A 113,654-nucleotide genomic window follows, 5' to 3' on the forward strand; every position below is an offset into this window, starting at 1 on the left:
CTATGGTGATTCCAGAGGATATACGTGAGGAGAAGGCAGACGCACCTGCAAGTCCTTAAGAAAATTCTCATGGACTCTTTGGAGGAGGCCTTTAGCAAAGAAGCAATGCATGTTCTGTTTTGTTGGGGTTTGTTTTGTTTTTCCCAGTAGCAAATGAGTCAAGGGAAAGCCACAGGATCCTAAGAAACAAAATATGGGCTCTGAGATCTTAGAGACCTGGCTCTAAATGACTGTTACTTACAAAAGAGTGACCACGAGCAGAATACTCAATCTCTCCAATCTGTAAACTATCGACTTTAACTGTACCTTCCTCCAAGGGCTCTTAGACAATTAATGAGATTCCCGGTGAATTGTTAAAACTGAGTCCAGTTGAGTCAAGAGGAGTCCAGCTTGTCTGCAGGGATATGAGATTACAGATGATTCTTGGTAGTTCGGTATATGTGTAGAATCTACCGACTTTACAGTAGAGCTACAGACAGTAGATGCTAATGTCGCTGAGGGCTTGCATGGTCCAAGCATCACCAACATATCTACTCCTCATGTTCCAGAAGACATAACTGTAACTCTGTTACACAGATGTGGAAATGATGGCACTAGAGTTCAAATCGCTACCTGAGGTCACACAGATACTAATACAGACCCAGGGTTCAAATCCAGGCCCTTGGGGGTCAGAGTCTTCATGCTGCGCCCTCCACCCAGTGCCCCTCTGGTGTTGGTGCAGTTCTCATGGGGTTAATGTGAGGAGCAGGAGGCAGTGCTTGTGAGGCACTACTACAGATCTGAACACACACAAGTGCAAGTCATGCTGGGTGTCAGTCACACTGTTGCCATAGGAACATCTCAAACCAATGAGTCTGAATCTGGTGACTTTGAAAGAGAAGGAACCCTGGCACCTTCTTTTGGCTGTGGGTCCCCTTGGAGCCAGTGCCCCAAAGAGAGCAGCACCATGACCACTGTCTCAGGGAAAGACCTAGAAATGTGGTGTTGGCCATTATTATAAGCAGAACTGAATTTGATATCACTGTTGTCATGCTGTTTCTCACCTTGACTAGTTTCATGAAATTAAAGTACACAGATAAAAAGGGACTTTTGATTTCTTTTTTAAAATTTATTGTGCTTATTGTGAAAACCAAAGTACAGGATTCAAGTAGCAAAGCCAGCATCTCCAGGGTGTGTGACGGAAGATCAGGGCCATGGTCTCGGTGGAGATGCTCAAGGAGGAAACAGGGAAATACGCACTGTGTGTGCTCCAGGGGGGCATGAGGACTTGGGGGTGGGGAGGAGCTGATGAGGTTGTGGGGACAGTGGTGGGAGAGGCTCCCCTGGACTAGCCCTGGGCCGTGCCTTTGAGTAATGGCAGAATTCTTGTCAGAGAGGAAAACTGTCTGCCCAGTGCTTTGAAAAACCCTTATACAATGATAGAAAATTAGACACAACACCTGAAATAACCCAAACCCAGAAAGCAAGGCTGGCTAGGTCTTCAGTAGAGAGTTTCTGACACAATAGATGAAGAAGGGAAATTGGCCCCTTTGCTGTCCCCTGCGTCACGAGTTCTTCCCGTCACAGCAGACACCTGTTCTCCTAAACACGCAGCAGGAGGTGGTGACAAAGTAGATGGCACTCTTGAGGAGGAGGAGGAGGTAGGTGTAGTAAGCAGAGTTGTACGTGAACTGCAGCTGCACGGTATCTAGGAGAAGTCATATGATTATTACCCATTCTTTCAGAAGGATAGGACACACCTCCTAACACTGTGTGTGTGCTCAGTCACTCAGTCGTGTCTGACTCTTTGCAACCCCATGGACTGTAGCCCACCAGGCTCCTCTGTCCATGGGGATTCTGCAGGCAAGGATACTGGAGTGGGTTGCCGTGCCCTCCTCCAGGGGATCTTCCCAACCCAGAGATCAAACCCGGGTCTCCCACATTGCAGGCAGATTCTTCACCATCTGAGTCACCGGGGAAGCCCAATAAGAAGAATGGTCACAATTGTTTACTTCTGATCATCTGCATTGGCATGACACCCCTGTAACACCAAACCCCAAGGTAAACATGTATCATCACAACCACCACCACCAGGACGGCGCAGAATTCAGTTCACAGTTCAAGTCAACAACCTCAGCTAAATTCACTAGAACCCTCCAAAATATTAAAAAGTAAGGTTATATTTTTAATGGAGTCCAGTAGGGAAAATCATTTGTGATAAATTGCTTTCAGCATTTTCTTCACCCTTGCCATATGTCTAAAAAATAACGAGTAATATTCATTAACCACTAGCCAAATGCTAAACACTTTTCTAAGAGCTTTGCATGCAAATTTTTAACCTTGTTTAATTTTTATGATAACCTATAAGATCATTTGGAGAAGGCAATGGCACCCCACTCCAGTACTCTTGCCTGGAAAATCCCATGGATGGAGGAGCCTGGTAGGCTGCAGTCCATGGGGTCGCTAAGAGTCAGACACAACTGAGCCACTTCACTTTCACTTTTCACTTTCATGCATTGGAGAAGAAAATGGCAACCCACTCCAGTGTTCTTGCCTGGAGAATCCCAGGGACGGGGGAGCCTGGTGGGCTGCCATCTATGGGGTCGACCCCCATTTTACAAATAGAGGACAGAGAGGACAGAGAGGACAATGAGGACAGAGAGGAGTAATTTGCTTGCCGTCACACATTTAGAAAGTACCAGAAACCACATTTCAATCCCAGCAACATGATTTTAATGAGCACATTCTTAGCTGTCATGTAGTTCTGCATCTCCACATTCAGTGCATACCCCAGACATTTGATATTTGGCATAAATATCAAGTCGAATCACTGGTTTGGAAGGATCTGATGGATTACACCTTGTGCATCAGTGAGATTACGATGAGGTTACGATCTGAAATTTGGTGGCATCTACGGTGGGTGGGGCAGGGTGTAGTAAAGTGAACATTGTGCAAAATGGAAGACAGTGGTTAGCCCAATTCTCAGAAAGTTTAGGCGCTCATACCTCAGTCACCTGTCTGTCCTGAATGTCTCTCATCGTGGCTGTGATATTATAGGCTAATTGCGCTTACTCTCCTTTGAAGTTTTACAAGAAATATATGATGTCAAGGAATAATTAACAACAGTGATGATGGATCTGACTTGGCTAAATGAACCACAAGGCTGAAGTCTGTTCCTGAGGAAATATCCCTCTCTATGGAGTCAGAACTCCAGAATCACTAGTATATGGTGTGGAAAGGATCTCAGAAGGTGACAGGCTCATAACTTACTGCCCAGTGTCAGGTCAGGTGTTAGCTGAGTTTCAGGCCCCCTGACACAGTGGGAATGAAGAAGGGATCAGCAGGAGTGGAGCCAGTGCTTCTAAATTCACTAAGAACCCTCACGTAGGGAGAAGGGGCCACTAACTAGTACTGATCCTGTGCCAGCTAAATGGATACCCTATGGAGATATTCCACATAGGTGACCTTATCTCTGTAAGAACTGAAAGTGAAAGTGTTAGTTGCTCAGTCATGTCTGACTCTTTGCGACCCCATGGACTGTAGCCCACCAGCCTCCTCTGTCCATGGAATTTCCCAGGCAAGAATACTGGAGTGGGTTGCCATGCCCTTCTCTAGTGGATCTTCCCAACCCAGAGATCAAACCCGGGTTTCCCACATTGCAGGCAGATTCTTTACTGTCTGAGCCACCAGGGAAGCACTCACCTTCAATTACTGAGTTAGGTGTAATTGTTCCCTATTGGCAGGTGAGGATTCTGCTGTTTAGCAGTGTAAGTAATGCACCCACATTAATGCAACTAATAACCAAAGAACTCTAGTCTGTGATAGTTGGAAGCCCAGGCACTTACACCCTCGGCCAGATGTCCATTGTGTCAAGGCCTTGGTTTTTGGATTTCTTACCCTATATCAGTGTCTTAGAGGAGGGATTCAAATGTCCTAGGTTGAAATTCCAGATCTAGCTGTGAGACTTGGTACTGCTGCTGCTAAGTCGCTTCAGTTGTGTCCGACTCTATGTGACCCCATAGACAGCAACGCACCAGGCTCCCCCATCCCCGGGATTCTCCAGGCAAGAACACTGGAGTGAGTTGCCATTTCCTTCTCCAATGCATGAAAGTGAAAAGTGAAAGTGAAGTCGCTCAGTCATCTCCGACTGTTAGCGACCCCATAGACTGCAGCCTACCAGGCTCCTCCGTCTGTGGGATTTTCCAGGCAAGAGTACTGGAGTGGGGTCGTGAGACTTGGTACAAGGGATTTGATTAATTTTAGCTCATTGCCCTCATCTGTAAAATGGGGGGAAATTAATATGTTTTTTCCAGTGGTCAGATATGGATGTGATAGTTGGACTATAAAGAAAGCTGAGCCCTGAAGAATTGATGCTTTTGAACTGTGGTGTTGGAGAAGACTCTTGAGAGTCCCTTGGACTGCAAGGAGATCCAACCAGTCCATCCTAAAGGAGATCAGTCCTCAGTGTTCATTGGAAGGACTGATATTGAAGTTGAAACTCCAATACTTTGGCCACCTGATGCGAAGAGCTGACTCATTGGAAAAGACCCTGATGCTGGGAAAGATTGAAGGCAGGAGGAGAAGGGGATGACAGAGGATGAGATGGTTGGATGGCATCACCGACTCGATGGACATGGGTTTGAGTGGACTCCGGGAGTTGGTGATGGACAGGGAGGCCTGGCATGCTGTGGTTCATGGGGTCACAAAGAGTCAGACATGACTGAGCGACTGAATTGAACTGGATATATACCCTCTTAGGAGCTTTATGAAAATCATACTTAAAATACACAAAAGGCATAGTATAAGGCCATCTGTAGGAATATGAAACTCTCTATAAGCATCAGTTTATGTTATTAGGTACTAGCAATAACATAGTGCACTTACATAAAAGCAACTTGGTATCATTTTTGCATAGTCACTATAATCAAAAGCTACACAATTGAGTGAAACCCATTATTGAATAATTCAGAGCCTATCACTGCATCCTCTAATTGAGAGTCATCTCACACCAAAACCAGTATTTATTGTGTTAAGATGACTCTTACAGAATGTTGGATTTACTTAAAATATGTGTAACCTAAAATATATAGACAGTGTAACAATCTAAATAATAGACTTACTTAAGATTTCCTTATAGACCGTATAACAGTCTATTTTGCAATATCCAGACTTTCTGATTTTCTACCTTAAACCAAGTTCAAAAGTTTAATTTATCTAGAGGAAAAAAGTGCTATAACATGACATAAAGGCAAATACAGACAAAACTTACTGTTTTCATCTTTCAGACATGCTTTTGTAGAATTAGCGAATTCTAGAAGAGAAAATAGTAGTCAATTGTTCATTCTTACTATTTGATACATGATATATATGTATATGTATGTTTGTGTGTATGTATATATGTACACAATACACACACATATATATAAAATCTGCCAATAGAGACAGGAGAGATACTGATCAAATGTATGAATCTTAAAGTTTCAGAAATAATTGGTCTTTCCTACCATAAACCAGGAAAGTTCAAAAGGTAATTTCATCAGGAGAAAAGGAAAATGCTATAGGATGACATGAAGGCAAATATATACAAAAACTTACCACTTTCATCTCTTGCACAAGCTTTTGTAAAATCAGTATCAGTGACTTCTAGAAGAAATGAGAGCAAATATTAATCAATTGTCCACACCCATTATGACAGTGTGTGTGTGTATGTATATATAAGTGTGTGTGTATATATATATAAAATCTGCTGCTAGACAAGTCAGTCGGTTCTTGAAACTATGAAAATTTTTAGCATCACCATTCCAGATATTTGTTCTTTTCTACTTTAAGCCAGAGAAGTTCAAAAGAAGTTAATTAATCAGAAGGGAAAAAAATACTAAAGCTTAACATAAAGGTGCATGCAAGCCTGCTAAGACGCTTCAGTCATGTCTGACTCTTTGAGACCCTATGGACTGTAGCCCTCCAGGCTTTTCTATCCATGGGATTCTCCAGGAAAAAATACTGGAGTGGATTGCCATGCCCTCCTCCAGGGGATCTTCCTGACCCAGGGGTCAAACCCATGTCTCCTGTGGCTCCTGCATTGCAGGCAGATTTTTACCACTGAGCCACCAGGGAAGCCCAACATAAAAGCAAACATACACAAAAACTTACCACTTTCATCTTTCAAACAATCATTTGGAGGCTCAGTAGTAGTGACAACTGGGTTGAAAACTACAATAAATGAGAGAAAGTATTGTCAATCATTCATGTTCATTATTTGACAGTGTGCATGCGTGTTTATATGTGTATGTGTAACATATATATGTATGTATGCATGTAGCATATATATTATATATATATAATCTGCTGACAGATTAAAATATGAGCTCTACAAATCCAGAAATAGTTCATCTGATAATATGTAGTTCAGTAGATCTAATTCATATATTGTTTTCTACACGTGACAATGTCTGTCCAAAATACAATTTCAAGAAATATTTGCAGAAAGGCTAACAGAAAAAGTGGCTTCTCTACATCTTGAGCGTCCACTGCTGACATGAAAGGATGTTCCCAAGATGAACACATCCAATCCTAGAATCTGCAACAGAATCCCACATTCAAGGAAGTCTGGCTCAGGTAAATTTCCCTTCTAAGCAAAGGAAAGCAGTCACAACTTTCCAAATCACACACGTTCCCAGTATCCCTGACTCATGCACATGATTTCTGCATTTGTGGTGTTTGTGGGCATAATGAAAACAATAAGGCTAATAGCTAGTGAGCAACTATAACTACCCTAACTACTTCACATGTGTTACCTTCTTTAATCTTCCAATGACACTGGAGTGAGGTGTATTTTGGAGGATTCCATGTTACAAAAGAAGAAATAAGGATCAGAGGGAAAGTGACTGGCAGAGAGTTGGACCAATGGTACCAGTGATGACAGAGCCAGCATTCAAAGGATTATTGTGAGAGATTAAATGAGACAGAGCCTGTGTAAAGTACTTTGTAAAATAAGCCACAGAAAGAGAGAGAAAGTAACCAATGAACAACAGAATTCTACTGTAGACACTAAAAGCATCTTCTTTTCCAGATATCTTAATTATTCTTATCAGTGACCTCGTTTATATAGGAGGTCAACATTTCAGTGCAATTCCAGGGATAGGAAATTCCAAATACAAAAAAAAAAATCAGCCAAATTGCATTATAGTTTTCCATATAGAAAATGGATCCAGGAAAACAGAGTCATAGTGGTTGTTTGGTTTATTCCTTTTCTTCTGGATATGTTCTTATCCATATGGATTTGGTTCTGGTATGCCATTTTATGCCTTCATTGAGATCAGTTTTCACTATAAAAAATGAGTTTGAGGTGTTAAGTCTTTGCAGTAAATTCCAAGAGTGAAATATTAATATAATCATCCTCAAGAACTGACCTTAATGTGTCTTAAAACTCTCTGGGACTTCCTTGATGGTACAGTGGGTGGGAATCCATCTGCCCATCCAGGGGACATGGTTTCAATCTCTGATCTGAAAGATTCCACATGCCACAAGGCAACTAAGCCCGTGCCCCACAACTACTTAGCCCATGCTCCGCAGCACGAGAAGCCATTGCAATGAGAAATCCAAGCACCTCAAAGAAGAGTAGTACCCACTGACCGCAACCAGAGAAAGCCTGCACATAGTGACGAAGACCCAGGACAACCAAAAAACGATTCTTTTAACTTTATTTCTTTTGCTTGCAGTGACTACATTCACTAAAGATGAACAAACCTCTTATTACTATGAATTGATTGAGGTGAAAAAATAAAAAAAATTTCACCATAAACTGCAGTGTATACTAAGATCTCTTTCTCAGTCAAGATTGGTCAAAAACTTGGACCTGATGAATTTTCTATCTTTTAAAAAATCACTTCATGATTTGTGCTTCCAAGTGGACATGATAGAATTCCAGCTGAGCTATTTCAAATCCTAAAAGATGATGCTATTAAAGTGCTGCATTCAATATGTCAGAAAATTTGGAAAACTCAGCAGTGGACACAGGACTGGAAAAGGTCAGTTTTCACTCCAGTCCCAAAGAAGGGCAATGCCAAAGAATGTTCAAACTACCACACAATTGCAATAATTTCACATGCTGGCAGGGTCATGCTCAAAATCCTCCAAGCTAGGCTTCAACAGCACATGAACCAAGAAATTCTGGATGTTCAAACTGGATTTAGAAAAGGCTTAGGAACCAGAGATCAAATTGCCAACATACGTTGGATCATAGAAAAAGCTAGAGAATTTCAGAAAAATATTTACTTCTATGCTAAAGCCTTTGTGTGGATCACAACAAACTGGAAATTTCTTAAAGAGATGGGAATAGCAGACCACCTTACATGCTTCCTGAGAAACCTGTATGCAGATCAAGAAGGCAACAGTTAGAACTGAATATGAAACAACAGATTGGTTCCAAATTGAGAAAAAAGTACATCAAGGCTGTATATTGTCACCCTGCTTATTTAACTTAGAGGCAGATGCCAGATTAGATGAAGCACAAGCTGGAATCAAGACTGTTGGGAGAAATATCAATAACCTCAGATATGCAGATGACACCACCCTAATGGCAGAAAGTGAAGAGGGACTAAAGAACCTCTTGATGAAGTTAGGAGAGTGAAAAAGCTGGCTTAAAACTAAAAAAATATATAAAAAAGAAGATTACTGTATCTGGTCCCATCACTTCATGGTATATAGCTGGGGAAACAATGGAAACAGTGAAAGACTTCATTTTCTTGGACTCCAAAATCACTGTGGATGGTGACTTCAGCCATGAAATTAAAAGACGCTTTCTCCTTGGAAGAAAAGCTATGACAAAACTAGATAGTGTATTAAAAAGCAGAGATATTATTTTGCCAACGAAGGTCCATATAGTCAAACCTAGGTTTTTCCTGTAGTCATGTATGCATGTGAGAGTTGGACTATAAAGAAAGCTGGGCACCAAAGAATTGATGCTTTCAAACTGTGGTGTTGGAAAAGACTCATGAGAGTCCCTTGGACAGCAAGGAGATCAAACCAGTCAATCCTAAAGGAAATCAACCCTGAATATTCATTGGAAGGACTGATGCTGAAGCTGAAGCTCCAGTACTTTGGCCACCTGATAGGAAGAGCCATGTCATTGGAAAAGACCCTGACGCTGGGAAAGATAGAAGGCAGGACAAAAAGGGGACAAGAGGATGAGATGGTTGGATGGCATCACCAACTCAATAAACATGAGTCTGAGCAAGCTCCGGGAGATGGTGATGACAGGGAAGCCTAGCACGCTGTAGTCCACGGGGTTGCAAAGAGTCAGACACAACTGAGAAACAGAACAACAACACACTATTCTTGAAAATGAAAGCATTAGTCTCTCAGTTGAGTCCAACTTTTTGTATCCCCTTTGACCGTAGCCCACCAGGCTCCTCTGTCCATGGGATTCTCCAGGCAAGAATATTGGAGTGGATAGTCATTCTCTTCTCCAAAGTATCTTCCCAACCCAGGAATAGAATCCAATTCTCCTGCATTGCAGGGAGATTCTTTACCATCTGAACCACCAAGGAAGCCCATATAATATTCTTAACTTTTATCAAAAACAAGAAACTTCCCAAAAATAGCATTAGAAATTTACTGCTGCTGCTAAGTCGCTTCAGTCGTGTCCAACCCTGTGTGACCCCATAGACTGCAGCCCACCAGGCTCCCCTGTCCCTGGGATTCTCCAGACAAGAACACTGGAATGGGAAATTTACTAAAGAGTGACATTTACAGAAATGCCCTCTTTAGCTATATGGCCATGAAATCCATGGGAAACATTTATTTCAGAAATTAAGTGCCAAGTATCACACATGATAAAAGGGAACTTGTCTCCTTTATGGTAATTATCACCATGAAACTTACTACCCTTTTTATTTTTCCTTAATCACAGAAAAATTAAAACCTAATAGGACAGTTACAGCCATGATTATATTAAACTGCACTTAACAAATTTGTTTATTATGTATTTCTTAGAGTAGAATGAGTGGAAATAGAAATTTAGGGCAGTTTCTGTAATCTTAGTTTTGATTAGTTTAAGGAAAGAATATAAATATTACAGTAGATGCATGAATAAATACACCCATTTATGTTTTAGAATGCAATTTTTTTGCTGACTTTATTTCATTTGCTCTTCATTGCAGTCCCAGGACAAAGCCAAGGCAAATGTTCAAGCTTGATTTGATCATTGGCAAACTAAGAATCAGAGAAGATAAAGACTTACTTCAGAAATTCAGACTGGTGCACAGCAAATGTCTGTGCACATTCTATGTGCTTGGTTCCCACTGCTTGAAAAGGCTTCCGAACCACAGAGAAAAGCACAAAGTGATTCCTCTGATGGGCACTCTGTGGCCTTCGGTCTGCTAGGTGAATTACTCAGAACGTTAAGGCCCGAGTCCAGTGCGTTAGAGGACCACTGTCAAGGTCAAGATACACCCGGCACTTTGCCCCCACCGTGTGGACATGTCCAGCATCTGCTCACAGGGGCTGCTTTGGGACATCATGCCTGGATCGCAAGTGACCCTGACTCATCCAGAAAAGTGTATATTCTCTTGACTGTAGTGCATCCTCCTAGGACAGTAATTCACCCGAGTGTGTCCATCCACACATCCCTCCAGACCTAGCATGTGCTAGGGCTACAATAAAAGTATCTTGAAAGACCTTTTCTAATAGCAAGAAATGCATTCATTATGTACAGTGGGAATAAGTTTGCACACTTTAGTCTCACCCGATCTTTAATTACTAATTTTAACTTCAAGGTAGTAAATAAAGTACAAAATTTAACTAAGACCATAATAAAACTGCAGCAGTAAATTATTCTCTTCAGTTGGTCAAAAAGTTCTTTCAAGTTTTTTCCATAACATCTTATGAAAACCCAAATAAACTTTTTAGCCAACTCAATACTTTTTGTTGAACTGCAGTCTGGTTTCCTCATAAGAACATCATTTTGTCATTTAATAACCCACTGTTTCTGACTTATACTTTGAGTAAAACCAGGATTAAAGTGAGAATGACTTTGCTTGGTGAGTAGAGCATTCCTGAAAGAAATATAAATGTTCTTATTTCCTGATCAACCAAGCAATCAAAAGTGGAATTTCTTTTTGCAAATTTGTTGTGCACTAAGTTGCTGCTGCTGCTGCTAAGTCGCTTCAGTCGTGTCTGACTCTGTGCAACCCCATAGATGGCAGCCCACCAGGCTCCCCTGTCCCTGGGATTCTCCAGGCAAGAACACTGCAGTGGGTTGCCATTTCCTTCTCCAATGCATGAAAGTGAAAAGTGAAAGTGAAGTCACTCAGTCGTGTCCGACTCCTAGCGACCCTATGGACTGCAGCCTACCAGGCTCCTCCATCCATGGGATTTTCCAGGCAAGAGTATTGGAGTGGGGTGCCATCGCCTTCTCCGGCACTAAGTTGCTAGAGGCTTCCGGCACTAAGTTGCTAGATGCTTTCATATATTTTCTTTCATTTAATCCATACAAAGACCCTAAAATCATCATTGTGACTGTAACATTTTGGAAGATGAAACTGAGGCTGAGAAAGCTTAAAAATCTTTTTTCTTTTTTGTTTTAATGTTCCCATGACTGTACTATTTTAATTCTAGTGGGAATTTCAAAACATTTATGCTACCATTAAACATAACAACATCTTAGAAAGACATGTTTATTTGACTTGACAGAAAAGTTGGGGTATTGTCTTTGAAAAACTGTGTTCTGGGAGGTTATTGTTGTTTAGTTGCTAAGTTGTGTCTGACTCTTCTTTTGTGACTCAGACTTCTCTGTCTGGAATTTCCAAGGCAAAAATACTGGAGTGGGTTTGTGTTTCTGAATCCAGGGGATCTTGCCAACCCAGGGCTCAAACCCATGTCGCCTACATTGGCAGGTGGATTCTTTACCATTGAGCCACTAGGGAAGCCCAAGGGAGGTTATATTTATATTTATGTTTATATTCACATACCTTCATTCACTGCAGGAAAAAGAATCTCTTGATCTTTTCCTCTTGTAGTTTTCTCATGTTGGACGATACATATGTGCTCTTTATGCATGGAGTTTTCTGTCACGGTCAGCCAGCTGAACGTCATGTATGTGTCATTGGTCTTTGTGGTATTTCCCTGATGGGATGGCAGAACTCTGTTGCTATTCTTTTCTTTCCAAGAAACCTTAATAACATCAGGGAAAAAATTTTCCAGGAGACAAAGATATGTTGCAGCCTGTTGATGGTTGACTTCATTAATTGAAGGAAGAAAAATTGTGGGTTTTGGGGAGGTATCTGCAGGAAGTTTTTTATCTGCGGAGGGAGATAGAAAAGAATTTAAAATAGTTATTAGAGAAACATGGAGAACCATGGAATAAACTAGCATGTAATAAAAGGAAGAAAACTTGTCACTGAACTAGTGCTCACCATGGATTACATTCACAGTAGATTGTAAGGGACTTACTATCCTTCTTATTTTCAATAGAAAGAGACATTCAAGAGGTTATGTAACTTGCCCAAAGTCACAGCTAGCAGAGTAGAACCTGGATCACACGTTGGCCTTTGTTCTTTTTCCATATGGTAAGATGGGGTATGAGTTTTATCTCCTTCCAAAATTCATGAACACATTTATTTTTTAACATCTCTTTTGTTTATCAGAGTGGAGCCTGTTTTAAAGTGAATGGATGGGCTTCCCTAATGGCTCAGTGGTAAAGAATCCTCCTGCCTATGTAGGAGACACACATTCGATCCCTGATCCGGAAGATTCCACATGCCTCGAGCAACTAAGCCCCTGCACCACAACTATTGAGCCTGTGCTCTAGACCCCTGAAAACATGACTACTGAGCCCTTGTGCTGCAACTATGAAGCCTCGTGCCCTAAAGCCCAAGCTTCAAACAAAAGAAGCCACTGCAATGAGAAGCCCGCACTGTAGTGAAGAGTAGCTCCACTCTCTGAAACTAGAGAAAAGCCCATGTTGCAGCAAAGAAGATGCAGCAAGGACAAAAAATTAAAAAATAAAATTATATTTAAAAAATGAAGCATTTGGGTGTGTGGTGAGAATGAGAATGGGGGAGAAGTCCAGTTAACTCTGATAGTTTCTCTAGAGGTGAGAATCTTTGACTTTTTTCAAACTTTTAATTTTATATTTGAGTATAGCTGATTAACAATGTTGTGTTAGTTTCAAATGTACAACAAAGTGATTCAGTTATACGTATACATGTATCTCTTCTTTTTCAAATTCTTTTCCCAATTAGATTGTTACAGAATATTGAGCAAAATTCCCTTCCCTGTACTATAAACAGTAGGTCCTTGTTGGTTATCCATTTTAAATATGCTGCTAAGTCGCTTCAGTAGTGTCTGACTCTGTGTGACCCCATAGATGGCAGCCCACCAGGCTCCCCCATCCCTGGGATTCTCCAGACAAGAACACTGGAGTGGGTTGCCATTTCCTTCTCCAATGCATGAAAGTGAAAAGTGAAAGTGAAGTCGCTCAGTCGTGTCCAACTCTTAGCGACCCCATGGACTGCAGCCTACCAGGCTCCTCCATCCATGGGATTTTCCAGGCAAGAGTATTGGAGTGGGGTGCCATTGCCTCATCCGATTTTAAATATAGCAGTGTGTATATGTCAGTCTCAAAGTCCCTAACTGTCCCTCCCTCCACCCTTCCCCACTGTAACCACAAGTTTGTTCTTTAAGTCTGTGAGTTGGTTTCTGTTTTGTAAATAATTTCAATTATATCTTTTCTTTTTAGACTCTACATATGATATTTATCTCTTTCTCTGTCTGAATTACTTCATTCGGTAGGACAATCTCTAGGTCCATCCATGTTGCTGCAAATGGCATTGTTTCATCTTTTCTAATGGCTAAGTAATATTCCAGTATATATATACGCACACACACCCCATATCTTCTTTATCCCTTCTTCTGTCATTGGACACTTAGGTTACTTTCAGGTCTTGGATATTGTGAATAGTGCTGCTATGAGCATAGAGGTGCTTGTATCTTTTCAGACCATGTTTTTCTCTGGGAATATGCCCAGGAGTGGGATTGCAGGATCATATGGTAGCTCTATTTTTAGTCTCTTAAGGAACATCCCTACTGTTGTGCATAGTCACCGCACCAGTTTGCATTCCCACCAACAGTGTAGGAAAGTTCCCTTCTCTCCACTGCTTTCCTTCCTATCCTGTTTTGTAACTTGTGCTCTCTTTGGCCACATAATTCATCCTCATGTTTTGCAACTCTGTGGAACTCCATTAAACTACTCTGGAATGAACCATATTTATCTTTGTCAACAAAGGTCCATCTAGTCAAGGCTATGGTTTTTCCAGTAGTCATGTATGGATGTGAGAGTTGGACTATAAAGAAAGCTTAGCATTGAGGAATTGATGCTTTTCAACTGTGGTGCTGGAGAAGACTCTTTCTTGAGAGTCCCTTGGACTGCAAGGAAATCCAACCAGTCCATCCTCAAGGAGATCAGTCCTGGGTGTTCATTGGAAGGACTGATGTTGAAGCTGAAACTCCAATATTTTGGCTACCTGATGCGAAGAGCTGACTCATTTGAAAAGACCCTGATGTTGGGAAAGATTGAAGGCAGGGGGAGAAGGGAATGACAGAGGATGAGATGGTTGGATGGCATCACCAACTCAATGGACATGAGTTTGGGTAAACTCCGGGAGTTGGTGATGGACGGGGACAGGGAGGCCTGGTGTGCTGCGGTTCATGGGTACGCAAAGAGTCGGACATGACTGATCAACTGAGCTGAACTGAACTGATCTTACTTCTCATATAAATAAATGTCAGTAGGAAATTTATTGTATTTTTAAACAATATACAGTCATTTTTTATAATGGGAATTAGAGTCCCTGTGTACTTGACAATTTGTGATGTTGAACTTAAAGCTTCAAATGTGGATCACCTGCCTGTTTCTGAAGTGATGGGATTCTTCTGGTGAGTTTCTAAGTTTATATAACATCTGAACTTCAGATCTGAAAACTTTCAGATTTTTGAGTGGAGGAGTTGATTGTTTACAGTGCCTTGAATTTGGAAACAAAATAGCAATATTTCCATAACTTCTATTAAAAATGTATAATTTTCTGACATGCTTTATATAAACCTTATCAAGTAATGCATTTATCAGAATTTTGCTTCACTTTAGAGAATGTTTACCAAGGCACATTTTCTTTTGAAATTTCATTTCAAGTTTAAGCATGATTAAGAATGCACAGAATTTTGATTCTGTATCTCCCCCAGTGTTAAATCTACCCTATAAGTTTGCTGAACTTCTTTAGAGCTCCATGGTTTACTGTGTTTTCATCTGCTAAATAAATATACATATAATTAAAAATTAAATGTATGCTTCCTGAATTTCTTATAGACATGATGTCAACATATATAACAAAACGTAGTTTATAAATGATCCCACTTAAATGCTGGCATGTTTCTTGATTATATATTTATGGTTAAAATAATGGTTGAAATTATAAATGTTAAAACTCTTTCCAGTTTATTTCCAAATGAAACATAAATACTTTACTCATATTCTCTTTGAGCTAGTTTAGAGTTGTTTTAATCATTCTGAGGGCAGTTTCTTAAGAACAGAAAAATTAAACTTATCATTTGAAAAGAAAAAGAAAAAAATTTTTGAGAAATTTTTCCTCTGTAGCAAAATTCCTGAGTTTTCTACTAAAGAAGTAAGCAAACAGAGGCCATTTAAAAACTTACGTTGTAAATACAATTAGGTCCTAATGTGTTTAATTTTATACACCTTACTCATGGTGTAAATAGTATTTTATTGATTATAATAGTAAGATACTGTATATTTCTCCCATCACACACTTTGTTTTTATTGCTTAAGAGTACTCTATGTTTCCTTATATTTTATAAATTAAATAGTTAGAACTATTTCACATTAAATAAACAAATTACATTATGACCTTTACATCTGTATTTAATTGACTTCACATCATGATCATTTAATTTATGAATTAAAATTTTTCTGATAAATATGATCATGAAGCCCAAGTTTATTGTCTAAGGGCCAATTGTGTTGCTGCTGCTGCTGCTAAGTCGCTTCAGTCGTGTCCGACTCTGTGCTACCCCATAGACGGCAGCCCACCAGGCTCACCCGTCCCTGGGATTCTCCAGGCAAGAGTACTGGAGTGGGTTGCCATTTCCTTCTGCAATGCATGAAAGTGAAAAGTGAACGTGAAGTCTCTCAGTCGTGTCCGACTCTTCGCGACCCCATGGACTGCAGCCCACCAGGCTCCTCTGTCCATGGGATTTTCCAGGTAAGAGTACTGGAGTGGGGTGCCATTGCCTTCTCCTAATGTTTGTGTTAGAGATGATATCAATTAAGTGAAAGGATTCAGATGTAAAACATATAGAACAACAAATATAAAAACAAATACATTTTAACTTCATTTTTCTTGACAAATAGAAAGCAGTCTGTTAAAGAGAGACAAATACCTCCCAATTCAATTTTGTGTGTGTGAGTGGACAGTAAGATAACTTTTTGTTTAAGGAGTTAGCAGTACAGCTGCATCCTCTGAAGAATTTCTCTTCTGTCAATATTTTTGGATGCAAACAACCGTCCTTCCTGAGTGCAGTTTTCCCTTTGCATTTGAATAGAGTGTGGATACACCTATCCAGCACCGACAATGTGTTACACAGTATGTCAGGGACACTACTGACAGGCTTTCATTGAATTCTCACACGATACCTGCTGGATACATATGGCTATTCCATTTTGTGGATTCAGAAACTGAGGCCGAAGAATAACTGACCAAGTGCTCATAAACAGTAAATGGTAGACCCAGACATCCTGATCAGACTGACTCCAAAGCCAGGTTCTTTGAAAACACCCCTTTGCCATCAGGAAAGGAAGTGTGTCAGCTCACAAAACTTACCTATAATAGCCAACTTTGGCCTTGAACCGAACACTTTCATGATGATCACATATATTATACAGGAACCCTTTATATAAGTCCACATGTTCAGAAAGCCAAATCCTACTATATTTGTACACAGATGTCTATGGTATGCTCTAAGGATTTGTTTTAATATCTTTCCTAAACTCCTAAATCTAATCCCCATTCGCATTCCCATTTTCCCAAACATTTTAAACTATTATTCCAATTTGTTTCTTGCCTTCCCTCCACTACCTTGACAAAAAATGCCCTTCTTCAGGTACTTACCTAGGACGAAAACTTTTGTTCCTTCACCAAAGATCATGTTGTTTAAATTCCACAGTGATTCAACCTGTGGCAAAAACTTTAGACTAATTTAGCTTCCCTGAGTTCTTTAAGTCCTAGTGGAATCATGACAGCCTGGGATACAAGAGACCAAGTTTCTGGTCCTGATTCACTTTGCTCATAACAGGCTCCATGGCTGAGCTAATCAGGTAAATTAAAGCTTTCGGCGTTTGTTTATTTAAAAACATAGTGTTAGCGTGAATCAGTTCGACATCCCTTTTAATGCTGAAGTGAGACCAACATGAAACAAGGTCTGAAAAAGTGATTTTATTAAAACTGCTATGGAAAAGAAAGACCATAATAATTATTATTATCATTATTATTAGTGATTTCTTATTACTAGCTGATTGTGTACTCCAACATAATATTTTAATATCATGTGACCAGGGCTTGCCCTTACTGATGGGAATTCAGTGTTTTGGGGTTGCAACTGAGTCTGTGGCAATTAACTGTGAAGATTTGTTCCTTTGTTTGCCTTCTACTATGCTCCACACATCAGGAATTCTCAAAGCCATTGTCATAGGGCACGTGCTTTTCATACACACAACTTAAAGGCAGTTGTTTGTCTAGTCTTACCCGCTGTATTTCCAGGGTTAAGCAACTCAAAGGGAACATTGGCTAAAGCCCAGTATGTATAGTCAGTATATGGAATTACTTCACTTGTGTTGTCCAAAACAAATGGCTTCCCCCTCCTGCCCAATCAACAGCACAATTAATATTTTTCCAAGCTTTTACTAGAAATTTCAGCCTCAGACTGACTTCTCTCCAGCTCATGTGTAGAATTGAGCTTGCAACTCTTGGTCTTCAAGGCAGGATGATAAGAGAAATGGTAGGGTGCCTGCTTCTCAAGTCCTATTATTATCATGTTGGGTTGTGAAAACCTTACCTGCCTGACCCTATCTGCTGAGAGTCACCGTCTGTGAATGACATTAAGTGTTACAGTATCCGTAGCATTGATGAACTGGTAGTATAAATGGGTTTGATTAAAGACCATTTCTTCCATTTTATAAAATGGATGTTGAAGACTATATCCCATCTTTATTTCACTTTTCTCTTAACTTCGTGTATTAAAGTCCTTTTCTAATTTTATGTTGTAAAAACATATTATATTAAAAATTTTGGGGTGCTTATTTTATCAGCTAATAAAAAGTATGTATTCCACAACCTTTTCATTTTTTCTTTTTTATATTCACTTTTTTTAATTGAGCTAGAGTAGACACATAACTCTCCTACCCTTCAGCATTAAAATCTTAACCTGTGCTTTCTGCTAGAAGTCTTTTTTCATCCTGCTTCCCTGAGTGCCTTTGATCTTATTTCATGCCCTTCCTGTACATGGCATTTTCTATCTTAGGTCTTCACAAATAAATTTTGGAAACATGCAATTTAAATACACAGAAACCCTGTTTTCACACACGAGTAATAATACAAATTATAACCTATTACAAATTAAGAAGTCAATTAAATAATCCATTTAAAAGATCAAGCTACAGAGGAGTAAATGTTCAGAATATAAAAACTTAGACTTCATTTTTCTCACCTTGTGTAATGGCCCAGACTCTGTCCTTTGGAATAAACAAGTCTCTACTGAATCCCAGTATTTGCCACAGTAATTTGTTATGTGACTTTAGGCAAGTACCTGAAATTCTCTAAACCTCAGTTTTCTTATCTGTGGAATGGGAAGACAAAGATTCCTTATGAGGAAAAGATAAGGCACTGAAACTACTTATCATGATGTCTGTTAAGTCGCTTCAGTCGTGTCCGATTCTGTGCGACCCCATAGACGACAGCCCACCAGGCTACCCCGTCCCTGGGATTCTCCAGGCAAGAACACTGGAGTGGGCTGCCATTTCCTTCTCCAGTGCATGAAATCATGATGTCTCAGTTCAGTTCAGTTGCTCAGTCATGTCCGACTCTTTGCAACCCCATGAATCGCAGCACGCCAGACCTCCCTGTCCTTCACCAACTCCTGGAGTTCACTCAAAGCCACGTCCATCAAGTCAGTGATGCCATCCAGCCATCTCATCCTCTGTCGTCCCCTTCTCCTCCTGCCCCTAATCCCTCCCAACATTAGGGTCTTTTCCAATGAGTCAACTCTTCGCATCAGGTGGCCAAAGTACTGGAGTTTCAGCTTTAGCATCATTCCTTCCAAAGAACACCCAGGACTGATCTCCTTTAGAATGGACTGGTTGGATCTCCTTGAAGTCCAAGGGACTCTCAAGAGTCTTCTCCAACACCACAGTTCAAAAGCATCAATTCTTTGGTGCTCAGCTTTCTTCACAGTCCAACTCTCACATCCATACATGACCACTGGAAAAACCATAGCCTTGACTAGATGGACCTTAGTTGGCAAAGTAATGTCTCTGCTTTTCAATATGCTATCTAGGTTGGACATAACTTTCCTTCCAAGGAGTAAGCGTCTTTTAATTTCATGGCTGCAGTCACCATCTGCAGTGATTTTGGAGCCCAAAAAAAGAAAGTCTGACAGTGTTTCCACTGTTTCCTCATCTATTTCCCATGAAGTGATGGGACCAGATGCCATGATCTTCGTTTTCTGAATATTGAGCTTTAAGCCAACTTTTTCACTCTCCTCTTTCACTTTCATCAAGAGGCTTTTGAGTTCCTCTTCACTGTCTGCCATAAGGGTGGTGTCATCTGCATATCTGAGGTTATTTATATTTCTCCCGGCAATCTTGATTCCAGCTTGTGCTTCTTCCAGCCCAGCATTTTTCATGATGAACAGTGCATATAAGTTAAATAAACAGGGTAACAGTATAGCTCTCAGTAAATAGTAGCTGATGTTATTATTATTCTCTTTAGTGGGATGATTTGGGGTCATTTTATCAAATTTTTTGGACAGATAAAATATATGAATTTTATAAGCAATAACTATTACATCATTTGAGAAAGAAACAAGTTCATCAATGCAAGATCTGTTGTTTCTCTGGTAGCCACAGGCCACAGAATATGGGCCCAATCAAGCCAGCATCTAGAATGCCCTTCCACTAGACTATAAGCTGTTTGAGTGTTGGGATTTGTTCTGTCTGTGTCTTGTTCACACTTCTGTCTCCAGAATCCACACAGAAACTGTCCTCAAAAAATGTTTGCTGAGAGAATGAGTAAGTAAGGATGTCCAACCATGCAGACTCTTTTCATGGACTTCGGAGCTGAAATGGTTGAGCTCACAAATTCCATTACACTGGTACATTTCCAAGCAATGCAGCAAGAATGATCATGACATAAATTCTGACTGCTCTCAGCTTCCCTCTATGAAACTAGAATAATAAGTGGGATTTGCAAATGTTATATAGTTATTTATTATAAGAAATTTTGTTTGTACTGCTGTTAGGTCTTAGGTGAAAATCAGTAACAGGTTTTGCAGGTTATTGGGGGAAAACTATAGAGAATAGAAAATTTTAAAAATGTTTTTCACTTAATGAGCCATTTATAAGAAAAGGATTTTTTTTTTTACATTCTTTTACAAAAAAACTTTACTGACATAAACTTTGCCAACAACTTTACTGACATAATGACATATTATGGTAATGGTGTAAGTATATTGAAACATAAATGAAACAATGAAACAGATATGGTCCTTAAAATAGTTTAATATCTAGCCTGAGTCTATTGTGCATGTGTGTGTGTGTGTGTGTGTGTGTGTGTTTGTGTGTGTGTGTGTGTGTGTGTATTCTAAAAGATGAATTTCAGTGGCTTACAAACAGGAAGTAGTTTTGTTTCCATGTACATCCATATACAGTGACCACTAGCTGCAAAATTGCTGTTCGCGTGCTGAGGCCAAGTGTGGCAGTCAGATAAGGGGGATTGTAAGTTTTTTGTTTTTTTTTTTCTGAAAAGCATCTATCAGTCTTTCATGACTAAGGTAAAAATAGAAAAAAGTTACTTACCACAGGGAGCTGCTATGAGCTTAGTTCCTTCCCCAAACATCTTCTTCCAACCTGAGCTGTCATACTGGTTCAGGCTCCTACCATGATCTCAGCCTTCTCCTACCTTCATGGAGTGACTAGCAGTTTAACAACTTTGGGCTGGCAATTTGACCTTCTGAGTTCTTTTGGAAGTCCTTGATGATGGGTTTTATGGCATCTGATATTTTATAAGTTTTCCTCAGATCAATGGGCCCAAATATCTGTTTTCCATGGTGGACTAATCATTGACAATACTGATTAAAAATGAAAAGGATAAAAGCAGGAAAAGAAGAGTTTGACAGTAGGAGGTTAACCACCTGTTTTGCTTTCCCATATTTCCAGGAAGAGTATTCAAAGAATTAAGAATTTTTTTTTAATTTCCAGGTGTTCATCTGTGTTGAAACTGCTTGGAGTTCACATCAAAGGAAAAGCTCTTCCGTTCTCACAAACACCAGGGCTGCTCAGTTAGTGATTTGGGAATATATTTCTGAAAGGAGGAAACTCTTCAGTAACTGAAAATGCAAATTTACCAATTCAAGTGTACTTGAGCAATGTGGACAAAGTTCTCCATTCATCGAGTAACATAATTGTGTTTTTGGGGGAGGGAGAGTATTGTTGACTTACAATGTTGTTAGTTTCTAAAATGAAAACCAGTAACACATATTTTGCAAATTATTGGAGAAAGGAGAACAATTTTTTTTATCTTAAACAATAGAGAAAAGAAAATTCAGAAAAGTGTTTGTCACTTAATAGACCATTTACAACAAAGTGATTCAATTATTACATATATACTGTAAGAGGATCCAACCAGTCCATTCTAAAGGAGATCAGTCCTGGGTGTTCTTTGGAAGGACTGATGCTAAAGCTGAAACTCCAATACTTTGGCCACTTCATGCGAAGAGTTGACTCATTGGTAAAGACCCTGATGCTGGGAGGGATTGGGGGCAGGAGGGGAAGGGGACGACAGAGGATGAGATGGCTGGATGGCATCACCGACTTGATGGACATGAGTTTGGGTGAACTCCGGGAGTTGGTGAAGGACAGGGAGGCCTGGCATGCTGTGATTCATGGGGTCGTAAAGAGTTGGCCACGACTGAGCGACTGAACTGAACTGACTGATGTATATACACACATATTCTTTTCCAATATATTTATTACAGGATATTAAATATAGTTCACTGTGCTATACAGTAGGACCTTGTTGTTTATATATTTTATATATAGTAGTTTGTATCTGCTAATCCCAAACTCCTAATCTATCCCTTTCCCACCCCTTTCCCTTTTGGTAGCTATAAGCTTGTTTTCTATGTCTGTGAGTCTGTTTCCGTTTTGTAAATAAGTCATCTGTGTCATATTTTAGATTCCACATGTAAGTGATATCACACAGTGTTTGTGTTACTCTGTCTGACTTCATTTAGCATAGCATCTCTAGGCCCATTCATGTCACTGCGAATGGTGTTATTTAATTCTTTTTAGGGCTGAGTAGTATTCCATTTGGAGAAGGCAATGGCACCCCACTCCAGTACTCTTGCCTGGAAAATCCCATGGACAGAGAAGCCTGGTAGGCTGCAGTCCATGGGGTCGCTAAGAGTCAGACAGGACTGAGCGACTTCACTTTCACTTTCACTTTCATGCATTGGAGAAGGAAATAGCAACCCACTCCAGTGTTCTTGCCTGGAGAATCCCAGGGACGGGGGAACCTGGTGGGCTGCCATCTATGGGTTCACACAGAGTTGGACATGACTGAAGTGACTTAGCAGCAGTATTCCATTGTGTATATATACCACCTCTTCTTTATCCATTCATCTGTCAATGGACATTAGGTAGGTTCCATGTCTTGGCTATTGTAAATATTGGTGCTATTAAATTTGAGTGCATACATCTTTTTGAATTATAGTTTTGTCCAGATATGCCTAGGAGTGAGATTGCTGGATCATATGGCAATTCTATTTTTAGTTTTTTAAGGAACCTCCATAATGTTCTCCACAGTGTCTGCAGCAATGTACATTCCCATCAACAGTGTAAGAGGGTTCCTTTTCTTCACCATCTCTCTAGCATTTGTTATTTGTAGACTTTTTAATGATACATTCTGACCAGTGCGAGGTGAATCTTCATTGTTTTGATTTGCATTTCTGTAATAATTAGTGACAGGCAACACGATTCTTTACCACAATAATTAGAAATGAGAATACAAGTTCTGTGATGACTTATTATCTTTCATAGGATAAAAGAAGAAATTTGTAGAATACTATTTTCCTTGAAATTATAGATTCCTTATTTAAACTAAAATTTGAGAGCTAAGGCCAGTTCTCTTATGATGAAAGAAGAAATGTCTTCCAGACTGTTCTGTAATCTTAAGCCACTCAATTGGATAAAGAGAAAAAGAAATACCAGAAGCAACCGAATGCTCCTCTGATCACAGATAAGCTGTCCATTTGCCAGGACAGAGACAGGACTGACCTTGATTTTCGCACGTCTGCTCCAGACCCACCCTGTCATTTTAAATCCCTTACTGCATCAAGCATAGTGCCTTCCCTACAGAGATAAATCTATATGATTGATATTACTGGTACAAAAGAAAAATGTTAAAATAAAGCTGTAATTCTTGAATATAGTGTTTACACTATATTTTCAAAAACAGTTACACTCCTTAGCTCCTTTTATGTAAATGATGGTATTTTGAGCCAAGAAACAAGTCTCCACAGAGATCAAGATGTGACATAAGGATGGATGATCAGGTAGAAAATGATAGAGCTGGAATGCAAACATTTCTGTAATACCAAGTGCCCACAGTGTGCTACAGAAGGGAACACAGAATCATTCAATTCTGATTTTCATTCTTTTAAAAACAATTTTTCGTTCCTTTTGGAATATAGTTGATTAACAATGTTCTGTCAGTTTCAAGTGTACAACAAAGTTATTTTAATTCTAATTTTGCCTATTACCTGCTTGATTTATTTGCTGTCTAACACTCAGTGTTCTAACTCTGAAAATGTAGTAAGAACACCTATGTCTCACATCATTATAAGGAAGATGCATAGCACAATCCAGATGTAACACAGGAGTTCAGTGGATCCGTGACCTGTATCTCCTTCCTCTCTGCTCCTTCTCTTTTTGGAAGGAGGCAGGTCACAGAGATACCACTGAGGGGACCTACTGTGGACTGGGGTACACCCTTTGCATCCCCATAGTGCCTTGACTTGAATGATATCATTGGTATCTCCTGACAGAAGAACTCTCTGTCAGGGGTGCTAGAGATCTCAGCCTTGCCTCCCAGTATGCACTCTGTGATGGAGCTTCATGGTCAAGGCTGTGTGTGGGGCAGCCACACCCATCTTTGTCCTTCAGGGAGATCCCCACCCATCTCACACCTAACGTGAGCAAGGAAGGAGCTGACTGTAAATGTCCTATTTTCCTGTGCCAAAGAGGTATGGAAAATTAATGTCAGAAAAGTTTGATTCAAAAATTAATAACTATATACCAATAAAGTTTTTAAAAAATTAGTAAAAATCTATTACTCTTCTACTCTATCACACTGCCCTCAATGAACACGACCTGGGGCATCAGCACAACGCACAGCCACGCCTTTGCCATCCTACATCCCTCACTTGGAGAGAGACAGACTAGCTGATGTGCTTCCCAAAGTAAGTGACGGTCTTGGGACCATTTCTTTCATCCTGGCAGTGATTACTCTGAAAACAAGATCACCCAATAAAGATATACTCTAGGTTTCTAAATATGTCTCAGTAGGATTTTCATGCAGAAAACAGCTAATCTACCACCGTGGAGGTTGCAACTGACATTAAGTGGTATAATTCCAAGAGAGAGACATTTTGGAGTGGTTATATTCTGCTTTAGACCTGAGAAAACTGATGCCTAAAAGCGTGAAGATCTTGCTCAAGGTCACAAGCTCATAAAGGAAAAGCCAGAGTCAGTGAGGGGTGAGAATAGGGTTCACGCCATAGTTGAGGTTCACAGCAGAGGCACTGGGCTGTCCCTTCCTGGGGACTGTGGACCACGTATTAATAGCTCTGTAAGAACATGGGTGACGAGCTGGTTCTTCTTGTTGGCCACATTGTCACCAGTTCAAAAAATTCACTCTCTGTTGAGTTAGGCATTGATGTGACTGCAAGAACAGGAAAGAGTTGTATTAGAAAGATGAACTAAATGAATGTGATACAGAGCTAGAGTAAGTTTCTGTCCCCTTTAGCTCCACCTCTTCTAACACATACTGGGGGATCTTAGCTTTGAATTAGGCCTTCAGTGAAGGGTTGGGCTCTTTCAGAAGGAAAGCATATATGAATTATACATTTCTAACTGCAAAATGAGAGCTCAGGGAGGTAGACAATGAGTTTAGGAATCTTTTATTAATTGTTTTACCATTGCTAGTAAGCTGTACATAAACTTTGAATTTCCACTTGAAAAGGTCTAAATTCAGCTTAAACTTCAAAAAGATTTTCTTTCTCTCCCTCATACAGCATCAGGGGCTTTCCTGTTTTGGGCTTGAAGAATCAGTGACACAGGCTTTCTTTGTTTTTTCTTCTTTTCATAAGAAGGTAGTGAATATAGTGATAAGTGATTTGTGTGATTTTCCTACAAATACAGAGATCAGAGGCATATACTTTTAGCTGTTCAACCACCTCATTTTATAGAAGAGAGCAGAGTAGCCAGAGATTCACTCAAAATTCCATATGTGGTGACATTCAAGGAGACGTGTATAACAGGATATTGAATATAGCTCCCTGTGCTATACAATAGGACCTTTTTGCCAATCCATTCTATATATAATAGTTTGCATCTGCTAATCCCAAGCTCCAGTCCTTCCCTCCCGACCCTCCTTCCCCTTGGCAATCGCACGCCTGTTTTCTGTGCCCCTGAGTCTGTTTCTGTTTCATAGATGGGTTCATTTGTGCCATATTTCAGATTCCACATATATGTGATATAAAAGGGTATCTGTCTTTCTGTTTTTAACTTATTTCACTTAGAATGATAATCTCTGGTTGTATTCATGTTGCTGCAAAGGGCATTATTTTATTCTTTTTTATGACTGAGTAGTATTCCATTGTGTATATGCACCACATCTTCTTAATTCATTTGTTGATGGAAGTTTAGGTTGTTTGCATGTTTGGGCTATTGTGAACTATACTTCAGTGAAAATAAATTAAATTAAAAAAAAAAAACAACAGAGAGAAGTGTAAAGCAGAGAACCTGATGTCTCATCCAGGGTTAACTGCATCACCATGAGGATTTTTATCAACTCAAACTCATGAGTGCCAGGCATGCCAATAGAGGAGCACACTGAGACATTGCCAATATTGTTTCCTGGGCTTCTAACTGCTGTCTCTTCGCCCGCAAAATGGTAACAATGGGTGAACAACTTAGAGACTGGGATCAGGCATGCACTTCCAGGCTCAGCTTTCAAACATTTTGTGGCAGATCTAGACTGTCCTTCACCCTTGAAATCATTTATGTGACATTTTGTCTGTGCATCCTTCAAGGGAAATGGTCAGATTTTTATATTTTCAGTCAATACCAGAGCTGTCCGTTAGAAATAAATGTGAGTCACCAATTCAAGCCATAGATGAAAATGTTTTGGCTTCTGCATTAAAAAAATGAATGTTAGGACTATTTTTACTTAGTCCAAGATGTCCAAAATATTTCAACAGTAAGTCAATATAAAAATAATTAAAGAGATATTCCACTTTTTTTTTTCTGCAACTATCTTCAATATATAGCTTGTGTTGTAGACATACAGCCCATCTCAGCGTGGACTCTTGAACTAAATACATTTCAAGGGCTCAGTAGCTGGATGTGTTTAGTAGCTGGTGGATTGAGCAGCCCAGATTCTCCTCCAAATGCTCCAGACAAGCTGAACTGGACAATCTTTGGAAAAGTCCCTGCCACCTGCACAGCTTTTTACCTGGGTCAGCTTCAGCTCCCATCAGATTTTATTTGCAGAAGCCCTAGAGTGGGGGGGAGTCGTCAGGATACTGAGAGATCACCCCAAGGCAACCTAAGGGACCTGGAGGCGGTGGCAGTTGCCAGGACTGGGAGAGCAGTAGGTCTCAGCGCTTTTTGTGCAGATCCCGGGGCTGCGTGCACTGCTGTGCCGATTCCCAGGTAGCACAGTAGTACAGTCCTTCGTCGCTCTTCGCCAGCTTCCTCAAGGACATGGTGCAGCTCTTGCCATCCGTGCCGCGGGCCGCGTTGACTTTATCACCTCTTAGGACCGAATCCCACTGCACATCCCGCTTGGACAAGGCTAGATAGAGAAGCCTCTCAGGGGCCTGGCCCTCCAGTTGGCGGAACCAGTGGACGTAATCCACAGACTTACTGATCTGACAGGGCATAGTGATAGCTCCACCCGCGTGCCCCACCATCACGGACCGCTGGAACACCCTGATCTCCTGCTGGATGCCTGCAAGGGATGAGATGAGGGCAGGTTGAGTCCACAGCCTCCGGATGCATCCCGCCCGGCCCACGGGGAAGCCGCAGAGACTCACCTGGAACCACGAGGGCCCAGAGGAGGGCCATGAGGCCCAGAACGGCTCTGCCCCCTGCCCCAAGAGAAGAGCCCATGGTGGTGGGGCTCAAGTTGCCCGGAGGCTTCACACCTGGGTGTGTGATGTGGGTCAGGTCAGGGTCTGAGTGGGTGCTTCTCCCAGGCTACCCGGGGCAACTGGTGAGAGAAATAAGGGAGGGGTGGAAGAGGGAGGAGCCAGAGGGAGGAGACAAGAGTCTGACCACAGGGTGAGGGGAGGAATGGTAAAGGAGAAAGTTCTGAGAAACACTAACGAATATTCGTGGAATAATGAAATAGGAATACAGAGATCGGTGATTGGGCATCAAATATACTTTGGCAGTGTGCTAACTGATTTATGTTCATTGTTTTGTTAAATCCTGAAACCTTGTGGGATAAATAATATCTTCGTTTTGGAAATGGGGAAAGCTAGGGCTATTTTATTTCATTTTGTTTTAACTTTTATTTTAGAGTATAGTTGATTTACAATGTTGTGTTAGTTTCAGCTGTACAGCAAAGTGACATATATATGTATGAATATATTCATACGTGTATGAATCTGAATCCCTTTTCAGATTCTTTTCCCATATAGTTTATTACAGAATATGGAGTAGAGTTTGCTGTGGTATACAGTAGGTCCTTGTTGTTTATTTTATATATGGTGGTGGTTTAGTCTCAAAGTTGTGTCCTTTGCTTTGTGACCCCATGGACTGTAGCCTACAAGGCTCCTCTGTCCATGGGGATTCTCCTGGCAAGAATACTGGAGTGGGTTGCCATACCCCACTCCAGGGGATCTTCCCAACCCAGGATCGAACGTGGTCTCTTGCATTGCAGGCGTATTTTTTTACCAACTGAGCCACCAGGGAAGCCCATTTTATATATAGATGCTGGGAGGGATTGGGGGCAGGAGGAGAAGGGGACGACAGAGGATGAGATGGCTGGATGGCATCACTGACTCGATGGACGTGAGTCTGAGTGAACTCTGGGAGTTGGTGATGGACAGGGAGGCCTGGCGTGCTGCGATTCATGGGGTTGCGAAGAGCTGGCCACGACTGAGCGACTGAACTGAACTGAGTGTGTATATATTAATCTCAAATTCCTAATTTATCCCTTCCCCAAAGGAGATGGTTTTTAAGTCACTGCATGCCCAAGAAGAATTAGGTTGGGATTTGAAGCCAGGTCTGGCTGGAGACAAATCTCATGCTCTCTTTGGCCACTTTATGCCCACAGAGCAGTGAGTGCCCTGCTAATTTGGGAGGAGAAGACAAACCCAGAACAACCATCCTTGATGAAAGGTCCTGCTACTATCTGAGCCAGCATTGGGTTGTATCCTCCAAGGGTCTCATCAGAGGGGGACTAAATCTTCCGAATAATATGATAGCTGTGTAGTTTTGGCAAGGGGTTTCACCTCCTTTTTTCCGTCTGTGAAAAGGGAAGTCATGGGGTTGTATGGAGAGTAAACAGACTCATGTGAACACAGTGTGTAGTCCAGTCCCAGAGGCAGAGAAAGAGCTCCGGAGATGATAGGGTTTATTGTTTACCTTGAACCCAGATGTGTGCGCATGCTCAGTCATTCCATTGTGTCCAAATATCTGTGACCCCAGGGACTGTAGCCTACCAGGCTCCTCTACCCATGGGATTCTCTAGGCAAGAATACTGGAGTGGGTTGTCATGCCCTCCTCCAGGGGATCTTTCTGACCCAGGGGTCAAACCCAAGTCTCCTGTGTCTCCTGCATTGCAGGTAGATTCTTCACCTTCTGAGCCACTAGGGAAGACTGAACCTGGACAGTTTCTAGTAAATGATGTCTGGGGTCCACTTAATTTGGAAATTATAGGGAAGACTGCAGTTTTGGAGAATCAGGTGTGTGTGTGTGTGTGTGTGTGTGTGTGTGTGTGTGTGTTCAAAGGAGGACTCCTAAATTGAACCAGGGGTCAGTGACGACCAGGGGACAGGGCCACGTCCCTCTATCTTTGCATCATATCCTCAGAAATTTTAAAGATAGGGCACTGAGAGCGATCAGCTGAAAGATCCACCCAAAATGAAGCTTTGAGAATAAAGATAGCAATCGCTTTCACCTGAAATACGGGTTCCTTTCCAGTTATATTAATTGTACCCAGGGCCTCCTTAGTATGTACTTTTTTTTAATCACTCAGTCATGTGTATAGCTATGCTAATTTTCAGGCTAATTTTGCCTTGAAGCCCAGGAGAAGGGGTGGTGAGGGTATGGTGAGGAAAGGGGACTTGGGTTGGGCAGGGAAGCTGTGAGTCCCTCAGCACGCACACCAGGCCTAGTTCCTGAGCTTCTCTTCTGCAGCACAAAGTCAGACGTGCTCAGCTGCAACCTAGATGCAAGACTCAGTGTCCTGAAATGAAGGCTTTGGTGTGGTGTGAGCCAAATAAAAAGCTAATGGAATACTTGCTGAAAGAGTATTCCAGGACTATCACTTACACCATCCTGAGATGTATAGCCCAGCTGTGGTAAAATGTTAGGTAGAAAATAAAGTGACAATTGAGGTGACATCTACATAGACAAACAACAGTGTCAGAAAGACCAGCAGTGGCGGTTGGAAGCCTTGTACTGCATCGGTGGTACTCAACATACTTCAGCCTGTCTTCCTTCAGTAGTGTTCAGACATAAAACAAAAATGTGGGCGTGGAAATAGTAGATCCCTTTCTAAAATTTATTCTAAAAATAAATCCTTCGATAGCCTTCCATATGGTTCTTTAAGTGTCTAAAACACAGTCCATGTTCAGTACATAAACTTCTAAATGAAAACATAGGGCAAAATGTAGCATTTTGCCTTTTTACACCGTATCTCAAATATTCTTATTTCCTCTCTTTCTAACCATGAAAAAACCTTCACTGAAAGTCATCAACAAAGAGAAAAACACCAGAGATGAGATCTTCCTTTTGAAGGCTGAAAAGGTGCCATTCACTGCTGAGGTTATTGAACAGCTAATAAAGAATTTGTTGATTGTAATATCTCAGGACATAGTGCCATATCCGTATATATTTAATCACCTGCCTGAGGATGGTAAGATAATGTCATGGTCCACCCTGTATTCAGAGACTGAACCTGATCTCTTAATGAAAAGTTGCCAGTAGTATTTTATCATAAGCAAAATATCTTTTTATTTTGACTTGCAGAATGGAATTTCTTGTTTCATGTCTGAGATTTCTTTTATATTTCTTCTAGTGTATGTGCTCAGTTGTTTCTAACTCTTTGGGACCCCATGGACCATAGCCCACTGGATTCCTCCGTCCATGTAATTTTCCAGGCAAGAATACTGGAGAGGTTGCCATTTCCTACTCCAATATTTCTTAAGACCCTACATTTGTCTTGCCTTCAAAAGAAAAAAAAAAAAAAAACACCTCATGCACATGCCCTTTTTGTACAATTTTAAAAAGTAACAAGTTCCTACATATCAAAATAATTAGTTTTATTTTTCCTGTTTTTCATCATACATTTGGCCTAACGTGTTGGAATAAGGGGGACACAAGGGATTATGAATACACACCAAAGGTCTCCAGAAACAGTATCTTTCTCTTAAGAGAATGATCTAAATCAGTCTGGATACTATTCTTTGAAACTACACCATGAAATCATTGCCATCATTTTCCCTTGTATTTAGGTAGTTTGAATTAAAATAAACTCAATTACATAGTGAGCTATTCTTTTAAAAAAAGAATGTTCAACATAATGCTTTGTAGGAAGACAGCATGTCTACTCGTTTTTGGATTTTCTTTTTTATATTCATTGTTATTCAAGAAACACTTAGTTGTGTATAGGTAAAATGGCACTGGTTTGGGTGGAAACAGTCATTTGTGTGGATCTAATTGACTCCACCCATGCTCAGTCTAAGAATGGGCCACAGGACAGAAATGCAGCTGGAGGCTCCCTGGGGAGCTGGGGCCTCATCAGGGGGAGCTTCTTACATGGAGAGAGGGGAGGGGGGAGCTCCAGGGTCTGGCCTTGGACTAAAACCTCAAGACTTTAGTGGTGTCATTACAATGAGAGCATGCTGTCCCGGGAGTGAACCCGTGTCTACACCACGATCATAGCTGGGGCCTGAGCCAGACATCAGTGTGTGATTTTAACCTGAGAAAGAGCTCTCCCATCTTGGGCTGGACCAGTATGACTCGGCTAGTCTCCTTAGGAGGGCACGGCCCCCTACGTGTTGGCTTTCAGAGCAGAGACAAGAAGAATGAGGATGTGACTTGAATGTGCCCTGTGGATGGACTGTGAGAGCTGAAGCCTTGACCTCAGCCATGAAGCCCTGCTTCCCTCTGGGACTGGATGGATGGAGTGCAGGGTCTGGACCCCACTCTGGACCTGCTGGGTGTGTGTGTGGGGGGACACCTGCTCTTCATGCTCACATTGCTGAACAACCCTCTGCTATTCACCTGTCACACTGTCATCTGATTTACTGTCCCCTAGTAAGCCTTGCTCAGGTTGACTCTAAAGTCATTTAGTCCCTTTACGGGGTCTTGGGTGACTCAGTATATGACACTCAATTGCACAGGTCAACCCTGGTCTTCTGTGTCTATTTTCTCATGAGAAAAAAAGCATCTCACATCAGTCCATGCAGCTTGGTTCAGGGATTGGGTCTTGTGTTCTCCCATCTACACTGAGAAAATGAAACCAAGATGTACCAGTCTCAGTAAGTCACAGACTAAGGAAGAACGCAAGTGGCTGGAGGAATGTCAAGGATGATCTTAGCGCTGCAAGGAGTCCTGTCTGCTCTTTCCTTCAGGGTCAAGGGCGTGGTCGAAGGTGCAGTGTCTGAACATTCTGGGTGTAAGTTTCCCAGCTCACTTAGGAGCTAATTGGAGGAACTGTATATTTAAATGGGCTTCCCTGGTGGCTCAGCAGTAAAGAATCTGCCTGCAATGCAGGAGGCAAAGGAGACTTGGGTTCGATCCCTGGGTCAAGAAGATCTCCTGGAGGAGGGCATGGCAACCCACTCCAGTATTCTTGCCTGGAGAATCCCCATGGACAGAGGACCCTGGCAGGCTGCAGTCCATAGGGTTGCAAAGAGTCAGACACCACTGAAGCAACTGAGTATGCACGTGCATATACTTCCCTAATGGGGAACCATGACCCACAGCCTAGTATGTTTGATAACAATTACATGCCTGTGTAGAGAGATCTTTTCTTCCATTAGTTGTGACCTTTTGAAAGTGAGCAAAGTTGGTAGTGGTTTAACTGTGCTTATACTTTTTTGACACCTCAGCTACCCCTTGTACAGTCTCAACCAGTAGGGCCTGTTTGACTTCAAACAGTTTGCACAAATCAACCAAAATGTGGTTTTGAGCATGTGAACCAAACTGAAACCTGAGAGGATGAAACCCCATCAGCCACACCAGCGCCCTCCTGCTGCCACTCAGGCTGTCACCCCACCCGCACTGCCCTCCCCTCTCTACCCCTCCCAGGCCAGGGCAGCCCAGGGAGAGAGGGGCAGGAAGTTGGACACCACAGGAGATGCTGTCCAGTATGGTCCTGGCCAGAAAATCAGCTGCACGAAACTTCTCAGAGATTTGCAAATTTCCCCTTTTCTAAATTTTTATTGCTTCCTTTTTAAAATTTACTCTTTATTTTATAGTAGTATATAGTTGATTTATAATGCTGTGTTAGTTTCAGGTGTACAGCAAAGTGATTCAGTTATGCATATACATATATCCATTCTTCTTCAGATTCTTTTCTCATATAAGTTATCACAGAATATTGAGTAGAGTTCTTTGTGCTATGCAGTAGGTCCTTGTTGATCATCTGTTTTATATTTAGCAGTTTGTATATGTTAATCCTAAACTCCTAATATATCCCTCCCCCAACTGTTCCCCTTTGGTAACCATAAACCTGTTTTCTAAGTCTGTGAATCTATTTAATATGTTTATTTGTATAATTTTTTTTTTACATTCCATATATAAGTGTTGTCATACGATATTTGTCTTTCTCTGATTTACCTCACATGGTATGATAATCTACAGACCCATCCATGTTGCAATAAAATGACCATATCATGTAGCAATCCCACTCATGGGTGTATATCTGGAGAAAACCATAATTTGAAAAGATACTTGCACCCTAACGTTCATCACAGCAGTTTGTGCAATAGCCAAGGTAAGTTTCCCCTCCTGGCTTCTGTACTTACTACATTATTTCTTCCCATTGAATAAATATTTCCAAATCTCTAAGATGAGGGCAATGTATTTTACCTAAAGAGGACTGGTCAAGTTAAGGGGAACCAAGTGATCAATCTAAGGCCTTCCCTCATAGATCAGTCAGTAAAGAATCTGCCTGTGATGCAGGAGACCTATGTTCGATTCCTGGAGTGGGAAGATTCCCCGGAGAAGGAAATAGCAACCCACTCCTGTATTCTTGCCTGGAGAATCCCATGGACAGAGGAGCCCGGCAGGCTATGGTCCATGGGGTCTCAAGAGTTGGACAAGACTTAGCAACTAAACCACCATTGTTTATCTGGTTGGTCTCTTTTTGTTTTCAAATGGGAACCTTTGTTTAATTGCCTAAGAACTTGTTTCATACACACTGAAGCCGATTATACACAGAGAAACAAACAATAAGCTTTTCCAATTTTAAATAAGACAGTGTTTCAATTCTAATACATAAAAAATTTCCTTTAAAAGGATTCATTAGAGGAAATAGAAAATGTACACTAACTTATTTTTTCTTCCTTCTACCATGAATTTAACTTTTTGTTCTATGTCTGTACTTACAGAAATACACAGAAACACATGTAATGAGTGTCCTGTGTATTAGTATTATTACTCAATAGGAAACATGGTTGAAAGACATGAACAAATATTTCAGCAGAAAAGAAAAAGAAGTTGTAAAACCACACACATAGAATAAGGCAGGATTTCCACCATGTCGACAACCACGGGAGTAGATATGTGGAAACCAGAGTATATATGTAAGAAAAAGACAGATACAATCACAAATTCTTAAGAAAATTCTCTCCGAATCCTTGGAGGAAGCCTTTAGTAAAGAAGCAGTGTGTGTTTTGTCCTGTCGTAGTTTGTTTTTTCCCAGCAGAAAGTGAACCAAGGGAAAGCCATGTGATACTAGATTACAAAATGTGAGCTCCAGGTTCAGAAAAACCTGAATGACTCTTATTTACAAAATAGTGACCGTGAACAGACAAATTAACCTCTCCAACGTATAAACTGTGAACTTTAACTGTTGCTCCTTCCAGGGGTTCTTAAATGATTAATGGGATTACCTGATGAACAGTAGAAACGGAGTTTCTGTTCCATCTACATCTAATTTCTTTGCAGGGAAGTTAGCTTAGAAATGAATCTCAGTGCATTTGTGTATGTGTGGAATCTATTGTTCCTACAGTAGATTAGGAACTACTGACAATAGATACTAATGTCAAGAACTTGCATGGACCAGGCATCATGGACTCATCTAATCCTCACACTCCAGGAGACAGGGCTCGGTAACCTCATTACACAGTTGAGGAAATGATGACACAGAGAGCTCAAAGAGCTATCTGAGATCACACAAGTGCTAATACAGACTCAGGGTTCAAACTCAGGCCCTCGACGGTCACAGTCTGCATGCTTCATCCTCCACCCGATGCTCCTCTGGTGTTGATGCAGGTCTCATCAGGGGTTAACACGAGGACCCGCAGTCAGGCTTGTGAGACCCTAGCACAGATCTGAGCACACGCAGTGCAAGTCATGCTGGGTGTTACATTGTCACTATCCGAATGCCCCAACCCAATGATTCTGCCTCTGGTGACTCTGAAAGAGAAGGAACACGGGCACCTTTGTTTGGCTCCTGTTGGACCAGATCCACGGGTCATCTTGCAGCCGGTGCCCCAGAGAAAGCACCATAACCACCATCTCAGTGAGACCTAGAAAGGTGGTGTTGACCATTGTTACAATCAGCGCTGAATTTGATAGCCTGGTTATCATGCTGTTTCTCACCTTGTTAGATTTCATGAAATTAAAGTACACAGACAAAAGGGGGCTTGTGATTCTTTTGTATTTATTGTGCTTGTTATGAAAATCTAAGTACAGAATTCGAGCGGCAAAGCTGGCTTCTCCAGGGTGTGTGACAGGGAGGGTCAGGGTCATGGTCTGGGTGGAGGTGCTGAGGGAGGAGACAGGGAGCTGCCCACAGTGTGCGCTCAGGAGTTGAAAGGACTTGGGGGTGGGACAATTATGACATCATAGATAAATACACATCTGAACTGAGATAACCCAAACCAAAAAGCAAGCAGAGACTTTCTGGGACTATAGATGATGAAGGAAAGTTGACCTCTCAGTAGCGCCCCCCATTATGAGATCTTCCCGTCACAGCAGACTCCTGTTCTCCTAAACACACAGGAAACGATGACAACAAAGTAGACTGCGCTCAGGAGCAGGAGTACGAGGTAGGTGTAATAGGCGGAGGTGTTCATGAGCTGCAGCTGCAGGGTACCTAGGAGAAGTCATTTTGGTTAGTTTCAAGTGTTCTTTGGAGAGGAGAGCACATATTCACGGAAGTGGTCACAATGATTTATTTCTGGTGATCTGCAAAGAAGTGGCACCCCTGCACCCCAAACCCAAAGAAAACAGATGCAACCACCATGAGCACCACCACCACCAGAACAATTCAGAATCTAGTTGACAATTCCAGTCAATCAACGACCTCAACTAAATTCAACAGAACCTTCCCAAATATTAAAAAGCAAGGTTGTGTTTTTAAAGAATGAGTCCAAATGGGAAAAATATCTATGATAAATAGCATTTTGCATTTTTTGCCCCATCACATCTCTGAGTAACAATAACAGGTGACGTTTCTTAACCCCTAACCAAACGTCAAACACTTATTCTGAGAGCTTTGCATGCAAGATTCTAATCTTAGTTAAGTTTTCAAATAACCTATGAGATTATCATTTTCAACCCCCTTTTACCAGTAAACTGAGGACAGAGAGAAATAGTTTGCTTGGTGTCACACATTTCGAAAGCACCAGAAATCACATTTCAATCCCAGCAACCTGAATCTGAAGAAGGTATTCTTAGCTGCTCTGTAGTCCTGCATTTCTGTGTGCAATAAATATCCCAGACATCAAAGTTAAGCATAAACAGCAAGTTGAACTGCTGATGTGGAAGCATCTGAGCCATTACATGTTGTGCACCAGTGAGATTCCTATGAAGGGGATAAACCAGGGAAATGTGGTTGTGACACAGTGAGGTGGGTGGAAGGCTTTAGGAAAGAGAACTTGGTACAAAATGGAAGAGAGTGGTTAGTCCAAAATCCCCGAAGCCTTAGGAGCTCATGCCTCAGTCACCTGTCTTTCTTAGATATCTAACCTCATGCCCGTGATGTTATAGGATAATTGCACTTACTCTCCTTTGAAGTTTTGCAAGAAATACATGATGTCAAGAAGCAATTAACAATGATACTGGGCCTGACTTGCTACTCAATGGACTACAAGGCTGAGTTTCTTCCTGTATGTTTCCCTTTTCTATGCTTTACCTTCATGGACTCAGAACTCCAGAATCACTAGTATGTGATGTGGAAAGGATCTCAGGAGGAGGGACATGCTCATCACTCATGGCCATGAGTCAGGTCAGATGTTAGCTGAGTTCCAGGCCCCCTGACACCCTGGGAACGGAGGAGGGATCAGCAGGACCATTGCCAGTGCTTCTAAATTCACTGAGAACCTTCATGTAGGGAGAAGGGGTCACCAACTAGTACTGATCCTGTGCCAGCTAAATGGATACCCTACGGGAGACATTCCACATAGGTGACCTTATCTCTGTAATAACTGAGTTGGGTGCAATTGTTCCCAGTTGGCAGAAGAGGGCACTATTGCGCAGAAATAGAAGTAATGTACCCACCTTCGTGCAACTAATAATAAAAGAACTGGGGTTAAAGTGCTGTCTGTGATAGTTGGAAATTCACGTACTTATATCCTGCCCATGGGTCCACCCTGTCTCAGGGTCTCGGTCTTAAGATTCTTGCTCTATATCTTAAAGATGGAATAGAGAACTGAGTAAGTGTCTGAACCATGGATTCAGATGGCATTTGTTGAATCCTCATATCTAGCTTTGGAGCTTCGTACAGGGGATTTAAGTAATTTTGGCTAGTGGCCCTCATTGAAAACTTATGGGAAAATGCTACACCACCTCATAGGAGTGTTATGATGAAGAAAAAAAATATGCACACAAGATACAGCACAACACCTTATGTATATCAAGCTCTCAGCAAGTGTCAGTTCATGTATTAGTTACCAGCAAGGGCTAAAACTCAAAAACAATCTAGAAGCAATTTGATATCAAGTTTCTGCAATTATTACAAACAAAATCTACACAACTGGGTAAAGCCCACTGTTGAAATAATTAGGAGCCCATCAGTTCATCCTCTCATTTAGAGTCATCTTACACCAAAACCAGCATTTAATGTGTTAAGATGACTCTTCGGGAATGATGGATTTACTTAAAATATGCAGTCTATTCTGCAATATCCAGACATTTTGTTTTTTCTACCTTATATCCAGGAAGTCCAAAAGTCAAGTTTATCCAGAGGGAAAAAAGTGCTGTAACATGACACAAAGGCAAACAAAGACAACACTTACTGCTTTCACCTTCCAGACATGCCTTTGTAGAATTAGTATCTAGAAGAAAGGAGAGCAGGTATTAATCAATTGTATTGTCAGTCATTCATATATATTATTAGACAGTGGCACAAATGTGATTAACTATGTGTGCGTTAATATGCATGTATATATAATAGAAGATCTGCTAACACAGACAGGAGAGATACTCTGATTAAATGTATGAACACCACAGTTTCAGGAATAATTGACTTTTTCTTAACATTAACCAAGGAAGTTCAAGAGGTAATTGATAGGTAAAAATTCATGCTTTCTGCTGCTGTTGTTAAGTCGCTTCAGTCATGTCCGACTCTGTGCGACCCCAGAGACAGCAGCCCACCAGGCTCTCCCGTCCCCGGGATTCTCCAGGCAAGAACACTGGAGTGGGTTGCCATTTCCTTCTCCAATGCATGAAAATGAAAAGTGGAAGTGAAGTCGCTTAGTTGTGTCTGACTCATGCTTTCTAAAATATATATATTATACATATTATTTATATATATTTATACAATAACTTTTCTACTATGCTTGATACAGGCTTGATAAAGAACATCAAAAAAAAAAGAGATGGAGAAATTGGAAAACAAACTAAATGAAATGGGAGCACTGAATATGAAATACAAAAAGTGAAACAAACTAGATAAAAGTAAAAGATCCTCATGTAGTCCAGTTGCTTTTAAACATGGTTGCTTATTAGAAACATATCTGGAGCTCTGGCCAAAAAAAAGCAATACCTGGGCATTTGTATTTTTCAAAAAATTCCAAGTTAATTCTAATACACATCTGGATTTTAAAAAGTGTTTACAGGTTTTTCTATTAAATGGTAGTTTTGGTGATATAGAATTCTATTATTTTTCTGTTGACCAGTCATGATTCAATGGTATTAAGTGAGTAATAGTTAATGTTAGTGTTAGTCACTCAGTCGTGTCTGACTCTTTGTGACCCCATGGACTGTATAGCCTGCCATGTTCCTCTGTCCATAGGATTTTCCAGGCAAGAACACTGGAGTGGGTTGCCATTTCATGATCACAATAGTGAAAGATGCTTATCAGTTTTCACAATCAATAGCCAAACAAAAAATAAAAGAGAATTACAATAGCAAGCCATAATGGGAACATGATTAACCTAACAATATAAAACAATTACATACAGTTTGGGGGGTCAAGCAGAGTGACATTGGAAATGGGAGTGCATACATGCACATGTTTTCATCTGCCCAGCCAATCTGAATTATGACATTTTGATTTCATTTGTTTGACTTAGTTTGAATAAGATGCTAGATTTCTAATTTAAAAAAAAATAGATATGCAACAAGAAACAAATGTTTACTATTTAGCACAAGGAGCTATAGTCACTATCTTGTAATAACCTATAACAGAATATAATTTCAAAAGTAATATATGTGTATAAGTGATTGACAAAAAAATTCAATTTTTAGAAATTTGGTAATGTTTAGTGAAAAAGTTGGCTTAAAGCTCAACATTCAGAAAATGAAGATCATGGCATCCGGTCCCATCACTTCATGGGAAATAGATGGGGAAACAGTGGAAACAGTGTCAGACTTTATTTTTCTGGGCTCCAAAATCACTACAGATGGTGACTGCAGCCATGAAATTAAAAGACACCTACTCTTTGGAAGGAAAGTTATGATCAATCTAGATAGCATATTCAAAAGCAGAGACATTACTTTGCCAACAAAGGTTCGTCTAGTCAAGGCTATGGTTTTTCCAGTGGTCATGTATGGATGTGAGAGTTGGACTGTGAAGAAGGCTGAGTGCCGAAGAATTGATGCTTTTGAACTGTGGTGTTGGAGAAGACTCTTGAGAGTCCCTTGGACTGCAAGGAGATCCAACCAGTCCATTCTGAAGGAGATCGGCCCTGGGATTTCTTTGGAGGGAATGATGCTGAAGCTGAAACTCCAGTACTTTGGCCACCTGATGCGAAGAGTTGACTCATTGGAAAAGACTCTGATGCTGGGAAGGATTGGGGGCAGGAGGAGAAGGGGACGACAGAGGATGAGATGGCTGGCTGGCATCACTGACTAGATGGACGTGAGTCTCAGTGAACTCCGGGAGTTGGTGATGGACAGGGAGGCCTGGCATGCTGCGATTCATGGGGTCATAAAAAGTCGGACATGACTGAGCAACTGAACTGAACTAAATGTTTATCTTTGTCAGTTTTTCTAAATGGCCTATGCATATCTAATAACAATGTATGAGATATAAAATGTTAAATATATTTGTATAGTATATAAGATTAAGATAAATTAATATAAATAGAAATCTATTATATTTAAATTATTAATGACATCATTCAAGATGCTCCCATTTTTATTTTTTCTGCACTTGATAAAATATTCTCAGAGAAATGTTAATATGTCTCATTATGATTATATGTTTTTTTATTTTCCCATATATTTCTTCTGATTTTTGCTTAAGGTATCTTTGTTTCTTTGTTGTTAGGTGTCTAACTGTTTATGATGTCTATTTCTTTGTGAATTCACAAAGAAATACCTTTGTACCTCTTTTTGGTATCATTTTTTTTGAATTGTACTTGTTGTTTGAATTGCATCATTCAAAATATTCATCTTTGTTACATTTAAAAATAAATAAATAACATTTTTTTAAGAAAGGTAATTGATCAGGAAAGAAAAAAGTGCTATAGGATGTCTTAAAGGCAAACATAAGCAAAACTTACCACTTCCATCTTTCAGACAAGCTTTTTTAGAACCAGTATCTGTAACTTATAAAAGCAAAGGAAGCAAGTATTAATCAATTGTCCACACTCATTATTTTACAGTGAGTGCATATGTATGTATAATATGGTATCTGTGTATATATACATACACATATGTATATAATCTATTGACAGATGACAGTAGAGATGATCAGTAAAACTATAACAATGATGAGCCCCACAATTTCAGATATTTGGTCTTTTCCACTTTAAAACAGAGAAGTTCAACAGGAAGAAAGAAAGACTAAAACATGACATAAAGATAAATCTGTACAAAAACTTACTGCTTTCATCGGTCAAACAATCATTTGGAGGCTCAGTAGTAGGAGGCTCAGTAGTAGGAGGCTCAGTCGTAGGGACAAGTGAGGTGACAACTACAAGAAATGAGAACAAGTATTAATGAATCATCTGTGCCCATTATTTGATACTGTGAGTATGTTTCAGCAGTAAAGAATCCACCTGCAGGGCAGTAGTCACAGGAGACACAGGTTTGGTGCCTGGATCAAGAAGATCCCCTGGAGGAGGGCACAGCAACCCATTCTGATAGTCTTGCCTGGAGAATCCCATGGACAGAGAAGCCCGGTGGTCTACAGTCCATGGGGTTGCAAAGATTTGGACACGACTGAAGCGACTTTGCACGCATGCACATATGTTTATACGTGAGTGTATATTGCAATCAGAGAAGGCGATGGCACCCCACTCCAGTACTCCTGCCTGGAAAATCCCGTGGATGGAGGAGCCCAGTAGGCTGCAGTCCATGGGGTCGCTCAGAGTCGGACACGACTGAGCTACTTCACTTTCACTTTTCACCTTCATGCATTGGAGAAGGAAATGGCACCCCACTCCAGTATTCTTGCCTGGAGAATCCCAGGGACAGGGGAGCCTGGTGGGCTGCCGTCTATGGGGTTGCACAGAGTCGGACACGACTGAAGCGACTTAGCAGCAGCAGCAGCAGTATATTGCAATATATATGTATGTGTAATATACATATATTCCTTTACAATGGGTTTATTCACTAAAAGATAAACAAATCTCTTATTAACATGCATTGGTTGAGGCAGAAACAATTAAGTAATAAAGTTTTATAATCAACTCTATGTGTTTAAGTTCTCTTAGTGAAGGTTGGTCAATAACTAGGACCAGATTAGATTTATTTCTCTGTAAAATCATTTCATTAATATGTACTTCATGTTATATTCTTAGCTTTTATCAAAAACAAAATAATTTTAAGAAACAGCATTGGAAGTTTGCTATAGAATAACATTAACCAAAATGCCATCATTAGCTTTACAGCCATTAGAAACCCTTGGAATGCATTTGTTTCAGAATTGTGTTCAGGTAAAACACATTATGAACTGGAATATCTCTCTAATATGGTAACCGTCACAATGAAACTTATATACTTATTTTTTTCTCATTACAAGAAAAATTAAAACCTAGTACTTTTAGTGTCCTTAAGTAGGACTCTTAAAGCCACGATTACATTAAACTGCAAATTTGCTTCTTTTCTATTAGAATAAAAATTAAAATTTAGAGCTACTTTTGTAATTTTATTTTTAATTAGTTTTAGAAGAGGATATAAATGTATATGATGAATATATGAATAGGTACAGCCATGTCATATTCTGGAAAGCAAGTGTTTTCTCTCATGTTATTTCATTTGTTCTTTATTGCAGCCCCAGGACAAAACCAAGACAAGTATTCAAACCTGATGTGATCATTGGATAAACTAAGAATCAGAGAAGATAAAGACTTACTTCAGAAATTCGGACTGGGGCATAGCAAACATCTATGCACATTCTATGTGCTTGGTTCCCACGACTTTAAAAAGGTTTCCTGCTGCTGCTGCGAAGTCGCTTCAGTCGTGTCCGACTCTGTGCGACCCCATGGACGGCAGCCCACCAGGCTCCCCCGTCCCTGGGATTCTCCAGGCAAGAACACTGGAGTGGGTTGCCATTTCCTTCTCCAATGCATGAAAGTGAAAAGTGAAAGTGAAGTCGCTCAGTCGTATCTGACTCTTCGCCACCCCACGGACTGCAGCCTATCAGGCTCCTCCATCCATGGGATTTTCCAGGCAGGAATACTGGAGTGGGGTGCCATTGCCTTCTCCGAAAAAGGTTTCCTAGCCACAGGGAAAAGCACAAAATGATTCCTTCTGATGGGCGCTTTGGAGCCTTTGGTCTGTTAGGTGAACATGCAGGACATTAAATCCTGAGTCCAGTGAGTTACAGGACCACTGCCAGGGCCAAGGCACATCCCAACTCTCTGCCCACACTGCATGGGCATGTCCAGCATCTGCTCACAGGGGCTGCTTTGAGATGTCATGCCTTGATCACAGGTGACCCTAAGTCATCAAGGAAAGTGTATATTCTCTTGACTGTAATGCATCCTCCTTGGGCAGTAATTCACCCCAGTGTGTCCATCCGTACATCCCTCCAGACCTGGCATGTGCTAGGGCTGCAATAAAAATATCTTGAAAGACCTTTTCTAATAGCAAGAAATGCATTCATTATGTAGAATGGGAGTAAGTTTGTACACTTTAGCATCACCCAATCTTTGATTACTAATTTTATCTTATAGTGGTATGTAAAATACAAATTTCAAAAACCTAAGCCCTTAAAAAACCACCTGGTCAAATTATTCTTTTTGCTGAGCTGCAATTTGGCTCCCTTATACTAACACCATTTTGTCATTTAATAACTCATTGCTTTGAAATTGTAAAGGAGAACTGAATTGAGAATGACTTTGCCTGCTGAAGGACATTCCTGAAAGATGTATAAGTGTTGTTATTTCCTGACCAACCAAGATCCCCAACAGTGAAGATCTGTTGTGTGCTAAGTTGCTCGATGCTTTCACATATGTTGTTTCATTTAATCCATACAACAACTCTAACACTTAAACATCATATGATCTTAATATTTTGGAAGATGAAACTGAGGGTGAGAGAAGTAAATTTTTTTCTTTTCTATGTTTCAAAGTCTATCCTATTTTAATCGTATGGGGAGATAGCTACCATTAAATGAAACATCATTTTATCAAGACATATTTGTTTGTTTTTCATTAACACTTAGCCGGAAAGCTGGGTATTGCCTTTGAAAAACAGTATTTGGGGAGGTTATATTTATATTTATATTCACTTACCTTCTTTTATTGAAGGAAAAATAATCTCTTGATCAATTCCTCCTATATTTTTCTTGTGTTTGACAACACATACATGTTGTTTATCCATAGAGTTTTCGGTCACAGTCAGCCAGCTGAACTTCATGTATGTGTCCTTGGTCTTCATGGTATTTCCCTGCTGGGATGGCAGAGCTCTTCTGTCATTTTTTGCTCTCCAAGAAACTGTAATAACATCAGGGAAAAACTTCTCCAGGAGACAAAGATATGTTCCAGCATTATCATGGTTGATTTCAGCAATTGAAGGAAGAAAAACAGTGGGCTTGGGGGAAGTGTCTGCCTCGAGGTTTCTCTCTGTAGGGCAATATGGAATAGTAATTAAAAAGAATGGTTAAAGAAACACCAACATGTTGTGGCTTGGAAAACCTAGTGAGTAGTTAAAGGAACAAAAGGCTACTGCTCACTATGGCCTTTCATCCACAGTACGTTGTTAGGTGCTTGCTGCTAAGTCACTTCAGTCATGTCCTACTCTGTGCGACCCCAGAGATGACAGTCCACCAGGCTCCCCCGTCCCTGGGAATCTCCAGGCAAGAACACTGGAGTGGGTTGCCATCTTCTTCTCCAATGCATGAAAGTGAAAATGAAAGTGAAGTCGCTCAGTCGTGTCCGACTCTCAGCGACCCCATGGACTGCAGCCTACCAGGCTCCTCCATCCATGGGATTTTCCAGGCAAGAATACTGGAGTGGGGTGCCATTGCCTTCTCCTGTTAGGTGCTTAGTACTGTTCTATTTTTAAAGGCCAGAGAAGTTCAAGACTTCATGGAACTTGCCCAAAGTCACAGCTGTTAAGTAGCAGAGCTGGATTATAACTTGACCTTCACTTTTTCTCCATATGCAGAGATGGGGTGCATCTTGTGTGCGTGCCAAGTTGCTTCAGTCGTGTCTGACTTTTAATGACCTAATGACTATAGCCTGCCAGTCTCCTCTGTCCATGGGATTATGACTTTTAAATATCCCATATAAATACCCCACATCAAGACTTCCAACATTCATGAACATGTTTATTGATTGAATCCATGCTTCCTACAGTGGAAATGTGGAGTCCCAATCACTGGACTGCCAGGGAAGTCCCCAGTTATCTTTTCAAAAATCTCTTTTGTTCTATAATACTGGAGCCTGTTTTGAAGTGGATGGGTGGGTGGTGGGAATAGGGGTGGCGGGGGCAATGGGTAACCGATGGTATCTGTATTGGTGAAAATCTTTGCTAGCTTCTAAACTACTTCCCTTTCCCATCCTGTGTTTTGCAATTTATGCTCTCTTTGTCCAAATAACACATTCTCATATTCTGCAACTCTGTGGACTCTCACTCTTCATTTAACTGATTCTGGAATGAACCATAAAAATAAATACCCAGAGAAAATTTATTGGTTTTACAAAGCAATATAGTTACTTTTGAGAATGGGAATCAACACCCATGTGTACTTGACATGTATACTGTGAAGTTGAACTTTGAGCTCCAGATGTGGATCCCATGCCCAATTCTGAAGGGATGAAATTCTCTTTATTTCTAAAGTCCATGATGACCTCTCAATTTTATATGACCTCTCAATTTTATACCTGAACCACTCTAGATTTTGGAGTAGAGCAGCATGTTATTTATAGTGCCTTGATTGTATAATGGTATTTCCAAAACTTCTATTAAAAATGTATTATTAATCCCAAACTCCTAATTTGGGATTAGCAGATACACACTACTTTATATAAAATAGATAAACAATAAGAACCTACGATGTAGAACAGAGAAGTATATTAAATATCTTGTAATAACCTTTAATCGGAGAAGGCAATGGCAGCCCACTCCAGTACTCTTGCCTGGAGAATCCCATGGACGGAGGAGCCTGGTAGGCTGCAGTCCGTGGGGTCGCTAAGAGTCAGACATGACTGAGCGACTTCACTTTCATTTTTCACTTTCATGCATCGGAGAAGGAAATGGCAACCCACTCCAGTGTTCTTGCCTGGAGAATCCCAGGGACAGGGGAGCCTGGTGGGCTGCTGTCTCTGTTGCACAGAGTCGGACACGACTGAAGCGACATAGCAGCAGCAGCAATAACCTTTAATGGAAAGGAATCTGAAAAATAATACACACACACAAAAAAACGGAATCACTTTGCTGTATACCTGAAAATAACTCAACGTTGTGAACTAACTATACTTTCATGTAAAAAAAATGTATTTTCAGAAAGGCTCTTATACTAAACCTATCAAGTAATCTACTTAGAATTTTTCCAAATTCAGAAAATGTTCACCAAAAGCACATTTTATTTTGGAATTTCATCTGAAGTTTTATCTTGAGAAGGAGATCAGCCCTGGGATTTCTTTGGAAGGAATGACGCTAAAGCTGAAACTCCAATACTTTGGCCACCACATGCGAAGAGTTGACTCATTGGAAAAGACTGTGATGCTGGGAGGGATTGGGGGCAGGAGGAAAAGGGGACAACAGAGAATGAGATGGCTGGATGGCATCATGGACTCGATGGACGGGAGTCTGGGTGAACTCCGGGAGTTGGTGATGGACAGGGAGGCCTGGCATGCTGCAATTCATGGGGTCGCAAAAAGTCGGACATGACTGAGCGACTGAACTGAACTGAAGTGAACTGAATAATACACAATATTCTGGCTCTCGGTGTTTTCTCTATAATGAATTTGGCCCCTAAGGCTGCTGAACTGCTTTACTGCCACTATTTTCTTTTTTTCCACCAGCTGCATGAGGTATATATCCTGACAAGGGATCGAACCTGTGCCACCTGCATTGGAAGGTGGAGTCTTAGCCATTGGACCACTGGAGAGTCCTTCACGGGGAAATATCTTAAGAAGGGAGAAATTGGACTTCTCATCTGAGAAGAAAAGACAATTCTTGGGAACTTCTGCCTGTGCAGCAAAGTTCCTGGTTTTTCTTCTAAATCAGTAAGCAGACAGGGTTGATTTTTCACTCATGTTGTAAATAAAGTTGGGTTGTAATGTGCTATTTTAATTTTATACATCTTGCTTTTAGTACAAGTGGTATTTTACACATTATAAAAGCAAGACACTATATTTCTCCAACCATATACTTTGTTGATAGTGATTTAGGTCTTCCCTCTTTTTACCCCCTCTCATTTTTCTTTTACAAACTAAATAATTGAAGCTCTTTCACACTTAAATAAGAATTTTTAATTCATGAGATTTCTATCTATATTTAATTGGCTTCACTTCTTGATCATTTTCTTTATAAACTAAAACTTTTTTCTGATAAGTATGAGCATGAAGCGCAAGCTTACTGGTTATATATTTTAGAGCCAATAAATGTTGTTGTTAAAAATGATATCAATTAAATTAAAGGATTAAGATTTAAAGCACATAGAACAATAGGACATATAAAAAATAAACATATTTTAATCTCATTTTTTCTTGCCATGTACCAAAGTCTGCTAAAGTGAGACAGATACCTTCCAATTCAATTTATGTGTGTGAGGGAACCATAAGATAACCTTCCATTTGTTAATAGTACAGCTGCATCCTCTGAAGAATTTCAATTCATCAATAGTTTGACTACCAACACTCTGCCTCTTGGATGCAATTTTCCCTTTACATTTGAATAAACACCTATCCAACACGTATGACGTGTTAGCCAACAAAACATACAGTGCTCCGTCGTGTCCAACTCTTTGCAACCCCATGGACTGTAGCCCGCCTGGCTCCTCTGTCCACGGGCTTATCCAGACACGAATACTGATGCATTAGACAACGTGCTAAATACTTCATCACACTGTCTCATTTAATTCTCATACAACCCCTGCTGGATAATACTGTTATACTATTTTACAGATTAGGAGACTGAGTCCAGAGAATAACGTCCATGTTCACATACGTAGTTAGTGGTGGATCGGAAGTTCCAGGTCAGCCTGACTCCAAAGCCCACTTTCTTTGGAAATACCCCTTCAGCATCAGGAAAGGAGACATGTTAACTCATAAAACTTACCTGTAATGACAAACTTCAACCCTGGGCCAAATACTTTCATGATGACTATGTACATTATACATGAGCCCTTTATAGAAGTCCACACAGACACGAAGCCAAATTTTTTATAATATTTGTACAGTGTTGTCTATGCTCTCCTTTACTATGTGAATTTGTGGTTAAATCTCTACATCTAATTCCCATCCACATTCCCATTTTTGGGAAATATCATTCCTATTTAATTATTTCTTACCTTCCATTACCTTGAAAAAAAATTATATTCTTCTGATACCTACCTGTGACAATGAGTTTTGCTCCAACATTGAAGTTTTTTATGTAATTATTCCACAGTGATTCAAGTCATATCAAAAACTTTAGACTAATTAGCTTCTCTGATTTCTTCAAATTCTAGTAGAACTATGATGACTTGGAATTCAAGACACTAGGCTTCTGGTCCTGGTTCATTTCGCTCCTAACAAGCTCTGTGGTTGAGCAAATCAAGTAAACTAACGCCTTGGGTACCTTATTTATTTGAAAATGACGGTGCTACTGTTAAGTCAAATGACCATCCTTATTAGTGTTTTGGTGAGCTCAAAATGAAACAAGATCTGAAAAGTCATTTGAATAATAATTATATAGAGGTACGAGATTGTAAATATTACTACATTATCATTGATATTATTAGTAGTATTTTTATTTGTGATAGTTGTGTGGTCCAACATGACATTTTAATATCATGGGAGCAAATCTTGCCTATCTGATGGGAATTCAGTATCTGGGGTTTACAAGAAGATCCATAGCAACGGATGACTTGTTGGCATCCCTCTGTGTTTTGATATGTCTGGGATTCTCCAAGCCTGTATCACAGCTTTTCACACACCCAGTTAATAGGCAGTCATTTGTTCTGTCGTATTTGCTGCATTTCCAGGGTGAACAAAATCAAAGGGAACATTGGCTAAAGCCTAATGTATGCAGCCAGTATATGGAACTTCACTTCTGCTGTCCACAACAAATGGCTTTTTCCCCAACAACATCACAATCTATGGGTAGCTCAAGATTTTACCAGAAATTTCAGCTTCAAAAAATCTATCCAGTTCATGTCCAAAGTTCAGCTTGCAGCTCCAGGTATGGGCCTTATGACAAATGACCACAAAAATGGCAGGATGCCTGCTACTCAAATTCTCCTTTGTTAAGTTGGATTGCCTCATCTTATCAGCTGAGGGTCACCATTTCATGAATGACATTACATTTTGGTGCCCATTGCATTGATGCTTTGGGAGCATAAACATATTTGTTTGAAGACCATTTCCTCCATTTTATAAACTGGATATTGAAGGCAATGTCCCCTTTTTACTTCATTTTCCTACTAAAGACTTCCACATTGAAGTTCTTTTTTTTAATTTTGTGGTGGGAAAACATATTTGAAAATTTGGTGTGTTTATTTTAGTCGGTTAATATAGGGTATTTATTCCACTACATTTTTTTTCTTGCTTTCTTTTTTTGTGGTTTTAATTCACTTCTTTTGGATTGAGATAGAAGTGACACATATTCTGAATGTTTAATAAATGCACATTCATGTGACTTACATGCATGATCTTTGTGAGGGAAAGAGACGTCATTTCAGTGCTATGATTAAAAGCAAGAGCATTGCTTTCACATGTGAGCAGCAATACAAAATATGAGCTATTACTAATAGTTAGTTACAGAATCCAGGTCAGGCTACAGAAGGGTAAATATTCAGGATAATAAAGACATGACTTAATGTTTCAAATATCACATAATGATCCAGTCCTCTTACTTTGACAAGTCTCTACTGGATCCCAAATTTTGCCACAGTAGCTAGTCATGTGACTTTAGGCAAGTAACTAAACTTCTCTAAACCTCAGTTTCTTTGTCTATAAAATGGAAATGAAAGGATTACTGGTGAAGAAAGTATAAGGCATTGAAACTACGTGTCTGCTGCGAAGTCACTCCAGTCGTGTCCGACTCTGTGTGACCCCATAGATGGCAGCCCACCAGGCTCCCTCGTCCCTGGTATTCTCCAGGCAAGAACACTGGAGTGGGCTGCCATTTCCTTCTCCAATGCATGAAAGTGTAAAGTGAAAGTGAAGTCGCTCAGTCGTATCCAACTCCTAGCGACCCCATGGACTGCAGCCTACCAGGCTCCTCCATCCATGGGATTTTCCAGGCCAAGAGTACTGGAGTGGGGTGCCATTTCCTTCTCCGATCATGGTGTCTATCCTTCAGTAAATATTAACTAATATTAAAATTCTCTTTAATGGCATGTTTTGAGGCCATTTCATCAAAATCTTCCACCAAACGAAAGATACGTTTTTTTTTTATAAGCAATAACTATTACACCAAGCTCAACAATCCAAGACGTCCTACTTCTGCAGCCATGGACCATAGAAGACAGGTCTCAATTAAGCCAGAATCTAGAATGCTTTTCCACTAGAATAGCAGCTGTTTGGTGTTAGACTTGTTGTGTCTCTTGTTCACCCTCTGTCTGCAGCTCCCAGCACAGAAACTGTCCTCAATAAATATTTGCTGAGAGAATGAAAGAGCAAAGGAGAATGCCCAGCCATGAAGACACTTTCATGAACTTTGGAGCTGAAATGGCTCATTGAGCTCACAAACTGGTCCATGTCCAGACAATTTCACAAGAGATGAGATAGTTTAAATTTCAAATAATCTCAGCCTCCTTCTAAGAGGCTAGAGTAATAAGAAGTGAGATTTATCAATGTTGTATAATCATTTACTGTAAGAATTTCCTTCCACTGCTCTTAGGGATGAGATGAAAATCAGGAATATTGGTTTTGCAGGAGATTCAGGAGCACAGTATTTTATCTCACAATATAGAGAAGAGATAGTAAGAAAAGTGCTTCTCACTTAATAGACTGCCTACAAGAAAAGAAACTTGAACTAACAACTTATACCAATGTGATGATATAATATGCTATTTATGTTAGAATATAGAAAGATAAACGAAGCAATAAGCAGATATGGTCTTCAGAATACTTTACTATCTAGCCTGAGTCTATTTTCTGTGTGTTTTCTAGAACACAAATTTCAACTGCTTACAAGCAGGGACAAGAATAAACCATTTACAAGGTGATTTAGTTTCCATATACAGTGACCAATAGCTGTAAAACTACTGTTCAGATGCTGAGACCAAGAATGTGGCAGCCATATCAGGGAGATCCCAGGTTTTTTCTACAAAGCATCTCTCAGTGTTTTATGAATACAGTAAGAATAGAAAAATGATACTTACCAGGAGGAGTTACTATGATGTTAGCTCCTTCTCCAAATATCTTCCTCCAGCCTGAGCTATCACAATGGTAAAAGCTCCTACAATAATCCAGCCTTTTTCTACCTTTATAAAGTGACTAGAAGTCAAAAAACTTCATACTGGCGGTTTGATCTGAATTCTTTTGGAAGTCCTTGGATATAGGTTTCACAGCATGCAATGTTTTATAAGTTTTCCACAGATTTGTTGTTATTATTCAGTCACTAGGATGTGTCCAACTCCTTTGCGACCCCTTGGACTGTAGCCCGCCATGGGATTTCCCAGGGAAGAATACTGGAGTGGGTTGCCATTTCCTTCTCCAGGGAATCTTCCTGACTCAGAGATCCACTGGGGAAGCCACTTTCCTCAGATAAATGGACCCAAATATCTGCTTTCCAAGGAGTAGTAATCACTGAAAACATTGGTGAAGATGAAAAGGATAAAAACAGGAAAAGAACACATCACTGGCACCAGCTGGTTAACCACCTGGGTTTCTAAATTTCCAGGAACGGTATGCAAAGAATCAAGACTTTTTTTTTATTTCCAGGTATTCAGTTCTGTTGAAACTGTTCAGAGTTTGCATCAGTTGAAAGGCAATTCTCTTTTCACAAACACCAGGGCTGTTTAGTGATTTGGGAATGTATTGCTAAAAGGAGGAAAACCTTCAGTAAGTGAAAATGCAAATACCCCATCAGCCATCACACGTGGACTTCAGAAATGTGAACAAACTCTCCATTCATTGGGCAGCACAATTCTTTACCAAGGTAAAGGAAAATGAGAAAATAAGTCCTATGATGGCTTATTTAATATTATTTTTCCTAGGATAAAGGAAGAAATTTGCAGAATTCTCTCTCTGTTGAAATAATACTTTCTTTAAACTAAAACTTGAAAACGATATCCATTTCTCTGATAGGCAAAAGAAGTCTCTTCGTGGCTATTCTGTAATTTCAAGCCACTCATCTTGGGGCAGGGGGAAAGAAATTGCCAGGAGCAGCTGAGTACTCCTCTGAGCACAGATGAGCTGTCCATCTGCCAGGACCAGACAGGACAGGCTCTTACTGCCTCCATGTCTACTCCAGATGCACTTGTTCATGGTGTAAATCCCGTGAGCAATCAGTTCCTCTGCCCCAAGGATGAAAGTAAGAGGAGATCATGTTGGGCAACTGTCCATTCACAGGCGCTCAGCTCACAGTCCCAACAAAATGGGAGGGGATGAGAGATCAGATGCCAATTATATTTAGATAGATTTTTTTTTTTTAACTGAGAGTTCATGGGAATTTCCTGGCAGTACAGTTGTTAGGACTCTGCACTTTTACTGCATTTACTGGGCTCAATCTCTGGTTGGAGAAATAAGATCTCATAATCCACAGAGTGTCCACAGAAAAAACTGAGAATTCTAAGTTGTTAGTACTTAGGGCTGTCATATACCCTTTGCACCTATTGTAGTCATGAATGATGTCCCCTCAGTTCCTTTCTGAAAACTTGTTCTGTGATTTTCCTCATTTCAAGACCATGAGCAGAATTATTGAGAGCTTTAGGAATTACTTTTTTTTCAAAATGCATAAAAGATTTAAGCAATAAAATGCAAAAGAGTAACTAAAGAGTTATGCAATTAATAAGTTTTATTAAATATAAGAACAGTAAGAAGAAAGAGTATAAGGTTTTACTAAAGGGCATAAAATTAACCTTTATAAATGGAGAGACATATATTCATGAAAGAAAAGCTCAATGTCACAAACATGCAAACTCTTCTTAAAATCATGTGTATAAATAGACTAATTCCAATGAGACTTAAGGTAACATTTTATTTTTTTGTTTCATGTTGTAAAGATTGGGGCTGAGCTAGTTATATTTATTTTAAATTGATATAAAAAGTAAATATGAAGTAATTTAAATTTTTTTATTAAAATAATGATTTTTAATAACTAATTTGGCATAGCAGCTCTTAACCCTTATTGCAAAGTTACTGACATAACATGATAATGGAGTAAGAATACTGAGACATGAATAAAACACAAATCCTCCAAGCATATGTTAATATAAAAATATAATTAAGGCATTTTTAATTGTAGGGAAATGATAGATTATCTTAAAATTAGTTATGAACTATTAATTATATGTTGGAAAAAAAATAGCTCTCTATCAAATGCCATAAAAGTTAGGTTTGTATTAAAAGGCATCTAAAAGTGTGAGTTATAAAGAACAATGAATGAAGGTCACTCAGTTGGGTCCAACTCTTGGGACCCCTTGGACTGTAGCACACAAGTTTCCTGTGTCCGTACGATTCTCCAGCAAGAATACTGCAGTGGGTTGCCATTTCCTTCTCCAGGGGATCTTCCTGATCTAGGAATCAAACCTGAGTCTCCTGCATTGCAGGCAGATTCTTTACCGACTAAGCTATGAGTAGGGGACTAACTGAGTCCTTGGGCAGAAAATCTTGGAATGGGAAGAGGACAGGAGACACGTTTACTTAATGTTTAATTTTTAAGAAGGAGAAATTTGGAGAATTTTTTCTCTTTTTTTTAAAATTGAAGCATAGTTGATTTACAATTTGTGCCAATCTCTGCTGTATAGCAAAGTGACTCCGTTTTACACATATATATGTTCTTTTTTTTTTCAACATTGTTTTCCATTATGATTCATCCTAGGATATTAGATGTAGTTCCTTGTGCAATACAGTAGGATCTTGTTGTTTATCCATTCAAAATGTAATAGTTTACATCTGCCAACTCCAATGGAGAAGGCAATGGCAACCCACTCCAGTACTCTTGCCTGGAAAATCCCATGGGTGGAGGAGCCTGGTAGGCTGCAGTCCACGGGCGCGAAAAGTCAGACACGACTGAACGACTTCACTTTCATTTTCCCTTTCCACTTTGATGCATTGGAGAAGGAAATGGCAACCCACTCCAGTGTTCTTGCCTGGAGAATCCCAGGGACGGGGAGCCTGGTGGGCTGCCCTCTATGGGGTCGCACAGAATCCGACATGACTGGAGTGACTTAGCAGCAGCAGCAGCAGCCAACTCCAAATTCCTAGTCCATCCCTGTTCTCCTCTTCCTCCCTCTTGGCAACCACAAATCTGATCTCTATGTCTATGAGTCTGTTTCTGTTTCAAAGATAGATTTATTTGTGTCATATTTTAGATTCCACATATAAGTAATACCGTATGGTATTTGTCTTTCTTTTTCTGACTTACTTCACTCAATATGATAATCTCTAGTTGTATCCATGTTGCTGCAAATTGCAGTGTTTTGTTCTTTTTATGGCTAAGTAGTATTCCATTATAGATATGTACCACATCTTCCTCATCCATTCATCTGTCAATGGATATTTAGGCTGTTTCCATGTTCTGGTTGTTGTGGATAGTGCTGCTATGAACAGAGGGGTGCAGGCACCATTCAAATGACTGTTTTGTCCTGGTATATGGCCTGGAGTGGGGTTGCTAGGTCATACGGTAATTCTATTTTTAATTTTCTGAGAGACCTCCATACTGTTTTCTATAGTGGTTGCACCAATTTACATTCCCACTGATGGTGTATTAAGATTCCCTTTTCTTCACACCCTTTCCAGCATGTGTTATTTGTAGACATTTTAATGATAGCCATTCTGACTGGCATGAAGTTGCACCTTGTTGTAGATTCGATTTGCATTTCTCTAATAGTTAGTGATGTTGGGCATCTTTTCATGTGCCTAGTGGCCATCTGTATGCCTTCTTTGAGGAAATGTCTATTAAGGTGTTCAGCTCACTTTGCCTCTGGGTTGTTTGTTTTTTGTTTTTGTTGTATGATCTGTTCACATATTTTGGAAATTAAGCCCTTGTTGGTCACATCATTTATAAATAGTTTCTCCAATTCTATTGGTCGTCTTTTTTTTAGTGGTTTATTTTGATGTGAAAAAGCTCGTAAGTTTGACTAGGTCCCATTTGTTTATTTTTGTTTTTATTTCTATTGCCTTCAGAGACTGACCTAAGAAAACATTGGTATGAGTTATGTCAGAGAATGTCTTGCCTATGCTTTCTTCTAGGAAAGTTATGGTGTCAAGTTTTATGTTTAAATCTTTAAGCCATTATGAGCTTATTTTTGGGTATGGGGTGAGAGTGTGTTCTAACTTCATTGATTTATGTGCATCTGTCCAACTTTCCCAGCACCACTTGCTGAAGAGACTTTTTTCCCCCTGTTTTTATATTCTTGCTGGAGAACTTGTACTTTTTAGAACATTTCTAGGAATGCATCCATTTCTTCTAGGCAGTCTATTTTCTTGCCATGTATTGAGTAATTATTTGTAGTAATGAGTTATTGCCGTTTGTATTTTGGTGGTATCATTTGTTAACTTCTTCTAATTTCATGTCTAATTTTATATCTTTGAGTTCTCTCTCTCTCTCTCTCTTTTTTTTCCTGATGAGTTTGACTAAAGTTTTACCAATTTGTTTATCTTTTCAAATAACCAGCTCTTGGAATATTGATCTTTTCTATGATTTTTTTAGTCTCTATTTTACTTTACTCTGATTTTTATTCTCTTTCATTTACCTTTGTTTTTATTTGTTCTTTTTCCTAGTTCTTTTAGGTGTAAGATTAGGCTGTTTGTTTGAGGTTTTTCTTGTATCTTGAGGTAGGCTTGTATCACTATAAACTTCTTTCAGAACAGCTTTTGCTGTATACCACAGATTTTTTTTTATGGTGTTTTCCCGTTTTCATTGTCTTCAAGCATTTTTTATTTCCTCTGATTTCTTCAATCACACCTGGGTTGTGTATCGCAAACTGCTTATCCTACATATTTTTTTGTTTCTCGAACATACAGTGTCTCTACCTATAGCTGTGTCCTTAGAGAAACTGACCTGTATAAACAGAGACAGAGAATGGAAACTGAGGGAGAGATCATAAGGGTTCTGTGAGTACATGGAAAAGTAGTTATCACAAAGTGCAAAGAAAAACAGTGATATAATATGCATTAGTCAGTAATTGGGGGAGAAATTGGATCTCCACATTAAGATTGCTACCTTACACCCATACACAAAAATTCAAATTAAAGTTCATCAAGGAATCAAAAGGGCAAAACAAAGTCTTAACACCATTGGAAAAGTATAAACGAAAATATATTTATGCTTCAGGCTTTCCTAAAGCTGCAAATAGTTACAGTGTGGTTGCTGATGCAGTAGAGCAAGCTAAAGGCAGTGCATTTACTATCCAATTCCTTGCTGTCTGCAGTCACGGAGCTAAGAAGAATCTGAAGCTTTGACTTGTAGTGTGAGACTGTTGTTTTTTTTTTTTTTTTTAATTCCAAGATTCTGATAGAGAAATGTGATGACCTGGAGAGCAGCAGCGCCCAGGATGCAACAAGACAGATGGGGCTTCGGGGTGGGGATAAGACCATGAACACTATTCTAGTAGGCATTCCTGTGCTAGTGCAGCAAGACTTACAATCAGCCTGAAGAAGAATCACTAGCAGCCTACCAAAAAACGCACATTTTCAGCCTTCGTTCCATGATTCTGATTCACTCTGTTGAGTGCCACCCAGAACATGCACTTTTATTCCAATTCAGGTACTTCTGATGCAGGTGGTACATGGACCACAGTTTGAGAAACACTGTTCTAGAAGCTCAGACACTGGTACACATTTGGAAGAACCATATACACATGAGCTGACATTTCTGTATTTCAATATCAATTTTGCTTCCTTAAACCCAGCCCCATAAGGCAGCCACAACCCTTGGCTATATAACTTTTCAATTGAAATATATACCATTCTTTGATTGTTCACCCAAAGTGTTCTTTAATTTTAATTATTGAGAAAATTATGATCTGATAAGTCTCATTCTAGTTTGGCACTTGGCCTTGTTAATGGTAGGGAGTGGGGGTAGAAAGAAGCTTTGGCTTTACTTGTTGAAGACAGTTCTGGCTGTGGGCTGAACTTCAACAGAGGGTATAAGTAGAATACAACAACGGGGCTTCTCTCGTAGCTCAGTCGGTAAAGAATCTACCTGCAATAATGCAGGAGACCTGGGTTCAATTCCTGGGTCTGGAAGATCCCCTGGAGAAGGAAATGGCAACCCACTCCAATATTCTTGCCTGGAGAATTCTTGCCGTGGACAGAGGAGCCTGGCAAGCTACAGTCCAAGGAGTCTCAAGAGTTGGACACAACTTAGTGACTAAACCACCAACCACCAACACCTAAAACAATCACTTTTCCCCCTACATTTTCACTAGATCAACCATGCCCTTGTTGATTATGTGAGAGAGATACCAGTTGGTCCAAAAGATAAATTGGATACCAGCTTGAGGTTCAAGAAGTCCGAGTTTTCATTCCATCATTTCTCATTCTTCATACTCCTGGATAATAAAGATGCTCTATTCCCAGCCATTTTCTCATCAGGTGAATGGTTCAGTATTATCTAGCCTTTCCATTTTCCTCTTCTAAATATCTCCCCTCACAGATAATTCTAGGTTCTCTGTCTGTTTTAAAGAGAAAATAATATGAACTCTACCAGCTTCTGGGAGATCTGAGAATATGCTGCCTGCCAGACTGCTTGCCTACAGACTGGAGATGGAGGCCTGTTTTTAGGAAAACTATGGCTATAGTAGGGAGGTAGAAGGTGGCCATCAAATATAAAGTTTGATTCATGGGCATTGAGTTCCGGGTTTTTCTTTGTTTAGAGTAAAAAGAAATTGGTGGTAGAAGTGAAGCAGCTGCTGATATCAGGGCTGTGATTTGCAGCCACAAGCAAAATTTCCAGTGCAGTGTACAGGAAGTTTGAACCAACGTGCTTATCCCAGATAGCACAGTAGTATATGCCGGAATCACTTGCTTGCAGATTTATGATTCTAAATGTATACCTCCTCCCTGTGCTCTTATACACATGGTATTTTGTTCCACTGATTCCTGATTCAAGCACAGCCTTTGAGTTGTAGCTGTTGTAGTATAAAAGACGTCGGGGGGCCGTCCCCTCCTCATGTTTGTACAAGTGGATATAGGTGGCCCCTTGTGTAAGATCACAAGGGAAGGAAGCAGTCTCCCCAGTATTACTAGTGATTAACATCAAGTCGGAAGATACCTGCATGACTGCAAGGGGAAAAGCAACAAAAAATAATGAGGAAGAGGAACCACTAATTTCTTAGTATGACCCTCTTCCCCACAACCCGCCCCCACTCCCCCCCGCACGCCCACCCCTACCCCGCGCCCCCCCCCACACACATTGCCACAAAATATAGAAAAATTCCAAGAGCATCCAGGCAACACACTTACCGGGAGCCAGGACAACCAGAAGCAATACTGGGGCCCGCATCCTGCCCCAGCAGTGAGCTAGACTGGGATTCTGAGCAGATGTGATGGCAGAGAAGTCGGGGAGGATCTCTCTTAAAGACCACCGGGCTGATCCCAGAGTGGGTGGGTGCTGGGGGAGGCCTGGGGAGGAGCCTCGCCTCTCTGCACCAACCCTTTCTTGAGGGCCCTCCTGTGGCAGGCTGGGAGCTGCCATCTCCCCCACAGGAGAGGAGAGGCCTCAGCACTGAGAACTCAGAACTGCAAGCAGATGGATCAAATGCGAACTGAGGCGAGGAGAGCCATGGACCAAGCTTGCCTGTTGCCTCGTGGAGTGAGCAGTCCTAGTGAACAGGGGCTAAGTTCCCTGCAGTCCAGCATTTCAGTGTTTATGCTGCTGCCACGGTCTTGTCCGGTGACTCTTTATATTCCTTCCCCGAACTACCTTTCCTTTTACCCCTGTAAGCAAACTCGGAGCCAACAACCAGAGAATCCAATAAGAACTGAACCTGCTTTATTATAAGAAAGTAAGATTGATTATGTCAGTCTACATTTGACTGTCCTTAAAATTAAATGGATGTGTGTTCGTGTGTGTGCATGTGTTATAAATCTATTGGAGAGAGGATTCATGTTCATCCTCAAGTAAAAGGCTGCCTCATACAGTGTCCAGATTTCGTGAAAAAATAAGGAGCCTCACAATAGTTGGAACAGAGAAACTAAAAACATATATTTTTTTCTGAAATTCAGGGACATGCAAATCAAAACTACAATGAGATATCACCTCACCCATGTCCGAATGGCTATTATTGACAAGGCTAGAAATAACATGTTGAAGATGGGCAGAAAATAGAACCCTTGTGCACTGTTGGTGGGGATGTAAATTGGTGTAGTCGCATGAAAAATGGTATGGAGTTTCCCCTAAAGGTTAAAAATGAAACTACCACATGATCCAGCAATTCCACTTCTGAGTGTTTATCCGTAGAAAACAAAAACACTAAGAGATGCCTGCACCCTTATGTTCACTGTTTAATAGAACAGCCAAGGCACGGGAACAAGCCAAGTGCCCATCAACAGAAGAATCAAGTACCTGTGGTGTGTGTGTATATATATACACATATATTATACACATATATATGTGCAAGTAATCCCATTATATGGCCCCTCATTATGTCATGTGTTTAGACAGCTCTCCCAACTGCTGTACAGCTCTCCTCTTGACCAGTTTTTTCTCTACCATTCTATTTCTCTACCTCCCTCTGTTAGTCCATCTCTGTGCACAGATCTTCTCGATTTCCGATTGCTACCCCACACCCTCTTTCTTTCCAGCTCTGACTTTCTTCCCTCTCTTTCTCTTTATCGCTCCTCTGTTTTACAATTTCCTTCCTCGTCTCTATTTCTGTCACTTTCTGTCTCTCTTCTCGCCCATCTCTACTACCTGCCTTTCCTTTTCTAGTTCTCTATTTTTATTTCTTATTGATTTGACTTCTCTCTCTCTCCCTCTCTTTCCATTTTCTCTCATGATCAGCCTAACTACTTTAAATTTTCTGTGATTCCAACCTCTGCGATATCTCAGGATTGGCGTCTGGTAACTGACGATTCTATGTTACCATGTTGTGATGTTCCTGGTTCTATAAGGTAAGGACTTTGGGATTATTTCCTGCGCATTTGGAATATCATGTTATGGACTTCAGGCAGTGTTTAATACTGTGGAGTGTGCTGAGTTTTTTGTCAGCCGGGCATAGGCCCAGTCATGGAATGCTCTCGCCGGGCAGGTCCAGATAGTGCAATTTTCAGACTTTGCAGTGCTATTCACACCACATTGTGTGTCCCACCCCGAGTGGTTTCAAATCAAAATTTAAAGAACATGGTTGTGATTACATAGCCATATTTTTATAATGTGGATTTTTAAAACATTTTCCTTAAAGGTATACATTGGTGAAGAATGAAAACTACGTCAGAGTCCCACATTTCTGAATAAGGATGACTTAGTTCATTAAGGATTTTTTTTGTACATTCCTTTACTGACATAAACTTTGCCAACAACTTTACTGACATAATGACATATTATGGTAATGGTGTAAGTATATTGAAACAATGAAACAGATATGGTCCTTAAAATAGTTTAATATCTAGCCTGAGTCTATTGTGCATGTGTGTGTGTTTGTGTGTGTGTGTGTGTATTCTAAAAGATGAATTTCAGTGGCTTACAAACAGGAAGTAGTTTTGTTTCCATGTACATCCATATACAGTGACCACTAGCTGCAAAATTGCTGTTCGCGTGCTGAGGCCAAGTGTGGCAGTCAGATAAGGGGGATTGTAAGTTTTTTTTTTTTTTTTTTTTCTGAAAAGCATCTATCAGTCTTTCATGATTAAGGTAAAAATATAAAAAGTTACTTACCACAGGGAGCTACTATGAGCTTAGTTCCTTCTCCAAACATCTTCCAACCTGAGCTGTCATACTGGTTCAGGCTCCTACCATGATCTCAGCCTTCTCCTACCTTCATGGACTGACTAGCAGTTTAACAATTTTGGGCTGGCAATTTGACCTTCTGAGTTCTTTTGGAAGTCCTTGATGATGGGTTTTATGGCATCTGATATTTTATAAGTTTTCCTCAGATCAATGGGCCCAAATATCTGTTTTCCATGGTGAACTAATCATTGACAATACTGATTAAAAATGAAAAGGATAAAAGCAGGAAAAGAAGACAGTAGGAGGTTAACCACCTGTTCTGCTTTCCCATATTTCCAGGAAGAGTATTCAAAGAATTAAGAATTTTTTTTAAATTTCCAGGTGTTCATCTGTGTTGAAACTGCTTGGAGTTCACATCAAAGGAAAAGCTCTTCCGTTCTCACAAACACCAGGGCTGCTCAGTTAGTGATTTGGGAATATATTTCTGAAAGGAGGAAACTCTTCAGTAACTGAAAATGCAAATTTACCAATTCAAGTGTACTTGAGCAATGTGGACAAAGTTCTCCATTCATCGAGTAACATATTGTGTTTTTGGGGGAGGGAGAGTATTGTTGACTTACAATGTTGTTAGTTTCTAAAATGAAAACCAGTAATACAGATTTTGCAAATTATTGGAGAAAGGAGAACATTTTTTTTTATCTTAAACAATAGAGAAAAGAAAATTCAGAAAAGTGTTTGTCACTTAATAGACCATTTACAACAAAGTGATTCAATTATACATACATACTGCAAGGAGAGCCAACCAGTCCATTCTAAAGGAGATCAGTCCTGGGTGTTCTTTGGAAGGACTGATGCTAAAGCTGAAACTCCAATACTTTGGCCACCTCATGCAAAGAGTTGTCTCATTGGAAAAGACTCTGATGCTGGGAGGGATTGGGGGCAGGAGGAGAAGGGGACGACAGACGATGAGATGGCTGGATGGCATCACCGACTTGATGGACATGAGTTTGGGTGAACTCCGGGAGTTGGTGATGGACAGGGAGGCCTGGCGTGCTGCGATTCATGAGGTCAAAAAGAGTCGGCCACGACTGAGTGACTGAACTGAACTGACTAATGTATATATATACATATTCTTTTCCAATATGTTTAATACAGGGTATTAAATATAGTTCCCTGTATGCCAAAGCCTTTGACTGTGTGGATCACAATAAACTGTGGGAAATTCTGAAAGAAATGGGAATACCAGACCATCTGACCTGCCTCTTGAGAAATTTGTATGCAGGTCAGGAAGCAACAGTTAGAATTGGACATGGAACAACAGACTGGTTCCAAATAGGAAAAGGAGTACGTCAAAGCTGTATATTGTCACCCTGCTTATTTAACTTATATGCTGAGTACATCATGAGAAATGCTGGATGGAAGAAACACAAGCTGGAATCAAGATTGCTGGGAGAAATATCAATAACCTCAGATATGCAGATGACACCACCCTTATGGCAGAAAGTGAAGAGGAACTAAAAGCCTCTTGATGAAAGTGAAAGTGGAGAGTAAAAAAAGTTGGCTTAAAGCTCAACATTCAGAAAATGAAGATCATGGCATCCGGTCCCATCACTTCATGGGAAATAGATGGGGAAACAGTGGAAACAGTGTCAGACTTTCTTTTTTTGGGCTCCAAAATCACTGCAGATGGTGACTGCAGCCATGAAATTAAAAGACGCTTACACCTTGGAAGGAAAGTTATGACCAACCTAGATAGCATATTCAAAAGCAGAGACATTACTTTGCCAACAAAGGTCCGTCTAGTCAAGACTATGGTTTTTCCTGTGGTCATGTATGGACGTGAGAGTTGGACTGTGAAGAAGGCTGAGCACCGAAGAATTGATGCTTTTGAACTGTGGTACTGGAGAAGACTCTTGAGAGTCCCTTGCACTGCAAGGAGATCCAACCAGTCCATTCTGAAGGAGATCAGCCCTGGGATTTCTTTGGAAGGAATGATCCTGAAGCTGAAACTCCAGTACTTTGGCCCCCTCATGGGAAGAGTTGACTCATTGGAAAAGACTCTGATGCTGGGAGGGATTGGGGCAGGAGGAGAAGGGGAAGACAGAGGATGAGATGGCTGGATGGCATCACTGACTCGATGGACATGAGTCTGAGTGAACTCTGGGGGTTGGTGATGGACAGGGAGGCCTGGTGTGTTGCGATTCATGGGGTGGGGTCACAAAGAGTTGGACACGACTGAGCGACTAATCTGATCTGATCTGATCTGATGCTCTACAGTAGGACCTTGTTGTTTATATATTTTATATATAATAGTTTGTATCTGCTAATCCCAAACTCCTAATCTATCCGTTTCCCGCCCCTTTCACTTTTGGGAGCTGTAAGCTTGTTTTCTATGTCTGTGAGTCTGTTTCTGTTTTGTAAATAAGTTCATCTGTGTCATATTTTAGATTTCACATGTAAGTGATATCACACGGTGTTTGTGTTACTCTGTCTGACTTCATTTAGCATAGCATCTCTACGCCCATTCATGTCACTGTGAATGGTGTTATTTAACTCTTTTTTTAGGGCTGAAGAGTATTCCACTGTGTATATAATACCACCTCTTCTTTATCCATTCATCTGTCAGTGGACATTAGGTAGGTTCCATGTTTTGGCTATTGTAGATATTGGTGCTATGAAATTTGAATGCATACATATTTTTGAATTATAGTTTTGTCCAGATATATGCCTAGGAGTGAGATTGCTGGATCATATGGCAATTCTATTTTTAGTTTTTTAAGGAACCTCCATAATGTTCTCCACAGTGTCTGCAGCAATGTACATTCCCATCAACAGTGTAAGAGGGTTCCTTTTCTTCACCATCTCTCTAGCATTTGTTATATGTAGACTTTTTAATGATACATTCTGACCAGTGTGAGGTGAATCTTCATTGCTTTGATTTGCATTTCTGTAATAATTAGTGACAGGCAACATGATTCTTTACCACATAATTAGAAATGAGAATACAAGTTCTGTGATGACTTATTATCTTTCATAGGATAAAAGAAGAAATTTGTAGAATACTATTTTCCTTGAAATTATAGATTCCTTATTTAAACTAAAATTTGAGAGCTAAGGCCAGTTCTCTTATGATGAAAGAAGAAATGTCTTCCAGACTGTTCTGTAATCTTAAGCCACTCAATTGGATAAAGAGAAAAAGAAATTGCCAGAAGCAACCGAATGCTCCTCTGATCACAGATAAGCTGTCCATTTGCCAGGACAGAGACAGGACTGACCCTGATTTCTCCACATCTGCTCCAGACCCACCCTATCATTGTTAAATCCCTTACTCCATCAAGCATAGTGCCTTCCCTACAGAGATAAATCTATATGATCGATATTATTGGTACAAAAGAAAAATGTTAAAATAAATCTGTAATTCTTTAATATAGTGTTTACACTGTATTTTCAAAACCAGTTACACTCCTTAGCTCCTTTTATGTAAATGATGGTATTTTGAGCCAAGAAACAAGTCTCCACAGATGGGGATGTAACATAAGGATGGATGATCATGTAGAAAATGATAGAGCTGGAATGCAAATATTTCTGTAATACCAAGTGCCCACAGTGTGCTACAGAAGGGAACACAGAATCATTCAATACTGCTTTTCATTCTTTTAAAAACAATTTTTCGTTCCTTTTGGAATATAGTTGATTAACAATGTTCTGTCAGTTTCAAGTATACAACAAAGTGATTTTAATTCTAATTTTGCCTATTACCTGCTTGATTTATTTGCTATCTAACACTCAGTGTTCTAACTCTGAAAATGTAGTAAGAACACCTATGTCTCACATCATTATAGGGAAGATGCATAGCACAATCCAGATATAACACAGGAGTTCAGTAGATCCGTGACCTGTATCTCCTTCCTCTCTGCTCCTTCTCTTTTTGGAAGGAGGCAGGTCACAGAGACACCACTGAGGGGACCTAATGTGGACTGGGGTACACCTTTTGCATCCCCTTACTTCCTTGACTTGAATGATATCATTGGTATTTCCTGACAGAACAACTTTCTATCAGGGGTGTTAGAGATCTCAGCCTTGCCTCCCAGTATGCACTCTGTGATGGAGCTTCATGGTCAAGGCTGTGGGGCAGCCACACCCATCTTTGTCCTTCAGGGAGATCCCCACCCATCTCACACCTAACGTGAGCAAGGAAGGAGCTGACTGTAAATGTCCTATATTTCCTGTTCCAAAGAGGTATGGAAAATTAATGTCAGAAAAGTTTGATTCAAAAATTAATAACTATATACCAATAAAGTTTTTAAAAAATTAGTAAAAATCTATTACTCTTCTACTCTATCACACTGCCCTCAATGAACACGACCTGGGGCATCAGCACAACGCACAGCCACGCCTTTGCCATCCTACATCCCTCACTTGGAGAGAGACAGACTAGCTGAAGTGCTTCCCAAAGTAAGTGACAGTCTTGGGACCGTTTCTTTCATCCTGGCAGTGATTACCCTGAAAACAAGATCACCCAATAAAGATATACTCTAGGTTTCTAAATATGTCTCAGTAGGATTTTCATGCAGAAAAGAGCTAATCTATCACCGTGGAAGTTGCAACTGACATTAAGTGGTATAATTCCAAGAGAGAGACATTTTGGAATGGTTATATTCTGCTTTAGACCTGAGAAAAGTGATGCCTAAAAGCGTGAAGATCTTGCTCAAGGTCACAGAGCTCATAAGGGAAAAGCCAGAGTCAGTGAGGGGTGAGAATAGGGTTCACGCCATAGTTGAGGTTCACAGCAGAGGCACTGGGCTGTCCCTTCCTGGGGACTGTGGACCACGTATTAATAGCTCTGTAAGGACATGGGTGATGAGCTGGTTCTTCTTGTTGGCCACATTGTCACCAGTTCAAAAAATTCACTCTCTGTGGAGTCTGGCATTGGTGTGACTGCAAGAACAGGAAAGAGTTGTATTAGAAAGATGAACTAAACGAACGTGATACAGAGCTAGAGTAAGTTTCTGTCCCCTTTAGCTTCACCTCTTCTAACACATTCTGGGGGATCTTAGCTTTGAATTAGGCCTTCAGTGAAGGGTTGGGCTCTTTCAGAAGGAAAGCATATATCAATTATACATTTCTAACTGCAAAATGAGAGCTCAGGGAGGTAGACAATGAGTTTAGGAATCTTTTATTAATTGTTTTACCATTGCTAGTAAGCTGTACATAAACTTTGAATTTCCACTTGAAAAGGTCTAAATTCAGCTTAAACTTCAAAAAGATTTTCTTTCTCTCCCTCATACAGCATCAGGGGCTTTCCTGTTTTGGGCTTGAAGAATCAGTGACACAGGCTTTCTTTGTTTTTTCTTCTTCTTTTCATAAGAAGGTAGTGAATATAGTGATAAGTGATTTGTGTGATTTTCCTACAAATACAGAGATCAGAGGCATATACTTTTAGCTGTTCAACCCCCTCATTTTATAGAAGAGAGCAGAGTAGCCAGAGATTCACTCAAAATTCCATATGTGGTGACATTCAAGGAGACGTGTATAACAGGATATTGAATATAGCTCCCTGTGCTATACAATATGACCTTTTTGCCAATCCAATCTGTATATAATAGTTTGCATCTGCTAATCCCAAGCTCCAGTCCTTCCCTCCCCGACCCTCCTTCCCCTTGGCAATCGCACGCCTGTTTTCTGTGCCCCTGAGTCTGTTTCTGTTTCATAGATGGGTTCATTTGTGCCATATTTCAGATTCCACATATATGTGATATAAAAGGGTATCTGTCTTTCTGTTTTTAACTTATTTCACTTAGAATGATAATCTCTGGTTGTATTCATGTTGCTGCAAAGGGCATTATTTTATTCTTTTTTATGACTGAGTAGTATTCCATTGTGTATATGCACCACATCTTCTTTATTTATTCATTTGTTGATGGAAGTTTAGGTTGTTTGCATGTTTGGGCTATTGTGAAGTATACTTCAATGAAAAGAAATTAAATTAAAAGAAAACAACAACAATAGAGAGAAGTGTAAAGCAGAGAACCTGATGTCTCATCCAGGGTTAACTGCATCACCATGAGGATTCTTATCAACTCAAACTCATGAGTGCCAGGCATGCCAATAGAGGAGCACACTGAGACATTTCCAATATTGTTTCCTGGGCTTCTAACTGCTGTCTCTTCCCCCGAAAAATGTTAACAATGGGTGAACAACTTAGAGACTGGGATCAGGCATATACTTCCAGGCTCAGCTTTCAAACATTTTGTGGCAGATCTAGACTGTCCTTCACCCTTGAAATCATTTATGTGACATTTTGTCTGTGCATCCTACAAGGAAAATGGTCAGATTTTTATATTTTCAGTCAATACCAGAGCTGTCCGTTAGAAATAAATGTGAGTCACCAATTCAAGCCATAGATGAAAATGTTTTGGCTTCTGCATTAAAAAAATGAATGTTAGGACTATTTTTCCTTAGTCCAAGATGTCCAAAATATTTCAACAGTAAGTCAATATAAAAATAATTAAAGAGATATTCCACTTTTTTTTTCCTGCAACTATCTTCAATATATAGCTTGTGTTGTAGACATACAGCCCATCTCAGCGTGGACTCTTGAACTAAATACATTTCAAGGGCTCAGTAGCTGGATGTGTTTAGTAGCTAGTGGATTGAGCAGCCCAGATTCTCCTCCAAATGCTCCAGACAAGCTGAACTGGACAATCTTTGGAAAAGTCCCTGCCACCTGCCCAGCTTTTTACCTGGGTCAGCTTCAGCTCCCATCAGATTTTATTTGCAGAAGCCCTACAGTGGGGGGAGTCATCAGGAAGCTGAGAGATCTCCCCAAGGCAACCTAAGGGACCTGGAGGCGGTGGCAGTTGCCAGGACTGGGAGAGCAGTGGGTCTCAGCGCTTTTTGTGCAGATCCCGGGGCTGCGCACACTGCTGTGCCGATTCCCAGGTAGCACAGTAGTACAGTCCTTCGTCGCTCTTCGCCAGCTTCCTCAAGGACATGGTGCAGCTCTTGCCATCCGTGCCGTGGGCCGCGTTGACTTTATCACCTCTTAGGACTGAATCCCACTGCACATCCCGCTTGGACAAGGCTAGATAGAGAAGCCTCTCAGGGGCCTGGCCCTCCAGCTGGCGGAACCAGTGGACGTAATCCACAGACTTACTGATCTGACAGGGCATAGTGATAGCTCCACCCGTGTGCCCCACCATCACGGACCGCTGGAACACCCTGATCTCCTGCTGGATGCCTGCAAGGGATGAGATGAGGGCAGGTTGAGTCCGCAGCCTCCGGATGCATCCCGCCCGGCGGACTGGGGAAGCCGCAGGGACTCACCTGGAACCACGAGGGCCCAGAGGAGGGCCATGAGGCCCAGAACGGCTCTGCCCCCTGCCCCAAGAGAAGAGCCCATGGTGGTGGGGCTCAAGTTGCCCGGAGGCTCCACACCTGGGTGTATGATGGAGGTCAGGTCAGGGTCTGAGTGGGTGCTTCTCCCAGGCTACCCGGGGCAACTGGTGAGAGAAATAAGGGAGGGGTGGAAGAGGGAGGAGCCAGAGGGAGGAGACAAGAGTCTGACCACAGGGTGAGGGAAGGAATGGTAAAGGAGAACGTTCTGAGAAACACTAACGAATATTCGTGGAATAATGAAATAGTAATACAGAGATCGGTGATTGGGCATCAAATATACTTTGGCAGTGTGCTAACTGATTTATGTTCATTGTTTTGTTAAATCCTGAAACCTTTTGGGATAAATAATATCTTCGTTTTGGAAATGGGGAAAGCTGGGGCTATTTTACTTCATTTTGTTTTAACTTTTATTTTAGAGTATAGTATAGTCGATTTACAATGTTGTGTTAGTTTCAGCTGTACAGCAAAGTGACATATATATATGTATGAATATATTCATACGTGTATGAATCTGAATCCCTTTTCAGATCCTTTTCCCATATAGTTTATTACAGAATATGGAGTAGAGTTTGCTGTGGTATACAGTAGGTCCTTGTTGTTTATTTTATATATGGTGGTGGTTTAGTCTCAAAGTTGTGTCCTTTGCTTTGCGACCCCATGGACTGTAGCCTACAAGGCTCCTCTGTCCATGGGGATTCTCCTGGCAAGAATACTGGAGTGGGTTGCCATGCCCTACTCCAGGGGATCTTCCCAACCCAGGATCGAACCTGGTCTCTTGCATTGCAGGCATATTTTTTTACCAATTGAGCCACCAGGGAAGCCCATTTAATATATAGATGCAGGGAGGGATTGGGGGCAGGAGGAGAAGGGGATGACAGAGGATGAGATGGCTGGATGGCATCACTGACTCGATGGACGTGAGTCTGAATGAACTCTGGGAGTTGGTGATGGACAGGGAGGCCTGGCGTGCTGCGATTCATGGGGTTGCGAAGAGTTGGCCATGACTGAGCGACTGAACTGAACTGAGTGTGTATATATTAATCTCAAATTCCTAATTTATCCCTTCCCCCAAAGGAGATGGTTTTTAAGTCACTGCATGCCCAAGAAGAATTAGGTTGGGATTTGAAGCCAGGTCTGGCTGGAGACAAATCTCATGCTCTCTTTGGCCACTTTATGCCCACAGAGCAGTGAGTGCCCTGCTAATTAGGGAGGAGAAGACAAACCCAGAACAACCATCTTTGATGAAAAGTCCTGCTAGTATCTAAGCCAGCATTGGGTTGTATCCTCCAAGGGTCCCATCAGAGGGGGACTAAATCTTCCGAATAATATGATAGCTGTGTATTTTTGGCAAGGGGTTTCACCTCCTTTTTTCCCTCTGTGAAAAGGGAAGTCATGGGGTTGTACGGAGAGTAAACAGGCTCATGTGAACACAGTGTGTAGTCCAGTCCCAGAGGCAGAGAAAGAGCTCCGGAGATGATAGGGCTTATTGTTTACCTTGCACCCAGATGTGTGTGCATGCTCAGTCATTCTGTTGTGTCCAACTATCTGTGACCCCAGGGACTGCACCCACCAGGCTCCTCTACCCATGGGATTCTCTAGGCAAGAATACTGGAGTGGGTTGCCATGCCCTCCTCCGGGGCATCATTCTGACCCAGGGGTCAAACCCAAGTCTCCTGTGTCTCCTGCATTGCAGGTAGATTCTTTACCTTCTGAGCCACTAGGGAAGACTGAACCTGGACAGTTTCTAGTAAATGATGTCTGGGGTCCACTTAATATGGAAATTAGAGGGAAGATCGCAGTTTTGGAGAATCAGGTGTGTGTGTGTGTGTGTGTGTTTAAAGGAGGATTCCTAAATTGAACGAGAGGTCAGTGAGGACCAGGGGACAGGGCCACGTCCCCCTATCTTTGCATCATATCCTCAGAAATTTTAAGATAGGGCACTGGGAGCGATCAGCTGAAGGATCCACCCGAAATGAAGCTTTGAGAATAAAGACAGCAATCACTTCCACCTGAAATACGGGTTCCTTTCCAGTTATATTAATTGTACCCGGGGCCTCCTTAGTATGTACTTTTTTTTAATCACTCAGTCGTGTGTATAGCTATGCTAATTTTCAGGCTAATTTTGCCTTGAAGCCCAGGAGAAGGGGTGGTGAGGGTATGGTGAGGAAAGGGGACTTGGGTTGGGCAGGGAAGCTGTGAGTCCCTCAGCACGCACACCAGGCCTAGTTCCTGAGCTTCTCTTCTGCAGCACAAAGTCAGACGTGCTCAGCTGCAACCTAGATGCAAGACTCAGTGTCCTGAAATGAAGGCTTTGGTGAGGTGTGAGCCAAATAAAAAGCTAATGGAATACTTGCTGAAAGAGTATTCCAGGACTATCACTTACACCATCCTGAGATGTATAGCCCAGCTGTGGTAAAATGTTAGGTAGAAAATAAAGTGACAATTGAGGTGACATCTACATAGACAAACAACAGTGTCAGAAAGACCAGCAGTGGCGGTTGGAAGCCTTGTACTGCATCGGTGGTACTCAACAAACTTCAGCCTGTCTTCCTTCAGTAGTGTTCAGACATAAAACAAAAATGTGGGCGTGGAAATAGTAGATCCCTTTCTAAAATTTATTCTAAAAATAAATCCTTCGATAGCCTTCCATATGGTTCTTTAAGTGTCTAAAACACAGTCCATGTTCAGTACATAAACTTCTAAATGAAAACATAGGGCAAAATGTAGCATTTTGCCTTTTTACACCGTATCTCAAATATTCTTATTTCCTCTCTTTCTAACCATGAAAAAACCTTCACTGAAAGTCACCAACAAAGAGAAAAACACCAGAGATGAGATCTTCCTTTTGAAGGCTGAAAAGGTGCCATTCACCGCTGATGTTATTGAACAGCTAATAAAGAATTTATTGATTGTAATATCTCACCACATAGTGCCATATCCATATACATTTAATCACCTGCCTGAGGATGGTAAGATAATGTCATGGTCCACCCTGTATTCAGAGGAGACTGAATCTGATCTCTTAATGAAAAGATGCCAGTAGTATTTCATCGTAAGCAAAATATCTTTTTGACTTGCAGAATGGAATTCTTGTTTCATGTCTGAGATTTCTTTTATATTTCTTCTAGTGTATGTGCTCAGTTGTTCCTAACTCTTTGGGACCCCATGGACTGTAGCCCACTGGATTCCTCCATCCATGTAATTTTCCAGGCAGGAATACTGGAGAGGTTGCCATTTCCTACTCCAATATTTCTTAAGACCCTACATTTGTCTTGCTTTAAAAAAAAAAAAAACAACCTCATGTACATGCCCTTTTTGTACAATTTTAAAAAGTAACAACTTCCTACATATCAAAATAATTAGTTTTATTTTTCCTGTTTTTCATCATACATTTGGCCTAACGTGTTGGAATAAGGGGGACACAAGGGATTATGAATACATACCAAAGCTCTCCAGAAACAGTATCTTTCTCTTAAGAGAATGATCTAAATCAGTCTGGATACTCTTCTTTGAAACTACACCATGAAATCATTGCCATCATTTTCCCTTGTATTTAGATAGTTTGAATTAAAATAAACTCAATTACATAGTGAGCTATTCTTTTAAAAAAAGAATGTTCAACATAATGCTTCATAGGAAGGCAGCATGTCTACTCGTTTTTGGATTTTCTTTTTTATATTCATTGTTATTCAAGAAACACTTAGTTGTGTATAGGTAAAATGGCACTGGTTTGGGTGGAAACAGTGATTTGTGTGGATCTAATTGACTCCACCCATGCTCAGTCTAAGAATGGGCCACAGGACAGAAATGCAGCTGGAGGCTCCCTGGGGAGCTGGGGCCTCATCAGGGGGAGCTTCTTACATGGAGAGAGGGGAGGGGGGAGCTCCAGGGTCTGGCCTTGGACTAAAACCTCAAGACTTCAGTGGTGTCATTACAATGAGAGTATCTTGTCTGAGGAGTGAACCTGTGTCTACACCACGATCATAGCTGGGGCCTGAGCCAGACATCAGTGTGTGATTTTAACCTGAGAAAGAGCTCTCCTCCCATCTTGGGCTGGACCAGTATGACTCGGCTAGTCTCCCTAGGAGGGCACCACCCCCTAGGTGTTGGCTTTCAGAGCAGAGACAAGAGGAATGAGGATGTGACTTGAATGTGCCCTGTGGTTGGACTGTGAGAGCTGAAGCCTTGACCTCAGCCATGAAGCCCTGCTTCCCTCTGGGACTGGATGGATGGAGTGCAGGGTCTGGACCCCACTCTGGACCTGCTAGGTGTGTCTGTGGGGGGACACCTGCTCTTCATGCTCACATTGCTGAACAACCCTCTGCTATTCACCTGTCACACTGTCATCTGATTTACTGTCCCCTAGTAAGCCTTGCTCAGGTTGACTCTAAAGTCATTTAGTTCCTTTACGGGGTCTTGGGTGACTCAGTATATGACACTCAATTGCACAGGTCAACCCTGGTCTTCTGTGTCTATTTTCTCATGAGAAAAAAAGCATCTCACATCAGTCCATGCAGCTTGGTTCAGGGATTGGGTCTTGTGTCCTCCCATCTACACTGAGAAAATGAAACCAAGATGTACCAGTCTCAGTAAGTCACAGACTAAGGAAGAACACAAGTGGCTGGAGGAGTGTCAAGGATGATCTTAGTGCTGTAAGGAGTCCTGTCTGCTTTTTCCTTCAGGGTCAAGGGCGTGGTCGAAGGTGCAGCGTCTGAACATTCTGGGTGTAAGTTTCCCAACTCACTTAGGAGCTAATTGGAGGAACTGTATATTTAAATGGGCTTCCCTGGTGGCTCAGCAGTAAAGAATCTGCCTGCAATGCAGGAGGCAAAGGAGACTTGGGTTTGGTCCCTGGGTCAAGAAGATCTCCTGGAGGAGGGTATGGCAACCCACTCCAGTATTCTTGCCTGGAGAATCCCCATGGACAGAGGACCCTGGCAGGCTGCAGTCCTTAGGGTCACAAAGAGTCAGACACCACTGAAGCAACTGAGTATGCACGTGCATATACTTCCCTAATGGGGAACCATGACCCACAGCCTACTATGTTTGATAACAATTATATGCCTGTGTAGAGAGAACTTTTCTTCCATTAGTTGTGACCTTTTGAAAGTGAGCAAAGTTGGTAGTGGTTTAACTGTGCTTATACTTTTTTGACACCTCAACTACCCCTTGAACAGTCTCAACCAGTAGGGCCTGTTTGACTTTAAATAGTTTCCACAAATCAACCAAAATGTGGTTTCGAGCATGTGAACAAAACTGAAGCCTGGGAGGATGAAACCCCATCAGCCACACCAGCGCACTCCTGCTGCCACTCAGGCTGTCACCCCACCCGCACTGCCCTCCCCTCTCTACCCCTCCCAGGCCAGGGCAGCCCAGGGCAAGAGGGGCAGGAAGTTGGACACCACAGGAGACGCTGTCCAGTATGGTCCTGGCCGGAAAATCAGCTGCACGAAACTTCTCAGAGATTTGCAAATTTCCCCTTTTCTAAATTTTTATTGCTTCCTTTTTAAAATTTACTCTTTATTTAATAGTAGTGTATAGTTGATTTATAATGCTGTGTTAGTTTCAGGTGTACAGCAAAGTGATTCAGTTATGCATATACATATATCCATTCTTCTTCAGATTCTTTTCTCATATAAGTTATCACAGAATATTGAGTAGAGTTCTTTGTGCTATGCAGTAGGTCCTTGTTGATCATCTGTTTTATATTTAGCAGTTTGTATATGTTAATCCTAAACTCCTATATATCCCTCCCCCAACTTTTCCCCTTTGGTAACCATAAACCTGTTTTTTAAGTCTGTGAATCTATTCTTTTTTTAATGTAAGTTTATTTGTAGAATTTTTTTTTTACATTCCATATATAAATGTTGTCATACGATATTTGTCTTTCTCTGATTTACCCCACTTGGTATGATAATCTCCAGATCCATCCATGTTGCAATAAAATGACCATATGATGCAGCAATCCCACTCATGGGTGTATATCTGGAGAAAGTCATAATTTGAAAAGATACTTGCACCCTAACGTTCATCACAGCAGTTTGTGCAATAGCCAAGGTAAGTTTCCCCTCCTGGCTTCTGTACTTACTACATTATTTCTTCCCATTGAATAAATATTTCCAAATCTCTAAGATGAAGGCAATGTATTTTACCTAAAGAGGACTAATCAAGTTAAGGGGAACCAAGGGATCAATCTAAGGCCTTCCCTCATAGCTCAGTCGGTAAAGAATCTGCCTGCGATGCAGGAAACCTATGTTCGATTCTTGGAGTGGGAAGATTCCCCGGAGAAGGAAATAGCAACCACCCCAGTATTCTTGCCTGGAGAATCCCATGGACAGAGGAGCCCGGCAGGCTATGGTCCATGGGGTCTCAAGAGTTGGACAAGACTTAGCAACTAAACCACCATTGTTTATCTGGTTGGTCTCTTTTTGTTTTCAAATGGGAACTTTTGTTTAATTGCCTAAGAACTTGTTTCATACACACTGAAGCCGATTATACACAGAGAAACAAACAATAAGCTTTTCCAATTTTAAATAAGACAGTGTTTCAATTCTGATACATAAAAAATTTCCTTTAAAAGGATTCATTAGAGGAAATAGAAAATGTACACTAACTTATTTTTTCTTCCTTCTACCATGAATTTAACTTTTTGTTCTATGTCTGTACTTACAGAAATACACAGAAACACATGTAATGAGTGTCCTGTGTATTAGTATTATTACTCAATAGGAAAAATGGTTGAAAGACATGAACAAATATTTCAGCAGAAAAGAAAAAGAAGTTGTAAAACCACACACATAGAATAAGGCAGGATTTCCACCATGTCGACAACCACGGGAGTAGATATGTGGAAACCAGAGTATATACGTAAGAAAAAGACAGATACAATCACAAATTCTTAAGAAAATTCTCTCTGAATCCTTGGAGGAAGCCTTTAGTAAAGAAGCAGTGTGTGTTTTGTCCTGTCGTAGTTTGTTTTTTCCCAGCAGAAAGTGAACCAAGGGAAAGCCATGTGATACTAGATTACAAAATGTGAGCTCCAGGTTCAGAAAAACCTGAATGACTCTTATTTACAAAATAGTGACCGTGAACAGACAAATTAACCTCTCCAACCTATAAACTGTGATCTTTAACTGTTGCTCCTTCCAGGGGTTCTTAAATGATTAATGGGATTACCTGATGAACAGTAGAAACGGAGTCTCTGTTCCATCTACATCTAATTTCTTTGCAGGGAAGTAAGTTTAGAAATGAATCTCAGTGCATTTGTGTATGTGAGGAATCTATTGTTCCTACAGTAGATTAGGAACTCCTGACAATAGATACTAATGTCAAGAACTTGCATGGACCAGGCATCATGGACTCATCTAATCCTCACACTCCAGGAGACAGGGCTCGGTAACCTCATTACACAGATGAGGAAATGATGACACAGAGCGCTCAAAGAGCTATCTGAGATCACACAAGTGCTAATACAGACTCAGGGTTCAAACCCAGGCCCTCGACGGTCACAGTCTGCATTTTCATCCTCCACCCGATGCTCCTCTGGTGTTGATGCAGGTCTCATCAGGGGTTAACACGAGGACCTGGAGTCAGGCTTGTGAGACCCTAGCACAGATCTGAGCACACGCAGTGCAAGTCATGCTGGGTGTTATATTGTCACTATCCGAATGCCCCAACCCAATGATTCTGCCTCTGGTGACTCTGAAAGAGAAGGAACACGGGCACCTTTGTTTGGCTCCTGTTGGACCAGATCCACCAGTCATCTTGCAGCCGGTGCCCCAGAGAAAGCACCATAACCACCATCTCAGTGAGACCTAGAAAGGTGGTGTTGACCATTGTTACAATCAGCGCTGAATTTGATAGCCTGGTTATCATGCTGTTTCTCACCTTGTTAGATTTCATGAAATTAAAGTACACAGACAAAAGGGGGCTTGTGATTCTTTTGTATTTATTGTGCATGTTATGAAAATCTAAGTACAGAATTCGAGCCGCAAAGCTGACTTCTCCAGGGTGTGTGACAGGGAGGGTCAGGGTCGTGGTCTGGGTGGAGGTGCTGAGGGAAGAGACAGGGAGCTGCTCACAGTGTGCGCTCAGGAGTTGAAAGGACTTGGGGGTGGGACAATTATGACATCACTGATAAATACACATCTGAACTGAGATAACCCAAACCAAAAACCAAGCAGAGGATTTCTGGGACTGTAGATGATGAAGAAAAGTTGACCTCTCGGTAGCCCCCCCATTACGAGATCTTCCCGTCACAGCAGACGCTTGTTCTCCTAAACACACAGGAAACGATGACAACAAAGTACACTGCGCTCAGGAGCAGGAGTAAGAGGTAGGTGTAATAGGCGGAGGTGTTCATGAGCTGCAGCTGCAGGGTACCTAGGAGAAGTCATTTTGGTTAGTTTCAAGTGTTCTTTGGAGAGGAGAGCACATATTCACGGAAGTGGTCACAATGATTTCTGGTGATCTGCAAAGAAGTGGCACCCCTGCACCCCAAACCCAAAGAAAACAGATGCAACCATCATGAGCACCACCACCACCAGAACAACTCAGAATCTAGTTGACAATTCCAGTCAATCAACGACCTCAACTAAATTCAACAGAACCTTCCCAAATATTAAAAAGCAAGGTTGTGTTTTTAAAGAATGAGTCCAAATGGGAAAAATATCTATCATAAATAGCATTTTGCATTTTTTGCCCCATCACATCTCTGAGTAACAATAACAGGTGACGTTTCTTAACCCCTAACCAAATGTCAAACACTTATTCTGAGAGCTTTGCATGCAAGATTCTAATCTTAGTTAAGTTTTCAAATAACCTATGAGATTATCATTTTCAACCCCCTTTTACCAGTAAACTGAGGACAGAGAGAAATAGTTTGCTTGGTGTCACACATTTCGAAAGCACCAGAAATCACATTTCAATCCCAGCAACCTGAATCTGAAGAAGGTATTCTTAGCTGCTCTGTAGTCCTGCACTTCCGTGTGCAATAAATATCCCAGACATCAAAGTTAAGCATAAACAGCAAGTTGAACTGCTGATGTGGAAGCATCTGAGCCATTACATGTTGTGCACCAGTGAGATTCCTATGAAGGGGATAAACCAGGGAAATCTGGTTGTGACACAGTGAGGTGGGTGGAAGGTTTTAGTAAAGAGAACTTTGTACAAAATGGAAGAGAGTGGTTAGTCCAAAATCCCCAAAACCTTAGGAGCTCATGCCTCAGTCATCTATCTTTCTTAGATATCTAACCTTGTGCCCTTGATGTTATAGGATAATTGCACTTACTCTCCTTCGACGTTTTGCAAGAAATACATGATGTCAAGAAGCAGTTAACAATGATACTGGGCCTGACTTGCTACTCAATGGACTACAAGGCTGAGTTTCTTCCTGTATGTTTCCCTTTTCTATGCTTTACCTTCATGGAGTCAGAACTCCAGAATCACTAGTATGTGATGTGGAAAGGATCTCAGGAGGGACATGCTCATAACTCATGGCCCTGAGTCAGGTCAGATGTTAGCTGAGTTCCAGGCCCCCTGACACACTGGGAACAGAGGAGGGATCAGCAGGACCATTGCCAGTGCTTCTAAATCCACTGAGAACCTTCATGTAGGGATAAGAGGTCACCAACTAGTACTGATCCTGTGCCAGCTAAATGGATACCCTACGGGAGACATTCCACATAGGTGACCTTATCTCTGTAATAACTGAGTTGGGTGCAATTGTTCCCTATTGGCAGAAGAGGGCACTATTGCCCAGAAATAGAAGTAATGTACCCACCTTCGTGCAACTAATAATAAAAGAACTGGGGTTAAAGTGCTGTCTGTGATAGTTGGAAATTCACGCACTTATACCCTGCCCATGGGTCCACCCTGTTTCAGGGCCTCAGTCTTAGGATTCTTTTTCTATATCTTAGAGATGGAATAGAGAACTGAGTAAGTGTCTGAACCATGGATTCAGATGGCCTTTGTTGAATCCTTATATCTAGCTATGGAGCTTGGTACAAGGGATTTAAGTAATTTTGGCTAATGGCCCTCACTGAAAAGTTATGGGAAAATGTTACACCACCTCATAGGAGTGTTATGATGCAAAAAAATATGCACATAAGATACAGCACAACACCTTATGTATATCAAGCTCTCAGCAAGTGTCAGTTCATGTATTAGTTACCAGCAAGGGCTAAAACTCAAAAACAATCTAGAAGCAACTTGATATCAAGTTTCTGCAATTATTACAAACAAAATCTACACAACTGGGTGAAGCCCGCTGTTGAAATAATTTGGAGCCTATCAGTTCATCCTCTCATTTAGAGTCATCTTACACCAAAACCAGCATTTAATGTGTTAAGATGACTACTCAGGAATAATGGATTTACTTAAAATATGCAGTCTATTCTGCAATATCCAGACATTTTGTTTTTTCTACCTTATATCAAGGAAGTCCAAAAGTCAAGTTTATCCAGAGGGAAAAAAGTGCTGTAACATGACACAAAGGCAAACAAAGACAACACTTACTGCTTTCACCTTCCAGACATGCCTTTGTAGAATTAGTATCTAGAAGAAAGGAAAGCAGGTATTAATCAATTGTATTGTCAGTCATTCATGTATATTATTAGACAATGGCACAAATGTGATTAACTATGTATGCGTTAATATGCATGTATATATAATAGAAGATCTGCGAACACAGATAGGAGAGATACTCTGATTAAATGCATGAACACCACAGTTCAGGAATAATTGACTTTTTCTTAACATTAACCAAGGAAGTTCAAGAGGTAATTGATAGGTAAAAATTCATGCTTTCTGCTGCTGCTGCTAAGTTGCTTCAGTCATGTCTGACTCTCTGCGACCCCAGAGACGGCAGCCCACCAGGCTCCCCCATCCCTGGGATTCTCCAGGCAAGAACACTGGAGTGGGTTGCCATTTCATAATCACAATAGTGAAAGATGCGTATCAGTTTTCACAATCAATAGCCAAACAAAAAATAAAAGAGAATTACAATAGCAAGCCATAATGGGAACATGATTAACCTAACATATAAAACAATTACATACAGTTTGGGGGGTCAAGCAGAGTGACATGGAAAATGGGAGTACATACATGCACATGTTTTCATCTGCCCAGCCAATCTGAATTATGACATTTTGATTTCATTTGTTTGACTTAGTTTGAATAAGATGCTAGATTTCTAATTTAAAAAAATAGATATGCAACAAGAAACAAATGTTTACTATTTAGCACAAGGAGCTATAGTCACTATCTTGTAATAACCTATAACAGAATATAATTTCAAAAGTAATATATGTGTATAAATGATTGACAAAAAAATTCAATTTTTAGAAATTTGGTAATGTTTAGTGAAAAAGTTGGCTTAAAGCTCAACATTCAGAAAACCAAGATCATGGCATCTGGTCCCATCACTTTATGGGAAATAGATGGGGAAACAGTGGAAACAGTGTCAGACTTTATTTTGGGGGGCTCCAAAATCACTGCAGATGGTGACTGCAGCCATGAAATTAAAAGACGCTTACTCCTTGGAAGGAAAGTTATGACCAACCTACACAGCATATTCAAAAGCAGAGACATTACTTTGCCAACAAAGGTTCGTCTAGTCAAAGCTATGGTTTTTCCTGTGGTCATGTATGGATGTGAGAGTTGGACTGTGAAGAAGGCTGAGTGCCGAAGAATTGATGCTTTTGAACTGTGGTGTTGGAGAAGACTCTTGAGAGTCCCTTGGACTGCAAGGAGATGCAACCAGTCCATTCTGAAGGAGATCAGCCCTGGGATTTCTTTGGAGGGAATGATGCTGAAGCTGAAACTCCAGTACTTTGGCCACCTGATGCGAAGAGTTGACTCATTGGAAAAGACTCTGATGCTGGGAGGGATTGGGGCAGGAGGAGAAGGGGACGACAGAGGATGAGATGGCTGGATGGCCTCACTGACTCAATGGACGTGAGTCTCAGTGAACTCCGGGAGTTGGTGTTGGACAGGGAGGCCTGGCGTGCTGCGATTCATGGGGTCCAGAAGAGTCGGACATGACTGAGCGACTGAACTGAACTGAATGTTTATCTTTGTCAGTTTTTCTAAATGGCCTATGGATATCTAATAACAATGTATGAGATATAAAACGGTAAATATATTTGTATAGGATATAAGATTAAGATAAATTAATATAAATAGAAATCTAATATATTTAAATTATTAATGACATCATTCAAGATGCTCCCATTTTTATTTTTTCTGCGCTTGATAAAATATTCTCAGAGAAATGTTAATATGTCTCATTATTATATGTTTTTTTATTTTCCCATATATTTCTTCTGATTTTTGCTTAAGGTATCTTTGTTTCTTTGTTGTTAGGTGTCTAACTGTTTATGATGTCTATTTCTTTGTGAATTCACAAAGAAATACCTTTGTACCTCTTTTTGGTATCATTTTTTTTGAATTGTACTTATTTTTTGAATTGCATCATTCAAAATATTCATCTTTGTTACATTTAAAAATAAATAAATAACATTTTTTTAAGAAAGGTAATTGATCAGGAAAGAAAAAAGTGCTATAGGATGTCTTAAAAGCAAACATAAGCAAAACTTACCACTTCCATCTTTCAGACAAGCTTTTTTAGAACCAGTATCTGTAACTTATAAAAACAAAGGAAGCAAGTGTTAATCAATTGTCCACACTCATTATTTTACAGTGAGTGCATATGTATGTATAATATGGTGTCTGTGTATATATACATACACATATGTATATAATCTATTGACAGATGACAGTAGAGATGATCAGTAAAACTATAACAATGATGAGCCCCACAATTTCAGATAATTGGTCTCTTCCACTTTAAACAGAGAAGTTCAACAGGAAGAAAGAAAGACTAAAACATGACATAAGGATAAATCTGTACAAAAACTTACTGCTTTCATCGGTCAAACAATCATTTGGAGGCTCAGTAGTAGGAGGCTCAGTAGTAGGAGGCTCAGTCGTAGGGACAAGTGAGGTGATAACTACAAGAAATGAGAACAAGTATTAATGAATCATCTGTGCCCATTATTTGATACTGTGAGTATGTTTCAGCAGTAAAGAATCCACCTGCAGGGCAGTAGTCACAGGAGACACAGGTTTGGTGCCTGGATCAGGAAGATCCCCTGGAGGAGGGCACAGCAACCCATTCTGATAGTCTTGCCTGGAGACCCACGGACAGAGTAGCCCGGTGGTCTACAGTCCATGGGGTTGCAAAGATTTGGACATGACTGAAGCGACTTCGCACGCATACACATATGTTTCTACGTGTGTGTATATTGCAATCAGAGAAGGCGATGGCACCCCACTCCAGTACTCCTGCCTGGAAAATCCCAGGGACAGGGGAGCCTGGTGGGCTGCCGTCTATGGTGTTGCACAGAGTCGGACACGGCTGAAGCGACTTAGCAACAGCAGTAGCAGTATATTGCAATATATATGCATGTGTAATATACATATATTCCCTTACAATGACTTTATTCACTAAAAGATAAACAAATCTCTTATTAACATGCATTGGTTGAGGCAGAAACAATAAAGTAATAAAGTTTTATAATCAACTCTATGTGTTTAAGTTCTCTTTCTCAGTGAAGGTTGGTCAATAACTAGGACCAGATTAGATTTATTTCTCTGTAAAATCATTTCATTAATATGTACTTCATGTTATATTCTTAGCTTTTATCAAAAACAAAATAATTTTAAGAAACAGCATTGGAAGTTTGCTATAGAATAACATTAACCGAAATGCCATCATTAGCTTTACAGCCATTAGAAACCCTTGGAATGCATTTGTTTCAGAATTGTGTTCAGGTAAAACACATTATGAACTGGAATATCTCTCTAATATGGTAACCGTCACAATGAAACTTATATACTTATTTTTTTCTCGTTACAAGAAAAATTAAAACTAGTACTTTTAGTGTCCTTAAGTAGGACACTTAAAGCCACGATTACATTAAACTGCAAATTTGCTTCTTTCCGTTAGAATAAAAATTAAAATTTAGAGCTATTTTTGTAATTTTATTTTTCATTAGTTTTAGAAGAGGATATAAATGGATATGATGAATATATGAATAGGTACAGCGATGTCATATTTTGGAAAGCAAGTGTTTTCTCTGATGTTATTTCATTTGTTCTTCATTGCAGCCCCAGGACAAAACCAAGACAAGTGTTCAAACCTGATTTGATCATTGGATAAACTAAGAATCAGAGAAGATAAAAACTTACTTCAGAAATTCAGTCTGGTGCACAGCAAACATCTATGCACATTTTATGTGCTTGATTCCCACGGCTTTAAAAAGGTTTCCTGCTGCTGCTGCGAAGTCACTTCAGTCGTGCCCGACTCTGTGCGACCCCATGGACGGCAGCCCACCAGGCTCCCGTCCCTAGGATTCTCCAGGCAAGAACACTGGAGTGGGTTGCCATTTCCTTCTCCAATGCATGAAAGTGAAAAGTGAAAGTGAAGTCGCTCAGTCGTATCCGACTCTTAGCGACCCCACGGACTGCAGCCTACCAGGCTCCTGCATCCATGGGATTTTCCAGGCAGGAGTACTGGAGTGGGGTGCCACTGCCTTCTCCGAAAAAGGTTTCCTAGCCACAGGGAAAAGCACAAAATGATTCCTTCTGATGGGCGCTTTGGAGCCTTTGGTCTGTTAGGTGAACATGCAGGACATTAAATCCTGAGTCCAGTGAGTTACAGGACCACTGCCAGGGCCAAGGCACATCCCAACTCTCTGCCCACACTGCATGGGCATGTCCAGCATCTGCTCACAGGGGCTGCTTTGAGATGTCATGCCTTGATCACAGGTGACCCTAAGTCATCAAGGAAAGTGTATATTCTCTTGACTGTAATGCATCCTCCTTGGGCAGTAATTCACCCCAGTGTGTCCATCCGTACATCCCTCCAGACCTGGCATGTGCTAGGGCTGCAATAAAAATATCTTGAAAGACCTTTTCTAATAGCAAGAAATGCATTCATTATGTAGAATGGGAGTAAGTTTGTACACTTTAGCATCACCCAATCTTTGATTACTAATTTTATCTTATAGTGGTATGTAAAATACAAATTTCAAAAACCTAAGCCCTTAAAAAACCACCTGGTCAAATTATTCTTTTTGCTGAGCTGCAATTTGGCTCCCTTATACTAACACCATTTTGTCATTTAATAACTCATTGCTTTGGAATTGTAAAGGAGAACTGAATTGAGAATGACTTTGCCTGCTGAAGGACATTCCTGAAAGATGTATAAGTGTTGTTATTTCCTGACCAACCAAGATCCCCAACAGTGAAGATCTGTTGTGTGCTAAGTTGCTCGATGCTTTCACATATGTTGTTTCATTTAATCCATACAACAACTCTAACACTTAAACATCATATGATCTTAATATTTTGGAAGATGAAACTGAGGATGAGAGAAGTAAAATTTTTTCTTTTCTATGTTTCAAAGCCTATCCTAATTTAATCGCATGGGGAGATAGCTACCATTAAATGAAACATCATTTTATCAAGACATATTTGTTTGTTTTTCATTTACACTTAGCCGGAAAGGTGGGTATTGCCTTTGAAAAACAGTATTTGGGGAGGTTATATTTACATTTATATTCACTCACCTTCTTTTATTGAAGGAAAAATAATCTCTTGATCAATTCCTCCTATATTTTTCTTGTGTTTGACAACACATACATGTTGTTTATCTATAGAGGTTTTGGTCACGGTCAGCCAGCTGAACTTCATGTATGTGTCCTTGGTCTTCATGGTATTTCCCTGCTGGGATGGCAGAGCTCTTCTGTCATTTTTTGCTCTCCAAGAAACTGTAATAACATCAGGGAAAAACTTCTCCAGGAGACAAAGATATGTTCCAGCATTATCATGGTTGATTTCAGCAATTGAAGGAAGAAAAACAGTGGGCTTGGGGGAAGTGTCTGCCTCGAGGTTTCTCTCTGTAGGGCAATATGGAATAGTAATTAAAAAGAATGGTTAAAGAAACACCAACATGTTGTGGCTTGGAAAAACCTAGTGAGTAGTAAAAGAACAGAAGGCTACCGCTCACTATGGCCTTTCATCCACAGTACGTTGGTAGGTGCTTGCTGCTAAGTCGCTTCAGTCATGTCTGACTCTGTGGGACCCCAGAGATGACAGTCCACTGGACTCCCCCGTCCCTGGGAATCTCCAGGCAAGAACACTGGAGTGGGTTGCCATCTTCTTCTCCCATGCATGAAAGTGAAAATGAAAGTGAAGTCGCTCAGTCGTGTCCAACTCTCAGTGACCCCGTGGACTGCAGCCTACCAGGCTCCTCCATCCATGGGATTTTCCAGGCAAGAGTACTGGAGTGGGGTGCCATTGCCTTCTCCTGTTAGGTGCTTAGTACTGTTCTATTTTTAAAGGCCAGAGAAGTTCAAGACTTCATGGAACTTGCCCAAAGTCACAGCTGTTAAGTAGCAGAGCTGGATTATAACTTGACCTTCACTTTTTCTCCATATGCAGAGATGGGGTGCATCTTGTGTGCGTGCCAAGTCCCTTCAGTCCTGTCTGACTCTTCATGACCTAATGACTATAGCCTGCCAGTCTCCTCTGTCCATGTGATTATGACTTTTAAATATCTCATATAAATACCCCACATCAAGACTTCCAACATTCATGAACATGTTTATTGATTGAATCCATGCTTCCTACAGTGGAAATGTGGAGTCCCAATCACTGGACTGCCAGGGAAGTCCCCAGTTATCTTTTCAAAAATCTCTTTTGTTCTATAATACTGGAGCCTGTTTTGAAGTGGATGGGTGGGTGGTGGGAATAGGGGCGGCAGGGGCAATTGGGTATGATGGTTTCTGTATTGGTGAAAATGTTTGCTAGCTTCTAAACTACTTCTCTTTCCCATCCTGTGTTTTGCAATTTATGCTCTCTTTGTCCAAATAACACATTCTCATATTCTGCAACTCTGTGGACTCTCACTCTTCATTTAACTGATTCTGGAATGAACCATAAAAATAAATACCCAGAGAAAATTTATTGGTTTTACAAAGCAATATAGTTACTTTTGAGAATGGGAATCAACACCCATGTGTACTTGACATGTATACTGTGAAGTTGAACTTTGAGCTCCAGATGTGGATCCTATGCCTGATTCTGAAGTGATGAAATTCTCTTTATTTCTAATTTTATATGACCTCTCAATTTTATACCTGAAGCACTCCAGATTTTGGAGTAGAGCAGCATGTTATTTATAGAGCCTTGATTGTATAACGGTGCTTCCAAAACTTCTATTAAAAATGTATTATTAATCCCAAACTCCTAATTTGGGATTAGCAGATACACACTACTTTATATAAAATAGATAAACAATAAGAACCTACTATGTAGAACAGAGAAGTATATTGAATATCTTGTAATAACCTTTAATCGGAGAAGGCAATGGCACCCCACTCCAGTACTCTTGCCTGGAGAATCCCATGGATGGAGGAGCCTGGTAGGCTGCAGTCCATGGGTTCGCAAAGAATCAGACATGACTGAGCTACTTCACTTTCACTTTTCACTTTCATGCATTGGAGAAGGAAATGGCAACCCACTCCAGTGTTCTTGCCTGGAGAATCTCAGGGACGGGGGAGCCTGGTGGGCTGCTGTCTCTGGGGTCGCACAGAGTCAGACACAACTGAAGTGACTTAGCAGCAGCAGCAATAACCTTTAATGGAAAGGAATCTGAAAAATAATACACACACACAAAAAAACGGAATCACTTTGCTGTATACCTGAAAATAACTCAACGTTGTGAACTAACTATACTTTCATGTAAAAAAAATGTATTTTCAGAAAGGCTCTTATACTAAACCTATCAAGTAATCTACTTAGAATTTTTCCAAATTCAGAAAATGTTCACCAAAAGCACATTTTATTTTGGAATTTCATCTGAAGTTTTATCTTGAGAAGGAGATCAACCCTGGGATTTCTTTGGAAGGAATGTTGCTAAAGCTGAAACTCCAGTACTTTGGCCACCTCATGCGAAGAGTTGACTCATTGGAAAAGACTGTGATGCTGGGAGGGATTGGGGGCAGGAGGAAAAGGGGACAACAGAGGATGAGATGGCTGGATGGCATCACGGACTCGATGGACATGAGTCTGAGTGAACTCCGGGAGTTGGTGATGGACAGGGAGGCCTTGCGATTCATGGGGTCACAAAGAGTCAGACACGACTGAGCGACTGAACTGAACTGAACTGAATAATACACAATATTCTGGCTCTCGGTGTTTTCCCTATAATTTGAATTTGCCCCCTAAGGCTGCTGAACTGCTTTACTGCCACTATTTTCTTTTTTCCACCAGCTGCATGAGGTATATATCCTGACAAGGGATCGAACCTGTGCCACCTGCATTGGAAGGTGGAGTCTTAGCCATTGGACCACTGGGAGAGTCCTTCACGGGGAAATATCTTAAGAAGGGAGAAATTGGACTTCTCATCTGAGAAGAAAAGACAATTCTTGGAAACTTCTGCCTGTGCAGCAAAGTTCCTGGTTTTTCTTCTAAATCAGTAAGCAGACAGGGTTGATTTTTCACTCATGTTGTAAATAAAGTTGGGTTGTAATGTGCTATTTTAATTTTATACATCTTGCTTTTAGTACAAGTGGTATTTTACACATTATAAAAGCAAGACACTGTATTTCTCCAACCATATACTTTGTTGATAGTGATTTAGGTCTTCCCTCTTTTTACCCCCTCTCATTTTTCTTTTACAAACTAAATAATTGAAGCTCTTTCACACTTAAATAAGAATTTGTAATTCATGAGATTTCTATCTATATTTAATTGACTTCACTTCTTGATCATTTTCTTTATAAATTAAAACTTTTTTCTGATAAGTATGAGCACGAAGCCCAAGCTTACTGGTTATATATTTTAGAGCCAATAAATGTTGTTGTTAAAAATGATATCAATTAAATTAAAGGATTAAGATTTAAAGCACATAGAACAATAGGACATATAAAAAATAAACATATTTTAATCTCATTTTTTCTTGCCATGTACCAAAGTCTGCTAAAGTGAGACAGATACCTTCCAATTCAATTTATGTGTGTGAGGGAACCATAAGATAACCTTCTATTTGTTAATAGTACAGCTGCATCCTCTGAAGAATTTCAATTCATCAAGAGTCTGGCTACCAACACTCTGCCTCTTCGATGCAATTTTCCCTTTACATTTGAATAAACACCTATCCAACACGTATGACGTGTTAGCCAACAAAACATACAGTGCTCAGTTGTGTCCAACTTTTTGCAACCCCATGGAGTGTAGCCCGCCTGGCTCCTCTGTCCATGGGCTTATCCAGACACGAATACTGATGCATTAGACAACGTGCTAAATACTTCATCACACTGTCTCATTTAATTCTCATACAACCCCTGCTGGATAATACTGTTATACTATTTTACAGATTAGGAGACTGAGTCCAGAGAATAACGTCCATGTTCACATACGTAGTTAGTGGTGGATCGGAAGTTCCAGGTCAGCCTGACTCCAAAGCCCACTTTCTTTGGAAATACCCCTTCAGCATCAGGAAAGGAGACATGTTAACTCATAAAACTTACCTGTAATGACAAACTTCAATCCTGGGCCAAATACTTTCATGATGATTATGTACATTATACATGAGCCAGAAGTCCACACAGACACGAAGCCAAATTTTTTATAATATTTGTACAGTGTTGTCTATGCTCTCCTTTACTATGTGAATTTGTGGTAAAATCTCTCCTAAACCTCTACATCTAATTCCCATCCACATTCCCATTTTTGGGAAATATCATTCCTATTTAATTATTTCTTACCTTCCCTCTACTACCTTGAAAAAAAATTATATTCTTCTGATACCTACCTGTGACAATGAGTTTTGCTCCATCATTGAAGTTTTTCATGTAATTATTCCACAGTGATTCAAGTCATATCAAAAACTTTAGACTAATTAGCTTCTCTGATTTCTTCAAATTCTAGTAGAACTATGATGACTTGGAATTCAAGACACTAGGCTTCTGGTCCTGGTTCATTTCGCTCCTAACAAGCTCTGTGGTTGAGCAAATCAAGTAAACTAACGCCTTGGGTACCTTATTTATTTGAAAATGATGGTGCTACTGTTAAGTCAAATGACCATCCTTATTAGTGTTTTGGTGAGCTCAAAATGAAACAAGATCTGAAAAGTCATTTGAATAATAATTATATAGAGGTAAGAGATTGTAAATATTACTACATTATCATTGATATTATTAGTAGTATTTTTATTTGTGATAGTTGTGTGGTCCAACATGACATTTTAATATCATGGGAGCAAATCTTGCCTATCTGATGGGAATTCAGTATCTGGGGTTTACAAGTAGATCCATAGCAACGGATGACTTGTTGGCATCCCTCTGTGTTTTGATATGTCTGGGATTCTCCAAGCCTGTATCACAGCTTTTCACACACCCAGTTAATAGGCAGTCATTTGTTCTGTCATATTTGCTGCATTTCCAGGGTGAACAAAATCAAAGGGAACATTGGCTAAAGCCTAACGTATGCAGCCAATATATGGAATGTCACTTCTGCTGTCCACAACAAATGGCTTTTTCCCCAACAACAGCACAATCTATGGGTAGCTCAAGATTTTACCAGAAATTTCAGCTTCAAAAAATCTATCCAATTCATGCCCAAAGTTCAGCTTGCAGCTCCAGGTATGGGCCTTATGACAAATGACCACAAAAATGGCAGGATGCCTGGTACTCAAATTCTCCTTTGTTAAGTTGGATTACAGTTTGGTGCCCATTGCATTGATGCTTTGGGAGCATAAACATATTTGTTTGAAGACCATTTCCTCCATTTTATAAACTTGATATTGAAGGCAATGTCCCCTTTTTACTTCATTTTCCTACTAAAGACTTCCACATTGAAGTTCTTTTTTTAAATTTTGTGGTGGGAAAACATATTTGAAAATTTGGTGTGCTCATTTTGGTCGGTTAATATAGGGTATCTATTCCACTATATTTTTTTCTTGCTTTCTTATTTCTTGTTTTTAATTCACTTCTTTTGGATTGAGATAGAAGTGACACATATTCTGAATGTTTAATAAATGCACATTCATGTGACTTACATGCATGATCTTTGTGAGGGAAAGAGACGTCATTTCAGTGCTATGATTAAAAGCAAGAGCATTGCTTTCACATGTGAGCAGCAATACAAAGTATGAGCTATTACTAATAGTTACAGAATCCAGGTCAGGCTACAGAAGGTTAAATATTCAGGATATAAAGACATGACTTAATGTTTCATATATCACATAATGATCCAGTGTTCTTACTTTGACAAGTTTCTACTGGATCCCAAACTTTGCCACAGTAGCTAGTCATGTGACTTTAGGCAAGTAACTAAACTTCTCTAAACCTCAGTTTTTTTATCTATAAAATGGGAATGAAAGGATAACTGGTGAGGAAAGTATAAGGCATTGAAACTACGTATCATGGTGTCCGCTGCTAAGTCACTCCAGTCGTGTCCGACTCTGTGTGATCCCATAGACGGCAGCCCACCAGGCTCCCCCGTCCCTGGGATTCTCCAGGCAAGAACACTGGAGTGGGTTGCTATTTCCTTCTCCAATGCATGAAAGTGTAAAGTGAAAGTGAAGTCGCTCAGTCGTGTCCAACTGTTAGCGACTCCATGGACTGCAGCCTACCAGGCTCCTCCATCCTTGGATTTTCCAGGCAAGAGTACTGGAGTGGGGTGCCATTGCCTTCTCCGATCATGGTGTCTATCCTTCAGTAAATATTAACTAATATTAAAATTCTCTTTAATGGCATGGTTTGAGGCCATTTCATCAAAATCTTCCACCAAACGAAAGATACGTTTTTTTTTATAAGCAATAACTATTACACCAAGCTCAACAATCCAAGACATCCTACTTCTGCAGCCATGGACCATAGAAGACAGGTCTCAGTTAAGCCAGAATCTAGAATGCGTTTCCACTAGAATAGAAGCTGTTTCGTGTTGGAACTTGTTCTGTGTCTTGTTCACTCTTCTGTCTGCAGCTCCCAGCACAGAAACTGTCCTCAATAAATATTTGCTGAGAGAATGAAAGAGCAAAGGAGAATGCCCAGCCATGAAGACACTTTCATGAACTTTGGAGCTGAAATGGCTCATTGAGCTCACAAACTGGTCCATGTCCAGATAATTTCACAAGAGATGAGATAGTTTAAATTTCAAATAATCTCAGCCTCCTTCTAAGAAGCTAGAGTAATAAGAAGTAGGTTTATCAATGTTGTATAATCATTTACTGTAAGAATTTCCTTCCACTGCTCTTAGGGATGAGATGAAAATCAGGAATATTGGTTTTGCAGGAGATTCAGGAGCACAGTATTTTATCTCACAATATAGAGAAGAGATAGTAAGAAAAGTGTTTCTCACTTAATAGACTGCCTACAAGAAAAGGAACTTGAACTAATAACATACCAATATGATGATATAATATGCTATTTATGTTGGAATATAGAAAGATAAACGAAGCAATAAGACAGACATGGTTCAGAATACTTTACTATCTAGCCTGAGTCTATTTCGTGTGTGTTTTCTAGAACACAAATTTCAACTGCTTACAAGCAGGGACAAGAATAAACCATTTACAAGGTGATTTAGTTTCCATATACAGTGACCAATAGCTGTAAAACTACTGTTCAGATGCTGAGACCAAGAATGTGGCAGCCACATCAGGGAGACCCCAGGTTGTTTCTACAAAGCATCTCTCAGTATTTTATGAATACAGTAAGAATAGAAAAATGATACTTACCAGGAGGAGTTACTATGATGTTAGCTCCTTCTCCAAATATCTTCCTCCAGCCTGAGCTATCACAATGGTAAAAGCTCCTACAATAATCCAGCCTTTTTCTACCTTTATAAAGTGACTAGAAGTCAAAAAACTTCATACTGGCGGTTTGATCTGAATTCTTTTGGAAGTCCTTGGATATAGGTTTCACGGCATCCAATGTTTTATAAGTTTTCCTCTGATTTGTTGTTATTATTCAGTCACTAGGATGTGTCCGACTCCTTTGCAACCCCTTGGACTGTAACCTGCCATGGGATTTCCCAGGGAAGAATACTGGAGTGGGTTGCCATTTCCTTCTCCAGGGAATCTTCCTGACTCAGAGATCCACTGGGGAAGCCACTTTCCTCAGATAAATGGACCCAAATATCTGCTTTCCAAGGAGTAGTAATCACTGAAAACATTGGTGAAGATGAAAAGGATAAAAACAGGAAAAGAACACATCACTGGCACCAGCTGGTTAACCACCTGGGTTTCTAAATTTCCAGGAACGGTATGCAAAGAATCAAGACTTTTTTTTTTATTTCCTGGTGTTCAGTTCTGTTGAAACTGCTCAGAGTTTGCATCAGTTGAAAGGCAATTCTCTTTTCACAAACACCAGGGCTGTTTAGTGATTTGGGAATGTATTGCTAAAAGGAGGAAAACCTTCAGTAAGTGAAAATGCAAATACCCCATCAGCCATCACACGTGTATACTTGAGAAATATGAACAAAGCTCTCCATTCATTGGGCAGCACAATTCTTTACCAAGGTAAAGGAAAATGAGAAAATAAGTCCTATGATGACTTAGTTAATACAATTTTTCCTAGGATGAAGGCAATCGCACCCCACTCCAGTACTCTTGCCTGGAAAATCCCATGGACGGGGGAGCCTGGTAGGCTGCAGTCCATGAGGTTGCTAAGAGTGGGACACGTCTGAGCGACTTCACTTTCACTTTTCACTTTCATGCATTGGAGAAGGAAGTGGCAACCCACTCCAGTGTTCTTGCCTGGAGAATCCCAGGCACGGGAAGCCTGGTGGGCTGCCGTCTGTGGGGTTGCACAGAGGCGGACGTGACTGGAGTGACTTAGCAGCAGGATAAAGAAAGAAATTTGCAGAATTCTCTTTCCGTTGAAATAATACTTTCTTTAAACTAACACTTGAAAACAATATCCATTTCTCTGATAGTCAAAAGAAGTCTCTTCGTGGCTATTCTGTAATTTCAAGCCACTCATCTTGGGACAAGGGGAAAGAAATTGGCAGGAGCAGCTGAGTACTCCTCTGAGCACAGATGAGCTGCCCATCCTCCAGGACCAGACAGGACAGGCTCTTACTGCCTCCATGTCTACTCCAGATGCACTTGTTCGTGGTCTAAGTCCCGTGAGCAATCAGTTCCTGTGCCCCAATGATGAAAGTAAGAGGAGGTCATGTTGGGCAACTGTCCATTCACAGGAGCTCAGCTCACAGTCCCAACACAATGGGAGGGGATGAGAGATTCAGATGCCAATTATATTTAGATAGATTTTTTTTTTTAAACTGAGAGTTCATGGGAATTTCTGGGCAGTACAGTGGTTAGGACTCTGCACTTTTACTGCTTTTACTGGGCTCAATCTCTGGTTGGGGAAATAAGATCTCATGATCCACAGAATGTCCACAGAAAAAACTGAGAATTCTAAGTTGTTAGTACTTCAGGCTGTCATATACCCTTTCCATCTATTGTAGTCATGAATGATGTCCCCTCAGTTCCTTTCTGAAAACTTGTCCTGTGATTTTCCTTATTCCAAGACCATGAGCAGAATTATCGGGAGCTTTAGGAATTGTTTGTTTTTCAAAATGCATGAAAGATTTAAGCAATAAAATGCAAAAGAGTAACTAAAGAGTTATGTAATTAATAAGTTTTATTAAATATAAGAACAGTAAGAAGACAGAGTATAAGGTTTTAGTAAAGGGAATAAAATTAAACCTGCATAAATGGAGAGACATATCATATTCATGAAGGTAAAGCTCAATGTCATAAACATGCAAACTCTTCTTAAAATCATGTGTATAAATAGACTAATTCCAATGAGACTTAAGGTAACATTTTATTTTTTTGTTCCATGTTGTAAAGATTGGGGCTGAGCTAGTTATATTTACTTTCAATTGATATAAAGAGTAAATATAAATTAATTTAAAATTTTTTATTAAAATAATGATTTTTAATAACTAATTTGGCATAGCAGCTTTTAACCCTTATTGCAAAGTTACTGACATAACATGATAATGGAGTAAGAATACTGAGACATGAATAAAACACAAATCCTTCAAGCATATGTTAATATAAAAATATAATTAAGGCATTTTTAAATTTAGGGAAATGACAGATTGTCTTAAAATTAGTTATGAACTATTAATTATATGTTGGAAGAAAAAATAGCTCTCTATCAAATATCATAAAAGTTCAGTTCAGTTCAGTTCAGTTCATTCGCTCAATCCTGTCCGACTCTTTGGACCCCATGAATAGCAGCACTCCAGGCCTCCCTGTCCTTTACCAACTCCCAGAGTTCACTCAGACTCACGTCCATCGAGGCAGTGATGCCATCCAGCCATCTCATCTTCTGTCATCCCCTTCTCCTCTTGCCCCCAATCCCTCCTAGCATCAGAGTCTTTTCCAATGAGTCAGCTCTTCGCATGAGGTGGCCAAAATACTGGAGTTTCAGCTTTAGCATCATTCCTTCCAAAGAAACCCCAGGGCTGATCTCCTTCAGAATGGACTGGTTGCATCTCCTTGCAGTCCAAGGGGCTCTCAAGAGTCCTCTCCAACACCACAGTTCAAAAGCATCAATTCTTCGGCACTCAGCCTTCTTCACAGTCCAACTCTCACATCCATACATGACCACAGGAAAAACCATAGCCTTAACTAGACAGACCTTTGTTGGCAAAGTAATGTCTCTGCTTTTGAATATGCTCTCTAGGTTGGTCATAACTTTCCTTCCAAGGAGTAAGCGTCTTTTAATTTCATGGCTGCAGTCACCATCTGCAGTGATTTTGGAGCCCAGAAAAATAAAGTCTGACACTGTTTCCACTGTTTTCCCATCTATTTCCCATGAAGTGATGGAACCGGATGCCATGATCTTGGTTTTCTGAATGTTGAGCTTTAAGCCAACTTTTTCACTCTCCACTTTCACTTTCATCAAGAGGCTTTTTAGTTTCTCTTCACTTTCTGCCATAAGGGTGGTGTCATCTGCATATCTGAGGTTATTGAGATTTCTCCTTCCAGCTTGTGTTTCTTCCATCCAGCGTTTCTCATGATGTACTCTGCATATAAGTTAAATAAGCAGGGTGACAATATACAGCCTTGATGGACTCCTTTTCCTATTTGGAACCAGTCTGTTGTTCCATGTCCAGTTCTAACTGTTGCTTCCTGACCTGCATACAGATTTCTCAAGGGGCAGGTCAGGTGGTCTGGTATTCCCATCTCTTTCAGAATTTCCCACAGTTTATTTTGATCCACACAGTCAAAGGCTTTGGCATAGTCAATAAAGCAGAAATAGATGTTTTTCTGGAACTCGCTTGCTTTTTCCATGATCCAGGGGATGTTGACAATTTGATCTCTGGTTCCTCTGCCTTTTCTAAAACCAGCTTGAACATCAGAAAGCTCATGGTTCACATATTGCTGAAGCCTGGCTTTGAGAATTTTGAGCATTACTTTACTAGCATGTGCAATTGGGCGGTAGTCTGAGCATTCTCTGGAATTGCCTTTCTTTGGGATTGGAATGAAAACTGACCTTTTCCAGTCCTGTGGCCACTGCTGAGTTAGGTTTGTATTGAGTTAGGTTTGTATCATAAAAGGTTTGTATTAAAAGTCATCTAAAAGTGTGAGTTATAAAGAACAATGAATGAAGGTCACTCAGTCGGGTCCAACTCTTGGGACCCCTTGGACCGTAGCACACAAGTTTCCTCTGTCCATAGGATTCTCCAGCAAGAATACTGCAGTGGGTTGCCATTTCCTTCTCCAGGGGATCTTCCCGACTTAGGAATCAAACCTGGGTCTCTTGCATTGCAGGCAGATTCTTTATCGCCTGAGCTATGAGTAGGGGACTAACTGAGTCCTTGGGCAGAAAATCTTGGAATATGAAGAGGACAGGAGACACCTTTACTTAATGTTTAATTTTTAAAAAGAAGAAATTTGGAGAATTTTTTCTCTCTTTTTTTTTAAATTGAAGCATAGTTGATTTAAAATTTGTGCCAATCTCTGCTGTATAGCAAAGGTACTTGGTTTTACACATACATATGTTCTTTTTTTTTCAACATTGTTTTCCATTATGATTCATCCCAGGATATTAACTGTAGTTCCTTGTGCAATACAGTAGGATCTTGTTGTTTATCCATTCTAAATGTAATAGTTTACATCTGCCAACTCCAACGGAGAAGGCAATGGCAACCCACTCCAGTACTCTTGCCTGGAAAATCCCATGGGCGGAGGAGCCTGGTAGGCTGCAGTCAGACACGACTGAGCGACTTCACTTTCATTTTCCCTTTCCACTTTCATGCATTGGAGAAGGAAATGGCAACCCAATCCAGTGTTCTTGCCTGGAGAATCCCAGGGACGGGGGAGCCTGGTGGGCTGCCGTCTATGGGGTCGCACAGAGTTGGACACAACTGAAGTGACTTAGCAGCAGCAGCAACCGCCAACTCCAAATTCCTAGTCCATCCCTCTTCTCCTCCTCCTCCCTGTTGGCAACCACAAGTCTGATCTCTATGTCTATGAGTCTGTTTCTGTTTCAAAGATAGATTCATTTGTGTCATATTTTAGATTCCACATATAAGTAATATCATATGGTATTGGTCTTTTTCTGACTTACTTCACTCAATATGATAATCTCTAGTTGTATCCATGTTGCTGCAAATTGCAGTGTTTTGTTCTTTTTATGGCTAAGTAGTATTCCATTATAGATATGTACCACATCTTCCTCATCCATTCATCTGTCAATGGATATTTAGGCTGTTTCCATGTTCTGGTTGTTGTGAATAGTGCTGTTATGAACATAGGGGTGCAGGCACTATTCAAATGACTGTTCTGTCCTGGTATATGGCCTGGAGTGGGGTTGCTAGGTCATGCGGTAATTCGATTTTTAATTTTCTAAGCGACCTCCATACTGTTTTCCATAGTGGTTGTACCAATTTACACTCCCACTGACAGTATTAAGATTCCCTTTTCTTCACACCCTTTGCAGCATGTGTTATTTGCAGACATTTTAATGACAGCCATTCTGACTGGCATGAAGTTACACCTTGTTGTAGATTTGATTTGCATTTCTCTAATAATTAGTGATGTTGGGCATCTTTTCATGTGCCTAGTGGCCATCTGTATGTCTTCTTCGAGGAAATGTCTATTAAGGTGTTCAGCTCACTTTGCCTCTGGGTTATTTGTTTTTTGTTTTTGTTGTATGATCTGTTCACATATTTTGGAAATTAAGCCCTTGTTGGTCACATCATTTATAAATAGTTTCTCCAATTCTATTGGTTGTCTTTTTTTTAATGGTTTATTTTGATGTGAAAAAGCTTGTAAGTTTGACTAGGTCCCATTTGTTTATTTTTGTTTTTATTTCTATTGCCTTCAGAGACTGACCTAAGAAAACATTGGTATGAGTTATGTCAGAGAATGTCTTGCCTATGCTTTCTTCTAGGCAAGTTATGGTGTCAAGTTTTATGTTTAAATCTTTAAGCCATTATGAGCTTATTTTTGGGTATGGGGTGAGAGTGTGTTCTAACTTCATTGATTTATGTGCATCTGTCCAACTTTCCCAGCACCACTTGCTGAAGAGACTTTTTTCCCCCTGTTTTTATATTCTTGCTGGAGAACTTGTACTTTTTAGAACATTTCTAGGAATGCATCCATTTCTTCTAGGCAGTCTATTTTCTTGCCATGTATTGAGTAATTATTTGTAGTAATGAGTTATTGCCGTTTGTATTTTGGTGGTATCAGCTGTTAACTTCTTCTAATTTCATGTCTAATTTTGTATCGTTGAGTCCTCTCTCTCTCTCTTTTTTTTTTCCTGATGAGTTTGGCTAAAGGTTTACCAATTTGTTTGTCTTTTCAAATAACCAGCTCTTGGTGTATTGATCTTTTCTGTGATTTTTTAGTCTCTATTTTATTTTACTCTGATTTTTATTCTCTTTCATTTACCTTTGTTTTTATTTGTTCTTTTTCCTAGTTCTTTTAGGTGTAAGATTAGGCTGTTTGTTTGAGGTTTTTCTTGTATCTTAAGGTAGGCTTGTATCACTATAAACTTCTTTCAGAACAGCTTTTGCTGTATACCACAGATTTTTTTTTTATGGTGTTTTCCCGTTTTCATTGTCTTCAAGTATTTTTTATTTCCTCTGATTTCTTCAATCACCCCTGGGTTGTGTATAGCATACTGCTTATCCTACATGTGTCTTTGTTTCTCATACATATAGTGTCTCTACCTATAGCTGTGTCCTTAGAGAAATTGACCTGTATAAACAGAGACAGAGAATGGAAACTGAGGGAGAGATCATAAGGGTTTCTGTGAGTACATGGAAAAGTAGTTATCACAAAGTGCAAAGAAAAACAGTGATATAATAATGCATTAGTCAGTAATTGGGGGAGAAATTGGATCTCCACATTAAGATTGCTACCTTACACTCATACACAAAAATTCAAATTAAAGTGGATCAAGGAATCAAAATGGCAAAACAAAGTCTTAACACCATTGGAAAAGTATAAACGAAAATATATTTATGCTTCAGGCTTTCCTCAAGCTGCAAATAGTTACAGTGTGGTTGCTGATGCAGTAGAGCAAGCTAAAGGCAGTGCATTTACTATCCAATTCCTTGCTGTCTGCAGTCACGGAACTAAGAAGAATCTGAAGCTTTGACTTGTGGTGTGAGACTTTTTTTTTTTATTCTGAGATTCTGATAGAGAAATGTGATGACCTGGAGAGCAGCAGCGCCCAGGATGCAACAAGACAGATGGGGCTTCGGGGTGGGGATAAGACCATGAACACTATTCTAGTAGGCACTCCTGTGCTAGTGCAGCAAGACTTACAATCAGCCTGAAGAAGAATCACTAGCAGCCTACCAAAAAACGCACATTTTCAGCCTTCGTTCCATGATTCTGATTCACTCTGTTGAGTGCCACCCAGAACATGCACTTTTATTCCAATTCAGGTACTTCTGATGCAGGTGGTACATGGACCACAGTTTGAGAAACACTGTTCTAGAAGCTCAGACACTGGTACAGATTTGAGGAACCAATGCACAAGAGACCATATACACGTGAGCTGACATTTCTGTATTTCAATATCAATTTTGCTTCCTTAAACCCAGCCCCATAAGGCAGCCACAACCCTTGGCTATATAACTTTTCAATTGAAATATATACCATTCTTTGATTGTTCACCCAAAGTGTTCTTTAATTTTAATTATTGAGAAAATTATGATCTGATAAGTCTCATTCTAGTTTGGCACTTGGCCTTGTTAATGGTAGGGACTGGGGGTAGAAAGAAGCTTTGGCTTTACATGTTGAAGACAGTTCTGGCTGTGGGCTGAACTTCAACAGAGGGTATAAGTAGAATACAACACCGGGGCTTCTCTCATAGTTCAGTCAGTAAAGAATCTACCTGCAATAATGCAGGAGACCTGGGTTCAATTCCTGGGTCTGGAAGATCCCCTGGAGAAGGAAATGGCAACCCACTCCAATATTCTTGCCTGGAGAATTCTTGCCATGGACAGAGGAGCCTGGCAAGCTACAGTCCAAGGGGTCTCAAGAGTTGGACACAACTTAGTGACTAAACCACCAACCACAAACACCTAAAACAATCACTTTTCCCCCTACATTTTCACTAGGTCAACCATGCCCTTGTTGATTATGTGAGAGAGATACCAGTTGGTCCAAAAGATAAATTGGATATCAACTTGAGGTTCAAGAACTCCGAGTTTTCATTCCATCATTTCTCATTCTTCATACTCCTGGATAATAAAGATGCTCTATTCCCAGCCATTTTCTCTGGATAATCATCAGGTGAATGGTTCAGTATTATCTAGTCTTTCCATTTTCCTCTCCTAAATATCTCCCCTCACAGATAATTCTAGGTTCTCTGTCTGTCTTAAAGAGAAAATAATATGAACTCTACCAGCTTCTGGGAGAGCTGAGAATATGCTGCCTGCCAGACTGCTTGCCTACAGACAGGAGATGGAGGCCTGTTTTTAGGAAAAACTATGGCTATTGTGGGGAGGTAGAAGGTGGCCATCAAATATAAAGTTTGATTCATGGGCATTGAGTTCCGGGTTTTTCTTTGTTTAGAGTAAAAAGAAATTGGGGGAGGAAGTGAAGCAGCCGCTGATATCAGGGCTGTGATTTTCAGCCACAAGCAAAATTTCCAGTGCAGTGTACAGGAAGTCTGAACCAACGTGCTTATCCCAGATAGCACAGTAGTATATGCCGGAATCACTTGCTTGCAGATTTAGGATTGCAAATGTATACCTCCTCCCTGTGCCCTTATAGACATGGTATTTTGTTCCACTGATTCCTGATTCAAACACAGGCTTTGAGTTGTAGCTGTCGTAGTATAAAAGGCGTCGGGGGGCCGTCCCCTCCTCATGTTTGTACAAGTGGATATAGGTGGCTCCTTGTGTAAGATCACAAGGGAAGGAAGCAGTCTCTCCAGTATTACTAGTGATTAACACCAAGTCGGAAGATACCTGCATGACTGCAATGGGAAAAGCAACAAAAAATAATGAGGAAGAGGAAGCATTAATTTCTTAGTATGACCCTCTTCCCCACAATCCACCCCCTCCTCCACCTTGCCACAAAATACAGAAAAATTCCAGGAGCATCCAGGCAACACACTTACCGGGAGCCAGGACAACCAGAAGCAGCGCTGGGGCCCGCATCCTGCCCCAGCAGCGAGCTAGACTGGGATTCTGAGCAGATGTGACAGGCAGAGAAGTCTCTTAAAGACCACCAGGCTGATCCCAGAGAGGGTGGGTGCTGGGGGAGGCCTGGGGAGGAGCCTCGCCTCTCTGCACCAACCCTTTCTTGAGGGCCCCCCTGTGGCAGGCTGGGAGCTGCCATCTCCCCCACAGGAGAGGAGAGGCCTGAGCACTGAGAACTCAGAACTGCAAGCAGATGGATCAAATGCAAACTGAGGGGAGGAGAGCCATGGACCAAGCTTGCCTGTTGCCTCGTGGAGTGAGCGTCTTGAATGGGCCTAAGTTCCCTGCAGTTCAGCATTTCAGTGTTTATGCTGCTGCCACGGTCTTGTCCGGTGACGTCCTTATATTCTTTCTTTGAACTACCTTTCCTTTTACCCCTGTAAGCAAACTCAGAGCCAACAACCAAAGAATCCAATAAGAACTGAACTTGCTTTATTATAAGAAAGTAAGATTGATTATGTCGGTCTACATTTGACTGTCCTTAAAATTAAATGGATGTGTGTTCGTGTGTGTGCATGTGTTATAAATCAACTGGAGAGAGGATTCATGTTCATCCTCAAGTAAAAGACTGCCTCATACAGAGTGTCCAGATTTCATGAAAAAATAAGGAGCCTCACAATAGTTGGAACAGACAAACTAAAAACATATATTTTTTCTGAAATCCAGGGACATGCAAATCAAAACTACAATGAGATATCACCTCACCCATGTCCGAATGGCTATTATTGACAAGGCTAGAAATAAGGTGTTGAAGATGGGCAGAAAATAGAACCCTTGTGCACTGTTGGTGGGGATGTAAATTGGTGTAGTCGCTATGAAAAACGGTATGGAGTTTCCTCAAAGAGTTAAAAATGAAACTACCATATGATCCAGCAATTCCACTTCTGAGTGTTTATCCGTAGAAAACAACAACACTAAGAGATGCCTGTGCCCTTATGTTCACTGTTTAGAACAGCCAAGGCACGGGAACAAGCCAAGTGCCCATCAACAGAAGAATCAAGTACCTGTGGTGTGTGTGTATATATACACATATATATGTGCATATAATACCGTTGCTGCTGCTGCTAAGTCACTTCAGTCGCGTCCGACTCTGTGCGACCCCATAGACGGCAGCCCACCAGGGTCCCCCGTCCCTGGGATTCTCCAGGCAAGAACACTGGAGTGGGTTGCCGTTTCCTTCTCCAATGCAGGAAAGTGAAAAGTGAAAGTGAAGTCGCTCAGTCGTGTCTGACTCTTAGTGACCCCATGGACTGCAGCCTACCAGGCTCCTCCATCCATGGGATTTTCCAGGCAAGAGTACTGGAGTGGGGTGCCATTGCCTTCTCCATGTAATACCATTACATGGCCCCTAATTATGTCATGGGTTTAGACAGCTCTCCCAACTGCTGTACAGCTCTCCTCTTGACCAGTTCTTTCTCTATCATTCTGCTTCTCTACCTCCCTCTGTTAGTCCATCTCTGTGCACAGATCTTCTCTATTTCCTATTGCTACCCCACACCCTCTTTCTTTCCAGCTCTGACTTTCTTCCCTCTCTTTCTCTTTCTCTCTCCTCTGTTTTACAATTTCCTTCCTCCTCTTTATTTCTGTCACTTTCTGTCTCTCTTCTCGCCCATCTCTACCACCTGCCTTTCCTTTTCTAGTTCTCTATTTATATTTCTTACTGATTTGACTTATCTCCCTCTCCCTCTCTTTCCATTTTCTCTCATGATCAGCCTAACTACTTTAAATTTTCTGTGATTCCATCATCTGCGATATCTCAGGATTTGCGTCTGGTAACTGACGATTCTATGTTACCAAGTTGTGATGTTCCTGGTTCTATAAGGTAAAGACTTTGGGATTATTTCCTGCGCATTTGGAATGTCATGTTATGGACTTCAGGCAGTGTTTAATACTGTGGAGTGTGCTGAGTTTTTTGTCAGCCGGGCATTGGCCCAGTTGTGGAATGCTCTCACCGGGCAGGTCCAAATAGTGCAATTTTCAGACTTTGCAGTGCTATTCACACCACATTGTGTGTACCACCCCAAGTGGTTTCAAATCAAAATTTAAAGAATATGGTTGTGATTACATAGCCATATTTTTATAATATGGATTTTTAAAACATTTTCCTTTTAGGTATACATCGGTGAAGAATGAAAACTACGTCAGAGTCCCACATTTCTGAATAAGGATGATTTAGTTCATTTTTGTTTATTGTAGCCAGAATGTCTCCACGTCAGGCATGATTTAGTGACAAACCCTAACTTCTGAGGGCGGCAAGGGCAGCAGTCCCGGGAGGTGGTACTGTCCTTGTCTCCACTGGCAGGGAAGACTGAGGGTGAGTGACTGGTCCAGGATCCCACAGCTGGCAGGGGCAGAGCCAGGACTCAGGCGCCCCATCTGTACCAGCATCCACCCTGGTCCGCACAGGATGGTCATCTCTGGAGTGTGTTGGAGCTTCTGAGATGACAGGTGTGGTCCGGTCACAGCAGTCGGGCTCCACGTGCCTCCAGGTCAGGGCACATTGTTCAGTCCCTTCAAATCATCAAAGGAAGCATTTCAACCTCACAAATATGAGCAAATAAACAGTCAGTTGTAAAAGCCGTAACTCTGCTTAATTATTTAACCACAGAAGGGAAAGAATAGATCTTAAAACTTCATCTCATAAGAAACAAAGATTCTGTATCTACATTCAGTGAGGGATGTTGACTTAGTGTGGTGACCATTTCAAAATATGTACAAATATTGAATCGTTGTGTTGTGTAACTGAGCCTAATGTAACATTTTATGCCAATTTTATTTTTTAAAATACATTGGTTTAAAAAAAGAAAGGAAAAGTAGTGGACTGAATGGAGTAGTTGGGGGCACTGGTATAGGGACAGACAGATGGCAGAGGCAGCCATAGTCGTGGCAAACAGAGGCCCTGCCTGTATCAGTGTATCCAACACGCTTCGTCCTCTCTTTTCCACAGCAGTGTTCAGACATAAAGCAAAAATGTGGGTGTGTGAATAGTAGATCCTTTTCTAAAATACTTCATAATAAATTCTTGAGTGACCTCAACCATGGTCTCTTCAGTGTCACAGCTCATGTTTGTCACATAAGCTCATGTTTGGTACATAAGCTTTGTTATAAGAACACAGAGTAAAATGTAGCTTTTTGCCCTTTCATGTTACACCTCAAATATTTAATGTGTTCTGTCTTTTTCTGCATGAAAAGACCCTTCATTGAAAGTCATCAGATGGGGTCTCCTTTTTTGAAAGTTGAAATGAAGACACCCACTGCTGATGTTATTGAATGGCTAATAAAGAATTTATTTATTGTGTTATCTCACAGACATGGTATCATATTCCCAAACATTAAAGTGTTGCCTGCCCATGGCTCGTACGATAGTGTCATGAAGTGAAGTGAAAGTCATTCGGTCATGTTGAACTCTTTGCGACCCCATGGACTGTAGCCTGACAGGCTCCTCTGTCCATGGAATTTTCCAGGCAAGAATATTGGAGTGGATGGCCATTCCCTTCTCCAGAGAATCTTCCCAACCCAGGGATAGAACCCAGGTCTCTCTCATTGCAGGTGGATTCTTCCATTTGAGCCACCAGGGAAACCTTGCTGCTGCTAAGTCGCCTCAGTTGTGTCCGACTCTGTGTGACCCCATAGACGACAGCCCACCAGGCTCCCCCATCCCTGGGATTCTCCAGGCAAGAACACTGGAGAGTGGGTTGCCATTTCCTTCTCCAATGCATGAAAGTGAAAGTGAAGTCGCTCAGTCGTGTCCGACTCTTAGCAACCCCATGGACTGCAGCCCACCAGGCTCCTCCGTCCATGGGATTTTCCAGGCAAGAGTACTGGAGTGGGGTGCCATTGCCTTCTCCAAGGGAAACCTTGGACCCCCTATATTCAGTGAGACTGAGTCTGATCTCTTAATGAAAAGTTACAGAAAAGTCTTGTGCTGTCTTTCTAATCAAAAGACCTCTTAATATATTGGAATGGCATTACATTGTAAGCAAAATCTCTATTTTGATTTGCAGAATGGAATTTTTGTTTCATGTCTCAGATTTCTTTAGTATTTTTTCAACATCCTACATTTCTCTTCTATTTTTTAGCTCATGAACATGCAATATATGTACAATTGTAAAAAGTAATAAAACTGAATATATCAAAACGATTAGTTTTATTTTTCTTGTTTTGCATTATGTATTTGGTCTAAAGTATAAGAATTACAAGAGGAAGACAAGATGGATTGTGAATACATATAAAAAAATACCATTTTGTATTATGTATCATGAAATAATCACTGTCTCTTGACATATCGCCTAAAATAGTCTGAGTAATCTTATTTTGAACTAACTCTATGAAATCATTCTCCCTTGTGTTTAGCTAGTTTGAATTAAAATGAACTCAATTATATTATGAGTTGTTTTGTTAAACAGGAACATTAAACTCAATGCTTCATAGGAAGACAGTGTTATCTGTCAGTTTCCTTTCATTATTCATTGTCATTCAAGAAAAATCCAACTGTGTGTGATGGAAATGGTGCTGGTTTGGGTGGAAACTGGCCACCCAAATCTAATCGGCTCCATCTGTGCTTGGTCTAAGAATGGGCCACAGAATAGAGGTACAGCTGGAGACTCCCTGGGAGCCTGGGGCCTCACCAGGGGAGCTTCTTATATGGAAAGAGGTGGACAGGGAGCTCCAGAGTCCAGCCATGGACTAAAACCTCAAGACTTCAGTGGGGTCGTCACAATGAGAATATCCTGTGTTGGGAGTGGACCCACGTCTACACCACGACCATAGCTGGGGCCTGAGGTGGACATCAGTGTGTGACTTTAATCTGAAAAGAAGCTCTCCCCCGATGCTCAGGGTGGATGAGAAGGATGTGGCCAGCCCTCCTAGGAGGGCAAAGACCCCAGATGTTGGCTCTCAAATTTTCCTTTAAAAGGCTCCATTAGAGAAAATAGAAAAAATATACAATCATTTATTTTTATCTCTTGTACTATGAATTGAACATTATTTTATGCCTATGCCTTTTATAGAAATACACAGACACACATAGAAATGAGGGTCTTACTTGTTGATATAGTTACCTAATAGAAAATATGGTTAAACAAGAGACAAGAGGAATAAGGATGTGACTTGAATGTGCGGTGAGGTCAGACTGTGCGAGCTGAAGCCTTGATCTTAGCCATGGGGCCCTGCTTCCCTCTGGGGCTGGCTGGATGGAGTGTAGGGCATGGACTCCTACTCTGGACCTGCTGGGTTGTGGGGGACAGCTGCTCTTCACGCTCACGTTGCTGGGCTACCCTCTGCTATTCACTCATCACACTGTCATCTCGTGTCAGTGCTCCTAGTAAGCCTTGCTTGGGTTGACTCTGAAGTCATTTTGTCCTTTTGGGGGGACTTAGATGGCTCAGATTCCATTGCACAGATGAGGTTAGGGCCTCCATATCTCTGTTCTTATGAGGAAGAAAGCATCTCACATCTGTCCACACAGCTTGGTTCAGGGATCGGGTCTTGTGTCACGCCATCTGCACTGAGAAAATAAATCAAGAGGTATCAACCTCAGTAAGTCACAGATGATGGAAGACCACGGGTGACTGGTGGAACGTCAGGGATGACCTTAGTGCTGCAAGGAGTCCTGTCTGCTCTTTCCTTCAGGGTCGTGAGCCTGGTTGAAGGTGCAGCATCTGAATATCGTGGGTGTAAGTATCCCAATTCATCTAGGAGCTCATTGGAGAAACTGTATACAGAAACAATGGGGAATCTGGATCACAAAGCCAAGAGTATGTGTGATAACAATCACATGCCTGTGCAGAAGGACCTTTTCTTCCGTTAGCTGTGACCCTTTGAAAGTGAACAAAGTAAGTTGTGGTTTAATTGTGCTTATTTTCTTGTGACATCCCAGCTACCCCTTGCACAAACCCAAACAGTAGGGGCTAGTTTGAGCATTTTCCACGAATCAACCACATTTGATAGAGCAGGTGAACAAAGAAGCCTGAAAGAGTGAAACCCCACCAGCTGCACCAGCACCCTCCTGCTGCCACTCAGGCTGTCTCCCCACCCTCCCGCCCTCCCCGCTCTGCACCTAGCAGGCCAGGGCAGCCCAGGGCGAGAGGGGCAGGAAGTTGCTGAGAAGCTGGAAGCCACAGCAGACACTGCCCTTGGGGCCCTGGTGGAGAAATCAGCTGCACTAAATTTTCAGCTATTTGCAAGTTTACCCTCTCGCCTTCTATGCTTAATACACTGTTCCTTCCCAATGAAGAAATAGTTCCAAATCTCTAAGATGAGGGCGGTGTGTTTTGTCTAGAGAAGTCTGATGAAATTCATGAGAACCAAGGAGCTGACCTAGATTAGATTTCATCTATCTTGTGGCTGGTTGTTTATTTATTTTCAGATGGAGACCTCCTTTTGGTTTCACATGAATTTGTTTCACACACACTGAAGCTGAGTGTAAACAGACAAGCAAAAAGCTTTCCCAGGTGTAAATGAGACATTGTTGTAATTCTAGTACGTAAAAGATTTTCTGTTAAAAGGATCTATTAGAGAAAATTGGAAAAATATGCCATCACTTATTTTTTTCTCACTTTTCCTATAGATTGGACATTTTTTTATGCCTTTGCCTTTTTTAGAAATACACAGACACACCTAGAAATGTTGTACACATAGACACACATAGTGGTGTACTTGTTCGTATCGTTACCTAGGAGAAAATATGGTTAAAGGACAGGAACATTATTTCATAGAAAAGGAAATTTAATAGACTTAAATATGTGAAAAATGCATATCTCACTCATAATAAAAGAAAAGAAAATTAAAATATCAAACATATACTACTGTTTACTCATCCAATTAGCAAAATCCTGACATTTCACAGCACTCTCCTGGCATTCACATATCTCTGGTACAAATGCAAAATGGTGATATCTCCACTGGCCATATCTATTAAAATGACCAATACACACAGTCTTAATGACATAAAACACTATTAGAATTTTAGCATTTGAAAAATGTAGCAAAATGTGTAAATAAAACAGTAGTGTATTATGAGGAAATGATTTTATGTTATTTTACATTCACCAGCAAAATATGATCTAGCTGTCTAAGCATCTCTACATTTACAGTAAAGGAGCTCTCAGTGGAGAGAAGTACAAAACAATATATTCTGTATTCCACCTTTGAGCATAAAGAGGGAAATTAGAATATATACACTTGCATATATTTATTTATATGTACACTCATATTTACTATAAAGGATGCAGAGAAAACAAAATCATTGACTTGAAAGAGGAGGAGAGGTAGAGACTAATGCATTTTTTTAGAGGGTTTTGATTGATTTTCGATCCACGTAAAGATATTATCTGACAATTTTAGAAGGTCCCTGAAATGCAGGTTATTTTTTCAATGACACTTCCTGACCAAAGTTCCATTTCTTTAAATAACTATATTTTTTGAAGACGCATAGTAGGCTGTTATAGGACATTGTTTACTTTTCGGTTTCTTCTTGGTGATTATGGTTCATTGGGGGCTGCAGTAAGTGGTGCTGCAGTGAATGAATGTCTGGGCACATAAATCTTAGTACATACATTTTGTTTCCTTAGGAAACTGATGAGTGAATGGTAAGATAACTTTCTGCGTAAAGCATGTGGTAGCTTGTGTAACGAACTCTGTGATGGTTCCTTGGTGCCTGAGACCTGAGCTGGCAGTGCTGAAACTGTTTCAGTCACTTGATGCCTCAACCCCTGGCTGCACGTTAGAATTACTGAAGGAGCATTTTTAAAGTCTGATGAAGGCTGTAACTTTTTTCTTATACAGTTATGTATTTATCTGTTTACTATGTCTATGTATTATTTATTTATCTATCACTGTAATCATTTATTTACAGCTATAATAAGAGAGCCACTGGTATAATGAAACAGCAGCAGGATTTCCGTCAGGTGGACTTGGCCCGTGAAGACTCGGGCACTGCTCTGTGTTTAACTTTGGGCATATTTCATAGACTCTCTGGGACCTCCTCTTCTTATCAGCGAACTGGAGATACTAGGTGACAAAATACAGGCTTGGCGATCAGAGAGACCCAGCTCTAAAATGGCTGTGACGAGCACATACCTCCACGTCTTCAACTGTAAACTGTGAACTATAACTGTACCTTCCTCCAAAGGGCTCTAAGAGGATTAAAAAAACTACCTAGTGAAGAGTAGAAACTGAGTCCCTGCTCTATCCATATCTAACCTGTCTGCAGGCGAAATGAGATTAGAGATGGCTTTCAGGGCTTATGGGTATGTGTGGAATCTACTGTTTCTCCAGCAGAGGTACCAACAGTAGAAGCTATAACGCTGTTGAGGACTTGCACGGACCGAGCATCGTTAACTCATCAATTCCACATGCTCCAGGAGATAGGGTGCTGCAACTTTATTACACGGATGAGGAAATGATAGCACAGAGAGTTCCAATAGTTGCCTGAGGTCACACAGATACTAATATAGACATCCAAGCCCACGAGGGTCAGAGTCTGCATGCGTTACCCTCCACTCGCTGCCCCTGTGGGGTTGCTGCAGTTCTCATGGGATTAATGTCGAGAGCAGGAGGCAGCGCCTGTGAGACACTAGAACAGAGCTGAGCACACCCAGTGTAAGTCTTGCTGGGTGTCACACTGTCACCACAGGAGCATCCCAAACCAATGGGTCTGAATCTGGTGACTCTGAAAGAAAAGGAACGTGGGCACCTTTGTTTGGCGGTAGTTTCACTTGGAGCCAGTGCTCCCAAGAAGCACCGTAGCTACCATCTCAGGGAAAGACTTAGAAATGTGGTGTGGACTGTTACTACAATCAGTGCTGAATTTGACAGCTCGGTTGCCGTGCTGCTTCTTACCTTGGTTAGATTTCATGAAATTAAAGTACAGAGACAAAGGAGACTTCTGAATGTTTTTACATTTTTTGTGCCTATTATGAAAAGCAATGATGTGAAAAACTGTTATGCAATAATGACATCATAGATAAACACACATATGAACTGAGATATCTTAAACCCACCAAGAAAGTAGAGCGTTTCTGGGACAATAGATGATGAAGGAAAGTTGGCCTCTTTGTAGCACCCCCCCGTCACGAGATCTTCCCGTCACAGCAGACGACTGTTCTCCTAAACACACAGGAGGTGATGACAACAAAGTGGACTGTGCTCATTAGGAGGAGTAAGAGGTAGGTGTAAGAGGCAGAGGTGTTCATGAGCAAAATACAGGCTTGGCGATCAGAGAGACCCAGCTCTAAAATAGCTGTGATGAGCACATACCTCCACGTCTTCAACTGTAAACTGTGAACTATAACTGTACCTTCCTCCAAAGCCGCAGGGTACCTAGAAGTCATTTTGGTTAGTTTCAAGTGTTCTTTTGAAAGGATAGGGCATATTATTGAAAGCAGTGATCACAATTATTTATTTTTGGTGACCTACAATGAAATAGTACTTCTCATATCCCAAACCCCAAAACAAAACATGTACAACCACCATGACCACCTCCACCAGGAAAAATCAGAATCCAGTTGACAATTCAAGTCCATCAACAACCTCAGCTAAATTCACTAGAGCCTTCCAAAATATTAAAAAGCAAGATTATGTTTTTATTGAAAGAGTCCAAAGGGAAAAGATTTGTGATAAATAGCATTTAGCATCTCCTTCATCTCTGAGTAATAATAACAGGCAATATTCATTAAGAAAGTGAAAGTATTAGTCACTCAGTCGTGTCTGACTCATTGTGACCCCATAGAATATAGCCCACCAGGCTTCTCTGTCCATGGGATTTCCCAGGCAAGAATACCGGAGTGGGTTGCCATTTCCTTTTCCAGGGGATCTTCCCAACCCAAGGATTGAACCTGGGTTGCCTGCATTGCAGGCAGATTCTTGACCATCTAAACCACCAGGGAAGCCCACTAACCAAATATCAAACATTTATTCTGAGAGCTCTGCATGCAAAATCCTAATCTTATTTAAGTTTTCATATAACCTATGAAATTATTATTTTCAACCCCATTTTACCAGTAAACTGAGGACAGTTGTCTGGTGTCACACATTTGGAAAGTACCAGAAACTACATTTCAATCCCAGCAACCTGATTCTGAAGAACACATTCTTGGCTGCTCTGTAGTCCTGCATCTCATGTGCGATAAATACCCAGACATCAAAGTTAAGCATAAATAGCAAGTTGAATTGCTGATACGGAAGTATCTGAGCCATTACATGTTGTACATCAGTGAAATTCCTGTGAAGGGTATAAACCAGGGAAACCTGGCTGTGACACATTGGGGTGAGCGAGAGGTTTTGGTAAAGAGGACATTTCACAAAATGGAAGAAAGTCTTTAGTCCAAAACTCCTGAAACATCAGGAGCTCATGCCTCACTTATCTATCTTTCTTGGATGTCTAACATCGTGACTGTGATGTCATAGGATAACTGCCCTTATGCTCCTTTGAAGTCTTGCAACAAATATATGATGTCAAAAAATAATTAACAACAACACTGATGATGAGCCTGACTTAGCTACTCGATGGACCACAAGGCTGACTTTCTTCCTATATAAGTTTCGCTTTTCTATATTTTATCTTTATGGAGTCAGAACTCCAGAATCACTACCACTTGGTGTGGAAAGGATCTCAGAAGGTGATATGCTTGTAACTCACTGCCCAGGGTCAGGTCAGATGTTAGTTGAGTTCCACGCCCCCTGACACTGGGGATGGAGGAGGGATCAGCAGGACAAGAGCCAGTGCTTCTAAATTCACTGAGAACTTTCATACAGGGAGAGGGGGCCACCAACTGGTACTGATCCTGTGCCAGCTAAATGGATACCCTATGGAGACATGCCACGTAGGCAATCTTTGTAGTGATAGAGTTCAGTGCAATTGTTCCCAGTTGGCAGAAGAGGGCAGTATTGCTCTGAAATAGAAGTAATGTACCCACATTCGTGCAACTTGTAATAAAAGAACTGGGGTTGAAGTCCAGGCTGCAATAATTCAGAAGCCCATGTACTTACACCCCTGCCCATGGATCCACCCTGTCTCAGGGCCTTAGCTCTGGGATTCTTGTTCTATCTCTGTATCTTAAAGGAGGGATAGAGAACTAAGTGTGTGAACCGTTGATTCAGATGGCCTGGGTTGAGTCCCCCGATCTGGCTACATGGCTTTGCACAAGGGACTGAGACAACTTGTATTGACCTGTATATAAACAGGTTAAAAGTTCTGTGATATCTTCCCCAAATAGTGATTTTCACATTTAAAAAGTTGTCTGTAACTGTTTCCTGGCAATAATGAGCTTGCAGAGCCTATTCAAGCCACTCACGATTTGAGATAATGATATAACCACATCATCAGTCTACAAAACAGTGTTCATCTTTCTCCTCTCTGTGGGACTGTGTCCAACTCATCGGAAGTGGTGTCTTATCATTAAGAATCAAGTTAGCAAGAATGGTGGGGGTGATCGCTTCACTTCGCCCTTGTGGAAAAATTTAGCTCTTCTATCAGAAGTTCACTTTTGATAAATTTAAGAATTGTTCTAGAGCAGAGACTGCCACCATGTCCTACCTGCTGTCTGCTGCACACAATGGAGGTGTTGCTCCAGGACCTTACTTCAGGCGTTTAAGCTCCCCCATCCATTAAATCATTGATGTCTCTTAAAAAAAAAGAAAAGAAAAAATAATTGTTCTATTCTGCTATTCTAGTTAAGAATAGTTGTTATGTACTTTTAAAATTAGTATGTTTACAACCCAGCTATCCCACTGTGTGCATACACACCGAGGAAACCAGAATTGAAAGAGACATGTGTACCCCAATGTTCATCACGGCACTGTTTTCAATAGCTAGGACGTGTAAGCAACCTAGATGTCCACTGGCAGATGAAAGCATAAGAAAGATATGGAACATATACACAATGGAGTATTACTCAGCTATTAAAAAGAATGCATTTGAATCAGTTTTAATGAGGTGGATGAAACTGGAGTCTATTTTACAGAGTGGTAAGCCAGAAAGAAAAAACACCAACACAGTATATTAACGCATATATATGGAATTTAGAAAGATGGTAATGATGACCCTATACATGAGACAACAAAAGAGACAAGAATATAAAGAACAGACTTTTGGACTCCGTGGGAGAAGGCGAGGGTGGGATGATTTGAAAGAATAAAATTGAAACATGTATATTACCATATATGAAATAGATCACCAGTCCAGGTTTGATGCATGAAACAGGGCACTCAAAGCTGGTGCACTGGGACAACCCTGAAGGATGGGATGGGGAGGGAGGTGGGAGGGGGTTCAGGATGGGGGACACGTGTACACCCATGGCTGGTTCATGTCAATGTATGGCAAAAACCACTACAATATTGGAAAGTAATTAACCTCTAATTAAAATAAATAAATAAAATTTTAAAAATACATAAAAATGAAAAAAATAGTATGTTTAATCAGCTATCAATGATCTGGGCATCCCCAGGATAATGTTTGCAAACCCATTACTCCAATTTATCAAGATTGATCCTACACGTTCCCTTTGTCACCAGCTCAAGAAGTTTGGTGTTAGCTCTTTTTTTCCCCTTTTATCTTAACTCCCCTTCCCCAACACGGTTATTTCAGCTCTAGAACTTTGCTCTCTCAGCAGGCTGTGCCTTTTAATAGCAGTGGCCTTAGCCAAACCACTTAACCTGTCCATGTCTCAGATTCCTCAGGTGAAAACTCCTGAGGAATTAGGGTTGTGGTAATTAAATGAGTTAATTTAATACAAATGTACTGTATAGAAGAGAAATGTTTTTTTCCCCCTACCCTCCTAAGTTTTCTGGCTGAGGCCTTATAAATTGGACTAACAAAAGACAGATTAATTGGAGGGGAAAAGTGGGTTATTCACGTGTACATTGCATAGACATATGGGAGACATACTCAGAGATGGGTAACTCAAAGGGGTCCTTAGAGCTGAGGGTCTATTTACCTAACTTGGAGGCGGGGAAGAGCCTTTATGGAAAAGCAAATAACTCTTTGGACAGATAAATGGGCCCTTGAGGGGATATATGGGAGAGGTGATGGTGGCTTTGTGTGTCTGGGTATCTGTGTGTCTGGGTGTGGTGTTGGCTTCTCCTCTTCCAAAAGAGATTATAGTTGCTTCCTACAGGGGACTTATGACAGTTGAGTTCTTTGGGGAGGCTCTGCTCTTAAGCAGATAAGGAATTTCAGGAACTGAAATGCATTCAGCTCAAAATAATCCTTATGTTAAGTGGCATATTTGGGGATGGCGTATCCTGATCCCCTTCAATATATAAGACCATTAATCGTGCAGGAACACGCCTGACAAGCAGCACGCGCTCTCTGGGTGTGTATAGCTGTGACTGCTGTTGACTGTCACGTAGGATCCTCTGTGAGCATCTATAGTGGAGGTTTGGGTCCAGCTCGCCTGTACCAGTTTGCGTCCTTAGAGTTAAAGGTGAGGGA

At 40.7% G+C, this 113,654-nt stretch overlaps 1 protein-coding gene and 3 gene segments (V, D, J or C); all 4 read right to left on the bottom strand.

The window, feature by feature from the left end:
• Nucleotides 1-1,087: 1,087 nt before the first annotated feature.
• LOC102396333 lies at nucleotides 1,088-27,826 on the bottom strand. The segment is given in 7 exon segments: nucleotides 1,088-1,687; nucleotides 5,249-5,290; nucleotides 6,130-6,189; nucleotides 11,949-12,278; nucleotides 17,160-17,209; nucleotides 27,248-27,554; nucleotides 27,640-27,826. Coding segments are annotated over 7 exon segments (1,008 nt in total).
• A 7,829-nt stretch (nucleotides 27,827-35,655) lies between these two features.
• On the bottom strand, nucleotides 35,656-59,082 carry LOC123334703. The gene is made up of 8 exons (XM_045166398.1): nucleotides 58,639-59,082; nucleotides 58,153-58,455; nucleotides 51,387-51,437; nucleotides 44,143-44,472; nucleotides 41,286-41,375; nucleotides 40,963-41,007; nucleotides 38,251-38,289; nucleotides 35,656-36,107 (listed from the first exon to the last, which is right to left on the bottom strand). Exons 1-8 carry the CDS (start codon nucleotides 58,868-58,870, stop codon nucleotides 35,965-35,967), a joined length of 1,233 nt encoding a protein of 410 aa, XP_045022333.1. The 5' UTR covers nucleotides 58,871-59,082; the 3' UTR covers nucleotides 35,656-35,964.
• Nucleotides 59,083-67,827: 8,745 nt separating this feature from the next.
• Nucleotides 67,828-68,634, bottom strand: LOC102401309. The segment is given in 2 exon segments: nucleotides 67,828-68,303; nucleotides 68,390-68,634. Coding segments are annotated over 2 exon segments (429 nt in total).
• A 7,758-nt stretch (nucleotides 68,635-76,392) lies between these two features.
• On the bottom strand, nucleotides 76,393-100,484 carry LOC102397148. The segment is given in 8 exon segments: nucleotides 76,393-76,843; nucleotides 78,977-79,015; nucleotides 81,060-81,104; nucleotides 81,382-81,471; nucleotides 84,094-84,423; nucleotides 91,272-91,322; nucleotides 99,694-99,996; nucleotides 100,141-100,484. Coding segments are annotated over 8 exon segments (1,041 nt in total).
• Nucleotides 100,485-113,654: the final 13,170 nt, after the last annotated feature.

This window comes from Bubalus bubalis, chromosome 8 (assembly GCF_019923935.1).
Source record: "Bubalus bubalis isolate 160015118507 breed Murrah chromosome 8, NDDB_SH_1, whole genome shotgun sequence".
Classification (NCBI taxonomy): domain Eukaryota; kingdom Metazoa; phylum Chordata; class Mammalia; order Artiodactyla; family Bovidae; genus Bubalus; species Bubalus bubalis.

Bases quoted from the DNA above. Each gene is read 5' to 3' on its own strand.
- LOC123334703 (XM_045166398.1), bottom strand. From the start codon at position 58,870: ATGGCAGCTCCCAGCCTGCCACAGGAGGGCCCTCAAGAAAGGGTTGGT. The intron at 44,473-51,386 runs GTAAGTATCATT...ATTGCCCTACAG, and splicing joins CATCATAGTAACTCCTCCTG to AGAGAAACCTCGAGGCAGAC. The intron at 36,108-38,250 runs GTAAGTGTTGTC...GACTTCTCCTAG, and splicing joins ATGTCTGGAAGGTGAAAGCA to GTACCCTGCAGCTGCAGCTC.